At 44.5% G+C, this 144,179-nt stretch overlaps 1 protein-coding gene and 1 long non-coding RNA gene across 2 annotated transcripts; both read right to left on the bottom strand.

Moving 5' to 3' along the window:
- Window positions 1-25,156: 25,156 nt before the first annotated feature.
- Window positions 25,157-137,691, bottom strand: LOC148685767 (uncharacterized). Its single transcript, XR_015949905.1, has 11 exons — window positions 137,382-137,691; window positions 86,917-87,035; window positions 62,805-62,872; window positions 37,539-37,693; window positions 35,937-36,210; window positions 33,461-33,571; window positions 30,364-30,622; window positions 28,683-28,730; window positions 27,952-28,015; window positions 25,952-26,079; window positions 25,157-25,424 (listed from the first exon to the last, which is right to left on the bottom strand). It is a non-coding gene; the product is annotated as an uncharacterized LOC148685767 (long non-coding RNA).
- SOX2 (SRY-box transcription factor 2) lies at window positions 118,739-129,369 on the bottom strand. The gene has a single exon (XM_035132629.3). The coding sequence runs from the start codon at window positions 121,656-121,658 to the stop codon at window positions 120,684-120,686; it is 975 nt and encodes a 324-aa protein (XP_034988520.1). The 5' UTR covers window positions 121,659-129,369; the 3' UTR covers window positions 118,739-120,683.
- Window positions 137,692-144,179: the final 6,488 nt, after the last annotated feature.

The raw sequence follows: 144,179 nt of genomic DNA, 5'->3' as shown, positions 1-144,179 counted from the left end.
AAAGGAATTCTGTAGTGCTGGTGGATTAGGAGGTGGCACAATGGGTCTGTGCATCTGGCTGTTAACCAGAAGCGTTGGTGGTTCGAGCCCACCCAGGGATAGCTGTGGGCAGGATTCTTGCATTGCAAGGGGCTGGACTAGATGACCCCTAGGTTCCTTCCAACTCTAAAGTTCTATGATTCTATTATTCCATCTCAACACACCCATTGACTCTACTGAACACCATCTAAATCCAAAGAAAGCCTCTTTTAGGAAAGACAGAAACGTAGGAAGGTGCCTTATTAAACTATTTCTCCATACGCTCCAAAAAGTTTAATTATGGCTTGACCCTGATCTCTCATTGGAAGCTGAGGAAGGCATATTAAAAAATAAAATCCTACCAATTTTACTTGGGAATCAGATGCAAGAGCATTTCATAAATGCAAAAATGCTATGTTGCATCCAACGAAGACCTACTCAGAGAAAACCCATTGAAATTAATGCACCTAAGTTAGCCCTGTCCATTAATTTCAATGGGTCTACTGCGAGTAGGGATAAATTCAGATACAACCCCATTGCTTCAATTGTTTGTTGACTGGATTTATTCTACATTATTTACAAAGATTAGCTGGGGACATTTTTGCTGGAAGACACAGTGAAATATTGCTCATTGATAAATGAGAGGCATTTTATGTAAGCTGCTTAGAGATATTTCTTTGATCAGGCATTATATAAATCTTGTTAAATAAATAAATACTAAATCTATGGAAGCTGTCGTAGGACCATAGACTATTGGGCAAGGGTATTATTGAAAGGCGGGTGAGTTGCCCATATTTCATTGGAATAAGCCAGGGGTCAGCAAACTTTTTCAGCAGGGGGCCGGTCCACTGTCCCTCAGACCTTGTGGGGGGCCGGACTATATTTTGGGGAAAAAATATGAAAGAATTCCTATGCCCCACAAAAAACCCAGAGATGCATTTTAAATAAAAGGACACATTCTACTCATGTAAGAACATGCTGATTCCCGGACCGTCCGCGGGCCGGATTTAGAAGGCGATTGGGCCGCATCCGGCCCCCGGGCCTTAGTTTAGGAACCCCTGGAATAAGCCATCAGTCTTTGGCTGTGGTTTCTAATATAAGGTTACCAGATTCTTTTTCAATAAATCCGGGGACACTATGAATAAATAAATAAATAAATAAATACTACACATTCGGGACGTTGATGCTGCAGCAATGGCGGTGGCAGAGGGGTGGCTGCCGCCTTGACCTCAACCTCCATGTTTCCGCTTCCTCTGAGGCTTCTATCTCCTTTCTTCATGAACCTGGGCAGCCCCTGAGTTGTTGGTTCTTTGGTGGTGGTGGGGGGAGCGGTGTGAGGTTGAACGCAGAGGAGGAAGGCCAAGAGCAGCAGCAGTGAGGCCATCGGAACAGCCCCAATCCCATTCCTACTTGTGTGCAAACAAAAGAGGGCAGGGATCCCTCAGCTGGGAAGGGAGAGATGCCCGCCCCGCTCCTGTAGGAGTTGGGAGGCTGCTCCGATAGGGAGCATGCAGCCTCCCTTCACAGCTGTGTTGCTGGGGTCAGGGAAGGTGGAGGCAGCCCGGAAGCTGCATCTTAGAGCCCCGGCACCGCCATCATATGGGGACTTCCGAGCAGCTCCTGAAGCCAGGCAGAGCTTCCGGGCTGCTGAGACTGCCGCTGCTGCGTTTCCTGGGGACATTAGGTGAAATCCGGGGACATTCCGGGGATGCAATTTGTCTAGGGACTTATTCACAAATCCAGGGACTGTCACCGGGAAACAGGGACATCTGGTTGTTGTTGTTGTTTAGTTGTTTAGTCGTGTCCGACTCTTTGTGACCCCATGGACCATAGCATGCCAGGCACTCCTGTCTTGCACTGCCTCCCGCAGCCTGGTCAAACTCATGTTCGTAGCTTCAAGAACACTGTCCAACCATCTCATCCTCTGCCATCCCCTTCTCCTTGTGCCCTCCATCTTTCCCAACATCAGGGTCTTTTCCAGGGAGTCTTCTCTTCTCATGAGGTGGCCAAAGTATTGGAGCCTCAGCTTCACGATCTGTCCTTCCAGTGAGCACTCAGGGCTGATTTCCTTCAGAATGGATAGGTTTGATCTTCTTGCAGTCCATGGGACTCTCAAGAGTCTCCTCCAGCACCATAATTCAAAAGCATCAATTCTTCGGTGATCAGCCTTCTTTATGGTCCAGCTCTCACTTCCATACATCACTACTGGGAAAACCATAGCTTTAACTATACGGACCTTATAGGGACCTATAGGGACATCTGGTAACCCTATTCTAATAAGTCATAATTTGTTGAAGCTTAGCTGTGATGCTTTTTAGTCAACATAATCATCTGCTCCCAGAAACAGAGCCTTATGAAATGATGGTGCTGGACAGGACTATGCAAGCTTTTTTTTGGAAACAAATAAAAGGAAAAACATCTTCTGGAAACATACAGGTCACATGTTTAAAATGCTGTTAGACCACTTTAACAGAATCCTGGGAAGTGTAGTATGTTATGGGTGCTGAGAGTTGTTAGGAATCACCTATACAATTCCCAATCATCCCCTCTCCCCCAGGAAAGTTTGGAAGTTGTGGCCCTGTGAGGGAAATATCGGACTCATGACGACTCTCAGTCAACAAACTACAGTTCCCAGAATTCTTGGCGGAGGGGAGCTACGGCTGTTAAAGTGGTTATAATAGTGCTTTAAATGGATGGTGTGGTTGTGGCCTCAGCATCGAGGTAGCGATCAGATTGTTCCAAAAAGAAATATTATATCCATACTGAAAGGGATGCACCACCCAATGGAATTGGAAAGGACTAATTGACAGCTGTCTGCTTTGCATGCTTATGTAAAAGAGGCTGGTTTTCAGCTGGATTGTGTGTGTTTTAAACTGGGGTGCAGAAACATGAAGGGGAAAGACAAGAGGAGGGTAAACCATTCCCAGAGAGCTGACACAGTGGCAGCTCAGGATGAAATTTAAACTCACTTAGCACTAATTGTCAGGAAATGGATGAGATCCGTTTATGAACCGCGAGTCAAAAGTTACAATCCCAAGTTGTTGCCACAGAGTAGCTGAAAGGCTTTTCTTTTCAAAAGATTAAGACTTCAAAGAATTGTAGAATAAGATACACAAGAGGTGGCATGTGCTTTGGCTTGATACCGTTTGATTTCTATTCTTTTTTTTCCTCCCCCCCTTTTTTTTAAAAAAATGAGCAACCGCTCTGCCCCCTCCCCACTTTCACCCCTGTCTTGCTTCCTTCATTTCCCATCCATCTCAGGGCAAATTCTTAACACTAAAGTTGCGACTAAGTAGCTGTTGCAGAAGATAAATGGGTCGGGTATGAAAGATTTTGCACACATACAAAAAATTGGGGGGAGGGGGCGCAAAGAAAAGAAAAAGGGAGGCTGGCATAAAATGGATTGAAATAAACATGAATAGCAGTGAGCATTAATCCATCTTTTCGGCCAAGCGGCTGTTATTTTTCAGAACACCGACTTGACCAGAGAAGGTATAACACACATGTCTGAGCTCTGTTTGGTCATAGCAGCCATGCAGAAGCCTACAAGGTAAATATAAAATATAAAACGAAAGGGGTTTTATCAGAAAATTATAACCTATTGATGGATATGAGGAGGGGGGAAAGTAACTAACATTTTTGGTCATAAAACTGGAGGAAGGACAGGATGCAAACACAATACAGTCATACCTCAGTTTATGAACACGATTGGTTCCGGAAGTCTGTTCATAAACTGAAGCGAACTTCCCCATTGAAAGTAATGGTAAGTGAATTAATCCATTCCAGATGGGTCCGCGGCGTTCGTAAACCGAAAATTCGTAAACCGAGGTGTTCATAAACCAAGGTTCTACTGTACAGTCATACCTTGGTTTAAGTACGCTTCGGTTTGAGTACTTTCAGTTTAAGTACTCCACGGACCTGTCTGGAACGCATTAATCCACTTTCCATTACTTTCAATGGGAAAGTTCGCTTCAGGTTAAATACGGACTTCCAGAACCAATTACACTCATACTACGGGTTAAGTACGCTTCAGGTTGAGTACTCCGCGGACCCATCTGGAATGGATTAATCCACTTTCCATTACTGTACTTTCAGTGGAAAAGTTTGCTTCAGGTTAAGTACACTTCAGTTTAAGTACTCCGTGGATTGTCTGGAACGGATTAATCCACTTTCCATTACTTTCAATGGGAAAGTTCGCTTCAGGTTAAGTACAGACTTCCGGAACCAATTGCGTGCTTAAACCGAGGTACCACCGTAATATCTAACAGGACAGAGATCTGTGCACATCATTTTGGGTGGCAAGCATACATTCGGCCATTGGCTATAAACAATAAAATCTCCTGTATTGACTAATTTGACTCTAAGCAAGGTTTAATTCCAGCTCCTGCCAACATAGCAGTTCAAAAGCATACCAGTGCGAGTAGATAAATAGGTAACACTGCGGCAGGAAGGTAAACAGTGTTTCCGTGTGGTAGAAGCAGTTTAGTCATGCTGGCCACATGACCCAGAAAAGCTGTCTGTGGACAAACGCCGGCTCCCTTGGTCTGAAGCGAGATGAGTGTCGCATTCCATAGTCAAATTCAACTAGACTTAGCCATCCAGGGGTCCTTTACCTTTACCTTCTAAATAGTTGTCCTCATGTAGGCCTTCTTGACTGTTGACATTTATTATTTCTAGATGTCTACACTAATGCCACACATAAAACATTGTAAAAGTCCACTGTGATTTCTGAGCCCCAGAAATATAGCAAACATAAGAAGAGCCTTGCAGGATCAGGCCAAAGGGTCCATCAAGGCCAGGGTTTCCCAAAGCTGGGTCTCCAGCTTTTTTTTGACTACAGTTCCCATCAACCCTTACCACTGGTCCTGTTAGATAGGGATGGTGGGAGTTGTAGTCCAAAAACAGCTGGAGACCCAAGTTTGGGAAACCCTCATCTAGTCCAACACTTCCTTCTGACACTGATCAACCAGGTACCTGTGGAAAGTCTGCAAGCAGGACTGACAGCTAGGGCACCAAAGAGTTGTTGCCAGTTTTGTGACTGTGCTGTGGTTTTTGAAATTCTAATGTTGTTTGTTGTTGTTGTTGTTTAGTCGTTTAGTCGTGTCCGACTCTTCGTGACCCCATGGACCATAGCACGCCAGGCACTCCTGTCTTCCACTGCCTCCCGCAGTTTGGTCAAACTCATGTTCGTAGCTTCGAGAACACTGTCCAACCATCTTGTCCTTTGCCGTCCCCTTCTCCTTGTGCCCTCCATCTTTCCCAACATCAGGGTCTTTTCCAGGGAGTCTTCTCTTCTCATGAGGTGGCCAAAGTATTGGAGCCTCAGCTTCACGATCTGTCCTTCCAGGGAGCACTCAGGGCTGATTTCCTTAAGAATGGATAGGTTTGATCTTCTTGCAGTCCATGGGACTCTCAAGAGTCTCCTCCAGCACCATAATTCAAAAGCATCAATTCTTCGGCGATCAGCCGTTATATGTGTGTTTTTATTTATTTTGGTTGAAATCTATTGTTTTGAATTTTTATTCTACACTGCTCTCAGCTCCTTTTGGAGAAAGAGAGAAACAACAATGTGATAAACAAATAAATCCCGCACTTTTCATTGAAATCAGTCTTCCATTTTATTGATAATACGAACAGCAGATAATAAGTGCAGGTGATAAGATACTTAGCTGTAGAAGAAGGATTAATAGATGGTTGGATCTGGCTGAGATTAAAAAATATGGTATGGATAAGTTGAAAAGACAACACAAGCAGAGAACAAGGTCAGAATGAGATTTTACTTCTTTTCAGGGGAACTGGTCCAAACAGGATTAGATATTTTCCTATATACATAATAATGTAAGGCTGTCATCATGTTGCAGTTCAGGCTCTTTGACCTTCTAGCTCAGAATTCTCTACACTGAGGAGCAGCGGCTCTCCAGGGTATCAAATAGGCAACACCCCCAGCCCGACCAGGAGACCTTCTTCATGCAAATGCAAAATTCAACTGTGAATTTAAAATTTTGCCTTCAGAAACTGAATAGTGAGTTTGAACACTTGAGAATCCTGAATATTTGTTAACATTTATTTAACTCTTGCCAACTTTATCAATTAATTTAAAAAGAGTGCTAAAACTTCCCAGGATGATTTTGGCTCTACAAGGGATTTTTTTATTTAAAAAAAACTTCTTATTTAATTGCCACTTGAAGTATTCCAATATCATAGTGATGGGTGTGGTATGAAGCTTTTGATAATCAGGCAATTTCAAATTACCAGTGACAATTGCAAATGATAAAATGTGTCTGAGGTGGGGTAGGGAGCTGAGGTGAAATACAATTAAAAATTATTATTATGCAGCATAAGATTGCAATTAGACACGGGTATCATTTCAATACCTAATTTCACCCATGGAGAATTTGGAAAATTAAATACTCCTGTTACCAAAAAAGAAAAAGAAAAATTCCCCTCACTTTTTAGAATCATGATAACTACTTAAGGTTTCAGATAGGGCAATGTATCACTGAGTTTTCGTCATGGGAAGGGTTCGAAGTGAACATGACTTGCTACAACGTATCTTTGCAAAATGACAGAGTTTTCATGGAGCTGGTAAAACTGGGCAGCTCACTTCATTGAGTAATAATCCCTGTACCTAGAAAGAAAGCATGTCAGGGAACTACAGTGGTACCTTAGGTTACAGATGCTTCAGGTTACAGACGCTTCAGGTTACAGACTCCGCTAACCCAGAAATAGTACCTCTGGTTAAGAACTTTACTCCAGGATGAGAACAGAAATCGTGTGGTTGCGGTGCGGCGGCAGCAGGAGGCCCCATTAATAAAGTGGTACCTCAGGTTAAGAACAGTTTCAGGTTAAGAACGAATTAAGTTCTTAACCCGAGGTGCCACTGTAATTTCCTATGTGCCATAGAATCTGGTTAGACTGCAGCATGAAGGCTCTGGCAGAATCAGATCTGTGTCCTCACGCTCGGGTTCGTGGTGATGGTGTCACAATTTGGACAATAGCCCGAGGCACTCCAGAGTTGCGCAGAGGCCTGATGCACTTCTAATTCAGAGACAGATTAAATAACAGACACCCTGTGAAATAAATACAGATTCTTTCCTAAATGGATGTTGAGTAGACTGCTTAATTGTCAGACTGGCTTCAAAGTGGTTAACAAGTATAAAACAGATTGCAAAGGTGCAAACACACATAATTGAAATGCATGGCAAAATAATTCCACAGAAATGTTAAAATAAACACTTGCCATTAGCATGTGCAATAAAACAAGCCTGTTAAAACAGAACAACAATTAAAACAGTTCAAACAGCAATTAAAGGAGCAATCGTATAGCAAGTTCTGCCAGGATGATAGGGTTGGGATCCAGCAGATCACTAGCTAAGCCGGAAAGTTCCCTGTGTAGCCTGGCTACTCCCGTTTAACTCATCCTTGGTGCAGTAGGAGTTAGGACAACAGTCGCATGACCCAGCAACTTGGCATGAATTAAGCTGCCAAAGAGGGTGGTGTAATTCAAGGCTTGTTTTCCCTGCCAAGTTTAGGCCAGCTCAGGCAGCAGTGGCCTTCCAGCTGAGTGGAGGATCACACCTTCCAACTTTTCCAATCCAAAATTGGGATAGGTGTCTTCTAGGGCGAATCATATGAGCCCTGCCTCGTGAAATTTCACGCAGCACCCAAAAAGTGCTTTTTTGGGTCAATAGTGCAGCGCACAAGAGCGCAACACCAAAAATGGCCACCAAGATTTCGTGAGATAACATGGGGTGTCCCATTTTTTTTCCAGGGCACTTGGAAGTTATGGAGTATGGATCTAGCCTAACATTATGGCAGCTTAATTTACACCAGCATGCTTTACACCAGATGGTTGTGCATCGGGTTACTCTTTTGAATGGGAGTTCAAGTTCAACACCTTTATTGGCATATATATAGAATATAAAAACAAAGACAAAACATACAACACATATAGGTCATTAGTATAAATAGTGACTCTACATCATACAGAAATAATGGAGAGCAGGAGGAGGAAAAGGCACACAAGGGATCCTCAGCTATCGTTGTTGAAGGCTAGATGTATTGATTTTAATTGCATAAATTCTGGACAAGTAGCGGGCCATAATTCTGGTAATTTCACGGAAGTCATCCCTCAACAAGGGCTGGACCACTGTTTCCTTGTTGGGGAGGGTTCCAGGTCTCGTAAAAGATAAGGGGGGGGGGCCAAAATCAAAAAAATTAGAAAGGGGACAGTCCAGAATCATGTGAGCCATAGAGTCTACTTCTTTCTGGCCACAAGGGCATAATCTATTCCAGTAGGGGATGCCTTTGAGTCTTCCAGATAACACGGAGGACGGAAAAGCATTTAGGCGGGCCAACATAAATACTCTGCGATAAAAAGGAGATACCAGGTCATATATATAATTAGGTATCAATCCTTGGTGTGACGGCATCCCCAAGAAGGCAGGCGAGCATACTAGAGGTTGGGCAGGGTGAAGTTTCTGGAGTTCAATATCAAGCAGTCTCTGCTTAATAAGAGTAAAGATATATGAGTCCTCATATGTCAAGAGGGAGTCCACTGAGAAGCCTAGTTGCCTAAGTTTGTTGGAAATATTAGAGAGCCATATAAAGCTGTGGCTATCTTTCAGAAGATAGGATATCAGGCTATCTGGATCGGTATTAAAATGAATTTTTAGCCAATATTTAAAAGTAATGATCCAACCTCTTGTCTCAAGAAGGTGTTGGCCCAATTCTGCACAGATAGCCAAGTATGGCACACATTTTGGTACTCCAAGGATTTGCCGAAAGAAGGATGATTGGACTCCTACTTTGTTGTTAAAGCTGGATATCCATAAGGGGATCCCGTATAGGAGCTGGGAGGTGGATTTTGCCTTATAGGCACCAATTGCTGCAGGTACAAATTGATTCCCACCAAGAAAATGAAAGTGCTTGATTTGTGCAACCGAGCATCTTGCTAAATTAATTGTTCTATTGCGATGGGTCACCCATTTTAAGTTATAGTGAAAGGTGACACCCAAGTATTTATAGCATTTAACTTGCTCCATTTTTTGGGTTTCAATCGACCAATTGAATGGACGCCAACTTTTAGAAAAAACTAGAATCTTTGACTTGGAGTAATTAATTGCTAGGTGATTCACTTCACAATAATGGGAGCTTCAGGTCAGGAGATCAAGGGCCTCTCCTATTTCGGCAGAGGGAACATTCTGCAACACTGGGGTCAGCAGTGCAAACGTCAACTTCTGTGTTACAACAATCTCATAATCAACTGGCCATACCATGGCAAAAGCAACTGGCTTCCATTTGCTGATGTGTGGATGGGGCTTGTTTGGCCAGCCTTAATGGCTGCAGCAGAATAATTATGAGAAAGTGTTTTGTTTAAATAAAAATTCAGCATGAATATTGCAGGAGAAAATTTGGGAAATCCACTTGGCTGTTTGTGGTGGAATTGGCCCAAACACATCATTTTCACTCATTTGCACATGAACAGGACCATCATCTCCCCAGTGTGAAGAGCAGGAGAAGCTCCATAATGAATGAGAAAAATTAGTTATTAAGTAATGGAAGAAATAATTGCACAGCAATTAAGTTATGATCAGGACCTTAGTCATAAGGAAGCTGAGGAACATCCAGGGCTTAGAAAGTGGCTTACGCATTCAGAGTATTTTTGTTGTTGACAAACTGCCATTCCTCATCTCCAGTTCTGCATCCTGGCTCCAAAGGAAATTATGACAAGTTTGTTTCTGATCCACACATCAAATGTGAATATTCATGTACCTGAAAGTATGTGTCAGTAATCTATGCGCTTCATTTACATTTTTTTAAAAAAACCAAATGATCCGGAATTCAAAAAGAATCTACAAACACTCATTTGAAGTAATTCAATCTGGGGGCAGAAGTGATGGAATATATATATATATAACATTTTATGAATTTGGGTTTGTGGGAGGCCAGATTCTCCTTAATTCCTGAGTGTCAGATCCTCTCCATAATTCCTGGATTTAGTAAAAGTTTGAATTCATCAGTGTTTGATTAAACTTCGCCAAACATGGAAAAAAAAACCCTGGATTTAGTTATGCTAAGAAGCCAAGCCAGTTAAGCATAGGATGTGAATTCTTTGCAAAAGCCTCCATCTAGCTGCAGGTTGCCTATAGGTGTAAATAAAACCATACATCATAAAGACACCACAGTCTCTGTTGTGTTTTTATATTTTGCTGGATGCTGCCCAGAGTGGCTGAGGAAACCTAGCCAGACAGGCAGGGTGTAAATAATAAAATTATTATTATTATTATTATTATTATTATTATTATTATTATTATTATTATGCCTCCTGGTAAGCACGCCTGCAATCCCTGGAATCTCTCACTGCTCGTGGTGATGGGGATGGCATGGAACTACACTAGAGAACAAAATTGTGGAAGCCTTTTGGGAAAGGTGTATTTGTGAGGATCGATGGCTCATAACACCACTTCTTTTTGGATGTAATACCATAAAACTATATATCAGTGGAAAGATAGTTTAATGAAGAATGCAATGCAACAAGGGTGGTTCAATTATCTGTATTCTATCAAAAGTTATAGCCAAATAACCAGAAAAGGGAATGTTTAGAAAGCCAATCAGGTGTCATCTTGTTTTGGCAATGATGGCTCATAACACAGCTTTTTTTTTCTTTTTTTTAGTAATACTATAAAACTTTATATGAATGGAAAGATAATTTAATGAAGAATGTAATGCAATAGTTTTTATTGGTTCTCTAAACACTCCTTTTCAGAGCTTGATGAGGATCCACAGGAGTTAATGGGCATCTATGCTGACCCCAGATATAATCTCTGTATAGTTGTACCCTAGTAGCACAACCAGTAACCCAAATGCATTTTGGGGGTAATTTTTTAAACACTAAATTTGAGTCATTACCAAATCCTATTTTTTGAGAAAGATTATAACAAAATTGGTGTCTATTTGACCTCAGTGTCAGAGTTAATTCAATATATAGTGTCAGTGCCAGAGTTAATTCAATATATAGCATTTGTGCAAAATGGCATTTAGAGTGGATGAGCATAGAAAAATGTGAAGTGTGAGGAGTGGTTAGATTCCTGCCTGGGGCACAACTCACAAATCACCATGTTGAACACAGTGTGGTTATGGTATATGGCACCTATCAGGCTCATCAAACCTGTTTTTTTCAGCCTACTTTAGATTGGAAAACAAAATGGTGGGGGAGGTTGCCAAGCATCTGGGAAGCTAAAATAGGTATCTGGTAGTCTACCTCTGGGATGGTGACTGCCTCAGACACAATTCAAAGTGTTGGTGCTGACCTTTAAAGCCCTAAATGGCCTCGGTCCAGTATACCTGATAGTCCACCTCTATCATTCTGCCCGGACACTGAGGTCCAGCACCGGCGGCCTTCTGGTGGTTCCCTCGTTGCGAGAAGCCAAGTTGCAGGGAACTAGGCAGAGGGCTTTCTCGGTGGTGGCGCCTGCCCTGTGGAACGCCCTCCCAACAGATGTCAAAGAGGAAAACAACTACCAGACTTTTAGAAGACATCTGAAGGCAGCCCTGTTCAGGGAGGCTTTTAATGTTTAATAGATTACTGTGTTTTATTTTTCTGTTGGAAGCCGCCCAGAGTGGCTGGGGAAACCCAGCCAGATGGGCGGGGTATAAATAATAAATTATTATTATTATTATTATTATTATTATTATTATTATTATTATTATTATTATTATCAGACATCAGTGTGCCTCTATGGAGGCAGTCATTGTTTCAAATTTCCAACAGTGCAAGGAATGACAAACGCAACATGACTCGGTGGGCGTTGCAGGAAATTCAAAATGGCATCTCATAGGCCATATTCACCGCATACATTTAAAGCACCAGGATAACACTTCGTGGCTTCCTCCCACAAATAATTCTGGGAGCTGTAGTTTGTTATGGGTGTTGAGAGTTGTTAGGAGGCCAAAGTTCCTTTCACAGGGGGACAGTTCACAGTGGTTTAACAGTCAATCCCTCTTTACAGGAATTGTAGTTCTGCGAGGGGAACCCAGCATAAGTCAAGCCAGGAAAAAGGACCGTGTAACTCAAACACAATTTTAAAGGCCCACACACCCTCTGCCGGGCTGTGACCAGCTCAGGCAGCATTAGACCTCCTTCTGAATGGGGTTTGGGTCATATGGTGCCTTAACTTACACTGGTTTGCTTTGCTTCAACTTCTTGTGTTTAAGATTGCTCCCTAAAACTATAAAGAGATGGGGCCTCAGAACAGAGGGAGTTAAATAAATAAAGTGTACCAATATTTCATTACACACACACACACACACACAGAGAGAGAGAGAGAGAGAGAGAGAGAGAGGGGGGGGGAGAGATTGCCAAAAAAACAACCCTGAAATCTGAGGAGCCACCACTGAGAAGGCCCTTTCCTGGGCCTTCACAACATGTACCTCACATTGAGGGAGGGACCACCAGGAGGGCCCCATCCACTGGGTTCCAAGCTGTCTAGGTCTGCAAATTTTTGTTTATTTGTTAAAATATTTATATACCACTGGTTCATTAAAATACATTTGTTTTGTTTTGTTTTTTAGAAAAAGGACAGCCAACTCCCCGTTTGCAAACTTTCGAGTCATGTGCAACCGCTGACGCAGGCACCATTTTCATCACCGGAAGGGGGTAGGGTGGGCTTTTGTGCATCCCACCGACGTGTGTGCTGCCTTAGAACGCAACCACCATGCAAATGGGGAATTGCCTGTACAGTACAATAGAAACCATGTTTAGGTAAAGGTAAAGGGACCCCTGACCATTAGGTCCAGTCGTGACCGACTCTGGGGTTGAGCGCTCATCTCGCATTATTGGCCGAGGGAGCCGGCGTATAGCTTCCAGGTCATGTGGCCAGCATGACAAAGCCTCTTCTGGCAAACCAGAGCAGCACATGGAACGCCGTTTACCTTCCCGCTGTAGCGGTTCCTATTTATCTACTTGCATTTTTGACGTGCTTTCGAACTGCTAGGTTGGCAGGAGCTGGGACCGAGCAACGGGAGCTCACCCCGTTGCAGGGATTCGAACCGCCGACCTTCTGATCAGCAAGCCCTAGGCTCAGTGGTTTAACCCACAGCGCCACCTGGGTCAGTTAATCAGTTAAAAATCAGAAATCGGGTTGCTATTGTGGGAAGATGCATCCTTAGCTGCCCGCATAAGTGTGACAGGATGGAAAAGTCTTCAGCAGGCATTTAGAAGCTGAAACAGAAGACATCCGCTGAATCTCTATTGGCAGATACTGGGTCAATAACACTAAAAGCTCAGTCCCTTGTTATGGTCAAATGAGCCTCACCAACCCTGGGAACGGCCAGTGATGCTCCTGCAGATGATCTCAGTGATCCAGCTGGAATATAAGGGTTCAGGCAGTCCCTGAACCCAAGAACGCCCAAGGGATAGAATATAAAACATAATACAGGCCATAGAACAGTATTAAAACATTTTTAAAAAAACACAACAATTTAAAACTGCATACAGTAAATAAAAATCACTAGCAGAGCAATCCATACCCACTTCACACTGGAACAAGGTGTGCATGGAGTATTCTCTGCTCCAGCCCTGCTAGCTTCCAGCCAACTCCCACTGGGCACTGCCTGAGGAGGACAGCCTGGATAGCTCAGTTGGCTAGAGCGTGGCGCTGATAACACCAAGGTTGCAGGTTCGATCCCCCATAAGGGACAACTGTGTCTTCCTACATTGCAGGAGGTTGGACTAGATGATCCTCAGGGTCCCTTCCAACTCTACAATTCTGTGTGAGGGATATCAGCAAGCAGAACTCCATCTGTCCCCATCTTCCACGTCTGCTGCATCTTTGACTGCTCTCTATAGCTCTGCTGGGCTGGCAGGGAGATCAACTAACCTTGCAACCTGAATTTGCCAGTATCAAATGGAATGCCACCCAAAAACAGCAAGAGTCTGGAGGCTCCCCACCTCTCTTGCGCACACTTTGGTCTTCTCTATTACGAGGCATGTGCGTGCATGATCAAATGAATACACACACAAATGAAGAAAAACAAAAAGACATGTATACTAAGTCTGATGTATGAAAGAAGATCTTGCTTTGGAGAGAGAGAGAAATCAACCTGACTTTCTGAACTTGCCAGACGCATGAAAGCTTGCATGAAATTTAGCAATTTTAAGCCAGTGTCTTCATGGATCATGTTGAAGCATCATTGCAGAAGTGAAATCTTTGTGGGCCACACCTCCCTATTAAAGACTCGGGTGGCCTTGGCTACAACTTTGAGATCTCCGTGGGCTGCTTCTGGCTTCCTCCATCGTCTGACGTGGCCTTCTTAATACACTTTTAATTCCGACCTGTTAATTTCTACAGTTAGCTTTGCTGGTGGTGCTTGCCAAACGCAGCTCAAGTTCGTTCTTGTCTCAGAACTAAGCACCCCATCCAGGTGTGGCCTTGGCAAAGCTGATAATAATTATACACTTTCCCTGACCTTTTCCCCAAACCCTTCCTGTAAATAAGTCTGATGCTCTTTCAGTCTGCCCACCTTTCTCCCCAAGGAAAAAAAAAGGGGTAATATAATACACTTCCAGTTTTGTAGGGGGGGTTGTTGTGCTGGTCCTTCATGTCACTAGGAATGCTGTCTATTATTACCACCTTGTTTTGGCATCTAAGAAAAAGTCTGCAACTCCCAGCGTGTAAGAACCAAGAGTGGGGACGACTGCAGCTCTCCCTGTGATCTGAAGCAGCAGAACTCAACAGCGCTTCTGCCTCTTTCCCCATTTGTTCACTTCTCTAATCGTAGAACGTTTGGAAGTGGATAGTTTAAACCGGTGCTTTTTTCCCCCTAAAAAATGTTTAGGGGGTACTCCCATTTTCCTACTCATATTGAAATATTGCCTCTCAATGAGGCCAAACTTAGATTCACAAAATGTTTAGGGGTATGCGTACCCTCGCATACCCCCAGGAAAAAAGGACTGGTTTAAACTTTTTTTAAAAAAAAACCATGTGAAATTGGCTCAGGTTGTTGGATGTTACAGTCTGTGCTCTGTAGCAACAAGCATAGCTGCCAAGTACCCCGTTTTCCCCGGGAAACCCCCGTTTTTACTTAGCTTTTCCCGGTGGTCTCCCGTATCACTTCGTCTCCCGTTTTTCTCCGTTATTTTCTCCTGCCGGAGGCCATTTTTTTTCTTTCCGATTTGCCCTTCTATGGGAACCAAAAATGGCCGCTGCCGGCTTCAAAAGTCGCATCTACGCATGTCCGGAAGTGCATAGACGCAACTTCCGGTGTCGGCGGTGGCCATTTTTGGTGCCCATAGATGGGCGGAGCGACACCGGAAGTTGCGTCTACACACTTCCTGACATGCGTACAAGTGACTTTCAAAGCTGGCGGCGGCCATTTTTGCTGCCCATAGAAGGGCAAAGCGACACCGGAAGTTACGTCGACGCAACTTCCGGTGTCACACGGCTGCCGGTCCCGGATTCTGCAGTTCGGGACTTGGAAGGTAAGGCAACAAGTGATGGTGCATAAATGAGCCATTACACATCAAATAGCACTTCTGGGCTTTCCCCACCCACCCCACCCCACCCCAGATGTAATGCTCTTCAATGGAGTTGGTCCATATAATATATCCCTTAAGAATGGAATAATTGTGGTTTTTATTCATGCTTGTGTGAGCGGGCTCTCAGTTGTTCTTCAACATTTGTAACCAAGCCACTGTTTGTTGGAACAAATGAGAACTTGGGGGGGGGGTATCATTTATGTTCTTACATAGCACATAGTTAAACTAGGGGACTCACTTCCACAGGAGGCCACGATGGCCACCAACCTGGATGGCTTTAAAAGAGGATTGGACAGATTGATGGAAGAGAAGGCTCTCAGTGACTACTGGCCGTGATTACTATGATCCGCCTCCATGTTTGAAGGCAGTAACGCTTCTGAATACCAGTTGCTGCAAGCTGCAGGACTTACGTTCAAGTCCTGCTTGAAGGACTGGTTGGCTGCCGCTGCAAGAACAGGATGTTGGAGGCCATTGGCTGCTTCGAGGCCCTTCAACAATCCGTTCTAGGCTGAGAGACTCAGTGGCAGAATGACAGTTGTTGGAACATCACAGAACAAGGGGTGGTAGGGAAACTAATCTACACCTGTGCCCTGCTGTAGCAATGTATTGTTGTCTGTTTTAACGTATTTAAAATATATTGCAAGCTGCCATGAGAACGTTGCTGAATAGGTAAGGTATAAACACTCCCAAATAAAGTAGCTTTGTGGTCCTTAATTTGTTTCGTTTTTCTCCTGCCATTACCTGGCCTGGGAAGGGTCATAGCAAACAGTAATGCCGTTAGGGCTTCTCTCAGCAGAATGAAGAGAGCCCCTGTAGTTTCAAGACCCACCTTATTTCTGTAATTTAAAGTTGTTTTAAACTTTTTAAAAAGTATTGTGTAATACCGTGTTTTAATATTAATGTTGTATTTTAATTATTGTAACCCCCCCCCTGAGACCTTAGGATGAAGGGAAGGTGATTAATAACAACAACAACAACAACAGCAACAGCAACAACAGCAACAACAACAACAGCAACATCATCAACCACATAAAATGATTTTAGCCCACCCTTCTCCCTGCTGTAACTTTCAATGCAAAAGGAATCTCTTGTTGCAAGGTGGAGAATTCAGTCATTGAACCCTTGTCTGTGCAGTGCAGAGACACAATTTTGCCACTACCCTATAGAGAACTACCCTCATAACTATCAAGCAGGGCATCCACAGATGCATTGACCAAAAAGAGGAGCATTGGTTTGCATAAAAATCTGCAGGCTTAGAAACAATTGCTATAATGTAAATAGAAACATCTCTTGCCCTGCTGAGGAAGACTGCAACCAGGTGAGCTGTGCCTTCCCGGTTGGTTGGTTGGTTGGTTGGTTGGGTGGGTGGGTGCTAAATAGTGATGGGTCACTTCAAGGTTCTGTTGCTTGCCCTTCTTGGGGTTATTTGTCTTCAAACTGGACTTGGACCAGACCAAAAGAAGTCTTTGTCTAATAGAGGTCTGTCCTCTGTAAAGTAGGATGCAGAGCATCATGCCACAGACTGATATTCAGACTAGTACAATTCACACTATTCATAGAGGTTATCCGAATGCCCTCTTTTGGTTATTAAAAATCCATTTTGATAAGGGGATAGATATAGATAGATAGATAGATAGATAGATAGATAGATAGATAGATAGATGATAGATAGATAGATAGATGATAGATAGATAGATAGATAGATAGATAGATAGATAGATAGATAGATAGATAGCATATTGGCCTGCATATAAGCCACACCTTTAAAATTGGAGGGGTGGGAGAGAAAAAATACCTGAATATAAGCTGCTCCCTTCCTCACTGCTCCTAGCTGCATACTGGGCAGGGGAGAGCCGCTCTGCGTTGCCAACGGCCTTTCCCATCCCTCGCTCTCTCCCTTCCTGGCCTTAGGGAAGAGGACAGCGGACTATGTGCTTTGTCGTGCTCCTGGTGCTGTTTGCCCCGCACTCCTGGCTGCATACCATAAGGTTGCGAATATAAACTGCACTTTAACTTTTCATGGTCAGAATTTTGCGGGAAAGTGAGGTTTATATTCAGGCCAATACAGTAGATACCCGGTAGGTAGATAGGTAGATAGGGGGAGAGGGAGAGGGAGAGGGAGAGGGAGAGGGAGAGGGAGAGGGAGAGGGAGAGGGAGAGGGAGAGGGAGAGGGAGAGAGAGAGAGAGAGAGAGAGAGAGAGAGAGAGAGAGAGAGAGAGAGAGAGAGAGAGAGAGAGAGAGAGAGATTTGATGCAAACAAACAAATCCCAAAGTTATAGTGGCAAAATAGCTTCACTGCAAGAGAGGTGGGGGTGAGCTTGCTCCTCTTTCCCAGTCCCAGAGGGTTGACTTAGATGCTGCAACCCAGACCACCTGAGGCTCCCCTGCGTTTAGCCCAGCTGTGTGTTGCAAGGTGCACCGGAGGAAAAGCTCCATTGTGAGAAAGTAATAGGGCATAGCCCAATCTTGCCACAGCAATGAGCAAAATCAAAAGTGAGCCATTGCAAAAGGCCATCCTCTGATGTGCTCATCCCCCCCCCCCCCCGTAGATCCACACGCTACAGCTGGCAGGCAGAATCACTCACTTCATTGATCCCTGAGGGTGCCGCAGCCAGGGGCGAATCCTGTTTTGGAACATCCAGGACTAAAGAGGCATTGGCCCCGCATGAAATGATCAAGGAAAACATTTTGGTTTTATTTCATTGACATCTATTTTATTTTTTTCATCTCAGCTGCATTTAAGTGTATGTGGAACAGCAGGCAAGGAAGGTGCCGGATTGATAACAGGGAAAACTGGAGTCTTCCAGGCAGAAGGAGTATAGCTCAAGCAGGGCACGTTTGTGTGTGTGTGTGTGTGTGTGTGTGTGTGTGTGTGTGTGTGTGTTTTGTGATATATTCCACACAAGCACAGCAGCACAGTGTTCGGTGCAATATTCAGCTTCCAAGGAATCAGAGGTGGACTGTCTGTTGCATTGGCCACAGAACTTGCCGCCCCCTTGGCAAGTTAGACACCTCCAGCTATAGCAGTACAGCACAGGCTTCGCATTGCGAAAAGAGAAACCCAGATTCAATCACAGGCAGATTCAGTTGCAGAGAACTCAAGCAGTGGAGCTAGAAAAGGTGGAAGGTTTGAAGAACGGCTGCCCGTCAGTGCGCCATGGCACCAAGCTAGGGGAACCAATAGAGATAGTATGGCTCATTACAAGGCGGCTGTAGCTACAATTCTGCAGGTGAGAAAAAGGCCATTACAGAGTGAATTTCACATAGTACCGGTAGGGAATGCCAACTTTGGCAGGGAACTCTCTCAGTGATGATCGCTGAGTCATGCTGTCAGATCTGTTCCCTCAGGAAAAGACCACATTCCCTTAGAATAACCTGCTCAGGCCCAGCGGTGGATCTGCTATGAAACTAACAAAGCTTAGGTTTTGGGGCCTCTAATCCCAGAGGGCCCCCAGAAGTGACATTAGTCCACATTGCTTTAAATAAATTGTGTCTAGCAGACCCAATTTGAGTCACACAACTCAAATTGAATTTTTTGTTGTTGCATGCAACAATCCCAGAGTTTGAGAGTCAGTAAAAGTATAGAACAGTCCTGATTCTGAGGGGGGGGCCCATGACAGTTCAAGCTTCAGGGTCCCAAAAATGTAGGTCCACCACTGCTCATGTCAAAGTGGGTGGGGCTGCCCCCTTTCCTCTAGCCACAACCAACAACCATATAAACAAGGTAGATCCACTCGCCTGGAACACACATTTTTCAGGGCTTATTCTGGTTAAGTTCCACACGGCTCAGGTCAACCCGGAACCAAAGTTGGGGCTTAAGACAGTGTGGCCCAGATGAGCTGGAGACCTGGCAGACCCTAACTTCCCCATCCTGGCAGATCTAGAGTTAAGATTGCACCCTTATCCCGCAAAGTAAGAAATTGTAGTTGATTAATCCAGTATCTTAAGAACTATGGACAGCAAGCACCCATATTAGAATTGGTGCGTCCCTTTCTCATATTCAAGCGATGGCTTCTTGACTTATATCTGTCTGCTTGACATATATCTGCCGATGCGCTCTTGTTTCCGTCATGGTGTTCTGTTGCATCAGAAGCAGTTTAGTCATGCTGGCCACATGACCCAGAAAGCTGTCTGTGGACAAACGCCGGCTCCCTCGGCCTGAAGCGAGATGAGCACCACAACCCCATAGTCGCCTTTGACTGGACTTAACCGTCCAGGGATCCTTTACCTTTTTACCTTTACCTCTATCTATACACATCATCTTAAAAGAAATGTTGTGCTATTTATGCAAATTTATGCAGCTATGCAGCACAATCCTAGTTGTGCTTACTAGTTGTGTTTACTCAGAAGAACTCAGTGAGGCTTACTCCCAAGAAAGTGTGCATAATGCTGGGACCTTAATTAATCAAGCAATGGAAATATAAAATATAGTACCGGTAGTAATAATAATAATAATCATTTAATTTAGAGACAGCCCTAAAATTTTGTACTGAAGCCTCAATACTGAAACCTTTTTGAAATGCTGAAAAACCTGTTGGATAATTTACAGTTTAATCAACAAAAGCTGCTACTTGTTGTCAGAAAAGAAAGCCTTCCTTTATACTTTCAGCTTTGTTCCCTGCTGTATTAACACCACAGAACTGCAAAACACACACACACACAAGCTTGTCTATAACCCACAGCACTGCTGATTAAACTTCACCTTCTCCAATTCAAATTGGCTTCCAGCGATTAATCAAGTTAAACTGCAATTTGATTGATTTTCTGATTAAAGCTTACAGCCCTAATTTTTAAGGCCACAAAGTTCAGTACCAACTTAAACTCAATCATTCCCTCAATTTCCGGTGTTCAGGGGTGCACAGTTACTTTGCATAGCCAAAACAGCACAAGCCAACACACAAAAAGGAGGTCCCAGTAGACTTGGAGAAATCTCAAGGTTTGCAAAAGTACACATGAACAGAAGCATCTCACAGGGCAACCTTTGGTGCAGGTCTCACTTTTAAATTTCTCAGCATTCAGAAACAGGCATGTGGGGCAGGGCAGAGGGCAGAAAACCAGGAATGTGTTTTACCTTTTTTTTGCAAACAACCAAGGGCAGGAAAATTCACTTGAGAGTCCCTCCTATACAAACCAACATGTTGCTGGTGCAGATAGGGGCACTCTTCCAGCTCCCCTCCCCGCCTCCCCGCCCCAATTATTTTATTGGATTATCGATTGCAATATCGGGCTCACAACATTGTTAATAGTAATAAAAATAGCATAAAAATGCATGACAAAGGCAACAACAATACTAACAAAATAACTACAGTGGAAAACACCAGAGCTTGAAACAAAGAACAAGCAAGTGGGGGACTGTTGCCCCACCCCATAATTCTATGTGGAATTGGATTTGGAAGAATCAGATTTCTCCAAAGTGAGATGTGGGTGACTGGACAATTTATTGATCCTAAGGGACCCCCAGGGCCATCTAGTCCACCCCCTGCAACCAGAACTAAATAATCCATGGTAGATGGTGATCGAAACTTTATTTTAAAACTTCCAGTGAAGGAGAGTCCACCACCTTCTAAGGTATTTCATTCCTGTTGGTGCAAAAATATATATAGGAAGGATAATTCCTGGATGCCAGGTTCCAAGTTTGGGGCAAGTATTCTTTGGTGAGAGCAGAGTTTTAAAGTCACAAAATATGTGGCAAAGTAAAGTAAAATATAGGCTATTAGACTTTTAAAATATGCCTTTCCAGGTGCGTTTCAAAATAGTCGCCTTTAAAAGTTTATTTCCAAAGTTTCCCTGTTTTTCCCAGCATAGGAAGAAGACCACACATTTGGTAAGTTAAAGAATGGTTTACTTACAAACTCCCAAAGGTCCGATTCATGTGCTTTTTCCATACATCAGTCAAAAAAGTTGCATAGGCAGTAAAACTTAGCTTAGTTATCTAATCTTAGTGGTAAAATGTCCTAGATTATTGGTATAGGAACTCAAGAGTGGCTGGTGAGAGCCATGCGGTTGAGCTGGAGCAACCAGTTCAAACATCTTCACACTCTGAGCTTCTCGGGTAGACTGAGGGGGGAAATACACTTGATTACCAGTACCTATTTCCTCCAAAGGGAAGGGAAGTAACATAGCTAAGCCTGGCAGGACAACTTACTCTATTGTATTAATCCTTTTGCACATTAATTAGACTTAAGTATATACCGGGTAGGTTATATTAGGCTGATTATTCCATGGTTGAACAGCTCTCATCGTCAGGAAATTATTTCAGATGTTTAATTGGAATCTCCTTTCTTGTAATTTGAAACCATTGGTTCAGGTCCTACCCTCTGGAGCATCAGAAAACAAGCTTGCTCCATCTCCATGTGACAGCCCTTTGGGTATTTGAAGTTGGCTATCATGTTGCCTTTCAGTCTTCACTTCTCCAGGTTAAACATACCCAGCCCCCCCCCCAACTGTTTCTCTTAAAGTCTGGCTCCCAGATTACATCAATAGATTGAAGCTTGGATTGACATTAGTCACATTTAAATCCTCCTTGTAATTTTGCACCGTACTTTCAACAAACGTCTCTACACTAATGAAGAATTTCCTTAAAGACTTTTTCAAAAAAATGTAATTTCTGCAGAAAGTGGAAAACTAAGATCGTAAAAAAAAGAGAGAGCGAGATTAGGAACCAACATTGACAGATCCTTCCATCCTTAACCATAGCAGGTGAATGTAACCATAAATACATGATTTGAAGCACCTTCATGACCCAGATTTAGATGATGCTGAACAAGGGTTGTAGTTCTCATTCTCATATATATATAATACAATTATATATATAACCTGAGAATAACAATTATTCTCATATATATATTTCACATATATATTTTACAATTTAAAATACTCATTTAAACATCCTTTATACAGGCAAAACTCGGAAAATTAGACTATCGTCAAGTGCATTTATTTCAGTAATGCAACTTAAAAGTTGCAATATATGAGATAGATGCATGAAATGCAAAGCAAGATATGTCAAGCCTTTATTTGTTGTAATTGTAATTATTTGTCGTTAGGTGGGTCAATTATAAATGGAATGGAATTAATGAAATGTAATAGAAATGTTTATTTTTGTATTATTGTAACTTTGTTTTATTACTGTGGGATTTCCAAAAGAAAGCATTTGTAAAAATAAAAATAAAAATTAGTAAGTTGCATTACTGAAATAAATGCACTTTTCGACGATATTCTAATTTTCTGAGTTTCACCTGTATACCAAAGACTTCCCTTCTTCTCTTTCCATGGTTCATTTTGCATATCATAAATCCCTGCATCAGGGGCGTACCCAGGATCAAAACTGGGGGGGGGGGCAAGAGAGGGGAAGAGAGAAGGAAGGAAGGAAGGAAGGAAGGAAGGAAGGAAGGAAGGAAGGAAGGAAGGAAGGAAGGAAGGAAGGAAGGAAGGAAGAAGGGGTGAGAGAGAGAAAAAAGGAAGAAAGAAAGAGGGGGGAAGGAAGGATGGAGCTCCCGTCCTCCACCCCCCCCCCCAGCTCAGGCTGCTCCCGTCCGCCCCCACGTTCCTGTCGCTGGCTGCAACCACGGACGCGGTGGAAACAGCCCAATTTCCATAACCCACAACGACTTTCCCCCTTCAGTTATCAGAGGAAAAAAGTGTGGGTTATGGTCCGTAAAATACAGTATTTTTTAAAAAAAAATATTTTGCTTCTGGGGGGGGCAACCGCCCCTCGCTGGGTACGCCCATGCCCTGCATATTTTACAAAAACTAAACCATTCAGTATTCCATTATTCCATCCATCAAAACTTCTTCACACTGTTGAATTTATCTTAATGCTGCCAATGTTTTCAGGTGTACACAATTTTCCCCCATATATTCAATAAGCATTTTTGAAAACTGCATCAGCAGTTTGGTTGCTAATCATGAACAGGAAGCTATAGGTCTCCAAAGTATCTCTTCCTTCCTTTTTCCTGAGACATGTTGATTTCCACCACAAGCAAACCAGTTATAAGGGAAGCATCCTTTCTCTCCATCAGACAGTAGCTGCCAGAAAGATAAAGTCTTCCAATGAGCTCAAGAGGAGAAAAGGCCAATCCTTCCTACTTATCCGGCTGTGATTTACATCAGGATAATTATATCTTCATTGCTGTGGGAAATTGATTCCCCCTCCAGGGAAATGTTACATGAGCATCAGAAGTTTCTTTCTTAGTTGTGCGTGTGGTTGTGTTGTGTGTGTGTTTTTAATTACTGTAAAATCTGCTGCTATAGCAGCAGGCCAATTGCTTCAGACTGGGACCAATCATGATTAATTCAAAAGAAAAGTTCCACTGCAGTTTGGGGTTTCAGAAATGAAATTCATTATGCAAAAGTAATCTCACCAATTTTGATGGGCTTCTTCTAGGAACGGGATGGAGACCTCCCCCCTCCCCCCTTTTTTTGCACAAATGGAATGCCATTCTGACATTTTATCCCACTTCAGTACAAAATCCCTATAATGCACAAAAATCAAATGAAAAGCAGTACAATCAGATTGGGTCACAGTCAACAAAGTTCTAAGCAGATTGTCCTGTCGGCACGAGGATTTCTCCTTGCCCAATGGAACCATATTCCACCAAATGCTCTCTAAATCTATTCTGGAGCTTCCCCCAATCCTCTGGAGAATATCTGGGGACAGGTGGAGGAAAGTGGAGAAACTTCTTGCAGTTCCCAGGAGCCCTTGTCTCTCCACTATCCACATTATTCAAAAGGTTCCACATGAAGAAGAACGTAGCTAGCGTAGCTACGCATTGAGCGTATTATTACCACCATGGCGATGGTGATGATTAAAAAGTAGCCTCTTATTTAACTGTCGAGTATATGTCCTACAATCAAATAGTCAGTACAGTTAATGTTGCTTTGCAGGTGATGGCAGTATTCAAATTCATGACATTTCTGGATCACAGTACTTGAGGAATGTACTCAGCCAAGTGTTTTCATGAGTGTTCTCCAGGACCAGATAGGTTATTATATGTTCCCACCTTTCTTAAAGCCAAAATATCATCCATCATGCCTCCAAGCTACTCAGCAATACCTGCTTTCAGCTGCAAGAGGAGGCTGGTCTGCTGACCCATTCTAAAGCAGATCTTCATCAGATGATAGCAAGTATAAGATATGATTATCTGAACCTCCAAACAGACCTTTTCAGCAAAGTCAGTATTACCTAGGAATCATATTCATGTCAGAACAGAACATGTGTATTGAATGTGTGTGCTCTGTATTGAAACCCACAATGAATTTCCCCGTGCAGTCTTAAGGGAATGCCATATGGCCAGCATCTCTTGCAGCATAGAAACAAAATACTAACGGAATAAATTAGGCTGCATAAGAAATGTGCAGCTGATTCACAGGGAAACAGTTTTATCTTTAATGCCAATCAGTGCTGGGATTGGCCCTTTGGGTCGCTGGGATTTCCCAGATTCAATCAATCAAGTCAGAGCTGCAATTGTCCGAAGGGAAATGTAATGTATGAACTCCCTCTGAGTAGGATATGAGCCGCTGCAATGGGGAAATGAAAGAAACTACTTTGATTTTACCAAACTGAATATAAGGACACCGTCCATGCATGCAAATACAGCTCAGTTGGAAATTAGTTTTATTACAATGAAATCCATTAAAGTCAATTAAACAATGCCGGACTTTTCAAGGAAAGGAAGTCAAAGTAGCAATTCACATGTTGCTTTTTGACACAGTAAAGAGAGTCATCAGAGGAGATGGTTTTGCTTTGTCAGTGCCACATGGCAAGTGTTCCTTAATAGTATGCCCCAAGGTGGTCGGAGCTGGTATTTAACTCAGAGCAGAGCCTGTTCGTTCTCCTCAAGCCTGTCCTGGTGTGTCAAACTCCAGCTGTTGGGGCAAATACATCAGAATTATTCCCTGCGTGGAAGCGAAGAGCTGAAAGCATCTCATGACGGCTTTGCCATACGGAAATATAACAAATGAGTCAGCCTACCCTTCCCAAAAGGCAAGCATCTGGATGCAAAAATTTAAGGAAGGACCCAAACAGGCAAATTCCAAAAGGCCACTGTTTATTTCTGTTGACACGTTACACAGGGGTATATGCAGAGGAGTTTATTTATTGGTTAAATCTGTTAGTTGCTTTTTATTTTATTTTTTAAAAAAGTATCCAAGTGACTTTACAAGATATAATACCAACAGATCAAATCAATTAAATGCCAAAAAAACAAGCAAAGATTTCAATGTACAATGCAAATGGACAATACTAGGTTCCTAAAATGTTCATCCAACAACACAGTAAGAAGTCCTGCTCTTTGGGAAGAAGCACAGGCAAATAAACTTACAAAATCAAAATTGCCCCATGCACAGCAACTTTTGGTACTTAGGTATTTTGGGTACAACCAAATACCTCTTACCTTCATATCCAGCTCTTCTTCTAATGAAAGAACAGAGGGTTCCAAGATGTTTTCCATCAGGCCAGACTCATAGCTGGTTTGATTCAGAATCCAGAATCCTGCACCTTCAGACTATGCCCCTTCTATATCTGGAAAGCACTTAGACGTCAGGTACACCCCCTGCTTTGTGATGTCCAAACTTTTTTCAAAGAGGGCCAGATTTGATGAAGCGAAAGGCTGTGAGGGCCTTTTAGGATTGAAGTTGTTGAGTTTTTTTTTTTTAGGATTTTACCCCAAGAAATAAACTGCCACAGGGACCGGATTAAACCAACCTGCGGGACAGATTAGGCCCCCGAAATGGACTTTGGACATGCCTGGAAGGGTTAGGAAATGTATGGCCATGATTTTAAAAAAAATTAAAGTTGATTTTAAAAATAATGGGTTCTTCCAAACTAAGGCCTGCTCAGAGTAGACCCACTGAAATCAATTAACCTAAGTTAGTCATGTCCACTAATTTCAGTGGTTCTACTCTGCAATAGAAATAACATTGCATACAACTTTTTTTACAACAACCGTGCATACAACAATTTTTATCGTTATCCTTCTATTTGTATCCCATCCTTCATCTGCTGAGCTCAGGCTAACATATGTGGATGTGGGTTATTAATAGATAAGCTCTCCGAACAAGTTGCCCTATTTTATCTTCTTCATGGCATGGGAGGGTGTGTGTGTGTGTGTGTGTGTGTGTGTGTGTGTGTGTGTGTGTGAGAGAGAGAGAGAGAGAGAGAGAGAGAGAGAGAGAGAGAGAGAGAGAAGAGAGCAAGCCGCCATGGAGTAATGAGTTGGTTTGAGTAGTGGTTAACACGTTAGCCTTTGGCTAGTGAGACCTCTGTTCACATCTCAGAATACCACCCCAAAAAGGTTACATCAGTGGTTCCCAAAGTGGGTGGTACCTCCCCCAAGAGATGGTGGGATTATCTAGGAGGATGCTAACAAGCGCAGGATGTATAAATGACTATCAGACTTTAAGAACTACTCTCATTTGATCAAGTTAATCCAGTGGTTTTCAACCAGTGTGTCGTGGCACCCTGGGGTGCCTTGACTGATGGTCAGGAGTGCTGTGGACAACCCTGGCCTCTGTCCCTCTTTCCTTCCCTCCCTCCTCTGATGCCCTCTTGCATCTCTGCCTCCCAAAGGCTGACACAGCTGTTTGTCGCAGCAGCCCTGGCTACAAGCTCCCCATGAAAATGCTGCCTCTGGGGCTGCCCAAGGGTTGCTGGTTGCCAGGACCTGAGGCGACTCAGAGACTGGGTGTGGGGGGCTGCGGCGGCTGCCTGGAGGACTCAACAAGGGAGGTTGTTCGAAAAGGGGTGAGAGGCTGCCAGCTCTGCAGGCAAGGGGTGACATAACTGGGCTCCTGAGCCCTACAAGGGTGCCGCAGAAGAAATGTAGTTGGTCAAGGGAGCCATGGACTCAAAACAGTTGAGCTGATCAGTTATGTTGAATTAATTAAACTAAATAGCTTTAATTTGATTTTGAGTATTTGTGCAATTAATTGTTACTGTTTTGAATTATATCGTGTTGTTAACTTCCTCAGTGAGTTATGCAAACTGCTATTCCGAATAATGCTTTTTTTATAGGGTGGAGTAGGTGTCACTGGGGGTGAGTTTGAGAACCGCTGGATTACATCCTCACTCCTTTGATGAAGAAAAGTTCCAGATCTGCCCTCCATTAGCATCCACCTCCACTAGACCACCAGCAAAAATAACCCAGCAAATTTCCTGGCAGACTGGAGATTTGAACTCTGATCACCTTAGTTGAAGTTTGGAACTCTAAACGCTATGCCACACTGACCCTCCTTATGCTACTGTTGCTTTTCCTATATTTGTGGCTCAGCTTGCAAACTGCTGCAAACGAGTTAATTTAGATTTTACATGATTTGGATTTAAAGAGGTCACTTATCAGCCACTTGTTGGTGTGAATGAGAAGGGTTTTTTTGTTTTTTTTTCATACAAACAAACCTTAAACACTTCTCTCTGCAGTCCAAAATGTCCCAAGGATGAACTAACAGAGTCACAGAACTCTCTGTATAAGGAACAAAGAATGATAGCTTATTAAAGGCTGGACTGTGCTCCCCCATCCACCGCTGCAGTGAGGAATTGCCCACACATTTATTACTCACCATAGAGGCATGCCTAACTGCTCACCTCTCTGCAATTCCTTGATTAAACCTTGCAAATCATGTCAGTTACTATGGTAATGATCTTCCTTGCCCCTTAAACAGTGCTTAGAGCCTTCCCTCATTTACGTTGTTTTTTTGCCAAGGGGTAGTTGGTCAGAATGGACAATAAACACACCAAAACCAACCCCCTCCCTCAATTTCTCAGGACATTTCACCACCTTCCCCCCCCAAAAAAAATCAACCTGTTTTTTTTTGATGAGCCAATAATGCAATCCTAAACACAAACTTACTGGTAATTGCCTTTTTCTGCTTTTCGTTTTATTGTATGAAATTGATTTTAGTAATTCCACTGTGTGCTATATATACTTTTATCATTATATTATTTTATTTTATATGACAGCTGATAAAACACAATTAAAAACAGTGTCATAAAATAATAATTTCCAGCATTTTTATAAGATGCTTTGAGTTTACTTTTGAAAGAAAAACAGGATAAACATTCCTGAATGTATGAATGAATGTATAAACAAATATGCAAAAACAGTCCCCAGTGGGCACAGTTGGACTTACTTCTGAGTAAACAGGTGCAGGACTGCAAGACATGAGAAGTTCTTGGACCTAGTACAGAAAGAAATCTGATATTGTTGTTGTTGTTGTTCCCAAACCACTGTCGTGTTTATTAAGAGAACAACAGCTTTCTCAGAATAAAGGTTCACTGCCGATACCAAGCAAATGCTTCTCTTTTGTATGGGAGAAGATCAAAAACTCACTCAGGCAGAATCCTGGTTTGCTCTCAAGATTATTATGGCAACTAATGAAAGAAGCTGATTTCCTGCCTTAAACAATTAAGAAATCAGCTGCCTTTGTTTACCCCTAACAACTTACAGAGCCAAGGAGATTACTAAGCAAACAGCCTGCCCAGATTCAGACACCACAGCCAAGGGGAATGTTAGATATGACCTCAATTCCCAGGGAGTCGCTTCCCCTGCAGTTTTAAGGGCTGCTGGGAATTCAAAGTTTAAAAGATCTTTAAAGATGGGTTTGGCTAATTGGGGTTCAATTCACATGGAGTATCACCTGCACCAGTCCATTTAGACTGGCCACAATGTCCTGCTTTTCAGAGCAGTCCGTCCCTCTGAAGGGCTGCCCAGTTCAAGTCTGGTTTAAAGATAAAAGAGCCAGTAGGAGGGGCTTTGCAGCTGCCCACCCAGAGTTGGCACCTGGACAGCAGACAGGTCACATGACCGCAGCCTTCGCCAATATGGTGAGGTGTCCTGTGGCCGCATATGCACTATACCTTTAAATCACATTCAAAGTACATTCTCTCCCTCAAATAATTCTGGGCACTGTACATTGTTTGTTGAGGGTTGCTAGGAATTGTTAACTCTGTTGCGGGTACAATACCCAGAACTATTTATGGGGAAATGTACTTTGAATGTGTTTTAAAGGCACTGTATAGTGTGTGGTGCTTGCCGATCAGAAGGTCGGCGGTTCAAATCCCTGCGATGGGGTGAGCTCCCGTTGCTCTGTCCCAGCTCCTGCCAACCTAGCAGTTCGAAAGCATGTCAAAGTGCAAGTAGATAAATAGGTACCACTACAGTGGGAAGGTAAATGGCGTTTCCGTGTCCTGCTCTGGTTTGCCAGAAGCGGCTTTGTCATGCTGGCCACATGCTGGCTCCCTCGGCCAATAACGCGAGATGAACGTTGCAACCCCAGAGTCGGTAACGACTGGATCTAATGGTCAGGGGTCCCTTTACCTTTACCTTTTATAGTGTGTACGCAGCCATTATTTCTATTTAAATGATAGCGATTAGTTCTAAAGTTTGCAAGTTTTATGCAAATCTATCCAGTTTTTTTGGAGATGCATTTCGGCTGGGAGGGAGGTGCTGCAACAGGTGGGCAACCTAGTCCTGTTCAAAAGAAGGGGACCCACACAAGAGACCTGATTCCCCCGCCCCCCCCAGCCAGTCTGCAAATTGATGCCATTTGTCTAAATTTAGATTGCAAACTTTTCTGCTTGAGGTATGCCATAAAGTGTCCTCTATGCTGGACTGATGGCTTGACCAGCACTCACCTGTGTTGTGAATGGGGTGGGTGCAAGAAATGGGGAGCTGCAAATCAGCTGGTGCTCAAAGGAGTCAGCAGAGTGGTGGGCAAAACATCAGTGCTAATGCTCAGCATTTGTACAGCATGTTTGAAGCACTTCACACATATTATTGAGACAGGGTACAGGGAACCCCAGAGTATAGACCTGTTGTTGTTGTTTAGTTGTGTCCGACTCTTCGTGACCCCATGGACCAGAGCACGCCAGGCACTCCTGTCTTCCACTGCCTCCTGCAGTTTGGTTAAACTCATATTAGTACAGTAGCTTTGAGAACACTGTCCAACCATCTCGTCCTCTATCGTCCCCTTCCTCTTGTGCCCTCAATCTTTCCCAGCTTCTCTTCTTATGAGGTGGCCAAAGTATTGGAGCCTCAGCTTCAGGATCTGTCCTTCCAGACCTTCCAGACCTGTAAGGTTGGCAAATGTTATTCTCTAGTCATATTATGTGCAGTGAAACCGCAGAGCACGCTTCAGGAGACCAGGGTTCAAATGTCGTATCAAACCTGTCACTCGTCGGAAGACCTTGGACCAGTTGCTCTCTCTTAGTCAAAGCCCACTTTACAGAGTTGCTGTGAGGATTTAAACATTGGGGTGTGGGAAGCTCCATGCAAGAACAGCAAGATATAAATGTACAAAGAAAATGTACTATATATTGGGGGGGGATTTATTTGTAATGCATTTGGACACCCCTTGAAATATCATAATCATATTTTGCGTGGGGGTTTCTGAGACCAATGAGCAAAGTTTTTTTGTCTGTGTTTGGATACAAGTGCATCCCATTTGGAACCAAAAGAAGGGTACTGAACCTTTCAAAGCTGTACTGGTTTTAACCACTGATTTCAAAACTGAAATGGATTTTTTGTTTGTTTGTTTCCTTAGCATTTCTGAGCAATGACAGTACAAGTCTGCTACTCAATAATAATCCCACTTGCAATTTGGTGTTGCGTGTTTTTTCTACATAATAAACCTGCTTGCCCACTTTCCCCACATGTGCTCCTTTGGCCCATCTTAACTCTTTCTCTCCTCTGCATCTTCTTGGGAACATTTCCAGCATTGCACAGTTGTTTATTTAGCAAGCCTTTAGTGCTTTAGTGGATACCATTTGGAATGGATATTTACCTTCTTTCTCAAGTCCTGACTCAAGAGAACAGTGGATCATTTTACCTTGTCTTTACTTTGGGTGTTCTGTCAGTTTGAGGCAAGACCAAAACTGATGTTTTCTCTCCCCCACTCCTCTAAATAGCTTTGTTACCCTCCTGCTCTCCAACCCCTGCAAATGCACCAACATTCAAATTTTGGTTTGATACATTTGACTGACAACTTTTAAAAAAACCAAAACCCTCTGTAAGCACTTTCAAAAAGGGCTACAGAATGCTGAGCAAGACTGAAGGGTGCATTTCGTGAACTGGAGAATGTTGTTATAACATCTGATGTGGATTCTTGACGCCACGCAGACCCTTGCTCCCGTTACTGGTAATTCCTGTCGTCCGAAAAATGGGCCCCTGCGCCTGTTAGCAGATGAAACGCAACTGCACTGTTCTGAAAGGATTACGTAGTGGAAATAATAAATCCAAAAGTGTTGCTTGCTTTGCTGTGTTATGGCAGCCTTTCAAGCGGCAGTGAATGTTTTTGAGCCAACTTGCCCACCAAGCTCATGAATGTATGCCTTTATGACTGTTCCTCTTGTGCGACTGGTTGGATAGGACAAACCCTGCATGGGAATGATCTGGTGCAGATATGGCACTTACGCCTCAAAGCAGCATGCTTTGTTTCAATGATGGCAGCCACTGCCACTCATTAAATGTATGGAAACCAGACTGTGCCTACAGAAGGGATAATGAACAAGTGAAAGGGGCCATAGGCAATGGGGGCTGGTTGGTGCATTAGGGCTATTGGGGTGCTGCCCCACCAACCTCAGTCTATTCTCAACTAGCCCCCACTTATTAACTATTGGGGCTAATATTAGAACCTGGTATACTAAAGTTTGGGATATTGCTCTTCTAGAGAAATTAACAGGCAAAATAAGAGTAACCAGGGGCCATTTCAGTTCACTTTTATTTCATTTGTACGTAAACAGGAACACGGTCTAGAACCACCTCTTGCTTATGAGTGGATTTGGTTAATGAGTTACATATAGCATAAACTTGATGTTGTGATTATGTGGCCACCTTGCAGCCCTCAGAACCTGTGGATTTTGTGTTCTCTTACATATGCTTCATAGTTTATTTTGTGTACGGATAAGGATGGTTTGGGTGGCGCTGTGGGTTAAACCACAGAGCCTAGGGCTTGCCGATCAGAAGGTCGGCGGTTCGAATCCCTGCGACAGGGTGAGCTCCCGTTGCTCGGTCCTTGCTCCTGCCAACCTAGCTGTTTGAAAGCACGTCAAAGTGCAAGTACCTAGATAAAGTGCAAGATACCTTCTGGCGGGAAGGTAAACGGCGTTTCTGTGTGCTGCTCTGGTTTGCCAGAAGCGGCTTAGTCATGCTGTAAGCCGGCTCCCTCGGCCAGTAAAGTGAGATGAGCGCCGCAACCCCAGAGTCGTCCGCGACTGGACCTAATGGTCAGGGGTCCCTTTACAAGGACGGTTGCTGGTTTGACGATATCCTGGGGCTGAGAACTGTTTTGTAGATCCGAAAAGCTCATAAAAAGTATACCGAAACCAGGTGATGCCTGCAGAAGGGATAGAGAACCAGCAGGAGGAGACCTCAACGTGGAGGAGGGTGGGGACAAAACCAGAGTTAGTTGACTCTGCCTGCCATTGGCTCCGGCTCCACCTACCGTTTGGTCTCCCCAACTTCTGCCCAATCATTCTCATTGTTCAACAGCCGCCACTGGCCATACTGTAGGTCTCTCCAGGTAGGGTGCCTGGAGCCTTGGGGAGCTGCTGCCTATCCGGGTAGATTATACTGGTCTGACTTCCTAAGTTTCTAGGCCTCTGATGTTCTCTCAGAAAGCCTATCCAGTCTCACTAGCTCCTGGAGAAGGGTAGACTTGTGACCCAGCAAGGGGAGCTGGCTGAGGGAAGCAGTGGTTGCCCGAGACTCGCAAAGCAAGTCTTGCAAAGCCCGAGACTGCCCTGCTTCGAACCCGGAGCAGATGCAAACAGACTGTCAGAAAATGATTGATCAACCTCGTGTGCAATTCACCCGACAGGGATCAGAAGGAGAAAAACTTCTGCAGAGCCACGTAATGTGAGTTAATGAAATCATATTTAACTAAGGGTGTGTATTTAGACTTGATCTTACCTTGGTGACTTAGCCATTAGTAGGAATTCATTGTTTACTTTCAGGATTCTTATCAGGACTTAGCCTGTATTTGCACGTGATTCCTCCTCCTCCTCCAGCTCCCACCACCCCCTGCAAAAAAAAGGGGGGGAGGGAAGGAGAGAAGAAAGTAATAAATGAAAACACAGCACGATCACGGCAGGCAGCTAAGCACAATTATCTAATCTGTTTAAAATGGTTATGATTTCTTTGCTGTTTGAAGCTGCTTCATAGTTCCCTCTTTAGGAAAAGTGATAAAAACCGTAGTCAAAGCGGAGCATCATGTTTGGCGAGTCCCCGCAAATGACAAAGGGGCATGGGAGGCAGGCTAGAAATTTAGAGGATGTTATGACTTATGCAGACCAATTTGTCTACCCTTTGGGGTTTTGCCCTTCATTTGGATCTCCTAGATTCTAATGGATCACAAAAAGGGCACAATCATAGAGAATTGTACCCTTCAAAGGAGGTTTGGGGGCAAATTTCTGCAACAGAGGTCTGCCTCTGGTAAGTGGAGATGGGCAAATCTGTCACTTTTGGTTTCTTCTTAACTTCTTACTTCTCCCGACTTGAGTTTAACTGGCCACATTTCTGCACCAGTTTGTTTTTGAAACTTGTCATTAAAATTTGTTAGTATTTTGGTGTGAGTTTCTCCCATTTCCCCCATTGCAATAGCACTTTATATCTCCCATTTTCACCAACATGTGTACTTTTATGAACGCTTTCCCTCCAGTATATATTTTCGAAGGCACATTTTGGTTGGGGAACCTGCATCAGAAAGTTTGGAGTAGTTTGCGAATTTCAAAGGGCACCTGCATTTCAATCCACACATTGATTCTGGAGGTGTGAATTAGGTAGGTTTGCATTGAAATGTGAACTAAATTGAATTCTTCTCCTCTCTACCCCTCACCCCACAATCCTTACTGGCTACTAGCCAAGGTAGCTTTATGCAGCCCCTGGGATCGGAGGCAATATGCCAATGAAGACCAGATACTGGGGAGCTGCAGGAGGAAAAGCTGTGGTCTTCAGGCCCTGCCTGTGGACTTTCCATAGACAACCGTTTGACTGCTGAGTGAAATAGGGTAGGAGACTATGGGGGCCCATTGATCTGTCCCAGCAGGGTTCTTGTGGTCTTAAAACAGAAATGTTGAATTTTTGGCAACTAAAGAGGCTTGGGGGAAATAGAAAAGTCTTCATCCAGTTCACCAGTCAAAGCTCCCTGGGGAAGGAATTCCACCAGAGAGGCACCACAATGCTTGCGGTGTAGGCAACCAGCACCAATCAGAGGAGTAGGAGAAGAGGAGGAGGAGGAGGAGGAGGAGGAGGAGGAGGAGGAGTTTGGATTTGATATCCTGCATTATCACTACCCGAAGGAGTCTCAAAGCAGCTAACAATCTCCTTTCCCTTCCTCCCCCACAACAAACACTCTGTGAGGTGAGTGGGGCTGAGAGACTTCAGAGAAGTGTGACTAGCCCAAGGTCACCCAGCAGCTGCATGTGGAGGAGCGGAGACGCGAACCCGGTTCCCCAGATTAGGAGTCTACCGCTCTTAACCACTACACCACATTGCTGTCATGTGGCCAACCAAAGGACACTATATCGTGGGCTCCCTCAAAGGGGTTAGAGCAGGCATCCCCAAACTCAGCCCTCCAGATGTTTTGGGACTACAATTCCCATCATCCCTGATCCTTAGCTAGGGATGGTGGGAGTTGTAGTCCCAAAACATCTGGAGGGCCGAGTTTGGGTATGCCTGGGTTAGAGAGTTGAATGGTTTTCTTGTATATATATAATTATAAGTGGTATTCAAATTCTTTTAAATAAATAAAGGAAATGAATAAGCCCAGGTAACATATTATGCTTATTAACAGGGTTCCATACAGCTCCCTGGCCAGGTTATAAAAATGCAAGTCTGCGGCCAGACCCCTAGTCAAGGGAGGGAAGCAGGGAAGGGGAAGTCTGAAGGTTCCCATGTTGTTAAGTGTGGGGGTAGCACACTTGTACAACCCCACATCACAACACACACAGGGCCTGAGCCTCGGCATGTGTGACTAGCATGATGGAGCCATACTGGTCCACATAGGAGTCAACTCCTAGGGCTGAGGTCCCTTCAAGGCCCCCAATAAAATATTTGAGGGGGCTGGGCCGTCCCAAAATTCATGAACATTGCCATTCATATGGTATGCATGCACCATGTATTGTGATCGATTACACAAGGCAGGGTTTACCTGCCCCCCCCCCCCGGCAAATCTTTTATTCAAGTTGGCACCCTTGCTGGCACAGCAGCTGTTTTAAGTGCAGAAGGTTCAACCCCCAGCTTCTCCAAGTAGGGCTAGAAGGGACTCATGCCTTTAACCCTAGAGAGCTGCCAGTGTAGACAAGACTGAGCTATATGGACCAATGGTCTGATCCATCAGTATTAGGCAGCATGCACAGAATTTCCCTCTGTTTTCTGCATCACCCACCCAATCTCAAGCAGGATCTCGATGAAGAGCTGGAAATTCTATGGAAATCCTGCTGGCAGCGGGGCTTTCGGACACAATTCTCATGGGTTTCATGTTGCCCGTCCTTTGTGCATGCTCAATTACACCTGAGTTTCATACTGAAGAGGCTCGCTCGTCTGCGGCTGGTCCCGAGAGAATTGTACGATCCTGTTTCTTTTGCTTGAAATGTCAGGGCAGTTGTGTTCATAGTTCACGTCTCCTTTGCTAACAAAACTCTTGGATGTGGAGTCGTGCGCTGCACAAACGATACAAACAAGAGTCCACGATGATACACACAAACACAGAGGATAAAGGAAACTCAAACACAAGGAACAGAATCTTTTCTCTGCCAACAATGAACGGACGGCCTGACCTATGCAAGGGGACATGTAGAGGAAAACACCAGTGGATGGCTTAGGAAAACAGACTCAACAGCAGAGTTTTGTTCATAACTTCTTGATTCTAACTCCTCCAAACACTTGAATTCTAAGCTTCATCCTCTTCAAGTTACTTTGAAATTCTGAGATGATTCTAATTTTTGTAGCCTAATCCAGCCAACGGTATGTCTTTCAGATGTGACACATACCTGGAATTCAATGAGGGGTGTGTGTGTGTGTGTGTGTGTGTGTGTGTGTATGTACTCACAGACTGTCCCCTATCAAAGACAGCATATAGTGCATAGCTGCCAAGTACCCCATTTTCTCTGGGAAAACCCCGATTTTACTTACCTTTTCCCGGTGGTCCCCCATATCACTTCGTCTCCCGTTTTTCTCCATTATTTTCTCCTGCCGGCGGCCTTTTTTTTTTCTTTCCGATTTGCATAGACGCGACTTCCGGTGTTGGCGGCGGCCATTTTTTGTGCCCTTCCGGAGCGACACCGGAAGTTGCGTCGACGCACTTCCTGACATGCGTACAAGCGACTTTTGAAGCCGGCAGTGGCCATTTTTTGTGCCCGTAGAAGGGCAAAGCGACATCGGAAGTTACGTCAACGCAACTTCCGGTGTCACACGGCTGCCAGTCCCAGATTCTGCAGTCCGGGACTTGGAAGGTAAGCATATAGTGTGACATACCAAGTGTACTAAATACCATTGCATGCCATCTATCAAGCAGTGTCAAATAAGTGGAATGATATACGTGTTTACTCGGAGGTAAGCCCCATGGAGTGTAAAGGGACCTAACTTCCCAGTTGAGTGAGAATAGGGCAACAGCTTAAATGTTATGACATGTTAGTTCTCAGCAAGCAGATGATAAACCATCAGCTTATGAAATAAAATATAACTATAAAATATTCTGTGAGTGCCTGGCTAATATTTATTTCTTCATTTATTTCCCTTACCTTCCTAACCCGATCGCTCATCCCACTTGGGTTCCCAACCTGGCTATTCTCTGAGTATTTGAACACACAGATGCTATTGATCAGAATTCACAGAGGAGAACTTTGGGGAACAAATCTGCTTCACTTCAAGTTGAAATACTTGAATAATGGGATGGTAGTCAACTGTGTTTTACTTAGAGTAGACCCATTGAAATGAATGTATGCGGTTACTGCCTCTGACTGTGGAGGCACAGCAGAGGCGTACTTACTGAACTCAAGGGAGCCTGCTTCAGAATAGGCATAGGATTGCACTCATAGCTCTTTGGGATCTTTCAGAATGATGTACAACAAGCAGCAGCAGCAGCAACAGCGAATAGAGCATACACTTCTGAAGGATCGCAAAAACAAGGCAGAATGATGTTACCTGACAAAGAAAAAGATGGATATTGTCTTTAGGCAGACACGCCCTCGAGGGTGTTATCACTCATAAATCAGAAGATAAATCAAATGAATTGCGTGTGCCAGAAGCTGTCAATCACTGCCAGCGAAAATTCTACTGTTACTTGCCAAGTGAAATTCAGAAAGCCGGGGGAAAGAAGGGGTGGATATTCATGCCACCATGCTGAACACAGCTTGGAGTTTGAATCATCAGTGGTAATGCTTCTACATTGCCAGGGTTTGCCCTTGCTTAGCGGCAGTTCAGTATGCATTTTGTATTGTGTTTGTCTGCTTTTCTTGCTTGTTTTGAAAACTTTTAAATGGTTATTTTAATTGCACTGCTCGCCCCTTGAGGGACATCAGTGTACAAATGTATTAAATGGAATGAAATGAGCTGGAAGTTCACCTGTGCTGGGAAAGGGGGAGTGGCTCAGGAAGGCAGGTGTGTGAAGTGACAGGCAAATCAATCACACCCCCATATAATTGCCTTTTTTAAAGGAAAAATGTGAATAAATTGAAGATTCATCTCTTGGAGGTGGGCTCGCTGTGATAACTGGAAGTGCAACCCCCATTTTCTGAGGCATATTCTTTTATCAAATTGTGTCGGTTACAGACAGGTGAGGCTGCGTTAATTTTGTAGTGCGTTTTTCAAACTTGTACTGAGGTAATCTAGATCCTGCTGTAAAAGCTGGATTCTGTGCACTGCAGAAATTCTGTGCACTGAAGAAATTATGCAGATTAGATGACACTTGCCTATTCATCTTTCCTTCGCATAACATATTCTGCTTCTGGGCATCATGAAGAGATGGAACAATGGCCTTAGAGAGCATGGAAACCCCACAGGGTGATCTCAGAAATCCTAGAAGTCTTTTCAAGATGTGGACATTTTGCCATGCCCACCAGAGGTACTGCCTTGGGCTAAAGATGTGGTGGGGGTGGAGAGACACCAGGAGGAGACATGTCATCGGGAGGAAGCCTTCCCCAATGCTGTGCGGCTCCAATGGCCGTGGCTCCTCCTCTCTCATGCTCAGGAGGAGCCTCTCTTTGATGCTGCACTGCGCTTGGCTCGGTGGTTCGGCCTTCTCTGCCCCCTCCCTATTGGGGGGCTGAACCCCCTGCTAAGGAACATTGAGGGCCCTGACACCTCTACCCCCCAGAGAGTTGGCGCACCTGATGCCCACATATTAGTTAAAGCAGGGGTGCAGTAGCTTTTTCAGACCAGGGGCCTCATTCCTTTCTGAGCAGCCTCCCAGGGGCCACATGTGAGTGGTGGGCAGGGCCAAAGGAAAAGAGGGAGGACCAAAGGGTGTAAATTTCACCTTTGCACAGTAGGCTAGTTTATACCTGCACTCAGATGCCCCTCTCTATCCTCCACCCAGGCAAGAAAGAGTGCCAAGGTGCATTCTAGCCAGGCAAATATATATACAGGAAGGTGCAAAGCAGGTTCGGTGAGACGATTAGCTTAGAAAAAGTGGGTGTGGCTAAGAAGGAGGTGTGGCCTGGGGAGAGTCGTGAGACCCAGGCAGAGAGGCCTGAAAGGTGGAATTTGGCTCCCGGGACTCAGGTCACACACCTGGGGTTAAAGCCTATTTCTGCAGCCATATGGGCTAGAAACCTATTTTCTAGAAACAAATACGGTAGAAGCCAGGATCCTCAGGATGTTGCATGTCAGATCCAGTGACAAATGCTGCACCTGCAGATTTCCTGTGGTTGCCAGTCCTGGCAAGAGCAGTTGTATGTCACTACCATGTCCTGTCAGTGAATGTTCCTGCAAATGACCTCCAATTGCTCAGTGTCTAAGGTTGAAATGCTGAGTCACTCACCCCATAAAGGCCACTGGTCTCACCCATTTATCCTGGCAAACTCGCACTAGAGATCTAACTTCAGCATCTATTTTATTTACACATGCCCCCCCAATTTAGCCATCAAAGAGCCATTATCCGAGGCTAGTCAAACAAATTGTCAGGTCATTGATGTACCTGACTTTGTGGAACATCTGCGAATGTGTATTTGGGAAGAGATACAAGCGCCTTTAGGAGTATTTTGAAGTTAGCTGGCAAATCAGCTACCCCAGTCAAAAGATATCTCCCATTACAGATGATATAATGACTTTTGGTTTGCTTAAAGCCGAGGAAACATTGACACAGCGATTAAGAGGGGGGAGGGGGGAATAAGTTGTGAAGGGGCAAGGGGGGAAGGAACAGAGAGAGAGAGAAAAGAGAGAGAGAGAGTTACTTTATACCACCTGAATTCTGGTTGTTCCTGGGGCCTAGACCCTCGTCTTATTTGAGGAAAGATTAGCTTGACAAATTGGATAAACATTTTATGCATGACAGGACGCTGATGGAGAGCCCGTTCTGCAAGCACACCTGTTGGTAGTTTGCTTAGCGTGTGACCAAGGTGTTCAGCTAGCCCTAAGTCCTCCCATGTTGCTGTGTTTACTGTTGGACAGGTATGGGCAGATCCGAGCTCTAGGCCTTGGTAACAGTTGCTGCAATCTTTTGCCAGTGACTTTTTTAAAAAAAACACCTCATTTTTAAAAACTAGACTAGGCCACAGAAGTTTTCATTTAAGGAGGACTGCTGTCCGATAAGCAGAGAAAATTGCAAATACAATAATACTCATAATGCAATGACATTTGCCACCTCCCAGGGGCCAGGGGGTTTGGCTGCTTGTATGTATATTATCCTCCTGAGAAGACCTTTGCCGTTAGGCCATTCTGCTCAAGAGACACTTAACAAAAGAACGATTCTGTAATTAATTTATGGGATTCACTGCCACAAGATGTGGTGATATCCACTAATTGGGACAGCTTTAAAAGGGGATTAAATAAGTAAAATGAGGAGCATAAAGCTATCCATGACTACCCCCTCATGATGGCTCCAGAATTTGAAGCATTATCCTGCTGAATACTTGGAAAACACCAGTGTGACAAGGCTGTTGCTCTCATTTCTTCTCTGAATACTTCGCAGAGGCATCTGATTGGCCACTGTGGAGAAAAGGCTGCTGGTCTAGGTGGACCACTGCACTGTTTGGATCCATTGGGAATCTTCTTATATTCTTACAGACTGGATGGAGTGGTTTCAGTGATTTATTTGAGTGACTTTGATGGTGCTTTTCAAGATCATATCCTTCCAAAGAAATGCTCTCCCTATGGAGTTTTGCTCGGTGCCAACCAACTTTTTGGTTTAACATGTTGAGTTAAGGACCTTCCATGTTCACTCAAGCTCCAAAATGCTGGACAATTACATCTGTCAAGGGTCACACCCTTCACAGATGCATTAATTAGACACTCGTGATATGATAGGATGTACTGTGGCTAATTCTACCTTCCCTGCTACCTTGAAGCTGGACAGAAGTCGGTGTAAGAGTGGTGGACCTTAATCCCAGATTTTTCTATTCACTGTCATACATACATACTTACCTGCAGTCCGTGCAACTGAAGCTATTGTTTATTTACGTTAGCCCTAGTGATCGGAAAGTGCAAAAAGACTGTCCAGGCAAGAGCAGGGATGGGATGCTATCAAAAAGGTTCATCAGCTTTCAGAAGTAGTTGGCCTCTTACATCCTGGCCTCCGGGCATGATTAGGCACAGAGAGTTGTTCCTACAATGTAATCCCCCGACCTTGTGTTTCATTAGTTGAGTGTGCAGTCACTCAGTATTCTGCTGGGGGGATTTAAATTTGACTGAACCATTTTACAGAGCTAGATTAGTTCTGCTTTTTAAGAAAAGGCACTGATTTTGTTGTGCTTTTTTGAAATTGCTTTTAATATTTATGTGGGAAAGTTTCCTGCTTGCATTCCTGTATCTTTGAAAGATGAGCACAACTCAAGGCCAGGCACAATTTATATATTTAAATCTGGTAAACTCAAGTTGCCCACTTAGTATGAATCTGGCCTATGCCATTGTAGTCCAAATGTTTCACAATGGGTCCGACGTATGGAAATATTCAGCCCATATGGAAATATTCAGCATGTCCTAGGAAATATTTCATGAATGGAGGGGAGGATTCAGTTGGTGTTGAGTTGTGCTCAGGGACTATTATGGACAAGTTAAATGGTAAGAACTGCTGAATAAAACAGAGAAATGCAAATCTGCTGTTGAGTCCCAAAATTCATGATTAAAATTTAGCACAGAGTGAAGCCACCTTTCAATGTTAAATCCCCTTTCAGAAAATTATTGGAAAGTCTGCAATTTCCCTTCAAGACTATATCCATGTTCATCCTTATCAACAGCCTGTGCTGTGAAATCCAGTCCTCAGATAATGAATGGGGGAGGTGTCAGCCATGCTGCACAAAGGGTAGACTCGTGGTGAACACATGGCTGCTTGCCTTTAAGGAAAAAATGTTTAAAAGTAGGGTAGACAGCATCCATAGAGGATATCACTCACCAAGAGGGGACAGCAATGTTTTGACAAGAAAGGGATTTAAAAAGGGGGCAACCATGTGATAAGGTGCGGGGGTTGTTTTGTTCTTGTTCTTATTATGTACTTTGTGGTTTTATTCTGTAGTATCCTGTGAACAGCCGTGAGATCCTGAGATGAAGGGCTGTATATGAAATAAATAAATAAATAAATAAATAAATAAATAAATAAATAAGTTTAAAACAGTGGCATACAGTGGTACCTCTGGTTAAGAACTTAATTCATTCCAGAGGTCTGTTCTTAACCTGAAACTCTTCTTAACCTGAAGCACCACTTTAGCTAATGGGGCCTCCTGCTGCCGCCAGAGCACGATTTCTGTTCTCATCCTGAAGCAAAGTTCTTAACCTGAGGTACTATTTCTGGGTTAGTGCAGTTTGTAACCTGAAGCGTTTGTAACCCGAGGTACCCCTGTACTTTATGGATGGTGCTTATAGAAGTGCCCTCCAGCACTAGTCATTTTTAAGACCTTGCAGAGCAGTCTTATAAGTGAGCTCCATTCAGTTCAGTGGCACAAACTCCCAAGTAAGTGGGGTATAGGACTGCAACCTCAACCTTGGCTGCCCAGGCTACTGATCTGAAACAGTCCCATCAGAGAAGCTAACCTCATGATGGTAATTTCCCTGGCCTATCACCCAGGAAAGCTTCAGTGTGCAAACCACTGGTGAGATGATTTGTAGAATGAAATAAAGGAAATACCACACCCATCATGCACCTCAAAAGTAAGGTAGACACAGCAGAGACCCTGTACCCCATCCTTGAGGAGCTCATCTTTTTTTCTCTCTCCCTTTCCCTAATTTTTGAATGCAATTTCTTGTCTCATTAGTTGATGGAGAATGGTGAAATAAAATTTCAGGATGAATTTTCAACACGCCACTGTTCAAAACCGTACTGAGCGATTTTGCTGCTGTTATCAGAATTCTTCCTCCTCCCCTTGAAACTCCTCAAATGTTCCACCTGAACAGGAATTGCTTGCATTCACCTCAAAATTTCATTTCAATTGCAATATGGCTGCGAGCAACTTTATTTCATACCTAGGCATGAAATGAACCACTGGAGTCCTCTGGCAACCCAAATCCACACAATTAAATGTCAAACTGTGGATTTGTGGCAAAAAGAAGCTCACAAAAAGGCAAGGTTTCCATCCCACCTCCAGATAGAAGCACTCCTTTAAAGCACATGTCCTGAAAACAAAATCATTTAACCAAAGTTTGATGTAATCAACGAAATCACTTCACTTTTTGAAAAATTGTTTTTCTTGTGCATAAGGCTGTGTCTTTCAAATAATCCACAAGCAAATAGCTCTATTCCGTAGATGAGAAATTATAAAAGACCATGTAATCAGCTGACAAAGGCACTAAAAACAACTCCAGAGGAAACGCTTAGCTGTTCTTACAAAGTCACAATGCTCTGTTCTGTTTTCTCCGCCTACTCTTTAAGTGTACACTCCTGACATTTCTTGCCTCACAACTGGACTTTATGAATGAGACCCGGGGGATGTTTTCTGGTAAAGAATCATAAAGGGAAGGAATTACAGTATTACTGAGGAGTGAGCTGGTTTTCCAGTTGCTACCCAGATCTGAATGAGTAAGAAGAGCGTTGGTTTTCTCCCAGTGGCAACAAATGCATGAATCAGTTTTCTAACGCTGAATTGTTACAGAAAGCTCGGATGAGCCAGCTAGCTAAGCTGAAGGAGCTATCAACACCCAAAATAAATGGCAGTGTTATATTTAGCTTTGATGGTTTTTCTGAAGTCCTGTTATGTGCAGCTGAAGGTTTGGGAATTTATCCAAAGTCTATAGAAGCTACTTCAGGCCCAACAATTGATCTGGGAAGATGACAAAATAGGCAGCCTTTGGTTTCCACTTCCAGGTTTGCCAAAGCGGCTGCAACAATCTGCCCTGGTCTATTTGTATTTATGTGAGTGCACACGAAGTTTTAAATGTCCCCCTTTTCTTAACCATGTAGCTGCACATATATGAGCATAAAGCAAAATCACATCCTATTTTTTTAAGATGTTTGTTCAAGTATAGCACTTTTTTATTTTGAAAAATGTCTACAAACTACATAATAAAAACAAACCCTTGCATCAATGTACATAAAACAAAATAAAATTACCCATAGCACAGATCAGAAAACAAGCATACGTAGCTAAATTAACCATGTGGATAGGCTTTGCTGAAATGAGAAGAAACGCTTTAAAGTAGGTATTCTAAAGCAACATTACATGCCAAGGGTAGGTTCTCTGGCGGTGTGAATACTTGGACAATATTCAAGCTTCAGCAGCATCATTTGTCACCATCTGATCTATAGCAGTCAGTATTTTGTGATATTGTCGAGTACTGACTGCTACATATGAGATGGCATATGAGATCAAATGTTGACAGTATCTGACAGAAGAAGGGCATTCTGAATCAGCAGCTAGCTGCTCTGAACCAGTAGCTAGCACACTAGACTTTGTCTGTACATCTGTACGTTTGTTCATTCGTAGAAACCAGTAAAAAGAGATTTGGGCTTTTCATGTTAAATTTCAGTTCAAAATTTCTGACATCAAAAATCTGGATTTCAAAATCTGGAAAATGCACCTGATTTTTAAGTTTGACAACAACAACAAAATCATTACAGCTACCCTCTGTTGTGTAAACCAGCCCTCGGGGGACCAATTTGAGTCACCCTGAATCTATTTTGTGTAGCTGTTTAAATGATGAATTTGGGAGGGGGGGTTCCTAATTTGAATTCTAAAGATTCTCAAAGAAGGGGGGGGGGACCTTACCAAAGATTTCTTCTACAAATCTTCTCAACGGGGGACACCTTGGGGGAATTTGCCCAACACACAAAAGATCTCCCACAGTTAAGGAAATCATGCAAATTATTTCTTCTTTTTCACCTCTGTGTGCTGACCTTTTGACCCTCAAACAGAGCACATCTTTGCAAAGCTGCTCTTGTAGATTTACTTATGCTGACGTATTGGTAAAGAGTGGCAATGAAAAAGAGAAAGGGGAGACAGGCACAAAATGCAGTGTGAACATATTATTTCTGGGGGAAATGTGGGAAGACCTAGGAGAAGGTCTCGCACTCTACACAGGCATGGGTAATTTGCAGGCAAGTAGCCAGGAGATGAGAAGGATAGGGGATGGGTATAATCTGTTCTGAGTAATGGCCACTGTACAGTGAAGCCGAAGAAGGAAGAGGGTTGTGCTGATTCCTGTGCTCAAACAGGGAAGGGTTGGAGCTTGGTGGTAGAGCAACTGCTTTGTATGCAGAAGGTTCCAGGTTCAATCCTGAGCATCTCCAGGCAGGGCTGGGAGTTACTTACACCAGACAACCCTGCTGTCAATCAGTGTGTAGACAATGGCCTGACTTGTGTAAGTCCTACATCGCTATGCCCTTAGGAGAATGGATCATGCCCATCAAATATTGCCATCTGTGAAAACTCTCCCAGACTTGCAAACTGAAAGTGTTCCTAGTGCCATTGCTCTCTGGCTTTACAATAATCCCACAAACTTGCTGGATCACTTTGGCAGTGACGAAAGAGAGGGTAATAGGATCTGGGTTGGCCCTGGTGGTTTGATCACGGCTTCTGCAGCTACCGTTGGTGACTCGCTCAAAGACTGTGCAGCAGTAACAAAGAGGATAGGAAACTGAAGGGGAACTCTCCGAAAAGCAAGGAATATTCAGAAGGGCAGTTTTTATTCTAAAAAAAATCAGGAGAAGTTCTCCTGCCATATCACTGCCTTTCTGCTACCTTCCTCTGATGTGCTATTCATCAACACTGTGTACACATGTAGGCGTGCATGTTTAGCCTGTTCCTAGTCCACAAATACCTGCCTTTGCACCTGGATGCCTTCAGAGAAGCAGGTGAACCCTTTCCAAATATTTGGCACAGAAGTTAAGCTTATCGTGGATATCATCATGACCCTGAGTATGTGTTCAAACACTGAGGCTTTGGGTGTCTCCACAGTGATGTGCAACTCAGCGTGCTGAGGAAGACCCAGCCATAATCAAGAACCAAGCAAAGCCCTGTCGTCGCAACGTGTTTAATGAAAATGATCCCATGCCCAAGTATAAGATACGTAGGCTCTGAAGATGCAAGATGACCATTCCTTAAATCTGGCATGAATTAGGCATTACAAGAATAAATCAGTTGGCCTTTGGAATCCACGGCAACAGCCAAATTGGTGGTTAGAGAAGCAGAGCTGGACTGAGAAGACCTGTTGTCAAGTCCCTGCTCAAGTAGAAAATGCCAGGGCCAGCTCAATTATTGGGTAGAATAAATCAGTGCCTCAAGCAGTTGATACTGGCACCCTTAAATATTCTGTGTTATTTAATTCAATTTATATGTGTGTGTGTTGGAAGCCACCCAGAGTGGCTGGGGCAACCCAGTCAGATGGGAGGCATTTAAATAATAAATTGTTGTTGTTGTTGTTTGTATACATGCACACACTTGCACGCAAACACACATTTGGGTGTGCATGCAGAGACAACTCAATATATTTTCATGCTTTAGGCAGACTGTTCAAATGGCATCCCACTTCTTCATATTGGTGATATTAAAACCCTATTCCAGGGATGTGGACTCTCAAGCCTGGGGTTGAAATGCGGCCCTCTGTGTCTCTCCACCTGGCCCTTGGAATGCTTCCCAAGCCACATGCCTCCGTGGCCCTGTTTCACAGCCCAAATGGTGTTGTCTGGCTGAAATTTATCCTTGCCTGGATGGAAGCTTTGGGGAGGAAGGGGGTGCATGAGCACGTGTAGAAACTAGCCTATACTACAAAAGTGAAATTTGCATTCATTGCTCCTCCTATTTTTGCCTCTTGCCCTGCCTGCCTCTGGCTTGTGGCCCCTGGAAGGTTGCTCAGAAGGGAATACGGACCCATTCAGTCACTCATTCCCTCCTCACATTACCACTGCTTACTGCCCCTGACCCACCTCTCGTCGCCCTCTCTGCTCTTCACACGTTAGAGGAGCTCTGGAGCTCTGCTGCCTTCATCCAGTAGACAATACTGAGCAAGGTGGACCCACAGCCTGTTGCGGGAGACAGAGAACTTCCTCTGCTTGTACCATTGTTCCAGTTCTGAAGTTGATGTGACAGCTATTCATTCATTCGTTCATTCATTCATTCATTTAATGAAATTTATATGCCACAAGTTTGGGGGGGGGGGACCTCAGGGTAGTTCCTAAAGTGGCTTCATGTTCTTAAAGCAGTAAAAATATGTTTGGGTTCAATAAGAAAGTAAGTATTGTAGTGTGTGTGTGTGTGTGTGTGTGTGTGTGTGTGTGTGTGTGTATATATATATATATATATATATATATATATATATATATATATATAGTTGTTCTTGTTGTTTAGTCGTTTAGTTGTGTCCGACTCTTCGTGACCCCATGGACCCCATGGACCAGAGCACGCCAGGCACTCCTGTCTTCCACTGCCTCCCACAGTTTGGTCAGACTCATGTTCGTAGCTTCGAGAACACTGTCCAACCATCTTGTCCTCTGTCGTCCCCTTCTCCTTGTGCCCTCAATCTTTCCCAACATCAGGGTCTTTTCCAAGGATTCTTCTCTTCTCATGAGGTGGCCAAAGTATTGGAGCCTCAGCTTCACGATTTGTCCTTCCAGTGAGCACTCAGGGCTGATTTCATTCAGAATGGATAGGTTTGATATTCTTGCAGTCCATGGGACTCTCAAGAGTCTCCTCTAGCACCATAATTCAAAAGCACCAATATATATATATATATTCACATTTCCCCCCCCCCAAAAAATTTAAATTTATTTGTTTGTTTCGGGGGGGATGAGTTGGGGTTTTTGCTTGCATAGCTTCAGAATGCCTGGAAATTCTACCTCTCCAAGTTCTGAGGCCAGTCCTGGGTAGTTCACTACCCTCCCTAGTGCCAGGCTTGCAACTAGACTGGTTGGCAACTTCAGCCTGTGATAGCTCCAACAAAGCAGGGCAATGGTCAGGGGTAATGGGAGTGGTGGCCCAAAATATCTGGTTGAGGAAGGCTGGCCTATGAGGGTCCTTGATCTAGTCTTGGAGCCCCTTCTATGGTTGTGCTCAGACCTGACATGTCTGAAGTCCATTTCACGAGGTCTTCTTCATCCATCCAAAATTAGGCAGTGCATTGTTATTTCATCCATTTATATGCCTTTTGATTGCCTCTTTGCCGTTTATGAGAAATGTTAACATTAACGATAAAAACCAGTTCAAAACAATGAGAAGCATTTAGAAATAATTAAAATTAACAGCAAAAGTGATTGAAACCATGTCAACACCTCCATATCTGGATAGCCTTGCCAAAGCAAAAACGTTTCAAGCAGACGCCACAAAGGCACTCAATAGGCAGGGAGTTCCAAGGTTTAGGGGTCATTTGAAGAAAAGGTTGAGTCTGTACAGCTGCAGAACGCACAGCTCCTGTAACAGGGCTATTTCCTCAGACCCAAGCAGTCAAATGGGCACATATGGAATTAGGCAATGTTTGCTCAGAAAAATGTCCAAATACTCCCAATAAATGTATGCACAGTTACAGGTTTAGCATATAGAAGTCATTCAAGTCACCCTGCAGGTATCTGTTTTTTTTAATTTTTATTAACATTTGAAAAAGAAGACAAAGATTAATATAAGAAAACTTTTTCTCAAGGTTAGAGAAAAACACAGGACAACCCACCACCACCACCCCAAAAAAAGAGAGAAGAAAAATAAGAACCCTACAGGTATCTCAAGGGAGTTCCCCTGTGTGCTCTTGCTCTCTTCTTGTGAATATAATTGTGGGCCAGGTGGTACAAGTTCCTCAGAAATTGGGGGATCATTATATACCTCTCCAGAGTTCAAGTGTTGGGGGGGGGGATGGCTTCAGGTAGCACCTGAAAGGGGTAGGAGATGAGCTGAAACTGACCCCCCCCCCCAATACTTGGCGGTGTAATCATTTTATAGTTATATTTTATTTATGTATCAGAAATGTGTATGTGTGTTTTATGTTTCTGATTTATTTTTCTTTCTGTGGGCTTTTAGCCGAAATAAAGATCTATCTATATCTATCTGAGCTGAAAGATTACACATCAAAAGTTGGATGCCTTTCGTACAGCAAATGGTTGAAATTATATGTTGTTAGATGTCAAGTGTGAAATGTTTTTTTGTTTGGCTATCCTTTAGGAAAAGGAAGGAAGGAAGGAAGGAAGGAAGGAAGGAAGGAAGGAAGGAAGGAAGGAAGGAAGGAAGGAAGGAAGGAAGGAAGGAAGGAAGACACCTCCCCTACAAAAGTCAGGCTGGGATCAATAAAAAGCACTCTTTTCTTTTTTTGTAACCAGCCTGTTCATATCTTGTTTAGTTTGAGGTCAGTGACCAGAGGCATCTGACCTACAGAAGTTAATTCTACAGAACAATAGGCAAGAGTTTCCGAGGCCTTATCCTATTACCTTTTGATACCAAATTAATTGTGTTTTTTCCACTCTCACAATGATTCCCTGACCCTCTCAGCTATGTGTGCTGCTGGCAAAGAATGGCAGATTAAATTTAAGTGGGGAGAGAGAGATCAGTTTTTCATCTGCTGGAGTTCCTTTATTATTAAAGGGATCTGGAAACCAGCTATTAATAGCAGGAATCTAGGCTTGAGCAATAGGCTCTGGCGCAGCTATCAGAATTATAAGGATCTCCCGTCTATTTTAAAAATAAATGAACTTAAGTTTTGTCTGGACTATAAACCTGAATTGGTCCTGGCTTCCCCTGCCAGGGATCCTGGGGGCTAAAGTTCCATTTCACACATGCACAGTTGGGGTAGCAGGATCAATGTTAGGCCAAAGAGATCAGATCTCATGAAGGACTAAAGTGAGGGGGGGGGAGAAAGAGAGAGAGGAGCAACGGAGGAGAGTTGAGCAAGATCTGGGCTCCACCCCTTCCTTGTTTAGTCTTTCACCATGTACAGTGGTACCTCTACTTACGAATGTTTCTACTTACGAATGGAGCTCCGTCCACCATCTTGGATGCAGTTTAGATAGGATTTTTTCTACTTACGAATTTTTAGATAGAGTTGCTTCTACTTACCAATTTTTTCTCCCAATGCATTCCTATGGGATTCGACTTACAATTTTTTTCGACTTACAAATGTGTGTTTGGAACGCATTAAATTCGTAAGTAGAGGTACCACTGTACTAAATTTTAGACTGGGCCTGTCTTTGTAGCTTTGTATAGAATCTAGCTTGATAAAACAATTTGTTTGTGCTTATGTTTTCATTGACATCCCATCTTGCCACCTGTCAGATCAGGATCTTCAAGCCAGCTTGCAGGAGAAGCACATCATATCACACCAGTATGGATAACTACCCTGACCCCAAGTTCAGTCCCTCACTTCTCCTGGTAGGACTGGGAAAGGTTTGTATCTGAAACCCTGGGGAGCTTCTACCAATCGGTGTAGACAATATCAAGCTAGATGGGTTGATGGGATGGCTTGATAGAAGGAAGCTTCCTGTGTTCCTCATAGCTGCCAAGTTATCCCTTTTTTACAGGGATTTCCCCTTATGCTGAATAGGCTTCCTCGCAAGAAAAGGGAAAACTTGGCAGCCATGGTGTTCCTATGAATGGCATCATCTTTTATCAAAGCGGTCCTGAATCTTGAAGGACTGTCCTCTGGACTGTGCAGCATGCAGGTGCTCTCTAGGAGAATATAGAAACAAAGAGGGACGGTGCTTCCACACAGCAGCTTATTGTGAACTTAGTGCTGCTCAGGCGTGCATGCATCTTCATTAATTAATTAATTAATTAATTAAAATTCATACACCACTTGATTGTAAAAAAAAAGCCCACTAAAAACCAAAAAGCTCAGAGCCGTTCACACATGACAGCAACTTCCTTGGAATGCCATCTCGTTATTCCCCCATGTAATCTGGATTTACCAGTTCTGTAGAAAATCCATTTTTTTAATTAAAAAAAACAGAATCAGTAAATCTCCATTACAAGGTGGGATAGGGAGGGAAATAGGGCAGCATTTTGAGGAGGATGGTGAGGTGCAAGTGCTACATTATCATCCCGGAGTCCACAATAAACTGCCATGCAGAAGCACCCCTACCATAGAATCCTAAACAGTTTTGCCAGATCCGATGGGCTTTATTCCCTAATAAGTGTGTTTAGTGTTGCAACCTTTGGTCAGTCAGTTAATCAGCTGTGACATTAACTTCTTGCAACAGTTAAAGAGGAGTCCTACAGAAGATTGCTGATGTGGCTTTTTTTCCTTGAAAGGTCAGAATGCAAGGCGACTGCTTGGGCACCTTGGAGGAGAATGGCCTCCAGTCTTTGTGTCTTCCTGATACAGAGTCCTAGATCTAAATTGCTACTTTGTGGCATTTGCTGCCTTTGATCCATTTGTGCAGCTCTCCGTTTTCTCTATGAAGTTGTTACGACCTCCCTTTCCGAGGCCTGGAGAAGCTCTGGCCTATTGCTGGTTACCTCTGCAGAGTCGCCCTTCTGGGCAAAACAATAGCTTTCTTTATAGCATGATTGAGTCCAGAAATGTCTTTAAACTCCAGGCAATCAAATGTAAGCTAGTATCCCTGCTTTAAGAAAATAAAATAAAACTTAAAACCAGATACAAATGAAAAGGCAGAAGTTCAATGGGCAAAGGATTCTTGTGTGCCCACAATGTGGTACGAGCTGTGATGATGCTCTGGCAGAAACACACGTGATTAAAAGGCTACGTGTGCTGGAATGAAACAAGGAAGTCTTTAACTCACAGGAAGGCTTTTCAAATCTTTTCTTCAATGCCTCCAGAGATTTAGGCTTCCCCTGATTTCTCACTGCGGAGGACAGTTCGAGCCTTGGTCATACCTTGAAAGACTTTAAACAGCTTGATGCTTGTACTTTGCTACAGGATCTAACAGCAAAGCCATGTGTCTAGGTATTTTAAACCACAAGCTGGAGTCTACAGAAGGTTGTTCAAGGAGTCTCAGATGGTGTGGATAAAGGTATTTCAGGGTCATTGTAAACCCTATATACTGAGGCCATACCTTTAAAGTCGATGATGGATTTAATTGAAAGCAGAGGGCTCAGAAAGGCAGCCAGGGAGCAATGGGGGCGATTTATTTTAAACTGCGTCAGACGTCATGCCACTGAATGTCAAAGGAGATGCCGTGCTAATAAAATGGCACTGGACAAGCCAGCCAGAAAGACTGAGGAACAACTCAGATGGAAAAGCCTGCGGACAGGCATTTTGGGGTGGTCTTAAGGGTGGTGGGAGAAATTTAATTCAGTTTGCATTTAAAGGCAAATCTGCAACCGATAATTTCCATTTCTGGAAATTTCCACCCGTAATTTCCCTCCTTAGAAATTCGCACTTCTCCAAATTTTGCAATGGTGTTCTCCAACCAAATAAAGCATTTACTGGAGAAAGTGTGCATAAGCAAATATATAATTTGTGGGATTCAGTTCCGACAGAGATCATTACAGGGTTTTTGGCAAATGCTGATGATCAACCTGTTCGCTCTGGCGTTTGAGACTTGAGATGTCACCTTGTTTTTTTCAGTTGTAAGTTATCTTAAGCTGTTTTTAGTACGGTGTGATACTGTGTTTTAATTGTTGCAACCCGCCCTGAGACCTTAGTGTGAAGGGCAGGTAAAGAAGAAGAAGAAGAAGAAGAAGAAGAAGAAGAAGAAGAAGAAGAAGAAGAAGAAGAAGAAGAAGAAGAAGAAGAAGAAGAAGAAGAAGAAGAAGAAGAAGAAATTAACACAAAAGGGCATTAGAGGAAATTGTTTACAAATCTATGCATATTGGAGAAAATTGCATACTAACACATGTATATTAGCAGAAAATGCTGACAACCTTCCATGAAGATCTTTTTTTAAAAAACAGCAAACTTATAGGGAAATGTGTAAAACAAGAAACTTCCACACAGACTTCAGAAAATGATAGAAAAGGTATGCATGAATGTACATCAGATACAATGATGGTTATCAAGTCTTCCAGTTGCTCACAAGGGCTGTAGGGAAAGCTCCATCCAGCTCTATCACTAAGAAATGGGAGCAGGTACTTTGAGAATGCAGCTGAGCAATTGTTACCCTGTTTCTCCGAAAATAAGACGTAGCCATAAAATAAGCCGTAGCAGGATTTTTAAGCATTCAAGGAATATAAGCCATACCCCGAAAATAAGACATAGTGATGGGTGCAGTGGCAATGCCGGCCATGGCAGGAGGAGGAGGAAAAAAATAAGACATCCCCTGAAAATAAGCCATAGTGTGGGGTTTTTTTGGAGGAAAAATAAATATAAGACGGTGTCTTATTTTCGGAGAAACATGGTACCTGCCCACCAGCACTTTGCCTCTGCTATCTTGCTGGGACTACAACGCCCCACCTTTCCTCCCATAATTTTAGGATTGCCACGAACCTCGGATCAATGAGAGCCTCTGATGGGGCAGGTCTGGTGGTTCCCCAGGTCCCTGAAGTTCGGCTGACCTTAACTAGGGACCAAAAGCGACACTCCCCGTTCACAGTTCCCAGCAGGTGGTAGACAAGAGGCACACTGCCTCTGATCCAGGAAAGAGAGGCAACATAAAACAAAAATAGCCCTGCTGGATGAGCCCAAAGGCTTCCCCCCCCCCATATATGCCCACTCAGCTTCTTCGATCTGTCGAACTGGCACTGGTACAGGCACCACATAGTACTTGTTCCACATATGTAAGAAATTTATCTTTTAGTGTGGCAGCACACTTTGGAACTCCCTGCCTATTGAGACCAGGCAGGTACCTTCATTGTACTCTTTTCAGCACCCACTAAAAACATTTTAGGCAAGCCTATCTAAACATGTAGAATGCTGGCATGTGTTTTTCAGTTTCAATTCATTCTTTGAACATTTTGAATAGCTGTTCTTAACTGTGTTTTTACTGATAATTTTTTAAAAATCTTTTCGTAAACTGCTTTGAGGTTGTATTACAATCAAGTGTTATATAAATCTTGTAAAATAAAAAGATTTTGAAGGAAGGAAGGAAGGAAGGAAGGAAGGAAAGACTCTCTAGTGCGTCCCGACTGAATTAATTTATTGAAACATTTGATACCAAGGAGGCAAAATCAACTTAGGTCCCAAGTGGCTTGCAGACCTCAGCCTAAATAACCCCCCACGAAGGAAGGTAGTTTTGTTTTGTTTTGTTTTTAAAGCAAGTTCTTCTGACGGTATCTGTAGGGAATAAATCACCAACGATTTCTCTTTGGCTGCGAACAGTATATGTTTCCCTTATCCATCGAAACGTTTCTTTCTAACGCATTAGATCCTTGCTCTTTCTTCCGCGAAAGAAAACGTTGCCTTGCAAAATGTTTAATATGTTATCAGCCTTTAGAAGAGAGTGACGGGGGGGGGGTGGTGGGGAGCCCAGCAAACTGATGGGAAAGGAGCCCAGTGGCTCTTGGGTTACGTTCTCTAAGTCCTGCACTCTGTTCTGTTTGGGGCCTTTGTTCGGAGTCAATCACCCATTGAAAAGCAAGCCCTTCAGCTTATTATGCATTCTGTGTCTGAGGTGACCAGAACTATTTCCTGCATCTGGCTCTGGGTGCTAATTACCAGCTCAGGCACCTTGCAAATACCTCTGAAAACCTGTCACCCAGGAGGAAGAAGCTACCTTTTCAGGCTTACACACTTATTACCTGCTCTCTTTTCAACTTCCTAAGTTTGAGCTGTCTAAAGACAGCATTTTTGTGTTGTTTGCAAGTGACTCTCTCTTTTTTTCCTCTCTCTCCTCCATTCTGTCTCCCGCCCCCCAACCCTGCAGAGTGCTTTTCTTACCAGCCACACTGGTTGGTAGGCAAAAGAGAACTCTGTATTTTAGAATTTCTGTTTTGTTGGAAGCCGCCCAGAGTGGCTGGGGGAACCCGGCCAGATGGGCGGGGTATAAATAATAAATTATTATTATTATTATTATAACAAGTGCAGGGAGAGGGATTTCATCAACTGAAATTTCCCCTTTGTTGCTGGTATTTTCTATCCTGCGTCACAAACCACACATTGCACATATGTATTATCTAAACTTTATCTCATGTTCTGACCTATTTCTAATGGCTGAGCTTGAGTGATTGCACCCTAAAGCAGCAGCAGCAACAACACACACACACACACACACACACACACACACACACACTTTTATTGTACACTAGGATACATTAACCATTAAAGTAATTTATTGCTGAGGAATACCTGTAAAAGCTATCACACAACCAAGAAGATCTTACAGTGCTTTCAGATGAACTAGAAGTCAAAATGCCACTGTATGAATTCAGAATCGCATGGCTTGGCTAGGTGAAAGACAGGATCGGGATATCCAGTGGGTTCTTTGTATTTAGTATTAAAATGGGGGGTGGCGGCTACCTGAGGCATGATGAGAGATGGGTTCCCCCCCCCACAAAAAAATCATTCCACCCCAATTAAAAACACACACTCAAACACAAAAAGCTGCTTCATGAAAGGAGACACATGTTTAGGGTTCAGTTGAGGAAATGTTGCAAGGAAATTGGTTTAAAATTATAATCCTCCATCAGGCAGCATACACGGTATGCAAGTCGCAATGTACCTTCATTTTATGTGTGCTTTTATTTAAAATGCCTCTCTGGGTTATTTGTAAGGCATAGGAATTTGTTCACACACACACACACCAAATATAGTCTGCCCCACACACAAGGTACGAGGAACAGTGGACCGGCCCCCAGCTTAAAAAGTTTGCTGACCCCTGCTATGACCACTATACCACACTGTCTCAGTATCTAGCCCAGTGTAGTCTTCTGACCAACAGGGGTTATCTGGGATCTCAGAAATGGTTTCCCCATCACCTAGCACTTGATGGAGATACCAGGAATTGAACCAGGAACCTTCTATATGCAAAGCAAATGCCATATCGCTAAGCTATCCCTACCCACACCCCAAGAATGCATTGTTGCTGCTGCTGCTGCTGCTACTACTGTTATTTCAACAGATATCCCACCTTGTCCACCTTACTGCCCAGGGCAGCAAACACACTGAAACTAAAATAAAAAAAAGTAATTGAAAAATAGTTAAAAACATTCTGAGCTGTATCCAATGGCAGTCCTACTCTGATTATGCACACTGAAATTAACTTAGGTCCATCAATTTCAATGGGTCTACTCTAAGTAGGGCCAGCACTGCCTACAATCCACTAAAAACAGTTTAAAACACTGTCTCAACCAGTGATTCCTGGGTTTACCAGGAGAGGTGAGACTCTCAGAAATGTCAAAACACTATCCCTTGGTAGCTGAACCCCAATTTTCCTCCAATTGTACTTTCAGTGTAATTTGGTAACCACTTTAATCTAGAATTTGTTCAACACAGAAGTCTGCTTTCCAGCATCTGCACATGCAGAACTAGGTGACCAACCGTCTAAATCATGACCTCCTAGTGTATACGTCACTTACTTATTGCCAATTTAGTCAGTTGTCATAGGTTCATAAGGCATAGACTATGGATAAGGAACATGAGGACTATCTGGAGTTGTTGGACTACAACTCCCAGCATGGCCATGGTCAGGGGTGATGGGCATTATAGTCCAACAAAATCTGGAAGGCCATGAGGGTTCCTCCATCTCTGTTCTAGGCCTTCTGCTCCAAAGAAAGACACGTCAGCCCCAAACCACAGCATTCTGATGACACTATGCCACAATCTGGAAGCTGGAGCAAAGGACTGATGATTTTTTAAAAATTCAAATCAAACTAATCTTATTAAGTTGGGCACAAGGACAGGCAGCTCAAGTATAAACTAGCAACCTTCAAACACAGACTACACACAGACTGCACACGTCTAGCCAGAATCTCATTGAGTTCAAAGGGACTTGGTCCCAGCCAGGTTACCTTGTGCTGAATTGCTGCTTGAAGTGCACTTAGCTGATTTGAGAATTTTCAATCACAGTGCTAAACAATAAACATTTATTAATACATAGGGCATGGTCTATCAAAGTTACGCATTCATGTCTCATCCATTTCAGTGGGAGAGTTAAACACATAGGGAGGTGCCCAACTAAGTTATACTCAGAGGAGACCCTCTGAAATTGAACGCCTGTTAATTTCAATGAGTATCACTAGCATTGTTGATGGCCTAGTGTTTTATTACTGACCAGACTATGCCCTCTCTTTTATTTATTTTACGGTATGTATAACAGCATTGAACGAATTAATGGGCAGCATCCAGCCAAAGTTAAACCACTTTATACACCACTGATTTCAGTGGTAAAAATGAATTTGGTACTAACAATGCAAACCAATGCATGTTTAATCAGAAGGAAGCCCCTCTGCATTCAGTGGGGCTTATTGAGCTTTAATCTCTCTTGCTGAAATCAGCGGGAATCAGAATGCTTACATTTTGTTGGATTGTAGTTCTCGGGGGGGGGGGGGGAGAATGAAGCTCTAAATTTGTTTGCTGCTGTTGACTCATTATTCCACCATGCTTTGGGGTGCCTGGTCTGTTTGCATCAATTCCCATGTTACTTTCATGGATAGCAAAGTTTCCCATGTACATGTTGGAGAGGTATCTGCAGCTTGAAGCTTAAAACAACAATTTTGGGTATCACCCCTTTGAAAGCCTGGCCCAAAGTGTTTCACAAGTGTTTCGATTATTTTTTAGTACAGCCTGCAAACTTGAAAGCAGGTGCAAAATGTTGACCTGGATATCTGTGCATGCTTTTCTCTTCCCCCCGCCCCTCGTTCCCTCTTTCCTAATATAATTTCTAATTCATCCCTCTTCCCCCCTAGCTTTGGGGGGTCTTTTTTCCTCTGCACATTTCTCGGTGCAAGTGGCACTCCATCACTCTGACGGGGTGCAAGGGAGGAAAAAGAATCCAGATCACAAAGCTTTAAAAAATTGTGCAAAGTGAAACAATCCTCCTGTGGACCCCAGTAAATAAAATAACAGCAGTGGAGTGATTTGCAAGCATGTAACAGGCTTTTTGTCTCTGTCTCTTTCCCGGTGCCTCAAGGGGGTTTCTGAGTTCCTTCTCCACAGGTTCACAATGTTTTGCCTCTTGGCTACAAAGACCCCAAGCTCAAACCCCTCTTTGGAGAGCTCACCTCCCCCTTCAAATCTTTCACATGCTGAGGAATCACTAACAGCAGACTGAAATGTTCCAGTGGGGTGCAGGGCACTGGCAATTTAGGATTTCAGCATTGCAGGATGGATTTTCAGAGTGCATCAGTAGTGCTCATGCTGAAATTAAAAACAGCCTTTCATTGTATCTTTAACTCTTCCATCACCAACTCTTCATTTTAAAAAAAAAGAATATGTAGGGCTGCTCACCAAAGTTTCCTTTGGCAATGATAGAAATAGTGAGAATCTGATTTGCAACTTGAATTTAAATCTTAATAGCTTGCCAGCAATATAACAGCTCTAGAAATGATTAGATTTGCTGGGTTTGCCCCTCTTTTATTTTATTTTGCGTCTTGCATTTGCATTCTGGATATCATTCAGTAACTCTGATTGGTTTGTGGAAAGCAAACTTTTAAATGTACGGTGTATATATTTTAATGTAGGACCCCCGTCTTTCTACAAAACAGCTTCCAGTTCACTCTTTCTGGGTGGCTTGTTAAATTGGTCTGCTGTGGATTCAGTCCACAATTGACTGATCCACAGTGGATTACTGTGTGATTCTGCTTCCAGTGTTAAGGACAAAGGAGGCAAAGTTTCAATTTCTGGCTCATTAGGAAGCACTCTGCCAGGGATTGAAATGTGGGAAATAGTTTAAAGTGTGTGTGTTTCATTATCAAATATTATTACTACTCAAATCAGTTCTTAACATGAACAAATGCTATAAAACGAGCTTGCATTTTAAGAAATAAATGCAAAACAAAATTATTTGCTGTGAAGTTTGAAGTACGAAAGATAGTTTTCAAATCCTGAAAGCGAGTTTATTTAGAGGACTTCCTTTTGCAGCAACCTTCTAAGGGCACTGAGTCCTATACACAACTTAATCACAAGTAGACCAAGTTAGGTTTGTGCTGTAAGTCACAGTTTGGAAGATCCATTCATCCAGAGCATTTATACCCCATAGTAGCTTACAAATTAATAAATAAAAAGTCCCTGCTTTTGGACCTTCAGTTTAAAAATGCATGGCACGAAAGGTAAAAGGGATGAGAAGGGAAGAAGAACACCAGCAAATTCATCCTGTTCTCCTACTATCTGCTTTGCAATCTTGATTTATGGGACTTTAGCAACCAACCCTTAAACTACTGCTTACACTTTCTGCTCATATGAAGTGAAACTTCCATTTGGGGCTTTGATTGTCACACACACACACACACACACACACACACACACGTATGTATTCTTTGCTCCTCATATTCAATGCATCATCAAGTCATAGTCCCGGGGCATGGTTTGAGGACACACTTTGCCGCCTCCTTGCTGAACTTTAATAGATCTGGCATCTGGGCCTGGTCACCACCTGGCTGTGAAACCAGTGGGTCCTGGGAACCTCCCCTTGTACACCGCCTTGTGGGATAGGGCCTCCCACTCAGCATGATTCCTTTACTCTCAGGAGAGCAGGCTGAGATCATACGAGCAGAATCCCAGGGCCTGAGATTCCCCATCCCTATTGTAGGGTCTGCTGTGCTGGGATTGTCTCTTGGGAGGGTTAGCTGACTAGGTATTCAGAGAAGTTGGTATTGATGGTGCGCTTGAATCCCAGAGCTTTGCCCAGCAGGCTCATGGTGGGAACAGGAATGCCGGTGGTACTGGAGGTGAGAAGCAAGGCAAGCCGGGAGATGTGGCTTAAGACACACATACCCCAGCGGCTTCCACGGCCAGACAATCAAAGGGCTTTTTCCCTTTAAGCCTGTATGCTCAATGATTGATCAACTGACTAATTAAAGAGTCAACTACAGATAAGTCACTCTACATACTGCTAAACCTCAATATATTTTGAGTATAGTGAAAGAAGCATGAAGGAAGTTCATTTTCATAAAAGAAAAAGTGGGGAGATACAACCCAAACCCCTGCCAATAATTCTCCAAAGGAAAATCCATTTTTGATCTTGTCTTCTCCAGTCCATATTATGCTAAAATGTGCTGGAGTTGAGGGTCTCTGAAAATAAAAAAAGTGCCCCTCAGCCCTGCCAATTAAATCCTGCCCCCAAATAATCTGTGAGTGCTTTATTAGATTAATCTGCTGCTTATGTTGACAACAATTTAGCGCTCTGGTTGATTTATTTTAATAAAAAAATAATCTTTTAAAAACATCTTGTCACCCACATTGAGTCAATGAGACAGTATGATATATTAATCCTCATAGTTTTTGTTTTTTTAATGCACAGCCTAGATCATTCTCCCCCTTCCCCAAAGGCAATTGTCACACTAAAAAGACAAATTGTTTGCAACTTTATTAGAAATCCTGCTACTACCGTGCAGCGTCCGCCAAAAAACAGAAGGCTGTCAGGAGTCACCCAGGATGGTTGGGGTCCAGTAAACTCCGGAGAACAGAGCTATTCTGTTGATGACCTTCGATCAACAGCTCTAGTCACTCCACGTCAGTCAGCCGGACAAACAAACAAACAGCCCGATCATATGCCCAAATGCACATGATGGATGCAGATGTGAGGCTCTGAAAGGACCCCTTTGCATTCAGAAACACCTGCAGGAATTCCAGAAGCACTGGAATGCCTTCTACCCTAATGCATCCGGGGGTGGGGTGGGGTGGGGGGTGGATCCTCACACATATCTACACACACACAAAGCACCTCATCCCAGGGGATGCTGCTGAGCATCCCATGCTCTCCCATTGAGGTCAGCTGGGTCCAGGCTTGGCTGTGATAGAACAACTCCTGGAATTTGTGCTATCCCATCCCTGCGGTGAAGAACAGTGGGGAAGGGGAGGGGGAGTTCTTCCTGTGGTATTCCCACAATGCCTTGCACCTGCTTGGGAAACCAAGAATGAAAGGATTCTTTTCTAATCTCTCGGCCTAATCCTCAAACCGTGGCTACAGCAGCAACGTCTCCCTCGCCAGAGAGAAAGAAAAGGCCATCTCTGGTGTCAGTTTTGTGTGGGCAGCGCATCCAATGAAAAAGTCCATGAAAGGTGGCAGGCGGAAGAGGGTGAAATCGACGAGGGAATTTTACACACCTCCTTTCTGGAAGAGTCCCTGCTTTTTAGGCTGAACATTGCCACCAACGTCATGGGCATTGCACAAGCAGTTGCTTGTGGCACCTGCACACTACTGCATATTTCAAGTGTCCTCCCTGCTGTTAAAATAATTGCCTTATCCCAGCTAGTACATTTTGCTATTTGAGGGTTGGGTTACAATGCTCAAAACATGTGAGAAACATATTCTCCTGAGGGAAGCTGTAAGGAACCTGAGCTTCACTGAACAATGACTGCATGAGCCAATGGTCTGGAATTGCAACCCATGTCAGTGTTCATGCCATCTTCTCTCTTATAAATCACTAAGCGGTTGCAGAGCACATACCTAATTTCAGTAACATAGCAAGGATGGGGAGATAGCAAGACCTACCCCGGGAGCAACCTGGCTGAGGCACAAAATGGGCGTTAAAGGTCATTCATGTAATATATTATTAGTTATCAAAGCAAATCTGAATTCTGTTGCGTTTTCCCCCCCTCTTGAGATTGGAATAATGAGGCGTGGTGAAGGGTGAAAAAGTGAGATAATCACTTTTTCTGGAAAGTTTGGTGCAAGAAACAAAATCTACAATTACTTTTTAACTCACTCCAAATTTTACCAATCACTCTCATTGTGGATCAGTCCAAAGGTAAATCCTGTTTTGGTTTTTTTACTTTACTCATCACATATAATCCATTGGCTATTTATTTTCAATTTGTGTGGAGCTTGGCCCTGGAAAATAAGGACCGTAGGAAGCACCAGTTTATTTTGCAATTTCCACTTTCCTTCTGGGTTCTTTTATAGGAGAAGTGGTCTCACACAACATTTTCCAACCTGACTGTGAGGACCCTTAATGCAAGCCAAGATCAAATATTTCTTAACTCTTTGACACCCATCTCTTCTCCTTACTTTTCTATATGCTTTTTATATACTTTTAAAATTTTGAAAACTTGCATTTTTAGCAACCAGAAGCATGGCTGGCTGTGCAGCTTGAAGCTGGGAAAAATATCTAGCCTGCCTCTGAAAATAAAGCAGCACCCAGTGATCTCAGCTGCTCCAGAATATGTCTCTTTCTCACCCCCCCCCCCGCCCCCAACAAACTTCCTTATACATCCATCAGGCTCCCTTTCCTCTCTCACTGCTCACATGATGCTTTGTTTATAATTGCCTCCAGAGACAAGGCCAAGTACCATTTCACCCCCTACCCCCAGTAGGTCGGCTAGATTCAGGGCCCCCACACATCGAAACTTTAAACTTTTTCTGATGTCCCTGAGTGGTGCTTTTCTTTCTCTATTCAACTTGTGCCTACATTTTGGGTTCCAAACAAAGCTGTTCCCTGGACCTCAGAACTTCTAGGAGCAGAACTGGGTGCAAGCAAGTGCCAGACATTGTCCGCTCCTAAAGGATGCCAGGGAGCTGAGCCGCCCAGCAGCAAATTAGAAACTTTTGGCTCCTAAAGAATGAGCTGGGTTGTTTGTTCCTGCTCTCTGCAGCTGCTTCCCCCCTTCTCTTCCTCCCCCCTCCCCCCTCCCCCATTTTTGTGGTTTATTACACACAGGGTCCTTGATGAATGGGAGCCCCTGTTTTACAGTACACCCCACTTACAGGACTTCTCTCCAGGCCCACCACAGATCTGACTCATCAGCAGCAGGGCACCGCCATCATAATTCTTCCTAGAAACCAGAGGATAAAAAGGGGTTTGTTGGAGGTTGGCTGGCCTGCCGGGAGTCCTGCCTGCAGGCCCTGCTAATGCCATAGCTAGTTGTTCAGGTCTTTGGCCGAATAAGGTAACAGAAACAAAGATTGTTCCCTTGTTGGAAAAGGCGACTGTGCCCAAGTTTGGGGCTGGGAATGTGTGTGTGTGTGTGTGTGTGTGTGTGTGAGAGAGAGAGAGAGAGAGAGAGAGAGAGAGAGAGAGAGAGAGAGAGAGAGAGAGAGAGAGAGAGAGGGAGGGAGGGAGGGAGGGAGGGAGGGAGGGAGGGGGAGGCAGGGCACCAGTCCAAGTAGGATTAAGCCTGCGAGTGCAACTTTATGAGGTCTGGCTGGGTGGTGGAGAGACTCTCCAGAGTGGAAGGAGCCAGTTCAAACATAATTTATGACATGTCACTCATAGTTAGAGGCGGCTGTCGTTAAGAGTTAATTGTTGCATTGTGCTCAGCGTCTACTGATAAGAATTCTATAAGCTGCTTACATGTTATCATAACTCATGTAACAAGAGAGAGAGAGAGAGAGAGAGAGAGAGAGAGAGAGAGAGAGAGAGAGAGAGAGAGAGAGAGAGAGAGAGAGAGAGAGAGAGAGAGAGAGAGAGATGTAGTAAAGGGAAAATGAAAGTGATTACTCACCAGTCATCATCAGCAAGTGAGTGAGTGAGAGGCTGTTGTGGGATCAGTGCCCCAGGTGTAACTCAGGGGCACCTGAGGTTAAGCTCCCCTTGGCCAAGGACTCATTGTGTAGCCCACTGATTTAGTCATGCTCTGTCTACATCAATTCCCCACCTGTACCTTGGGAATATTTATCCCCAGAGTGTGCTATTGTACTGTAACTAGACCTGCACCGTAATTGCTACTGGCCACAGAATTATTTTCATCCCAAGAACATCAGTTTTCACTTATTTATTTTAAAAGTTTCAAGCCCTCATAGACTGGCTTGAAAGTGCATGGTTGTTGTTGTTGCTGCTGCTGCTGCTGCTGTTCCTTGTCAGGGGAGGGGAAACAATTTTTACAATTACTGTACTACTGTACTTGCCTTTATAATCTCGGAACTCAGAGCAATAACGAATATTTCTCCTCTCTCCTTTTATCCTCACAACAACCCTGTGAGTCAGGTCATGCTGATATAGAATCATTGCAATTTAAAACTGTGGTTGAAATGAATCTTGGAGGTCACCCAGACTAACCTACTGATTATCGGAATACTCAACGTAGGGTGCATCAACAGCATTCACAAGAAATGGCTATGAATGCCTGTTTAAATGCCTGCAGTAAAGCAGAGGAGGAAATCTGTTCCACGTTGAACCGTTTTTCTTGTCAACAAGTTTATCTGAGTGTTTTAGCAAACTCTCCTTCAGGTGCCCTGCCAGTGCACCCGCATCACACCATCCTCCCCGCTGCAAATTATCTAGCACGAAAGGCAGAATTTGTGCATCCCTCCTGCACAAGTTCTAATTGTACAGGAACTCTTGAGAGTAGCATATAAATTTATCAAATAAAATAAAAGAGAGTAACTTGAACAATTCGCTCTGGGAGAGACATGCCAGTTTCACCCCTCCCAAGAATCACATCCCACTCCCCCCCCCCCCCGTGATCTGGATGCACAAAACAGTTCTTCATTCATTTCGAGCTACTGCTTCATGTTGCCTCACAGAGCCAAACTAGTTGTGCCCCATTTGTTCAACCACCTGTTCGCTCTGTTCACAGCTAAAGCAGGGAGGTAAGTGATTTTAACATCAATAGAGGCACGTGGTGTCATTCCAAATTCAACATCCTCTCTGCAGATCCACGTTGGCTCTCAGAAGCAGGGGTCTTGGCGCGGGCTCTGCCTTCAACAGAAACCCACGCCCTGGTTATTCTGACAGTTGATTGCTGACAAGGCTTCTCTGATGCGCCTGGCTTCAGAATGCAGCTGCATGTTTGCTCATGGCCTTGCACTGCCGCGATCATATTACGCCCACCATGGTTGTCTCTAAAGAGAGGGATTGGCTTTAAGCCTGCGCTGTTCCTTTTTAAAGCTCTTAATGGAGTAGGCCTTGGATGTCTTAAAGACCTCACCCATCAGACCCAGGCTTAAGGAGATCTTGGCCAAGACATTATCTACTGTTTCAAAAATCCACCATTCCTCCGCCAGCACATATACCTCATGTGGGTCTTGCCTTCCATTATTTCACCCCTTAATTTCCTGCATGCTGCATTTCCATGCTCTGATATGCGGCGTGCAGTTTGTGAAGGTGAGTCCGTCGCTGGATGATATGTTGACCAAGGGGTATTGGGGAAGCTTGAGTTCAAATCTGACATGCTGACATGGAGTTTCTGGGTCTTCGGGAAGTCAGCCCTATTTTCTAGTTAGTTTAGCTGAAATACCTGTCACTAACCCCCACACAACACTGCTTTATGGACCAATGGATTGACGAGGCACATTGCACAGGTAAACTGCTATATAGATTTGATGACAACACACACACACACACACACACACACAAAATCAATCAAAACCCCAATAACGCTCCATTAAATAATAAGCTGAAGACAGGGACAAGATACAAAACAGGCCAACTGCCACTGTCAGTAGCTAGCTAAATGGCCATAACACAATGCTGTGATACGAGGTTGTAGAAAAAACAATGCTTTCTAGAACTAGCCCTGTTAAACTCTCATTTACTAAGTGCCATGTTTAAGATTCAGAGATGATAAAATTTTGTTGACTAGCTTTATTTTGCTTAGGTAAAGTTTTTAAAATTCCCTTGACTGTCTCTCATGACAAGACAGATTGATGGCTTGAGAGGAACTGAGGAAGCTCCCTCATTCCGAGTTACACTGGTCCATCTAGCTCACTATTGCCCACACCAACTGGGTGCAACTTTTCAGGATTGTAGACAGAGAACATTCCCATCCTTTCTGGAGATTCCAGGGAGCAATGTTTGTTGTGTTGATGGGTACATTGTGTAGCATAGCTGCTTTCAGTTCCTCACACTGCGGATGCTTCCAGACCTGTTGCTATTTTGCAGGTGGGATTCAGTGACATACCAACAAATTCAGGTCACACCAACACTGTATACTTAAAGCCCTCTTATATCACTTCAGCAGCCATGGCTCCCCCTCCCCACAAGGAATCATGGGCGTTGTCCACTGTTAATGGTGCTGAGAGCTGTTAGGAGGCTCTTAACAAACCACAGTTACCTTGATTCTTGGCGTGAAGGGGAGGAATCCATGATAGTTAAAGTGATATAGGAGTGGGCTGCACTGCTAAAGTGGATTTGGACTTCTGTGCAACGAGCCCACTCCCAAAACAAACCAGGCCATTCTGCAGTAATGATATGGGAAAGTGCACTGGAAAGGGTGGGATAACCACTGCATGACACAGTGTCATATCAAACCTCCCCACAAACAAATCAGAATGAATGCTCATTTGCATGCAGATGGATAACGCTGAATGCTCAATAAACACAGGGCCAGTCCACCCATGAGGCAGACTGAGGCAGCTGCCTCAGGCGGTGGAACCCCAAGAGGAGGTGCCCCCATGGGCATTCCGCCTCTTTCACCACTGGCACAGAAGCATTGAGAAGGCACCTTTCCTTTTTGCCTCAGGCGGCGAAGCAGGACGTGCCATGCCTGAATAAGCAGGTCACCTGGGGGCAACCTTTGTGGCCTGGGCTTGTGGGTTGATCCAATGTGGTAGGGACAGGGCTGAGTCCTCCCTAGCAGCAGTGGACACTGAACAGGTTCCTTGCAGCACTTATGGACCTTGTTTTGGGGCAGATGTGTCTATATTTAATGAAGGATAGATGTGTAGTTATTTTGGTACCCAGATGAGATGCTTCAGGGTTGAGAAAGACCTTTTACTTATCTGAAATCTTCAGATGAAAGGTGTGCTCCCTGCCTTTCCCTCTGGAGCACCAAGGCCAAAGTTATTCCCCAATAGCACACCTTTTGGGAAGAAAATCAGTGGGAAGGCTTAAGAGTTAGGCTCCAGACATAGTTGCATATGTGGCAGGCTTTTCTGTGCAGGTGGACATGTACACCCACATCCACACAGCATGGGGACCAAAGTGGGCCAGACCTAGCACCTCAGTCATATTTGACTACACATCCTGACACAGCTGCGGTGTAGTGACCAGGAAGCCTCTGATTCACATTTTGCTTCTCCATTGAATTCACACTTCCTCAGTCTTTATGCTACTCTATCTGCGTATGGAATGTGAAAAGCGGGGTTACAAGGAGTACAAGATGGAACTTTTTCCTTTCCTTTTTTTAATGCTTTGAAGTGCCATATAAATCTATGTAGTCCTTTCATAAAGTTTCCTTTCCAGCAAGGAAAATCATGGCCAGTATTCAGCACACTCGTTCCATCAACACAAAGACTTTTGACTGCCCAGCAGAACTTCCCTCCCCCGCCTCACCCTCTACTATGGGATTTTCTCCAACCCTGCAAAACAGATTGGGGGAGGATGCAGGACACACTGGGAGAAGAGAGCAGGTAGCTTTGCTGCGCAAATGGAAATCCTTGCACTAACAGAAGGAGTGCATTGGCTACTACTCCTGTGTGGGGGAGCAGTTTCTCTGCTTTGCTGGATCATGGAAAAAAAGAAGAGTCCTCACTTTAAAGTAGCGTGTGAAGAGAAGGACTGCAAGTGCCATTGAATGCAGCCTTTGGCAGATGGGCTTTTGCAATCTCTCATTTCACTTGGGAAGTTGTCTCCCAAAATGCATGCTTCAGATGGTAGGACTACTCACACATGGAAGAAAAAGATGTCTGAGCTACTTCTGAAGATGTACGGATGCACATGTTGGAGAAAGGAAGGCCATTTCTCCACTACCAAATTGGTCAGACACCAGGGATGAGAAAGAGATTTTGTCTTTTCTTATGCATTTCAGTCTTATACATGTTTACACAGAAACAAGCCCTTCTGAGTTCACTGTGGCTTGCTCCCATGTAAGTGTACATAGGATTGCAGCTTTAGCACATGGCAGTAATTAAAGTTGCTCTGCAGGTATTTCAAGGTGGGTCCCCCTGGCCGTTCCTGCTCTCTCTTTATGCACAGAATTGTATTCTAGGTGATGCGAGTTCAGCAGTAAGGAGCTGATCATTACAGATAATTTCTACAGCTCTGTTCAGCATGCAGAGTGCTCAATTTTTCATTCAACATTGTAAGAATTACATCCAATATAGATTACATCATGCCCAATAAGAGCCTCAAATTTACATTGCTATTACATTATTCTAATAGCAACCCAGATCTTCCCTCCAGACCAGTCCAAACAACAGTAATGCAAGTTCATTAGGCCATAATTTTATTTCAACTTAAATGTCTCACCTGTCGTATTTTAGGTTTTCATTTAAGGCCCTGAAGCTGTCTTTTTAGACAGTTCATCTTTTTGGACAGCTCATCAGATTCCCAAGTCCTTGCTGTAGTCCAGCACTTAAGAGTGAAAGGGTCACCCAATCCCACAGGAAGCTGAGTGATCCCTGATAAATCTGATTAGCTGCAAACATTTCCACATCAGCTCTCAAGGCTTAACTGAACAACAGGAAACTTTTTTGCTGCATTGTGTTCCTGTGACTTCCGCCTTCTTCACTGAAATTTGTCCCCATTGACCCTCCTGTTCTTGTGCTCATCTAAACTCCAGATCCTGCTCCCGGTCTTCCTGGCAAAACTTTGCATGGGTAAGGAAAGCCTGATGGATTGGGCTAATGACCAATCTAGTCCAGTATCCTGTTCTCACAGTGGCTAACAACATACCCAAGGAAAGCCCACAGCAAGAACTGCACTCTTCCCTCCTGCAATTTCCAGCAACTGGCATTCAGAAGCATTACTCCTTCTGACAGTGGAGGTGGAAACTCAGCCAGCATGCCTACTGGCCACTGATATCCTTTTCCTCCATGAATTTGTCCAATCCTACTTTAAAACCATCCAAGTTGGTGGCCATCACTGCCTCTGGTGAGAGCAAATCCCATAGTTTAATGATGTCCTGAATCTTCTAACCTTCAGCTTCATTGGAGGTCCACATGTTCTAGTGTCATGAGGGCGAAAAACTTTTCTCTGTCCATTTTCTCTATGCCATGCATTATTTTATACATCTCTATAATGTCTCACATCTTCTAAAACAGGGGTCCCCAAACTTACCCAGCTTTGGGCCAGTTCCTCCGGCGCCGATCGCGCGGCGGGCCAGAGGGTGGGGGAACGCACTCCCATACGGGTGTGCACTTGCTTTTTCTAGCGCAGGGCGCCACCGGAAATGACTTCTGTGCATGTGAAGACGTCATTTCCGGTGCACTTCCGGGTCGGCACGGCACATAAAATAGCTTGTGCCCAACTTGATGGGCAACCACACCGCGGCACGCCGGTAAGAGCGGGCAGCAGCGGGGGTCGTCGGGGGCCACACAATTGGCTCGCACGGGCTGCATCCGGCCCTGGGCCTTAGTTTGGGGACCCCTGTTCTAAACCAAAAAACTTAAAATGTTGGATTCTCTAGCAACAACCCAAATGTACAAGGCGTAACATCTTCCCCCCTTTCATAAATTAAATATTAAGTTATCAGGCCAGAGTAGTTCTCAGGACAGTGTCTCAAAGTGCAACAAATTTAATCCAGTTTGAAACCCATTTAATTTTAAGATGCTTCCCTTCCTGGCTCCAAATGCTGGGGCTTATGTAGCCTTTGTCAATGCTCTATGGCCTCTTCTCAGAACTGCAGTTCCCAGGGCTCCTTGGGTAACAGCCAAATCAGTACAAGAGACTTGATAAACTGGTTCAGATTTATAGAGTCCCAAGAAAACGCTGGGTGTTATTCGCACCAACCAGTGTGTCATGGTTCTGCTTTTTGAAGTTCCTCACAGCAATGCCCAATGGGGAACTTGCATGGGAAAGTAGGTTCTCCTTTGAGTTTTGTATAAGGAACTCATGAATTCACTTGTGGGCAATTCTAATAGCCTCTGGTTATGTTCTGTGTTATCTACATCCAGAACATGCCTTCTCCCCTGCAAAATTATTTCTAAAATTCAGCATCAAAGTGATCCAAGCACAACAAAGTTGAACATATTAAACTGTCTTTTGTCAGGCCATAATATATCGCTATATTCTGCTAATCTGACTCCAGGTGGCTCCATGAGATTTCAAACAGTGGCCTTTTCCTGCCCACCTGCCCAAGTTTCTTTAACTCAGAGGTGGGGAACCTCAGGCCTAGGGTCTCCCATGTGGCCCTCTATGTTTCATTATCTGGCCCTCATGACTCTCCTGGACCATGCCTCTTCCCCAGGTTGCACCCTGCATCAGTTCCCCTCTGTGCCCTCCTTGGCTGCTTTTGCCTGGCTGGAATATGATGCTTTGTACTGGCCTAGATAGAAGATGTAGAAATGTGGGTGGATGTAGACATCTCTGATGTTCCTAAGGCCTGAATATAGCCTTTTGTATGAAGGTATAAGTCACATCCATTAAAGCTCTGCCCACTTTTGCCTGCAGCCCTGCCCACTGCTGACATGCAGCCCCTAGAAGTTTGCCTATGAGGTGGTATGGCCCTCAAACTGAAAAAGGCTCCCCCTCGGCTTTAGTTAATGATGCCAAGAGTCATACATTGAGTTTTCCCATGCATGTTAGGTGTTCTACCTTTGAGTTGCAATCCTCAATCCCAATATTTTGTGAACATTCTAATAAATGAAAAAAGCATATGTTCATTGTATGTCCACATTAATTGTGTGCAGGTCATACAGTAAGGGACCCAGGTGGCGCTGTGGGTTAAACCACAGAGTCTAGGGCTTGCTGATCAGAAGGTCGGCGGTTCGAATCCCTGCAATGGGGTGAGCTACCATTGCTCGGTCCTAGCTCCTGCCCACCTAGCAGTTCGAAAGCACATCAAAGTGCAAGTAGATAAATAGGGACCGCTCCGGCGGGAAGGTAAACGGCGTTTCCGTGCGCTGCTCTGGTTCACCAGAAGCAGCTTTGTCATGCTGGCCACATGACCCGGAAGCTATCTGCGGACAAACGCCAGCTCCCTCGGCCTATAGAGCGAGATGAGCGCGCAACCCCAGAGTCAGACACGACTGGACCTGATGGTCAGGGGCCCCTTTACCCTTTACCTTACATCTCAATGGAGCTTATGTGAGGAGAATCTCATGGTGGATTATGCTCTGTGAGGTGCCAGGGACTGGCAGGGCTCTGATGAGTGTGCGACGGAGGCAACAGGGCCAGAGGAGGATCCAGGAAATGGGGGCAGCAATTTATGGAGTTTAGGAGAAGGGTCCTAGCAGTCAGAGAAGGAGGTGGGGAAACACAGGGCAGGCTGGGAGCAGAGGACGAGGCTGATCAGGTGAGGGATGGGCCAGTCAAACTGCTGCCGCCATCTACCCTGATGTCTCCTAAGAACCAGGAGGGGCTTGGAGAGGGAAGCACAGCAACGGCTTCCGGCAGAAGAAGTCTCGGGTTGCATGTGCACACTCCGTCATACAAGGGTACATAAACCTGGGGGCACATGGTCCCACTGTTGCATCAAATGCTCCACAAGGCTGGAAAATAGCTATGGAGGCACTAGAAGTGTGTGTGCTTTTGTCAATAAAGTATTAACTAGTCGGCATTTGCCTTCCTTGGCTGGGTGTGCACAGGACATGGAGTTCGCTCTCCCTCCCATTCTTCCTGGTGCCCACACTCTGCTGCCTGAAGTATCCTTCTCACCTTGCTCTGTGGCAAGAGTGTCTCTATACATGAGGACTACATGAGTAATGGTTGTAGGATTGGGTTCTATTTTTGTAAATAAAGCTGAACAAAGAATCCACTTGCTAAGGAATTCAGAGTTCAACTGATTTGTTAGCAAACTCCTGGCGCTGATAAAACACTTACATAAAATTGCCTATGAATATTTGTTATCTTGTGAGATTACATTTCTTCCCCACATTACAACTGGATCCCATGGAATCAAATGTGCGCTTAACTATTTGTTTTACAAAGCAGAAGTAGAACACCCCAGTTAAACCTGCTCACCTTCATTCCAGAGCATTTTTTGCATACCATGTAATTTCCTTGTCTTAATTTTTTAAAGCACCTGTTTTACTTGGGCACAATCCAAACAAAGTTAAGCACTTGTCAGTCCCAGGAAAATCAATGGGATTAAAATGTGCTTAGCTTTGGCTGGACTATGCCCTTAATGTTTTGTTAAATCTCGGGATGGTTGCATATATTCGAAAGTTACTCTTTTGAATAAAGAACCTTCTTTAACAATTCCTGGCAAGAAAAGCAGAAGAGGTATTTTAATACATACATTTTTAGCAATTCTGGGAAGATACATAGACTGTGAAGGAAAATGACTACTGTATTGTGTTCTGAATCTATCCATTTTATTAACCCATCTGTTATTTACATGTGGATGCAAAAATAGTTTTGACTTGGCACAAAGGAAAAGCCCCCTTTCTACACCAAAAACCAGGGATGTCCTTAATGTTAAAAGCAAGATCTGAAGAAAAGGATGGAAGCAGCCCTCTGCAAAGATTTACAAACAAACAAACAAAGAATAAATAAATAAATAAATGCGAACCAGAAAGTAACCACTAACAAGGATTGTTCCTCTCCCCCCCCCCCCCGGGCCCCATCTCAACCCACTGCAATTGTTTTTTAATATGCTTTTAATGACCTGGTCTCCTCATACCTACCTCCTTGCTTCCCAAACTGTTTGTACTGTCCCCAATAACACTCAGTGGAAAGCTGTCATTCCTGCCTAAATCCTTCCTTAGGTTGGATGCGATGCCGACGTTAGACAGGGTCAAGAGGTCACCATCGATTTTGGAGGCCACCTGGAGAGTCCAGGCCGTGAACTGACTCAAAAAATTTATATCAGAGCTGGAATGGCCCACCTCCCAGGGTTAGGCCTTGGTGAACATTCTGCCAGCAGGATGGGGCCTGCCTGCCCCAGCTCAGAAAGAGGCCAGAGTTGTTGACCCTGTTAGCTGACCTCTTCAAACTTCTGGAGAATTTTTCTGGCAGTTACCACGGCGACTGGGCACTCCAAGCTTATCCTTCTTACTGGAAGGGGGGCGGAATTAAGAAGAAGAAAATGTTAAAATCTATCTTGCAGAGATGTCTATCAGAAATCAAATACATAAAATGTTTTAATTGTTTGCTTTTTGCGCTGTCTGCTCTGCCATTAAGTTCAAAATTCTAACATCAAGAAGACAATTAATATAAAAAAAGTTTTGAGTTTCCCATTAAAAGTGAGGAGCGGTGCTTAGAACAAGTGGCATTGCCTCTTCCACTACAACAGCTATTTCAAGATGTGCTGGTTAAAAACCAGAGCCAAGCATGTAAATACAGCCCAACCAATAATTTCACCACCAACAGCAACAACTAAAAGCCCTACACATCAAAACTTTATTGGATTCTCTTTTTTAAAAATGGTCCAATATAAACACAATTATTTAGAAAAAGAAAAAGAAAAAAATCCTGTCTGGTATAAATGCTAATTGTCTCCTTCTTAAAATTATCCAAAGTAAATATTATACTATAAAATGGTAGCCGCATGTACGGGAGGGAGGGAGGGAGGGAATAGAGGTGCCTACTGGCTTTCAGAAAAGGGTGTCAATTACTGTAGGTAAGCAAAGTCGAAAAGAAAGTTTGCGTGCCTTAGCAAGTGCCCCAAAGGATATGAGGAGCAATCCTAAGCATACTTTCTCATAAATAAATCTCACTGAACTCAGTGGGATTTTAAGTCTCTTCAGAGAACTAAGTTCATAAAGTTTCTTGTTGTCTGGAAATTAAACAGAGAGAAAAGTGGTTCAATGAGTCATGTAGACTCCATAAGACTCCTCTTCAGGATTCTCTCCCTACCCCTCAATTCTTTATTTAGGAATTAACACAGTACTGCAAAAATCACCCTTATATGACAAGATATAACATATCAAATAATGTTTTGGTGAAAGAGTGAACAATGGGAATAATGGAGTACAGCAGAATATCAAATACATAAAAATGAATCAATGAGCTAATTATATTTAATCAAGAAAATAAGTTTCAAGAGGCTAATGGAAATGGGAAGAAACCAAAAAAGTATGGGTAGAGGAGGCAACAAGAAGAATATTCTGCAAAACAATAGCTGTAGAGATATATCATTATAAGAAGACAACAAATCTCTAAGCAAAATTGTTAAGAATAGTCTGAATGCTGATGCTTCAACTTTCAATGTGCAAGAGTGTGTTCAAAAGGAGTCCTTTTGCTCTTTGCGCCAGACCAATCCACATTGCAGTAAGCTAACTGAACTTTAGATTCAAGCATAGATTCATAGAATTTTAGAATTGGAAGGGACCATGGAGGCCCATTACTTTGGGCCAATCAGTGCACATAGCAAATGGCCATGATCCAGAATTCAGAATGCTCACAACGCAGTTCACAATCCAAGACACGCATCCCTTGCCTCTGCAAAGCACCCAAGGCTGGATTGTGTCCAGCAGAAGATTGGTAGGCCTGGATCAGGGTCCTGGTAGATAGCCATGTTAGCCTGCTGCAGCAGAAATTTTAAGGGGGCAACTTAAAGATGAATAAAATTGCAATAAAAAATAACTTTTAAGAAGACTAACAATTTTATTGCAATGCAAGCTTTTGTTAGGTAGAGTCCATTTCATCAGATGCATGGCATATGGGCGCTTTTGTAAGGTTGGTGCAAGCTGAAGCAATCACATTGTGATTTGAAATGTGGATAGATACACCCAGTCCACATTCTCAACATTCGGCCTACTCTTTGAAAACAGAAGTACATACATGCAGCTGCAATTGGAGACTGGGGAAGAAAGATCTTCCCCGAACCCCTCCAACCTCAAGTCTTCTGTTTATCAATGCCAAACACACCACACCTGCAACCTTTCTCTGAATTCTGCCAGCCAGGGTGGACAATGCTGGCTTAGATGGACCATTCGTCTGACATTATAAGGCAGCTTCTTCTGCCTTGTACAGAAACTGGCTCCAAATCTCAGGCCTCTACAACAGAACTACCGGTATGTCATTCAGAGAGGGGTGGGTGTGTTATAGTGAACACTGAATGTAGCAGCTCACTGGGTTCATTGAGTGATCACTTGGGACAGTGAAGCTTTTCTTTTGACATTTTCTGTCACATTCTTGTGGAACAGCTCTGTCCATCCGAGAGCGTGCCCTTCCTGGTTGCTGATGAACTCATGCTGTGGGTTGGTGATTCACATGAGAACCATGGTGCCACCTCATTCCCGGGTGACATGGTAAAATGCTGACTGTTCTGCCCACAGCCAAGCACCCCCTTGGCGACTTTACAAAAAGGAAGAAAAAGAAGGCCTTGCGGCTGGTAGAGATGTGAGCTCCTCAGACCGGAAATGAAATCTCAGTCTAGTCAAGCAGAAAAGCCTGAAGCAGTGGGATTTCATCAAGAAAGCCTGCAGCTCCTGAGTCACACACTTCTTGGGGAGGAGATCCGCTGGATGCTGGTAGGATGCAGAGATATAATGAGGGCTGAAAAGAAGACTGGACTTCCATATCATTAATAGTTGTGTAGCAGAGGGAGGTTGAAGAAGTACACATTTTCTTATGTCTACAACACTGTGACAGTAATAAACAATACAGCCAGAAGACTCTCTTCTGCATTTATTAGATGCACAGAAGTGCTGGCTTCCACTTCACTTCCATATCTCATTTCAATCTATGCTTGGGATGGGAGTAAGCCGGGGCTATCACAGACCTACCTCCATTGATTCCACCATTTGCTGCCTGCTAAGGCTCAATATGCATGTGCTGATGTTACTTAGCAGAGAGGAAGATTCACAGGCTGGTGGCTCAGAAGGGACATGCCCCCAACCTGCTTTGGTTTGCGGGGAGAAGGTATCCTAACCTGCCTTCCTTTTGTTACAGTCAGGGCCACCAGCTGTTGTTTCCTCCATACCCAATATGGCTATCTATGGCTTCATGGCTATCTATGGAGAAACATTTTGCAAAAAGCATTCACAAGGGTGGCCAACAAATCATTCATTTCCATTTTGCTCAGGTGTATTCTCACAATATCTGCTCCCACACTGGCCAAACCTAGTCATGTCTCCTGCTCATTTTCTCCTTTGTCTGTTCCTTTTGCCACCTGCTAAATGTTTACCATCCTGCCACCAACCCTGCAAACATACTCATTTTCCCCAGGTAAGAAAGTGAACAAAAGAAGTTTGTGCAAAACCTTGCTTGCATTGTCCACATCCTGCCTGTTCATTTTATCTCTGAATCCACTACCATGCTTCTGAGGCATAAGACCCCTGCAGGATTCTAAATAAAAGCAGACATACTCAATGGATTAATAATATATAAAAAAACAAGCATACATACTGGATGGTTTTAGGCAAGTCATTATATCCTGACCTGCACACCTCTAGCATGAGCAATGCCTACCTCACATTATAATACATTTTGTACTTCAGAAGTGGAAATAGACCACCTCCCAGCATGTTGTATAGATGACTCTTTTGATCCAAACATGTTTGTGGGCATACATCAATGAGAATCATTTCTAGTAAATAGAAGACAATATTCCAAAACTAAATTCAAAACTCTCTTTTCCCTCATGTGCTAATCAGTGGGATGGAGCAGAGGGTGAATGTGACCTGAAAAACCAAACATATGCTGAAACAAGCCAAAATTTGCAAGGATCTACGTTGGTCAACCAAAATTAGCAAGGATATACAGTGGTACCTTTAGTTATGAACTTAACTCGTTCCGGAGGTCTGTTCTTAACTTGAATCTGGTCGTAACTAGAGGCGTGCTTTCGCTAATGGGGCCTCTTGCTGCCGCTGCACCGCCAGCACACAATTTCCGTTCTCATCCTGGGCCACAGTTCTCAACTCAAGGCAACTCTTCCAGGTTAGCGGAGTTTGTAACCTGAGGCATTTGTAACTCGAGGTACCACTGTATGTCTGCAGCCACCCCACTGTTCCCTGTTGGATGAGGACTGAAGAACACATCAAGAGAAGCAGCAGGAATGGGTATGGTGGAGTGCTTAAGTTACAGGAGCCCACAAATCATCTTTGTGATGTCCCCATAACTACTGTTTTTCATAGCTTCTGGGAGTAGAGTTTGTGGGCTTTCTTAAGGACTGCCCATTTTCCCACACACATTAATCCAAGCAGTGATCAGGTGGTGAATCTCCTTTGCCCAAACTTGGCCAACTTTTCCCTACTGACCCCAAATCAGTGGTAGTGCCAGTAGACTAGAGGTTCCAAAGGGGAAAGGAACTGCTGAGTACTCAAATGCATAGTGTTATGCATCCCAATAGAACTCCTTCCTCCTCTGATTTCTTGCAACTGGTATTCATAAATATTACTGCCTCTGATTGGCTAGTAGCCACTTATATCCTAATTCAAATTCCATAATTCAACTGTGAGATGTGTGATTAAGTACTTCCATTTGTGATTAAGTACTTCCAGAATTGTGGTTCCAGAACCACACAGGTTCTTAACTTCTGCTACACACAGACACACAAAAATAAAGAAAATCTCATATCTTAATATTCCAAGTGTTCAAGAACCAATTAAATGGAACAAAAACAAACAAACAAACAAAAAGCAAGGTCAGGAATTCACTTGAATATTGCTCAGATTACAGCACTCCATCCCAATTCTGGACTTTCCTGAGAAAGAATGAGTCAGGTTTTATTTGCATTGCCATGAATCCCTAGGCAAGGTACAGATGGGAAACAGGAGGTGTGGTGTTTTTTTAAGTGAGATTAGCAACTACAGGACAGGAGTCAATAATCATCTATACCACATTTACTAAATATTTTTTTCAGAATATTTCCACTGTGTCCTGATGTGGACACAAGTTAAAGGATTCACAGGGATTTGTGAGTAAACATCCCATCTGCTAAAGTGTGTGCAAGCACAATGATGTCATGAATTGTCCCATTGTGATCTGGTGTGCATGTGTTTTTCTGCCAGTGGTTGTGATATGTGTGTGAAGTGAGTGAGTGTGAACATGAAGGATCTTGAATTTTTTTGGCTAATACAGGCTTCACCAACCTGGTGCCCTCCCATTAGCACAAGCCAGCAGGTTGGCAAAGCCTGGTCTAATAGTCTCTTGGAAGAAGGTGGCAGCTTGTCCCCGTAATTGCATGAAGTTATTTGTGTGGTATAGTATTTTTAACCTCAATACCCTCCCTGTGATTAAAAACAACAATAATATGTTTGCCCTCATAAATGGTGTGCGTTTTAATTTTTATTAGCAATTGTGACAGGGATGCCTGCAATTGATTTTTTTCCACCCTCCTCTTGCTAATCAGCCTGGAGAACCCTCTCAGCTGTAATTAAAGCCCATATTACAGGCCTCTTGGTGTTCACTTGTCTCTTAGCTTACTGTGCCATGAAATACCGTACATCAAATGGAATACTACTGTACAAGATAGGCTCCTTGCCAACTCCCGGGGCTATTATACAAGCTTGCCTTTCGCGTCCACACAAGATGCTAGCATCATCTCAGGCACAACATCAAGAGAAAAATGGAAGCAATCTTCGGAGAAGGGGAAATAGAAAGAGGGGCATTGGTTGTGGGGAAGGGGGGCAGCGAGTGGCCTCCTACTGTTTGTACTTCAGGAGGCTGCAACCAGTGGTGGACCCACATTTTGGGGACCCTGAACTGTTATGCGGGCCCCTTCACAACCAGCAACAAGTTCTGGGTAACCACTGTTGTCTTCTTCACTTGGGTTGTTCCATTATTATTATTATTATTATTATTATTATTATTATTATTATTATTATTATTACCTCACCCATCTGGCTGGGTTTCCCCAGCCACTCTGGGTGGCTTCCAATGAAGACTAAAAATACATTAAAACATCAGTCATTAAAAACTTCCCTAAAGAGGGCTGCCTTCAGATGGTCTTCTAAACGTCAGATAGTTGTTTATCTCTTTGACATCTGATGGGAGGGCATTCCACAGGGGGGGGCACCATTACTGAGAAGGCCCTCTGCCTGGTTCCCTGTAGCTTGGCTTGTCGCAGTGAGGGAACCGCCAGAAGGCTCTCGGCGCTGAATCTCCGTGTCCAGGCATGACAGATCACCACCATTTAAAAAAGAAAATTAACTACTGCATCTCAGACTTTGATTTAAAATGTTGTACTGGATTATCCCATATGTCAAAGTCACTGATGTGAATAAAAAATTCCTATGCCTTATGTTTTTCAAGTTATGAGGAGCAGAATGAGGGAAAATGAGGGAAATGTTTTATATACTGGTATATGCATAATGCACTATTTAAAGCTTTTTTTAAAAAAAAGCAATGTGGACTAAAGTTACTTATGGAGCCCCTCTGGTATTAGGGGCCCTGACGTTTAAGCTGTGAGCCTCCCTGAGACTTGAAGGTATATAAATTCAATAAATAAATAAATAAATACACTTTGGCCACCTCATGAGAAGAGAAGACTCCCTGGAAAAGACCCTGATGTTGGGAAAGATTGAGGGCACTAGGAGAAGGGGACGACAGAGGACGAGATGGTTGGACAGTGTTCTCGAAGCTACGAACATGAGTTTGACCAAACTGCGGGAGGCAGTGGAAGACAGGAGTGCCTGGCATGCTCTGGTCCATGGGGTCACAAAGAGTTGGACACGACTAAACAACAACAAATTAGTTTCATAGTAGATCAGCCTGTGGCTGCAACAAGCTAATCTGGAGTGTTCTCATTAACTTCAGGGGCACCTTCAGAGCAAGTGCTGTGACTACAGCAAGGTCCATGTTTGTGACTTATACAGGTGAAACTCGGAAAATGAGACTATCGTCGAAAAGTGCATTTATTTCAGTAATGCAACTTAAAAGGTGAAACCAATATATGAGATAGATGCATGACATGCAAAGCAAGATATGTCAAGCCTTTATTTGTTGTAATTGTAATTATTTGTCGTTAGGCGGGTCAATGATAAATGGAATGTAATTAATGAAATGTAATAGCGATGTTTATTTTTGTATTATTGCAACTATTTGTTTTATTACTGTGGAATTTCCAAAAGAAAGCATTTGTAAAAATTTAAAGAAAAAATAATAAGTTGCATTACTGAAATAAATGCACTTTTCAACGATATTCTAATTTTCCGAGTTTCACCTGTATATCAAGGTGGAAACATATCTCATGGGAACCAAGTGACACACTTAGGAATGTGGTGCTATGTGGGGCAACTGAATCATCCTCGGAGTAACTTTTATTTAAAAGTCTCTACTCACCCACTTCATACATCTGATAAAGGAAGTTGTTGTTGTTGCTGCTGCTGCTGCTGCTATTTGTAATTGCTGATGTCATAATAAGGTATCAAAGGAGAAGCATTATGATAAAACATTGCTTCCTGTTTCACCGATGATACTAAATAGGGGAAAAATTGGGGCAGGTGGGGGGTAATAAGGTAGTATGTGACAGGGAATTTTGGCACCCATCTCACTGTCCCTCTAAGTAAAATGCACTGCCATTGTTTTTTTATTTTTTTATTAAGGATTTTGTTGATTTACAAAAATATGTGCAATGTCTCGTAACATTTTTTCAGATCAGTTTCATTTGTTGAGACATTGGGAAGGAGGGGGGAAAGAGGTAGATGGGGGAAAGGTGGGTGGGTGTGGGTTCGGGTGACGGTGTTTCTATTTTACTTAATATATGGGGGGGAGGGGGTTGTCAGCGTCGCTTGATGCACTGCCATTGTTGATCCTCTGCGGTCTTCAAACTAGTGATGTCCAAAAGCTGCAGGAGGAATATTATTTCCATATAACTGTTCTCAGCTTCAAGCCGGGTGACTGAATTTTTGCTTGCTCTGTTTTTGCTTGCATTCATTGATTCTATATTGCTGGGTTGGGGAACCTGGGGCTATTCACATGCTGCTGGACAAATCCCATCACCCCTGATTATTGGGTGTGCTGATTGGGGCTGATGAGAGTTGAAGCCTAACCACATCTAGAGGCAGGTAGCCATGTTTGGTCTGATGCAGTGCATGCACACAAAAGCTTATACCCAGATCAAACTTAGTTGGTCTCTAAGGTGCTCCTGGACAATTTTTTACATTTTTAAATGTATTTCAACATCTAGAGGGTCACAGGTTCCAAAAGCCAGTTTTACTGTCAATTCTTCAAGGCCTCAGATGTCCCAATGTATGAGGTTTTGCTCACAGGGACAATGCATCATGTGCTTTGTAGTCAAGCCCTGCATATCAACACCTACAGCCACAATTCTGTATCCACTTACCTGTGAGTAAACCCATTGTACTCAATGGGACATACTTGAGTGGAAACATGTATGGAATTGAGCTGCAAATCTATCCATGCTAACTTAAAAGTAAATCTCAGTCAACATGAGCCAACCAATGTCAAGCACTTCTATGTCCCTATGGAAAAACTCCTAAGCACATTTATTTATTTGTTTTATTTATTTATTTATTTATTTAAATTTCTATACTGCTTTAAATTTTTAAGAAAAATCTCAAAGCGGTTTACAGCATATTAATTCAATAAAACATAAATAAAACAATCTGAAGAAAGTCTAATATAGAGTATACAGTCAAAGCAACATAACAGAAAACTAAAATATTTTCTTAAAGATTTCAAAATAAAACTTGCTTCTGTCTCCCATGGAAATCTATGGGACTTTGAGATCAAAATCTGATTGCAATTAAATCCATCCAAGCTAACTTTACAATGATATATCCTCTCAATGAATTTTTTTCTGGAAGCTATGTTGGTTCAGGTAGCCTAACAGCATAGTACAAACACTGGAATTGACCTGAGTTAGCTGTGCTGATGCCAACCAACAGAGCAGCACCATCTACAACAGAATTAAATCAAATTTACTGGATTATACATGACTTTCCTGGCAACTCAGCTCAAACTACCGTCGTTCAGATTAAGTATTTAGATTTGAAAACAATTTAGTGCCATCTGGGGACTAAAACCTTGAAATAAGTTTTAGTTCTTAAAAGAATTTGGCCTACGTGCACTGTGAATCAGAATGCTTTCACTTTGAATCCAACTTTAAATCCAACCCAATTGTTGGAAATACTACCTGCTGTATTTAATAGGCCTTACTACCGGTACCTAGTGTCCTTAGAAAGAGCTGCAGACTTGCTTTTGTTTATACTGTAGCAGGGTTGGGGAGCTTATTGTCCTCTGGGTGTTGCTGAACTCCAATTGCCTTCAACCCCTGCCAGCCTGGCCAATGGTGAAGGATGATGGGAGCCACAGTATAGCAATATCTAGAGGGCCACATCCCTGCAGCTATCTGCACATTTACCTGGGGAAATGTCCTAATGAATAGAGGGGCTTACTTTCCAACACAGTCAGAGACTGGTTTGTTAGCAAATTTCTCAAGAGCATGACATTATCTCTCTCTTCCACCTCCCCCAGGGGGTGAGGAGGAATCACTGAAACAAACTGGATTTGATCCAATTGCAGACTACAGGAGAATAAGACTTGATACAGTGGTATCTCGGGTTAAGAACTTAATTTGTTCTGGAGGTCCATTCTTAACCTGAGGTACCACTTTAACTTATGGGGCCTCCCACTGCCGGCACCACATGATTTCTGTTCTCATCCTGAAGCAAAGTTCTTAACCTGAGGTACTATTTCTGCGTTAGCAGAGTCTGTAACCTGAAGCATCTGTAACCCGAGGTACCACTGTATTCTTATGTGGCAGAACTAGAAATACTACTACTGTACTACTAATTATGCTAATGCTGATGATATTAATAGTAGCCATCCCAAGGACAATTTTTATTTTTCATGTGAAGGCAGTTTCCCGACACTGCAAACCTATACACCTTTACCTGGAAGTAAGACTCACTGAGTGGGGCTCACTTCTCAATGGGCACACATAGAGTTGTTCATGCATTTATATAATAAACTGTGGAAAAGTTTTTTTGTGTGTGTATCTTTGTGTATGATTTGCCAAGCGTGGGGGCCATAGGAGCCAACTCTTAGGAGCCAAGGTCCCTTCACACACACCCCTCCATAAAATATTTGATTGGGCCAGAGCCTTCCCTCCCCTCAAAGTGGGAAAGCATTCCCATTTGAATGGTGTGCATGTATCACATCTTGTGATCAATCCTGCAGGGTGGGGCTTACCTGGGCCTCCCCAATATTTAATGCAAGTTGGCTTGGCACCCCTGCACCGGGTAAGGGGGCCTCAAGCATTTCAGTTTTCATGGGACCAGTTAACCTCCCTGTTCCAAAGTCTCCCACTTTTGAAAGCGAAAGAGATACAGGCAAGTGAAGACGTGATCAAAAAGGAGACACTAGACTAGAGCCAAACAGGCCCTGAGGGAAAACCCTACTGAGCAATGCCTTCTAGGGCTACAGAGAATAAACTGACCAGTCGCGGGGCAAAGTAACAAACGCCTCTTGGTCGCGCTTGGGTATTATTTTTTCCAGGCAGGGTCAAACTCCTTTGGGCTCCGCAATCCTCCGCTTTTGAGTGAGGACCGATTAACGCTTCTGTACATTAATGCCTGCGCCAACCTCGAATCCCCTCCCCTTGTTTCTCACCACTCTCCTGTTCTCTCGGGAGGGGGAAGCAGGCCAGCGGAAAATTGCAACCCCCTCCCTTCAATCCTCAGAGCTGCGCTAATCCGAAAACTCAAGTGCCCGTAAGTAAAACTTCAGGGGGGGAAAGTGATTGAAACTGACAAATACAGGGTGACAAATAATCAATAAAAGCCCAGTTCGACATCCTTCATTGTTTTCAGGCACTAACGGCAAGTAATGAAACCTCTGCTGGAAGGGAGAAGGAGAAGGCGGCGGGCAGGCAGGGGGGCGCCCCCCACTTGGAGACCTTCTGCGGGGGAGCCCCCGGCTCCAGAAGCCGGATTAATGGCCTCACCTCATAGGCAGATCTGGTCTTCTCATCAACCTTAATTAAAATCATTTTTAAAATTTCGGGGCTCTGCCTTCAGTGTGGGGGAAAACAGAGAGGTTGGCTGCGGGCTTCCTTTGGGTAACGAATCGCTTTTTAATTGGGGTGGGTCACTCCCCTCCCTCCAATTTCTTGTTGACTAACAAGCAGGTGATTCGTAACATCCTAATGGTGGTCACCTTGTAGCAGAGCGCGGAAGTGTGGAAATAGGTTTTTAAACAAAAAGCAATCGGGTCAGTTCTGCGCAAACGAAAAGGAGCAGCGAAAAACTCCCCACGCCCGTTGTGTTTAGGGTTAGGTAGGAGTCGACTCTCAGCTTGGTTGACTTTGCTTATTTGTTTCGTTTGAGCCCCCGGCTTTTCAACCAAGATGGGCTTACAGTGAAAATCTGCGCAGAGGTATAATATCATTGGGGACACGTGTTGGTGGGAGAGGCTCTCCCTTCCGGCCCCAAAGAGTTGGCGCTGCAAAGCAGACTCCGGGCACTTCCCTCCCAAGCTGGAGGGGGCCCAGGAAGCCACAGCTGAGCTCAGGGACTGGCTGATGGGTAAGGGTGCCAGCCCACAGAAGCAACCCTAAAAGTCATGCTCGGGGAAGACCTCCCTGAAATTAATGGGTTTAAGTTAGTCGTGGGTGTACTCTGAGCAGAATTAACAATACACACACACCCTCTCTATGTCCATTACTTGGAGGTAGGTTTCACTGAAATAATTGAATTGCCTTTAAGAGTATAGGATTTAGGATCCAAGTGTCACCGATTCTCTGTCACGAAGGGTGAGATCCCTCCTCAAGCGCCTTACTAAGGAGTTAAGAAGCATATTTAGCGGATGAAAGGTAAAACGTGCAAGTGCACAAACAATTCGTATGCGAACACGCGTGTCGTATAACATCGCTAATGCCACACGTCGTGTTTATCCAGAAGGATAGGAAAGGCAGTTTTGCACGTCCTTTACGCCCTTTTCTAAATGTTATTGCATTAGAAGCAGATCTTATTGAGTCAACGAAACTTCTTTGGAAATAATAAGCGCTTGTATATGGATGTTTCAGGCTGCAACCTTGTGCCCCTTAACCCGGGAGTAAGCGACACAGAAAGTAGCGGGACTTACTTCCAAATCAACGCGTTTGTCTGTGTATTCCGTTTGCTCTCTCCCCCTTCCTCTCTCACACACATGCGAATAGGGCGTTAGACAAAAATGACGCCACAATCCTATACACGAACAAACCCCACGAGTCTGGAACCCAACCAGCTCAGCAAACATAGGCCGGGCACGTTAGCATCTTAAAGCCGAGGTCTTAAATACACCTGAAGGAGCTATGGCTTGCAATAAGGTGTATTGTTCAGGATTCTGCTGCACAAGCGACTGGCCATCTAAGCTTTTCGCTTTGCCGGGGGTGTTGTAAGTCAATTCCTTGTTTATCACCAACTCGGAATGTCCTGCAGTCCTGAAATAAACTCGCTTCGACTTTGCTTAGCCCTAGTCAGTGGGTTGTGATTCCCCACCTACTTATAGGGCTTTGCCTGCTTTTCGCAACTCGCTCCCAACACCCTTTTAAAAAATCATATTTGTCAACCCACGTCCCATTATCCAGCTGAAATCTTGCTGGATCCATCTTGTCCACGGTCTCGCCAGGAAGGCCTTGAGAAACAAGATACTGTAGAGCAAGAAGGAGAGAGCCATTGCGAGTGCTTGGTCCCTCTGTCTGCCCATCCTATGGAAAGGGACAGGCAGAAGCACACCTGCCCTGTGCACAGGGATGCCCATATAAGATGCTAGATCAGGCATCCCCAAACTGCGGCCCTCCAGATGTTTTGGCCTACAACTCCCATGATCCCTAGCTAACAGGACCAGTGGTCGGGGAAGATGGGAATTGTAATCCAAAACATCTGGAGGGCCGAAGTCTGGGGATGCCTGTGCTAGATGATACGAATGTATCAACCGGATATAAGTCATTGAGCTGAGCTCCGCACCTGTACAGCGATTCACACGTAACGTTCAAGAGTGCACAGTCTGTGTACCTGTGGACACAATAGCGGAACCGTACAGATCAAATGAACGTTCTTTCACACAAACACTTGTACGTGTCTACAGACCACTTGCATCTTGTGTTCAGTGTGATGCGGGAACAGGCCTCATACAAACCTTAGAAACGTATCAGGCTTGGAAAAGGCAAGTTCCATAAGAGCAGCCTTCCTACTCAGATGCGCTGCTCTTCGGAAACCAATTGCTGGGGTGCGATTAGATGACGCATAGGCAAACTCGGCCCTCCAGATGTTTTGGGACTACAATTCCCATCATCCCTGACCACTGTTCCTGTTAGCTAGGGATTATGGGAGTTGTAGTCCCAAAACATCTGGAGGGCCAAGTTTGCCTATGCCTGGATTAGATGCTAGATGAGATTTATTTCCGCATCAACCTTATCAAATGGAGGAGCCAGTGCCAGCCGGCTGTCAAAATATGGCCAATGCCACCTTGTAGGGAACTGAGCCTGCGCAACCATCTTCAGCCCTCGGGGACGCATATTATGGGTGGTGCCCAGGCCAACTCAAGCCACAGAGAATATTCCCCCTCACACCTATGGGGTCCCGATTGCTCCTACAGCCTCCCCACCCACACCCCCTGGGCAGCGCTTAGTCGAGACGGTTTTTGTCTTTCCGGGCGCCTGCTCGCCTTGACCTCTTGCTTCAAGGCGGTTGTCTGGCCAGGTCAGGCGGGAAGCAGACGCTGCCTGGACCCGTTCGGCGACCGGCTCGGGAGTGTCTCTCCGCATTAAAATCTGATCGATCAGGTTCCAGGGCCTACAGGAAGTGGAGTCGCTTCTCTGAGAGGCTGACTTGTCCAAACGGCAGCTTCTGGGGCTGCGCCGATGAAGCGCACTGTCACATAATCGATAAGGAGAGCTCAGCTGTCACGGATCCGAAAGGGGCTTCCGACGCCAGCAGTAACGTAATTTGGCACCTTCAAGTTTGGGGATGGGCAGCCTGGGCTACTAAGACGATGCGAGGAAAGAGACGGGCGGGGGCCAGAGGAGTGAGTGGGTGGCGGCAGCAACCCAGGAGTCGGAAGGGCTCCGGTTTGGCATTTTTGTTCAGATTCCTCTCCCTCGGGCGCACATTTTCAGCTCCACGATTTGGGGAGGGGGGGGGAGAGAGAGAGCTGATCCCTTACCGCCAACAGTTTGCTGTTGTCATCCTGCCCCACTGTGCTCCAGGGCATCTCCAATATGTCTCGATTCAATTCCAAGCCGAAGGCTGAAGAGCTCCTTGCATCTCCTATGGTTTGGCAACCTGGACAGAAAGTTCAGAAAGTACAGAAAGTATTGTGAGACCACCACTTAAAACAGAAACTGATCCTCCCCCTCCTCCTCCTCTCGCAATGGCAAATGCATGTTTTCGGAAGTGATTCTGATGGAATTTACTTCCAAGTAAGGCTGTGATTCTAACACAGTTACAAGAACGAAGTCAAAGAAGATTGCTAAGGATCGAAGGAGCAGTCCGTGGGCCACACCTGGATCCTGGAACCAGTGATCCAATAGACGGAGCTTCCAGGAACATGTGTGTAAAAAGGACCTCATGGGGGAGTGTTAAAATAAGATTGCAACTCCCCACCCTTGGGCATCAGTCCAGGGCGGGAATATATAAACACCATTTGCAGAAGAGCAGAGATTCTATGGCTTAGTTTTTATTAACAACGCTAGAGCTACAGTAGTGAGGAAGTCTGCACCTGTTGGATTTATCCCTGTCACGCAGCAGTTAAAGGTATAAAAACCCTGCGAAGTAGTGGAGACATTCTTTAAAGAATTTGGAGGTGTAGTTCGCGTTGGTTTTAGCCCTGCGCCCGATCCCAAGACTTAGGGGAGAAGCTGACCGCTTGACCTACAACTGAATTAAACCGAAGCCTTAGATAGAAATCAGTGGGCCTTCAAGAGAGTAAATGTGCAGCGCCCAATCAACATACTTCGGAATAAATTCCGCCGACTTTAAACTTCCAGAATAAATATTGTTGGAGAGATGCGAAAATACAGTATTTGGATTTGAGCTAATGACTCTTGGATGATTTGTCAACGTCCCCTGCAGTGACTTTTTTCCTGAACTTTATTTTGAATAAGAAACCGGCAATAGCGTGTTCGTGTACACGGCTTAGCGAGGGAATGTTTCAGCTTCGGTGTAAGGTTGCTGCCTTTGAAATCGTGATCCGGTTAGCTTGTGGAAAGGGATCTTAGTTAATTCATAGTTAATGCGCAGCGTTCAGCGGGCATCTGGCTGTTGTTGTTCTCTGAATATTTAAAAGCACCCGTGTTCGATGATAAATTTATGAAAAACGAAGTGAACCTGGGGCTAGGAAAAGAAGGCTGCCAGGAAAGCCGAGTTTCTGATTGGTCGGGGAAGGGACTTCCGGGACTGGATTGGTTTATGCCTATGCCGGGAGTTACAACTATTGGATAATCTCATTGCCTGCGTCTTCTGCAGTGCTCTCCATAGAGCAGAAGGCGACGTTCTCCTAAAGGGTGGGTTGCTCACGGGAGGGTACTTCCCCAATAGTTCAACACCTGCGCTAGATCTCTGAGTCATAGCTGCCAAGTTTTCCCTTTTCTCGCGAGGAAGCCTATTCAGCATAAGGGAAAATCCCTTTAAAAAAGGGATAACTTGGCAGCTATGCTCTGAGTATTTTCCCGACAAAGTGTCAAATGCTCCTATATAGCACTAAAAATGTTTAAACGCCGGGGCTTTAAATATCTGATTGAGGGGTCCTACTATTATGCACTTGTCTAAGGCTGGCTTCTTAAAGATGCCCGCCGTGAGCTCCATTAGAACCTTGGATCAGTGCTTCCTTCCCTCCTTTCTGCGGGAGACTCGCCAAAGGCCGAGCCCGAGAGATTTCACACATCCATGCCCAGGAGCTCTGCCCCAGCGTCGCATCACTGACTGACTGACTCAGTAGAAAAAAAATACAACCATTGCGTTTTGAAGTTATGTGTGGTGTTTGATCTATGACGGTCCTTTCACGCGTGCTGGCCGTCACTTGGTGTTGCAGACAAGGCGTCGACTTATCCTGAGTTGCCACCGGTGGCACAATCTTTGTCTCCCGCTTCACATGGAGGGGAAGGGACCGAATGTCTCTTATATTGTTCATCAGTTTAGCGTTTTCCTGCTGTGTTTTACGGATGGATGGGCTGAGGAGGCTAAAGCTCCAAATAAATATGAAATACCCTCATATTAATATTTTTTTAAAGGATCCAAGCACCTTGTGCCTGAAGAGAAATCTCGCAAAGGATACATGGCTGCACTTCCCTTTTTAAGTTCAAATTAGGAAACACTGTCAGATGAAAGGGCAGCTTCCCTTTGGTGGAACTGCAGCTTCATTTGATCATATCTTTATTTGAGTGTTGCCTGAACAATAGGACCTGAAGGGAAAGAATGAAGAAATTGCGTTGCAGTTGATCCTTTGATTTTGACAGAGGGAAACTGTTGCGCGTTTATCAGATTAGAACTGTCCAGAAGTGTGTGTGTGTGTGCGCGCGCGCATTATATACATACAGTATAACATATAGTAAAACTAATCAGGCGACTGGGGGTTGTGTGCACGCACGTCCACGGGCGCGCGGAAGAGTGCTCTTAAGTACCACAGCTCCTTCAATCCCCATCTGGATAAGATTCAAGTCTCTCCCTCGGCTTACAGTAATATACTCTGCCAACCTTGAGGCTCTTCCCCCCTCCCCCCCTTACAAAAAAAGAAAAAGAGGGATTTAATGAGGCCGAGCTTAGACCCTTCTATAATTTAGAGGATTCGCCAGAGCTGTAAAATGACAATGGGGACATGTGTAGTGCAAGAGAGGTGAAATCCCATCCAGGGACAAAGTTGCTTATTTCTGAAGGAGCTGTCATTTCCAGCAGGGGGGACACAATGGAAGGGCCAGGAGGGACGGAGCTCTGATCTCCACCTCGGAGAGAGATAACCACCTGATTAAAATGGGCCTCTTGTTCTCTCGGTTACTCGATCGTCGTGTGAACTTGCCTTACTTACTATTCTGGGCAAAGACGACTCAGTCTCCCCAGATTTCAATGCCCTGAGAACTCCCCTCCCTCCGCTTTCTCTCTCTCTCGCCGCTTCGCTTCGCTTTTCCTTGGAGCATCAGCACGGCCAGTTCTTAGGCAGCCGACACTTAGGTCTAGGAGGATTCATGGGTCACGAAAAACGCCGGGGGCTTTAGGAGCACATAAAAGTTCCGCACAGCTATGGCGCATCTATTATCACACCCACACCCACAATGGGACGGGAAAGATCCGCCCCTTTGCCATACTTTTTACCTTTTGACGGCTTGGGTCACACATAAGGCATTAAGGCTGGCTGCTCACATGCTACTTAAATCTGTGCACTTGCATGGGAGAGGTATGTACAGTTGGATTTTGAGCGTATTTATCGAGTTTGGTTGGGATTTACTTCCTAATAAGTGTGTTCAGAGTTGCAGCCTTGCACTGGGACACCCCATACAAAAACTTCACCAGACATTTCAAGGGCACCCTGGATAAATGACGGGAGGATTGCTCCTGAGTTGCTCCGAGGTTCTTGGCTTATTTCACCTATAGAAGGGTGGTCATCTGTCATGTCTGATCTAGGAGGCTGGACTAGATGACCCTTGGGGTCCCTTCCAACTCCACAATTCTATGATTCTAGTTATTTCAGATATCTGGGTTCCTAACCACGCTTCATTGGATTTAATGGTTGTAACTCCCAAGTAAACACGTTTATAGCCAACGCCTCTGCCTAATTATTCCCATCAGTCCTATGCGTATTTACGCAGAAGATCAACCCCATTGAGTCTCAAGTAAAGGTACGCGGGATTGTGGCCTTCTTAACTAGGAAGAAAGTACCACAAGTTCCCTATTTGACATATTTGGATCTGATTTTTTTCTTGAAAAGAAGTGGGACTGACTTCAGCAGCAGTACCGTTTGTAGAACTGCGTCCATACAGGCCAATTCTAAACACGTTTCTGCAGCAGTATATCCTGTTGACTATGACTCAGTTATAATTCAGGTGCTTCTGTTGAATAAGATTGGAGGCCTATCTACAAACTTGCTATTCAAGTATTAAGCGCTGTCCACTGCTTTGTAGATAAGTATTTTATCTGAAATTTGCTGAGCAAAGCAGATCCCACCCACCCCCCGGTACTTTTAATAGATTCGGATCCCAATCCAGTTCAGGCAATTAATTCAGAAAAAGAGATTGAAATATGCACCCTGATCTCCTCTGCCTCGCCTCTATTTATAGGATTCTGGTGCCCGCTTGTTTCTCATTCCCGTCGCCCTAAAGGGCTAAATTTTATGTAAAGATGGGAAATAATAATAAATTTATTATTTATACCTTGTTCATCGGGCTGGGTTTCCCCACAATTTTCCCACCGACGGCTGTCCTAGCCAAATTAGCAAGAAATCCCTATAGATCCTAAATAGTTATTTGGTTTTGGATCTCAGGACTTCCCTTTGCAAGGAAGCCAGCCAGACTCGCCCACTGCTGGGCAAGAGAACTGGTTGGCCCGGGCGGAGCGGGAGGAAATAACACCCCCCCCCAATCAACAAGTTCCCAAAGGAATAAAATATTATTTCCCTTTGGTGACATTTCCCCGTCCCTCTCCCAGCTCCCCCCCCCCGTCTCTTTTCCTCTCGACTAGCTTATCTGCCCTAATTCTTTGACAACCCGATCCTAAACACAACGTTTCCTGTGAAAGGAAGCGCCTTGATTTCAGTAGAAGTTAATTTCAGCTAAAGGCGTTTAGGATCACTGTTTTAGCCGCCGATCTTTCTCTTCCCCTCTCCACAACAGGTGTCTCTGAAAGTCGCAACTAGCATTTTCGCCCCTTCTTCCTTTGGAGGCTCTTATTTAAACAGGCCGGGGGCAAATAGACGGCAACATTTCAGACCGTTTCTTTTGAAAAAATATATATAGTTGTGCGCATTAAAGTTAGAAAGCAGGGGGAGTGGAAAACTTAATCCACTCTGCCAGCCCTGATGGTGAAGCTGAAGGATTTATCTGGTCCGTCTTCTTTCTCCATCTACTCCCAAATCAGTGAGCACTTAAAGACATTTCCTTGAGAAACCAGCCTGTTGGCACTCAGTGGGGTTTTCTTGCAAGTAAAAGGTTTGTAAGATTTCGGCATAAGTCGGCTTAAATTCTAATATTGCATGTGTGGTGGTGGGGCTCTTTTCGTTGACTGACCTGTGTTTGAGCAGGAGAGGAAAATACTTTTGACAAAAGCAGGTGTGTTGTATAGGCGATATATATATTAGGGAATATCCCAAATATTTATGACAGAATCCAGATAGAAAGATCTTCTGCCCCCCTGAATGCGTTTTGCGCAACTCGCGTTTATTTCAGTGGGCCTATATTGGGCAGGAGAATTTCCAGAGGAAAGTCATTTCACAGAGAATCTGCAAGGCTAATGTAATTTTGTCTGTCTGAATAAATGGATGATCAACTGAATCTCTCTCACACATTCTAATATGTCCATCTTTTGTGAAGGCAGGAATTGCACAAAGTGCAAATCTGTTTCCTGCTATTATTTTTATTCTCTGATTATTGGCAGTCTATTCTCGGACTATTTATCTGAATGTTGCAAGTTAGGGTATCTGATCTCCTAAATGCCAGTTAATTGCCAGGAGATTATCTTGAAATCAGCGGGGTTTGCTGCCGTGTAAACTGCCTTTTGGATCGGGATGTCGGCGAGATTAGAGAGAGACTGATTAGAAGATAATTATCTTCGTATAAAAACACGTATATTGTAGCTATCTCTGTAAAGTATACCTCGGGCGGATAGAGAGATAGCATCTTCATAAACAGGAACGAATTCATCAACGAAAATTTCCTTTTATTGCCACGTCAGTCTGCTAATCGATCAACCTGAAGCAGAATCCAGATCTGGCTCCAGGGAAAAGAAAACCAAATAGAAATACATGCCAAACATTATGGGATAGATTGATCTCTATGAACAGCTCTCCCTGGGAGCTTTTCCCTTATGCATCAGACAGATTAGGGATTGTCTGTGTTTTCCTATCTAGACGGGCAACCCTCGACGTTTTGATAGTCTCTACTAAAATGGATTGACTGAAATAGATTTTGTTTTTAAAATGTCAAAAGACACCACCCGTCATATCGCAGTGAATCCAGAGTAGCTCGGTCACTCAGAATCGCGTAAGGAAACCAAGGAGGCCCATAGTTGAGGAGTTATGGCGACAACTTTGGTCGCCCGCTTGCAACTTTTCCATTATTCCGCCTGGATCAATCTGTAAATAGTGTTTTCCCACGGCCCGATTCGCTTGTTAGGCACCGGACTAAAATCCTCGGAGAGGGCGCATCGCCCTCCTTATATGCCTCCTCCAGGCGATTATCGCTGACTCCCGCTTGGTGTTTGTGTCCCTGTTTGTTTGGAATTATTTCCGGTTTGGTTTATTTTTCTCCCCCTGCTATTTTCCCTACTTTAACACTAAATTGACACACCTACAGAGACAGCTAGCTACCTCTCCGGGTCAACATCGGAAAGATAATTCCAAGCCCCGCACCCTCGTTCCCTCCCTCCCTCTCCGGCTGCATTCCACCACTCTCTCTCCCCTCCTGGCTCAAAGTAAATAGTAAAAGGCCCATTCAGGTCCGTGGACCACACGGAAAGCCTTAATTAGGCTGATGAAATCCCCAGAAATGTATAGATTCGCTATAATCGAGGGTGTCCCAACCCTACCCCCGCCGCTCCTCTGGTGTCTATAGTCAAGGAATACGGGAGCAGCTGGGAGAATAGAAAGACCCGTCGGGGGTGGGGTGGAGGAAGTCATGCATGTAATTGAGTATATTTAACATAACTATTTTAATGATTAGTGATTAAAAGTGCACCCTCCTGGAAGTTGGGGACCTCCGCAATTTGTTCTGAACAACTCTGAGGACATATCTATCTATCTATCTATCTATCTATCTATCTATCTATCTATCTATCTATCTCACACGTAAAGAAACAAAATATGCACAAAGCGTTTTTGACTTGTTGGTTCCAGAAGGGAGAGTCTCACCCTGGCCTTAATCGTGTTGGCACTGGGGGGGGGCTACCTTTCACCTGGTACTCCAAGTTTCATTGAATAATAATACTGTAATAATAATAATAATAATAATAATAATAATAATTCCTGCCTCCATTTCCTCTTCCTTTCTTGGACGTCCTCCTATATCAAATTTCAGGCCCAAACCCCCTTCGTCTCCATTTTATTTTGTTTTATTTCTTACTGTAATGGACCTGTCCTCTCCTTTTTTGTAAAAATAAAATAAAATAAATCACGCAGACGGGTGCCGCTATATTAATAAGCAAAGGCTACTCCCGGGAAGCTGGGAAATAATATGTTCATTTGAGCATGTGCAGAGTGCATTTGCCTCTTTATTGAGAATCTGCCACCAGCCTTCAGACTAGCCGGTCCATGGCATCTTCCCATTTAGGTATTAGGTTTGGAGAAATCGTATGCATTCCAGGACTAAACGTACTGAAGACATAGATTCCTTCATCTTTTGAAGAAAAGCAAATCAGTGGTAACTCTAAAGTTTACATGAACTTGCACCAATAAAAGACAGTATGACATTTTATTTTATAATCAGTTCTGTATAGCAGTGAATTGGGTTGTTTCCAGACAAGAGCGTAATTGATTGCTTTTGTCGAGGGAATATGCAGACTTTTGCGTTACTCAGCATTCTTTGTCAGTGGAAAAAGAAAATGCAGCTATTTCTCAAATGAGTGTTTTGGGTCAGTTCAGACAGACAAAAACACAAGCAGGCAACTAGCTAAGTCTGCTGCCCATTGCAGAGAACCTTTGGGGGGGGGATTTACCTCCACTTTTTTCCTGGAGTGCCTAAAGAATGTGCGTTTGTCATTAGCAGTTCTTTCTCATCGCATTTCCCATTCCCCTCCGAAAAGAATTCTGTGTAATTCCAAAGCTTACATGCTCTGGTTTTAGGGAAAGTTGAGCTCGACATTTACTTGATAATCTACGAGGGGGTGTTTGCATGCAATAAAAGAAGCATCCTTTGCAAGGAAACAGCTTACTCCAGTGTTATATTAATTAATCACTGTTTAAGGGCTCCCTTTCCCTAGCTGGGTCACACAATTAGAAACGCAGACTGAAGTGAGTGCGTTTTCTTAATTATTTATATCAGATGAATTGTGGAGGAGGCTGGCGTATATATGTGCGCGCGCGTATGTGCGCGTGCCTGCACAATCCTCGCGTTTATTCCTTGAATTCTAAAAGGGCTGCTTTCTTTTCTTTGGCTGCTCTTTGGGGAAACAGTGGGAGGAGGGAGATTCTCTCTTACCCATCAGCCACTCAGCATGGAAATAATAATATTTAGTGCATATTATCCTAACTTATTTCTGACAGTGCTTACACAAGGGGACGATGGAGCAGCGGCTGTGGAGAGGAGGGGGTGTCTTTGCAGCAGATTCTCGAGGAATCTAGCGCGGAAGCCTGACAGAGAAAGCGGGATGGTGGTAGAGAGGCGATATACTCCACAAAGCCTGCCTTGCATCGCAGTAATCCTGTCATGGGCGTAGCCAAGGGGGAGGCAGTTGCCCCCCTAGATCAAGTAAAACAATAGAAATACTTAACTAGCTGACCAATCACGTCGGTTCTGCCCCCCCCAACAAAAGTCCTGCTCCCCCCTAACCAAGTCTGCCCCCACCCTCAACAAAAATCCTGACTACGCCCATGAACCCTGTTAAACAGAAGCGCACTCTGTTTCAATTTTAACACCGGATTGATTCGGGATGAAAACCCGGCGGAAACCCCACGGAACTTTTCTTCCAGAGTAAACTCCTTCGGATCCCAGCCTTGGTAGTTTTGAATTGAAATGGTTGGACTTCCTCGGGGGCTGCTGGGAGATTAGGTTCCTTCCTGGCCTTTTCTTTCACTCGGGTTGGAGTGAATAAACTGGTCATTGTGGAACCGTGACACAAGCCAACTTCTCGCTCGCTCGCTTCCCCCGCCCCAACCCTTTTATTCTCTAAAAGCACACACTTGCCTTAGTTTAGAAAAGACTGGGGGAAGCTCAGACTTTGCCGGATCACGCCTGGATGAAAGGTGCACCCAGTGTCCTCGCTTAAAGGAAGTACCGGTAGCCCCAAAAGGGGAACATGTGGCCCGAGAAGCGCATCATGGAGAACTTTTGGGGATAACTGAAGGATTCGTATCCCTATGCATCTTGGAATCTGCTTCCCAATAGGTTGGAAAGGGCTGAATCCGGGGTGGAGGGATGGAGAAAGGAACTGAAGTGTAAACATCAGGGGGTGGATGGACATTTGTCAAGGATTCTTTAGTTGTGATTGCTGCATTGCAAGAGGGCTGGACTAGATGACCCTTGGGGGTGCCTTCCAGCGCTGCAATTCTACGATTCTGTGATTAATCCCACTATAACAGGATTCGATCTAGTGAAGTGCCATCGCTGCACACAACCTGCTCCGTTTCTTTCCTCAACCGGAATCCCACAGAGTCTTAGATCACACAGGGGGAGGCGGGTACTGAAAAAAATCCTCCAGAGCAGTGCTGAGAGTTGTTTCCTTGGCGTCGTTTTGGTTTGGATGTGAAATTGGCAGACCCCTTTATAGGGGCAGGTGGTGACATTACTTGGCCCCGACTTGAGACCGTACTGAAGAATTCGCAGCCTTGAGAGCGTATTTTTCTTCTGGCTATAGTAGTACTTAAACGATAATGGGCGGCGGCGGCGGGAGTGAGGCGGGAGGGGAAAGAGAATTAATTTAAACTTTTTTTTTTAAGAGAGAGGATGGAGAGCAACGGGGGAAGGGGAGAGGCGAAGATTTATATCTTCTGGAAAGTAGGACGAGCCAGATGGTAATCGCGTCATTAACAAACAAACGTGGGATGGACAAGTGAAGTTTAAAATTGGGGAAGAGATCTGGCGAACAAAGACGGTTGCTGTTGACCAAATAGAGGAAAGTGGGAGGAGGGTCTCCTTCCATTCTGCCTACAGCTGGATAATAAACGAGGGTCCATCTCCCCGCCCCCGGCTTCCCCCTGTTGTGCGCCAGAAAGGGCCAGAGATAAACTTTTTGCAATTGGCAATTGTGGCATTTATTTATGTGTAACCCTTTGTCGCCTCAAGTGTCCCCAATGGGCCTTTAATTCAAATCCCTGGTTTGATAGGGAGAGATTGATTCGCCCGAGTTTATTTTGATGGAAACAAAGCGCCGCTTGTGCAAGTTTGGAAGGGGCAAAGAGTTCAATGGTTATTGGGGGGAGGGGGCTGGTAAGCCGGATCAAGCAAATCTGAAGGGGTGGGGCGCAGTCAGCTCCTCGGGCAGAAGAGAGGAAGGGGCATTCCAGGCTTCCTGAAGCCCTGCTGTTCCTCTTGCGTAGCTTTATGTGGCAGCATTCCTTCGATTTTGTTGCTACGAACGTCCCGGCGATAAAAATCTAACCCGATCCTGTCCGTGTTCACTGATCTAAGTGGCTTAGTCCTGGGTAAGCACGCCTGAGATTGCAGCCTCACCCTTCAGTCGGCCACACATCCCTCAGTCCCGGGAAACATCAAGAAGACAGAACGCGGCAATTTTACATAGCCTACACCAGTTCCAGCCCTCATGACATCTGTGGGGCTTTCGATCGAGTAAGGATGCAGAGGTCCCTTGCTCCACGAGTCACACAGTGAAACGTACCTTTTTAGTCCGACTAATGTCTGAGTTACTTTTCTCCCAGTTGTGATGACGTCATTGAATTTAAGCAGGGGTGCCAACTTGAATAAAATATTGTGGGGGCCCAGGTAAGCCCCACCCATGTAATCGATCACATGACGCAGTGCACACACCTCATTTGAATGGGAATGCCCATCAACTTTGTGGGGGCCCAGCCCCCACAAATACTTTATTGTGGGGGCCGAAGCCCCCACGGTCCCTAGGAGTTGGCTCCTATGAATGAGAGCTGGCACCGAGATCATACACTACACTGGACTCGACAAGGCAAGTGGGATTCTTCTGTTTTACTCCGAGTAGACCCATTGAAATTAATGAACATGAGCAAGTTAGCGTCATTAACTTCAAGGGGTCTCCTCCGAGTAAAGCGTAACTTCGATGCCACCGGAAGTTTCCTATTGCTGCCATATCCATGTGTTCAATAGGGTCTCAATCTCTATAGGTTGAATCCCAAATCCTTTAGCCTAAATAGCTTTGTGGATCATGCTGTGTTTGCAGCTTATTTCAGTTTAGCCTCCATCAACTTATAAAAACTGGCATTACGCACTCGGCGTTAGCCCTACAGTCTGACTTAACTCCTGCGTTTCATTCCGGAGTCGGTGGTGACCTAGAGATCTCCGTGTCTTCCAACCGGATTCGCAGTAGTGCTGGAGGGACAGAGGCGGGCAAGTATTTGCAGGCAGGACACAAAGCCTGCTCACATCCAACTGCTGCGTCTTAACACGTTTGCGAATCACATCCTTAAGTCCAGATATGTTGCCCCAACACACCCGCTTCCCTCACAGCAAAGAATGGGTCCGTGTGGGGGAGGGGCTCGACAGAATTAAACAAAAGTTTTTACATTTTTAGCAGATTTACCTTAGTGGGACGAAATAAATTTAAAACCAGGAAACAGTTTAAAATGTCTTATATAGCACAATAAGGACCTCCCGGTTTCGATTCCCAAGCATATGCCTTGTCCTAGTTCGGCTAAACTGGTTGTGGATTCGAATTTAGTCCCGTGGGCATAAAATGCACTTAAATACGAATGCAGTGTGAATGGCTTGTGGATTGCGATACATGCTTCTTATGTTAAAATTTGGTGCACAAGTACTTGAAGTAAATTAACGCCGTTTTCATTAAAATAAGTGATCTCAGCTCCTGGAAGCCAACACGCAATGGGGTTGGAAAGGACAACTTCAAATTGAAGAAATGTCTGAATGCACCACGTAACTGCCATGTGAATTAAAAGCTCATTTAAGGCGGTGACATGAAGCTGACTACAGAGAAAGAGTAGCAGCAGCAGCAGCAAGGTTGTGGCGCCTAACAATATGATTGCACCTGCTGCCCCCACATGCCGTTATGACTGCAGCCTGTTACTTCCACATAGTCGGTTTAGGAATAGAAGGCACTTGTCTATCTGGAAGCTGTCCCCCACCCCAACTTCGTTTCCCGGGTAAAAAAATGTTCAGGTGCAAGTAGCCCCATCTGAGCAAGCGTCACGGCCCGTTTATTCCAAGGGAACTTGTTTCCAAATAAACACCCAAACGCAGCAGCCTTTATCCAAATTGTTAACAGATACTTGATTCTGCATTGTGGATAGGATACATTCCCTCACGAAGGAAAAATTCCTTCTATACAGTTTCTTGTTGTGGTCCGTCTAAGTAAGGATGGGGTCTCCCAGTATCCCTAGCGGCTAGAGGCTACAACCCAAATTCACTCTTACATGAGAATTTTGCATGTGAAATAGACCCACAAAAGGTTCTCCAGCCGTCCATTGTAGTGTCGCAGCCCGATCCTACGTATGCTGATTCTGAAGTGCGCCCCACTGAGTTCAAGGGCTCTTCCTCTTCCCCAAAGCTGCAGCCTTCATATATGTGTGTTTGTGTCCTTATTCCCCAGTGATAAGTGTACTTATATGGAAATCAACTGCATTGAAATTAGTGTAGGCTTTAGCTCCATTGAAATGCATTTGGGATGGGGTTAATTTTGAGCAAGGGCGAGGAAGGGGTCTTAAAAGAGGAAAGTTTTTGGGGCATAAATAAAGTTGCAGGCTGAGGAACGATCTTCGCTTGAAAATACGCCCTTTGAAGACTCAGAAGTGAAAGACGGACCTAGGTTCTAAAGTTGAGCAGAGATTGGGTTGGGGGAGTTAATCTAACTTTAAAGGGGGGGGCTGGAAATCTTTCAAAGCCCTGAGGACTTACCCTCAAGGCCTTATTCAAAGCAAGAGAGAGAGAGGGGAGGGAGGGAGGGGGGAGAATCAGCCTGGCGTTTCGTCACAGGCAATTGTAAAGGGGGTTCAAAGGACCGATCAAACAAGTTGCAGAGTAATCTACATTAAAAGTCCGGATGGCGATGTTACAGCTTGCACCTGCAGGGTGTTTGCTCGCCGAGCTACAAATCATCAGGCGAAAAAGCCGCTTATGCTTCCTCTTTGCTTCTCCCAAGAGTTACAGGGCTTCTTTCCTTTGATGATATTTATACATCTTGTTACAGATAAGGTTTTTTTTAAGGAAAAAGAAAGAAAGAAGAATCCCTGAACACACACACACACACACCAATACGGTTTCTGCAAATGGACTCTGTAGGAGTAATCCCGTTGCTCAGTGTCCTTGAAATAACTGGCCAAGCCCCCGGGTGAAAGAGCGCCCCAGGAGTCCCAACCGGAGGAACCCCATCTCCAACCTGCTGCTGAATTTATCAGGGCCAGAGAGAATTAGGGACAGAGCCCATATCGTTCCATTGATTTGATGAGGCTGTGTGGTCTGCAGACCTCAGGCCGCTTACACCGAAGTAAGCCCGATGATGTCATAGCAGGAGGAAGTCTTTTGGAGAGCTGAAGCCCAGCTCAGCTTAAAAGGGAAAGCTGCTGCTTAACTGCGTGTGCTGCTGGGACAACCCCTTTGGACTGCTCGCCTAAGGTTGATACAGACGAGGCGGTTCGCTTTTCCTGGGCTCAGTCTAGTGAGCCTCCCCACTGAAGCAGTCCTAGTACGGAAATGTTTGGAAGGACGACAGTGGCAAACGTCACCTAACCGCAGAACTGCGTAACTGACTTAAATGTTGCCCTGAGAACTCAGAAAGTAGTTGGCTCAATTCTCATATGCAATGCTTTATTAAGTCCCAGATGTAAACCGGCCAAAACCCAAGCAATTTAAATGAACTGGGGATAGAATTATATAGAATACGTGGGACCTTTCCCCGCCTGTGTGTCTCTAGTGGCGGGATACAAATATTCAGATCGGATCAGGGATGTCCAACAGGTAGATCTCGGGACCCTCCCCCCCTCCACTAAAAAAAGCTGAACCACCTTTGACCTCAACAACTTTGGTAGAGCACTGCCAGGTTTTTTTTTATAGTGGAAGCATATCTCAGTCTCTTGAAAGTTGGACATGCCTGTTCGAGATAAATAAACTATTCATCAGAAGCCAGATCTAGCAGAAGTGAAGCATTTTCACCTTTCACGGATTTCAGGCGCGCAACTGTCCCGTGGAAGATAAATGCGCACGAAGACTCAGCGCCTTTACTGGCAAGGAAATACCCCCGAGTTGAATGGGATTTTCTCCGGAGTAATTCTGCAGAGGACTCCCTCAGCCCCCAAACGGCTTCACTTTGGATGTATCTTGCATTTTCCTTTTATAATGCCTTTGTTTAAAACCCAACTATAGTTGTATATTAGTTGTCCATGGGGTCACGAAGAGTCGGACACGACTAAACGACTTAACAACAACATAGTTGTATATATGCACACACACCCAACACCCCCCCCACAATCCTGCTATGCTAATGGAAAGAAGAGTGGGGGAGGAGAGAAGCTGTCCCTCTGGAGTTTCGCCCTGGATTCTAAACCAGTGGGGCTCGCTTGAAAGTGAAGTTATGCTTTCGGGGCCTGACAGGTTACTCGGTAGTAAGCGCCAGTGTTCATTGGGACCTCCATCCAATTAAGGCTGCCGCCTGAAATCATAGCAATGCAATTCTGGAATGCCCCTTTCCTTTCCTAACTCAAGCTGAGCCCTATTTCTGCAAGTCACCCAAGGACCCACCCACCACACCAGGGGTGATCCCGGTCTTTTTGTTTTCTGTTGTGGGGGGAGCGGCTGATTTGCTTCTTTTGAACACACTTTGGGGAGATGAAATCAGGAAAGGAGAGAGAGGAGGGGAAGGGAAGGGGGAGACTAGGAAATGCGAAAACCCCAAAGACCCTGGGAAAAGTGCACGCGAGTCTGACAATCCAGGAAGGCAGAGAAGAGTTATTTCCTTGCGTGCGGCTCGGTTTGGTTTCTCCCCACTCCAAACCCCAGCAGCAGCTTGCGACATGCCAGCCAAGATCAACATATATCTTTTCCCCCTTTGAGCGTCAGCGGAGCGATCAGTAGATCGGTTACTTCTCCTTCGAGTTGCCACCGTAACCGGGGAGACGGAAGGAGAGCTGGGACGTATCGGAACGTTTAAAAGTCCCTGCAAAGATTTTCTCACAGCTGCGGGAGGCGCAAATATGGAAATGAGCTCATTATGTGGAGGGAGTGGCAGCAGGCAGTGCCCCTGCTCTCCCTCCTGCTTCCACAACTCCCAATCCTGGGATCATCTAAACACGAAATCAGCCAAAACAAGTCCTCGCCAAGAAGCTACCAACTGCAGTTTCGCCTGTACAAATATGTCAATTTCAACGATTATGCAGCGTTTTGTTTAGATCGCGCTGAGCGGCTTCTCTCCCCCCCCCCCTCGCAGACAGAGAGTTGCATTTAAATCAATAGGAGTTGCTTCCAAAAAAAACCTTGCGAGTGGGTTAGTTTAGCCGTCTCTCCACAAACCCAAATGCCTGGAAAAGGGGCAACTGAAAACTTCCTACCTTCCATAAAAGTATTGAAAAGTATAAACCGGAAGATGCGCCATGCGAGGAAGGGGGGGAGGTCCGTTTGTGTGGAACAACCCAGTCTACATTTGGCGGTTTTTGCAAATTAAAATGGAGACAAAGGAGCCTTGCGAAAACTGGCACAGTGTCCCACCAACCCCCTGGAAAAAACTCTGTGTGTGCTTGAAAGTGGTAAGCAAAACACTAAGGAAATCCAATGGATTTGCTCGGTGGAGAGCTCTATTTGGCGCTTCTGGCCGCTTGTTTAGCTCAGCTCTTTACACCCTTGGAGAAGAAGAATGCTATACATCACCCTTTAATCTCCTACTGAGTGAACTCCGGAGCGCATCAAAGCGCGCATTGTTGAACGCTTGGGGGAGAACCAACAAGACTAGGCGGAGGATCGGCATTGTTCCCAAGGCTTGTTGGGGAAAAGTTTTCTAAATAAACTCCTTTCAGCACAGTTAGATTTAAAGGGGTGGCAGTGGATGGGAATTGCGGGGAGGGGTGCTGGTCTATTGCCCTCCGTCGCTACTTTCCCAAACAGGTTGGCGATCCAAGCACGCACTGCCGGGTCCAAAACGTGCCCCCAGACTAGGATATATTTAAAGGCGATGGGAAAGTCAAACCCACAAGCAATTTGGGACTCCATCTTAACCCTCCTGACTGTGAGGTTTAGTGCAATATACTTCTTCATAATTAGTGTATACAGTAACCCCAAATTGCTTCGATCCTGATGTAGACCATCCTTACTCAAAAGTAAGCCCCGTTTGTTTTAGTGGGGCGATTCCCAAGTAGACGTGCTTAGGGATGCAACCTTGAATCTCCAGATATTTCTTTAGGTAGGTCTATCCTATAGGTTTACTCGGAAGTAAACCCTACTGGGATGTTTGGGACATGATTTCACCTTTATCTGGACTGTGGCATTTTATTGCATTTTATGCATTTTATTGTATAGGCTCAAGCCTGAGACTGGGTTTTTGGAGAGGACTGAACCGAAATCTCTAGCTAAGTATTTCTCAGATCCGCCTTCCCTTTTAATATACAAGGGCAGCTATACCGGAGGGAGGAGCGTCAGAGACGGTTTTAACAGGATCCTGTTGCATTGTATGTGCCACTTGGTGTAAACACTGAGGGTCGCCCTAGTGGCAGAAAGCAGGTGTTTTGTTTCTCCGTTGACGGCCCATTAGTATCTCGCATCTTGCTGAGAGTTTGATCAGTTTCACACGAACTGAGAAAAGAGGGGCGGGGGGAGAGAGAGAGATCGAGAGAAGGGCAGCCGCTGCTGCTCCCAGATGAGAAATTGACTAACAGGTAGTTGAATGAGCAGAAGGGAGACCAGAAGGCGAAATTCCCTCAGTAAGCAGCGGCCGAACGGACCTGGATATGTTCTCAGGCTGTTCCATTGCTGCAGGGGAACCCGAACTCAACTGAAGCAAAAAGTCTAGGAACTGCTGCGAAACTGAAGCTTTCTCCGAGTTTGAGGCTGAGCCTCTCTTGCTTATAAACAAAATGCGGCTGAATAAAAGAGAAGAAAACAGAAGCACTCATACAGAAGGAGAGGGAGAGGGAGAGGGAGAGAGATGGGGAAAGGAAAATCTCTACCAGAGGAAACCATGAGCGCAGTTGCGTGTGAGAGAGTTTTAAGGACCCCGCATTAATTTGCTGTGTACTGTCCCTTTCTCCTTTCCTGTGAAACCTACCATACAAACAGGCTGTATAACAACCAGACACAAGGGGAAAGAGAGAGGGGGCTGTTTGTATTTGTTTCTGGAATATTTAGGTTGTTGCTAGGATATCAGAACAAAACAACAACAACAAAACCCAACCGGAGAAATCTCCCAAAGTCGGGCTGGAGAGGAGGGGCAGAGGGTTTGTGGCAGGGGGAAAGTGCAGACATCTGCTGAAGCTTCCATCTCTAAGCTGGTCATTTCCAGGAGGCAACTTTCTGAAAATCTCCACAATTAGATCTGCATTGTTCTTTCCCAACAACACGGCGTGGAAAGAAAAGGTCCTCTCTGTCGGGGCCAATCCAAGGAAGCGTTTGAGGTTATTAAATAATAAAGCGATTGTGATTTACATTGTGGTGCTGGAAAAAAGGGCCAATTAACCACTGTTATGTTGCCATAAAGATCATATTAACTCGAATTAGTAATCTAACAATACGCTGTCTTAAAAAAGAAAAAAGAAAAAGGAAAGAGTACAGAAGGGGTGACAATACGGATGTTACTGTTGCATACCGGGTGTGTTGTCTTCCCTGAATTCTTCCTTCCTTTTAAATTCCTTAATAAGAATAATAATAATACAATGATAATTAATAATACTAATAATCAGAAACACAGAAATGCACTTGAAAAATGAATTGAAGCTTCTTGCTAAAAAGATAACAAACAAAACACAGAAGGAAGAAAATTAAAATTAAAATGAAGGGGGGGTAGAGGGTATAACCGCGCGTGCGAATATAGGAAGCTCTCCAGCAACGATTGTTTTCAATTAATTCTGAGCCCACCCAAATCTGATTCCCGAGTTCCCGTTTGCAAATGTTTTAGGAATTAATTAATCCTCTAAAGAGGGGGAGGGGAGAGCGGGAGAAATAGGGCTCCTTCATTGCTGTGACTTTTGCAGCTGTGGTATATATATAGCGAGAGAGAGCGTGTGTGTGTTATGCACGCACACACGCGCACGCACATATAGTTTGCAAGCCCCACATGCAACCCTCGACTTAAATCTGCCTGAGAAAGAAAGCCCAACCCAAACCTAAACGCTCGCCTTAGTGTTCTCCGCCATAATCAAATAATTTTTTTTTTGCTTTAAAGCAGTTATTAGGTTTATAACTCGTTTCCCACTTAAATTTGTGCAACCAACCAAGGCAATCTAAATAGGCTGCAGCAGCCTCGTGGGTACCGCAAGCAGGCATTAATAAGAAGGATTAATTATGGGTGTGTACATCAATGGGACACAAAGACTATCAAGTAGCAAGGGGGGGGGAGAGGGGGAAGTCACAGGCAGCCAGTGAGGAGCTGCATTTCGTCTAAGGCAGGCACCCCAAACTCGGCCCTCCAGATGTTTTGGGACTACAACTCCCATCATCCCTAGCTAACAGGACCAGTGGTCAGGGATGATGGGAACTGTAGTCCCAAAACATCTGGAGGGCCGAGTTTGGGGATGCCTGGTCTAAGGGATGGCGCAGGTTCTCCACGCTGAGGGCAGGCTCCCATCCTAAAGGCATATTTTAGGAGGTAAAATATACATGGAAGTGGGTATATTTTTAAGGTGTGCCTGCAGAGTGTCCAATTTCCATCGACTGCTTTTAGACTCAATAAACTCTACTGTCTCGATCCACAATTAGTAAAGCCGAAGTCTTTGCGTCAAAACTCTTTTATAAGTCTCTAAATGATTTCCTATAAACTGTGAAGGATTCGGTTTAGCTGAAGTCGATCCGCAGCTCAGTTAAGCCATTTAGGCGGAAGCTTATCATTGGAACTACAGTATTAACCCCTCCACCACAAAGTGTCCCTGCCGAAATCCTTCATTTTAAAAGCTGAACACTCCTAATTAGCGATTTATCGATAGTGTGGTTGGTGATCAGTCTCTACATGTCGGTCAGCTTCGCCCGCCCCCTCATCTTTCCACAAGATGCTTGGCAGGGGGTTGGACTGGATGGCCCTTGTGGTCTCTTCCAACTCTATGATCTGGGCCTGGTTGGGTTGTGTGCTGAATGGACCCATCGAGTTTATACGGATAAAGAAAATAATAAATTGGTCGGGTTATGGCCTCGATCCTCAGTCACTTGCCAGGAGGCAGCATCCTTGAGGTCAATGAGGCCACTCTCCAGAAGTGGTGTCAGGCCGCCAATTTATAATGCCTGTTGCACTTCGAATGAGTCTCGCTGAAGCTGAGCAGAACACTATTTAATATTTTGTGCTTTAAAAAAAGGGAAAGAACCACGTGAACATGCGCATAACGCTTCCTCAGGGCTTTTTCTGTATGTCTCCCCTAGAAACACAATGCTGGAAAGGGCATTGAAACCGGAGGAGGGAGGGAGGGGGCTGTTGCATCTTTCTTGCTCTGTTGATTGTCTCTGGTACCCGGGTTCTCTCTGTTGACATGGAGACGCTCCGAGACCCAACCTCTCCGTCCTCTGAACAGGAAGAAAGAGTCAGCAGAAGAGAACTGCTTTGCCAACAGCTCCATAATCTTAAAAATGGAAAGCCTTGGAGAACAGTTGGAGAACAGCCTTTACCAAAAGTGTCATGGGCTTTGGAGACACTCGATCTCAGGACGCAAGGGAGAAACGTGCTAAAAGGAAGGCACGCTTAGTAAATCCACACTGTAATCAACTCCCGCCCGGAAACCAATGTCCCCACTGTGGAAGGACGCATGGATCCAGAATTGGCCTCCTCAGTCACTCAGGGACTCATTGTTAAACCTTGTTTATGGAAGACAATCTTACTGGCTACGAGTGATTGCGAAGGAGGAGAAGTTGATGCTATTTGTTACCATAATTCCCCACCCCCACAAGCCCCTTTTCCGGTTACATGGTTTTTCATAAGCAGACACTGAACCATTTCCTCGGCGCAATGCATCACCAAGCCCATCCAAAAGGGTCTAATCTGCTTCGCGCAGAAACCAAGCAGTAACAGCCTGGTAGGCTACCCTTGTGAAGCCAGGAAAACACCTTCTCAGTAACTTGCCCCTCCCGCAATAGGAAGAATAGAAGAAGAGAGACGCGAGGGTGGGGAGGGGAGGGGGTGGACGGGACCATCCTTTGCCTTGTTGCTTCTTAATACCCTGATCGTGTCCAAATAAGCCATCAACAATTGCACAGAATGCAAACTTTTCAAGCTCTACCTGCATTCTCTCCCCCTCCCCATCCCGAAATTATGATACGCTGCTTAACTGTGTAGCCCAGCCAAGCAACAACTCGATTATACTGGAATACAGTACAACGCGTTTATTTTCCTGCATATAAGGCTTCATGTTCCTGGGATTAATTGAGTCGCGAAGGAACTGGTCCAAGTTTACTAGCGAATCCATATATCCGGGTTGGGTACACAGATCCAGCCAAACTGATGCAGGAATCCTTCATTCGTGGAAGTCCGCGCGCCTTAAAATGTTAGCTAAGTCCCGACCCTGTATATAGATAGGATGGTCTTCTAAACATGAGAAGGACATCAGGCTGAAATGAATGAAATTTGCTTCCCTTGTAAGGCTGACACTGGGATCTCAGATGCCAGAGACCAACAAACAAACAAGTTAAGATACTCTTATTGGGGTTCAACTTACAACTGCCTGTGCAATTCTCAGATCACATAAGCCAAAGTAGACAGGTGGGAGTTACTTAAAAGCCAATAGTTTGAGGAATGCAGCTGTTGATACAGCAACCCTAAATGTATGCAAGTAGATCTCAATCTTACTGAAATCAGCGGGGATGACTTTTATCTCGATGTGCTTAACAGCTTAAGTGAAAGCATGTTCCATAGCAGGAACTTGTTCTATTAAAACAGTTTATATACCGCTTAGCTACAATAGTCTCCAAGCAATATATAAACATATTTGCATCCATGTGCACTAGCCTTTGGGTTCTCAGTCGGCCAAGGCTGAGGGACAGCCCAGCCTGGTCCTTACAGTGAAATGAGCCCCACTGTAGTAGGAGACATGGTTTCCTATTTCAAAAAGTAGACATATGATTGGAGGCTTTAGCACAAATATTCAAGAGTAAGTCCTCCCTCAGTCCTGTTGAATTTAATGGGGTTTACACCCAGGTAGATGGGGTTAGGATTGCAAGCCTGAGTGTGACTTACTTTCGAGTAAGCATGCACAACATCAGGGTGCAACTCACACTTTGTTATGCAGAGCTTATATTCAGGTACTGTATAGATGTGCAGACTGGCCAGGGCGGAGATCCCATTAAAATTAGTTCATTAAAGGTATCAATAAAATGTGTTTTATGATCAAGACCACAGCGAAATCCATGGAATTTCAAGCAAATTTAAACGTTCATTTGTATACGCGGGGCAGGGTCTACAGACTTCCGCCTGCTGGAGCGGATGAGACTGAAAAGGGGGAATGGGCGCCTCTAACGGTAGAATCCGTGCGGCTATGTGTGCGTGTATACAACCGAAGTTGGAATATCTCCATTCAGCTGACAGTTTAAACAACTAAATCAAAATGCTGGTAAGGGCCCGTGATTGTAGACGGACTTCAATCCAAGTAACTGGGCCTAAGTGAGCCCTGCCTTAAGTCGCGCCTATTGATTTCGATAGGGCAGGTTGCCATCCTAAGCAGTTTGAACCACTGAATTAAAGAAAACACACAAAGAAAGATTTGTCTAGTCCTGATCTTTACCTGCCCTGTTGTTCTGAAAGCTTGATATAAATGGCTATAACACCCGCCTTTTGCAATACTGAAGGAAGTTTTTATTAACAGAATTTTATGTAATCTTTGTAGGCTCGCGTACTCCTGAGGCGTCTAGTTTCATAAACTGGAGATACTTTTAAAGGCTGCGATTTACTTATTTTTAAGTGCCTACCTACGGAGAAAAGGCATCAGATTTTGTGTTATTGGGAGGAGGGGGGAAGGCCCAAATGTTCATTAAATGAATAACTCCAGCTAGCGTCATCGCATAGACACTTTCTGAACTGAGAACTGTGGAGAAGAGAAGGGGAGGGGGTTAAAGGGGGTGAGAGCCTGAACGTGTTAGCTGATGCCCTGCCGGCTGACAGTGTGTGGTCTATTGTAGGGAATGTGCCTCTTCCACTGAACAGAACCTTCTCTCCCCCACCCCCCTCACGCTTTCCACCCTAGCATTACTGCACCTGCACTGGCTGAGGGAACTGCAGCCATTCACCACATCAGCGCAGAAGACATCTTTGACAGCACTCAATTCATTACATTTCTTCCTGCTTTTCAAACCAACCAACACACGCACACACACTCACCAAATGAGCCTTGCCAGTGAGTGACAGTCCCCTCCCCTACCTACCTCCCTCCCTCTCTCCCCGCCCTCCCAAAAATCGTACAATAAAGTTGTATGTATGGTGGTGGTGGTGCTCCTTTGGCGATTGCATTAAGAAGTGAACTAGCTTCCGTTAACAACTCGTCTCTCCTTAAAGGCAGCAAGGAAATGAGCTAGGTTTTGTTAGGAGGGGTAACACTTCATTAATGTTCTGTGGTCCAGAAAGAAATTATAACCACCACCACCACCCCAGTGTGGAGTGGAGAAACTAGAAGTCCAGTATCCTGGTTCTCTTGCAAGTAAGTCCCAGTGACTTGAAAGATAGGGAGGGGTTTGTCTTCCACCGGGGGTGGGGTGGGAAAGAGAATGCGCAACCCCCCACTTAAAGAAACCCACAAGTCAGTAGGGCTAGGTTTATCTCACAAATCAGCCCCGGATACATGTACGTGGGAATGAGGCGCGCTTTGTGCCCAGGATTAGGAGTAGAGGTTAAATCTCTTCCCTCAAGTTGAGTTGGGATGCAGCTCGGACTGGGCACCCAAGAATCCACGCGAGATTCAACACATGTTAACTGGTAGTAAACGGATTTTATTTTATTTACTTAACAGAATATATATATCTATAACTCGGTTGTAATAAAAAAAACCTCTATGCGGCTTACAAGAAATATTAAAAGTAGCCTATCAGTACAATTCTGGCAAGAGTTCTTCCTGAGCCGGTTCCTGAGAGTCCAGATGGTATCATCATAAATTTTGCTTCCAAATATCAAGGTCTAGTGTCGTGAGAAAAAACACCACCACCACCACCCACACACACACTAAAAAAGGGGGGGCTTATTTAAGCAGGAAATGAAAAGTTAAAAAACCAGTGAAGAGGCCCAGAGCCTGCCCAACACTACACCGGAAGTCAAAGCCACTGAAATCTACGACGCTTCCTTTCAAATTTAGCAATAATCGGGTAGCTGAGCTTTGATACAAGTACTCCGGCTCAAGTAGCTTGTGGATTAGGCTGACAAAACCTCTTTTCAATATCACTTTTAGAGCCCCATTAGGACTGGAAGCTAAACTCGCATTGTATGCGGTGATCGGACCTAGTGGGTTCCACTGAACAGTTTTCGGAGTCGAAAATTGAAACCAGATTCTGCCTTGCACGTTCAAAAGACCCCGTTAAGCAGATTTGTTCACTTAAAACTCGCACAACAGAATACCATTCTAAATAAACTCTCTCCCTCCCTCCCCACTTCGTTTCAAAATATCTCAGAGTACATGTCTCCCAGAATTAATTCCCGCTCCTCTCCAGAGTAGATCATGAAAGTTAACAGGACTTATTGAGATAAATGGTTTTGTGGAGCGTAGCCCAAGCTGATTTGAAAAGGAAAGCGAGCCTGTATATCAGGGTCATCAGGAAAGGTGCGTGTGTGAGAGAGAGAGATTTCACTTTCCTATACATGGTATATAGACAAACCGCGCTATCGATTAGAAATATTTAACGGAATCGTTTTTTACTTAAATACTTGATCACTGCAATGAGGAAGATGGAGATGAGGTGTGAGAGAAACATCTCTAACACCTCCAGCATGGAGATTTCCATGAACATCTCCAACAACTCCCAAATAATCGTTGCTTGGGAAGGAATTGTACTGTATACTGTATAAAATACGGGCTTTGTATGTAAGTGTATTGTGTATGTTTAACTGTCAGCTGTTCTTAGTGGGGAGTCGAAGATTGCAGATCGCCTGGCAAAAAAGAAAAAGAAAAACCCTAGTAATTTCAAAACATTCAATGGAGCGGCGGTGACGTCACGGGGGTATTAGCATACGAGGAGGGGATAAAGTCAGTGTGGCTGAAGGTGATAAGGCCCCTCCTGAGGAATTCACCGCTTGTTTTAATACATTAATTATTTCGCCGCTGTCCGCAAGTTTTTGCCATTTATAAGAGCTTAAGCCTTCTCTTGGAGAAGGGACTGGGCGGGTTAAGGGTGCAAAGAATCCCTTTGCAGAATGTCTTATAAGTCGGCGAGTGGGAGGAATTGCTCAGGGGGATATCACACCCGTCCTCTCCTTTCAAAATGAAGTGCGATTTTGGAGAAGGAAAGCCATGGGTTGCTCCTTTTAAAACATGAATGGGATACTGAATAGTAATCCGTACAATTTACGTGCATACAGGCTACCTGCGACACTCCTACAGCCGGGGAGATGTCCTGAGCTAGGGAAGTGGGGAGGACAGTCCGACTCCTGGCCTCACTGGGAGAGGTCTTTCCCCGGCTCTGGTGTGGAGCCCTTTGCAAGATCGCAGCCCAAAGATGCTTAAATGGAAAGCAGCACAGGATAGGTGCTGTATTGCGCTTATGTAAACATGTTCCTTGGCGACAGGGGAAGTCTCAGCACCTCCGTCCTCTTCCCCAGTCCCATCGGAAGGAAACTGATTTTGCCGCTTGGTCACTTCTCCTCATGTGTTGTTATATAAAACTTACTTTTCACACACACACGTATGTATATATATCTCGCCCTGTTCTTCCACTCTCAAAGGAACGCCCATTAGAGAGAGTACAGTATCTTCATGGGCTGAACCATTGTCCCACTTAAGCTGCAGGTCTTTTGGAATTCGGAGATCTCTCCTAAGCACATTTCAGGAGCAGTCGCAACGCTTCCCAGGGAACCTCCATCGCATAGCAATGCCTAACAGTTCAGCTTAACTGCGCGACGGATCCTGGCTGAACAGCTGGCAAGGAAACGAAAGACCCAAGAGGCGATAATGCAGAGCCAAACTCTGCCCCAATTTATGAAGGGGCATCTCAAGGGGGAGGGCGTGAGATGGGCCCTTCTCTGTCCGCCAGGGATTCCCTCAAATCATGTTCCGACATCAAAAGGATTAGAACACAGAGATATAATTTTGTACTGAGGGAATAAGAATGGCAGGTTCGCAGGGCCCTCTTAGCAGCAGCCCCGGGGTGTTCTCCGTAAACCCAAAGCTTTGCTCAGTCGGGAGCCTGCAGCGGTGATAGCCTTTGTCCTGAACTGGACTCGAACCTCCCTTGGCTGGTGACATCCGAGACAAGCGTCCCAAAAAATCCTTCCTAGTCTCATTACGCTCACACCAACACTTCTAAAAGAAGACCTGCGAAGACATGTGCTACAAATGAGAACGAAAAGCCCCAGGAAACCGCGCGAACCTGCAGGCTAGGAAACTATGGTGTGCATTCCTGCATTTGACTCTAGGCGTGTAATGTTACTAAGGTCAATGGGACTTCTCCAGTGCGAAATGTTTTCTATTTGCCAAAGAGTTGTGACGTTTAGTGGGCCTCAATAAAAACAACAGGAAAACTCTGATGGGTCTGGATGGCAACCTGGATCTACAAACCAACCACTTATCTGAAGCTCTAGGGTTTGAGCTGATGGGCTGTCCCTTCCTGAACACATACAATACTGCCCCAACCCTCCTGATCGCAGTCATATGCAAGTTTACTCAGAAGCAAGTCCCATTGAAATCCATGATATCTGGTCACAGGCCTGGTTTGGAGCATAGCCCTAAAAGTGTTTAGGACTGTGTCGACAATCTTTTACACAAGTGGTTTACAACTGAGACAAGTGCAATTATTTCTGTCTGTGATGATATATATACACATACAGACACATAAACCTATATGTTGCATTATTATCATAGCTGTACTATGTATGTGTAAGTACAGATGTAGGGAGAGGAAAGAATCTAAATCCATTCCAAGTAAAGGGATGTGTGGATCGTATCAGCACAGCCCATCTTCACATCCCACTTGACGCCAGTGGCAAATTTCCTACTAATTTAAATGGATCTGCACTGCATTCACAAACAGCTTATAAAGTATATGATAAACACAACACAGAAGAAAGGCAGGTGTTCACAAGCCAGTGCAACACAACTATTTTTTTGGGGGGGGGGTTCCGGTTAGAAGAGCAGTTTCTAAATTTGAAACATGCCACCCCACTCCAAATCTCAAGGGTGTTTGAACGCGCAAACTCAGCCCTTTCCCTACAAAGGACCATCGCAGATATTTGAAATGTACAGTACTTCCTTCCCTCTTACGTACCTAAAATCCGATAACTAAGGTCCTGTTCGCAGGTGAGGTGTTTTGCCTACAAACTATAATAGAAATGTGAAAGCCACAAATTCTGAAGAGTGGCGCAAAATATAGGGCTCTGGAAACTAATTGTTTCAAGTAATTTATATTTTTAACAAGGGAAAATAAGTGAGAATTATTGGGGGAAAGAGGCTGGTTGGAGAGACTTTTCATCGTTTAATCCGTCACCTTTTCAAACAAAGTAACGCAAACTAAGGGATGTAACAGCGAAAACTTAAAAGCTGAACACAGAATGCATTAGAGATCGGTTGGCAGGTTCCGCAGCCTGAGTTAACTAGCGGCTAGGCATTTCCATAATCTCTATTGCTCCTCACAAAAACTGAAGTTATTACTCAGAGATACTTCTCATTTGAGTACTTTAACTAAATCTCATTCATTCATTCATTCATTTTAAAAAGGGTTTTAACCCAGATGTGGAAACTGTAAATATATCTCTACAGTTTTCTTCCCCACAATGACTAGATACAGTCGATGCGGTATGCCCATACGTATAGTTTACCTGCATGTAAAACAATTAACCGTGTCAGCTTGTCACCTTCAGAACACCAGGGACACAAGTGAAATGTACGAGAGGAAATTGACCGGGGTTGTTCCTCAGCTGCCAAGGTGACAACTTGTATTACATTAGTAATGGAAAGGGGCTACTTTCCCCTCCATGCTAATTTGACCTTCAGAGAATACACGCTCTCTACCATTTACTTGAGGGGGGAAACGAGGAAAGCAACATCAAAACTATATGTAAAGAAGAAGACAACGTAAGATCGCAGTTGGCCTTTTAACTATGCAAATGGAACTAATTTCCCTAGAAGTTTTTTAAAAATGAGCCTCACATTGTCTACAGCTGAGTTTGTGGGAAATGGGGCGACGGAAATTAGTTTATATGTGATAAAACTAATATTACTAACCTGCTCGCGCAATCAAACTTCAATCTCGGAACTATTGGCTTACAACTACCAGCAACTGAAAAGTAAACCCGAAACACACAAAGGATCTGTTTAATTTTCTTCGTCCAGTGGGCTAAAATGAGGACCCCATCACTATGCACTTAAACGTTATTCCTTGTCTCCCTGAGGCGTTTGATCAGTTCTTTTCCCACGTGAGGAAACTGGCAGCTCCAAGGCCGTCAGTGGAACTCCCATAACAAAAGTCCTGAAAAGCTGAATGAATTGGGCATATAATTACTGCTTACGCGCACACACTCCCTCCCTCCCTCCCTCCTATCCTTTGCAGCTTATCTCTTATTCATGCAACATATATTGTCACCTAATCTCACCCTCAATATTGCGCTCGGCCAGAACCCCAGAGTCGTCCGCGATTGGACTTAACTGACAGGGGTCCCTTTACCTTTACCACCACCACAACTACTATGGCAAATTCCTTCCCGGCAGAAATTAACCAAAACTTCATCTGTCGCAAAACAAAGAGCCAAAGGTGAAAAAGTGTGGAAAATAGAAGGGGTTAGTTAGTTAAAGGTGGTTTGCTGATTACTCTTCCCCAGAGTTTAGGGAGTCATTGAAATCTGCGTCTTCCCCACAAGGAAGGATGCTTTGAATAAGTTTGGTTTTGTTTACTTACCTCATGGGAACTATAAGGTATACACTTTGGTCTTAACGTATTTACTTAGCCGGAAGTCCAACTGCCTTAAACAGATTTGGGCTGCAATCATGGCCACATTATCTTGGGAGTAAGTGTTACTGAATTCAGCAGGACTCCTCAGTAAATCTACATAGGATTGGACTGTGTGTTGAGGACCTCAGCTATGATTATTTTAGTACTTGAAGACAATATCAAAACCTGATTCCATGCAAGCGAGTCAAACTAAATTCAATAGGAGAAACGCCACATACCTAATCACTACTGATTAATCAAGAATGAATTAAAATATATCCAACCTTTCTCTCATAGTATATTATGTGTATACATATTACACAAGTATACTCCAAAGTGCAATACAGATGCCTTAATCTGAGACTCACTTTATAATGTCTTTTATGGGATACTTCATGCACACTGGAATCGTCCACAACACAAAACCAGTCCTTATTTCCTTGAATGGAACTTTTTTTTCTGGGTACTTTGAATATCTACCTACCTAATGCAGATACCCAATAAAAATGCTCTCTATACAATTGCCAGTTCTGGTTTTTATGCTCAGAATAGCTGTAGGATTTATATAGATATACCTGTATTTAAAATTGGCAAATGCCTACGATGAGCCACCGCAGCCTACCCCACAGACCAAAAAAATTAAATCACCTCCCGGCTCTATGCTCCATTGCACGGCCCTTGTTGGAAGAGAGAAGCCTGAAGTACCTTAAAAGCCGAAATCTGTTTGTCGTCCAGATTCAGACAGCCATTTCCCAACCCCCCTTGAGTCTTGCTTGCTTCTGGGTTTGTGTTCAGAGCTGGATGGAGAAGCTTGGGAGGGGGTGGGGTGAAGAGAGATCCTCCAGAGATTGCTCTACCGCAAGAATTTGTCGCTTGGAGGAATAAGTACAGCTATTACAACCAAATCTACTAGCAGTCTAAATAATTAATTGAACCATTGCTCTTTGACCCTTGCAAAGTCCAATAGGGACCCGTTTGTAGTAATAATACCCCCCAAACGAGCCCTTGTCAAATATTCATTTAGTGGTTAATTCGAGCCATTTCCCCTTGGGACAGCCTGTAATACCAGCCTCTCCGGCTTGCCAAGAAACCCTGTTAATCTACCTCTCCAGGTCAGCAAAATATTTTAACACCCCGTCCTTAAAATGCTACCAAAAAAATAATAAAATCCCCCCCCCAAAAAAAAATCACAGGGGATCTCCTAATCTTTATCCATGGTCTGTTTATTTGCTGGGGCTTAAGGAAATGTGACACTCCATCTCTGTCACCCGCCATCCAAGTAACGTGCCTATTTTTAAAAGGAGAAGAAATATAAGTGGAGAGACCAGCCCTTAAAAAGGATCATGAGCCCCACTTAAAAGGGATCTGGGGAAAATACATTTCTACACACTGAAGGAGCAAAACAGGGGCGTTTAAACAACTGTTATTCCTATATTTCAAAGATAGGAGTGAAATCGAAAATGCTGCCTCCTATTTGTTAAAGCGGCTGAATAAGGGGGGGGGGGGAGAAAGCCCTTTCTAGATTTGCATGAATAACGTTTTTACTCAGTTCATTTAACTGTGCCTATCTCACGGCCTCAATCACTGCAAGAGAGCGGATTTCGAATGCGTTTTCTTAATCGCGCATACAAAAGCTCATTATCATTTTAATAATAATAATAAGTTTTTGTCACCTCACAGTTTGGAATGGAGCGGGAAGGTGGCAGAATTCATTAAGCAAATTTTGTTTAAAAGCAAATGATATCTGCGGCCCTGGATGTATTTGCAAACGTTCACCTAACAACCCTGCCACGTCGCTCAGTTCCTTGACGCCGGGTCCAGACCAAGCTCTCCAACACTCCCTTCCAGGTAATCAACTAAAATTAACAACAACAATAACAGTGCCGAAATCGGTAGTAGGGGATGAGAGAATTATCGTGAAAAGTGTACTTTCAACAATTTGAAATGTGAGCGAAAGGGGAGGAAAGCTTTTTACCACGTAAAGAATCCCTCCTGGGCGCGTTTACCATCGCAAGCAAATCCTTCAAGACCGTTTTACATTCATAAATGTGGGTAGGAAATCGGGGCGGAGGACTTAGAATTCCAAATATTAATTTAAGCCTTTTGTCCTATTCCTTTCTGGAAAGCGAGCAGATCGCTCCTGGGCACCCAATAGCCCAAAGAGGGCTGAAATCCTGCGTGTGAGACACTTTGTAGAGTGGCCTTCTAGAAAGCAAGGCCTGCAATCAAACCCACCGATTGTAGTTTGCAAATTGTGGAGTCACACAAAGGGCTGGTGGAGAGGGTTTCAAGAATTCAATGAAACGCCCAGGACTTTTGTAATTAAACACCTTGCTCCTAAGAACCCGAATTTAAGTACTTTTACGGGGAAGAACCTCACTCACATCAATGGCACCTAATTCCGAGTGAACGGGTCCCTAAGAACACATTGCAAGGATGTACAGTCATGGGACTGTCTTTCCAGCAAGCTGTGTCCTAATTCTTGCCTTGGAGCCCGATTTGGAATAGATTTACTGGAAATTCCCTCCCAGTAAGTATGTTTAGGGTCTGTTAGGAAGCCGTCCAAGCACACAGTGCCACTTTCCCAAATAAATGGATTTCAGCTGAGATGCCAGTAAGCGGCCTAAGCTAGTAGCTAAGGAAGAATCTCTAAAATAAATGAATAGATTGAAACAGCTAACAATTGCCATTCACTGAGAAATAATAGTTTACTGAGGAATAATTAAACATTTGCCTCTTCAGCTTTTTTTTAAAAAATGTACCATTTTCCCCAAAATGTTCTACTCTAAAGTGGCTTTCAGCAATCCTAATCAACAGTATTCCTTTTCGGTTCGGGTTGTGAAATGTATACTTTCTGAAATTTGCTGTATGTAGAAGGGGAATGGCTCTATAGTGCCTGAAGGATTTCCAGAGAGAAATGTAGTCTGCGCCAATGTCTTAAGCTTCTGGCGAGGGCTCTACCGTATGGGCCCGGATTTATTCCATTTTCACCCCAGGTTTGGCATTAGTTTTTCCATTGATTCCCATAGAACATACTTCTCTATAAGCCTGTTTAAAATGCAAACCACGATTCACAAAACTCTCACTTTCAGGATCCTCAGGCAATTTGTCTGCAAGAATCGCAGCCCAGTCCTAAATACCTATACTTGAAAATAAGTCCTATTGATTTTCATCGGGCTTTACTTCCGCATAAGTATTTTAGGATTGCAAATAAAGTCCCATTGATTTCAGTAGAATTTATCCAACAAGCAGGTGCATTACAAACGGAGAGATGTGGGGAAGCAGATATATTTAGAAGCTAAGACGACATACTTTTTCTTACTTTTAAAAAAAGTATATTTAAGAGTACAATGAAAATAACAGCATAAAATTAAACAAAATATACCTCTCTGCCAGACGAAGTTGTCTTCTTTAATGTGCGTTTTGGAGGGGTGGGAGAGGGCTTGAGTTTCGCAGCTTTTTCCTGAAACTGGCTGCTTCACCTCGCTGGTGAATTATGAACTAGGAAGAGAGCGCTTTTGTGAAAGCCTATGGCATTACAAAATTTAATAGATTATTATTCTCAGTATTGATGGCTCACATTTAAATCCACCCCACCCCCTCGCCCTGGCTTTCTCTTTCCCCACCTCCTCAAAGACCCAAAACTCCCTCGTCTGCAATGCAAAAACAAACCAGGGAAATTTAGAAAGGCACAAAGAGCTGCCCATTTTTGCGTTGTTGTGGTGCAATTGTCTTGAAACCGCGACTTTGCAATTTCCCCAAAACACACACGGAGGACTGTAGAAAACACACCCCAGCACACACGCACACCCCAGCAAACCAAACCTCACTTCAAGTCCATTTTCTCCCAAAGCACAGCGCTTCAAGCGGAGATCGCCCTGCTTACGAGAGAAGTTAAGAGAGTCACGCACCTCGCTCGCTTCCTACTTCTGCTGGTTCTCCTCGCGTTAACAATCCAGCCTCATCTGAACTCCGGGGGCTTTGGTCAGCTTTCAGGTGGCAACAAGTGGTCGTTTCTTCCAGCAGCGAAAATAACCCAACCGACTTTCTATGCCATGTTAGTTTTCTCATTTATTATAGCAGAAGAAAAGTGTCACTTACAGTCGGCTGCATTTTCCCTTGTCGAAGGATTACTCATTTCATATAGTTATCTGGGCCACATCCAATTTCAGGCCTCGCATTATTTTAAGTAGAAACTAATTGGCATTGAAATTACCTTCTGAAAACAAAGCAGGAAAAGATTTCCTCATTCCTAGAGTTTTATGCTACAATATTATTTATCACACCAGTTTATAACTGGTCCTTGAGCAGTACGGAATAAAAAAATAACATAAAATTCATCCTGCTTTCTGAAAATAAATCGAAGACTCAAGTGTTATTTCAGTGTCCATATTTCAAAAATTTATTTATCTCAAACTGTGCATAATGGAGTAAAAACTTAACTCAAATATGTACCTGTTTATAAGGATGGTATTAGTTCAAATGTGTGTGTGTGTGTGTGTGTGTGTGTGTGTGTGTGTGTGTGTGTCTATATATATATAATATACATACATATATGCACACCCACATACACATGGACTGCCGGCGGACTGATTTCAGATAATACACAGCCGAGTACAACTACGGGAAATGAGGAGGGACAAAAAATAAAAGAACTTAAAATAGCGTCACAATGAATTTACAGAAATATTACAAACCATAAGAAAATATCTCAAACACAAGAATTTCATATTGTTTTGCTGTCGTTTTAGCTGAACAGGAGAAAGTTTGAAAACAAAAAAGCTATTTAAATTAACAAATGTGTGTGAACCTGCAAGACAATTTTTGCTTTTTAAACAACGTGTAAAAAATGTAGTACACCCTAAAATTTTGCCCTTTTATATAAAAAAACAGTTCCAGTTCAATGGTATGCAAGTACTTATTCTATTTATTTTTTTGCCTTTTGTACAATTGCTAAAACAATTAAAACGTCCAGATTTTGTTTTAAAATAAAATTCAGCTTCCTTTTTTGTGCAGCTGCTATAAATCCATCTATCCAATTAACAGAGCGTCTTAAGTAGACTCTGATGTATTTTAAAAATAATTGGCAAATTCTCAAGGTTCCTCCCCTCTCTCTTTTTAATATAAACAATGGGCTTTTCGATTGCCATGTTTATTTTGATAAATACTGTACAAAAGTTGCTTGCAAATATTAAAACATTTCCCACCCCGTTTCCCAGTCTCCTTCCCTTCCCCCCTCCCACCTTCCTACGTCGCTTTCTGGAGTCTAGTTCTAAAGATTATGGGTCAAGACTTTTTATTTTTTACTTTTAAAAACCTTTTCTGCAAAGTACCATTTCCATAGGAACTTCGGGGGCGGGGTGGGGGTGGGGGTGGGAGGGATGGGGGATAACAGGTTTGGTGGAGTCGGATCCCTTTCCAAAGGAGAGGGAGGGAGAAAACAAAAATAAAAAGATCTATACAAGTTCCTTGATGGGTTTGGATTTTTTCTTTTTTTTTGTATCTGATTGGTTTCTCCCTACCCAGTTATTCTCTGTACAAAAATAGTGTTCCCCCCTCCCCCAGAAAAAGAGGACAGGAAGGGGAGAAAGGGGGGGAAAGTCAGAAGTTCAGAATTTCTAATAAAAGTTTGTTGCTCGGTCTAGATTTCTCGCCCTCGCCTTCCTTGCGTCTCGCCCACCCCCCGTGGGTCTTACATATGGGAGAGCGGGAGCGTGCCGTTTATGGCCGTGCCGGGCACAGGTGCGTTCTGGTAATGCTGCGACATGTGCAGTCTGCTCTGGGCGGCCGGCTCCGACACTTCAGGCCCGGGCAGGTACATGCTGATCATGTCCCGGAGGTCTCCAGTTTGGCACGGAGCCCTGGAATGGGAAGAAGACGTGACCACAGGGGGACTGGAGCTGGACTCCGTCTTGACCACGGATCCCATGGAGCCCAGGCTCATCCCCGGGGTCCCCTGCTGCGAATAGGACATGCTGCTGTAGGTGGGCGAGCCGTTCATGTAAGTCTGAGAGCCCGCCATGGAGTTGTACTGCAAGGCGCTCACGTCGTAGCGGTGCATGGGCTGCATCTGCGCGGCGGCGGCCGCGGCCGCGGCATTGTGCGCGTTCAGGCCCGGGTGTTGCGGGTAGCCCAGCTGCTCCTGCATCATCCCGTAGCCGCCGTTGGTCCAGCCGTTCATGTGCGCGTAGCTGTCCATCCGCTGGTTGACTCCGGCCGCGCCCAGCGTGGCCCCCACGCCGACCCCCGCGCCCATGGAGTTGGAGCCCGGCGCCAGCAACCCGCCCGGCAAAGTGTACTTATCCTTCTTCATCAGCGTCTTGGTTTTCCTCCGGGGTCGGTATTTATAATCCGGGTGTTCCTTCATGTGCAAGGCGCGCAGCCGCTTGGCTTCGTCGATGAAAGGTCTCTTCTCCGCCTCGGAGAGAAGTTTCCACTCGGCCCCGAGGCGCTTGCTGATCTCAGAGTTGTGCATCTTGGGGTTCTCCTGCGCCATCTTCCGCCGCTGGCCCCGGGACCACACCATGAAGGCGTTCATGGGTCTCTTGACCCGATCCGGGCTGTTCTTCTGGTTGTTGGCCCCAGAATTACTGTTGCCCCCCGCGCCTCCCCCCGCTGTCTGCTGGGGGGCGGGAGGCTTCAGTTCGGTTTCCATCATGTTGTACATTCAAACGGCTTTTTTCGGCCGAGGGGGCGCAGCAATGGGCGGCCGGGAGGTGTCGGAATGGTGGTGGGCAAACAAACCAACGCGGCTTCGAGGAACTCCGGCTATTAAAAAGCACACCGGCACATAGAGAGAGGGAGAGAGGAATCCGACAATCGCCCCCCAAAAAAATAAAATGAAGGGGGTGTAGGTGGGACAAAAGCGAAGAGGAAAGACAGCCGACAGGAGCTCGAGAGTGTCCCAACCTGGACTTGTCTTCTCTGGGAGGGGGGAGGGAGGGGAGAGCTCCCCCTCCGAAACAGATCCTCCCCCGATCGGATCAACACAGGGATCTTCCTCCCTCTGCAAGCAGCCCACGGACGACTATTCAAGCAGGAGAAGCATAACAAAGAACGCTTGGAGAGTCTTGATTGAGAAACTTCTTCCTGGTCCGTTTCCCCTCCTTTCTTTCTTGTGATTCTTTCCTTCTTTTCTCTCTCTCTCTCTTTCTGTATCTCTTTAAGACTAAAAGAGCCAGCAAAAGTCCCTTTCCCCCTTTTTTGTTGTTGTTGTTTGTGTGTGTGTGTGTGTTTTTCCCCTCCTAAACACTCACTCTCACACTCTCTCCCTCTGTCTTTCTCTCTCTCTCTCTCTGCCTTGACAACTCCTGATACTTTTTTGAACAAGTTAATAGACAACCATCCATGTGATGGGGGGCTTGTCAGGGAATAAATGCGTTTGCCCCGGCCAATCAGCGCCCGCCGGCTCCTCCACTGAGCACAAGCCTCGACTTGGAGTTTTGCATGAAAGGGGGCGGGGCTTCCCGCGCGCCAGCCGGGACAGCTCGGCTTGGGGAAGCGGGAAGAGAGAGAAACAGCGAGGGAGGGCGAGGAGGACGAGGAGGCGGGTCTTCGAGGCAGCCACTGAAAGGGCCCCTTGGAGCTCCTCTTACAAGCAACAGGTCACACACGCCTTGAGGAGGAAGTGTGTAAACAGCATTCTTGCGACATTAAAAACAAAACAACAAAAAGCCCCACTCCGCAACAACTTGATGTTGACTTGAGACTGAGTGAGGAAGGTTGCAACTCCCCCCTCTTTATTTTCATTTTTTGCGTGACAGATGGGGGGGGGGGAAGGAAAGGCAGCAACCTTGCTTCTGAAGGCTCCTTCTTAGGATTTTAGCAGGACAAGTGATCTGTTAGTTTGGCTTCCTTTCCCAATTGCTCAGCTCCCCCATAACAACAACCAGCGCAGGCTGCTTACCAGCACGAAACGCAGGGAGCCCCCAAATAGTCTCCACTGCTTTTATAAGGACCTCGTTTGCTGCCCAAGACTGCTGACAGCCCCTCCTGCGAAATATGGCCCCTCCGCTAGGCCTAGATGCCTTCTGCTCCAACCGATCTGACCCCTTACGCCTTCTCCGCTGAGGTTGCCATCATCCTGGTGGCTGTGCAACCAAGTTTACTATAAAATAAGGCCCATGGTGGCACCCAGGGCACTTAAGAGCAGATAACTGGGCAGAACCCAGCCTCGGCAAAAGCAGCAGACCCCTCCTGGTGCTGCTGATGGACAATGCTGTGATGACCTCCCTGCACGCTCACATGAGGTACTCACACCGCAGGCAAGGGGGCATATTTCTTAGTAAATTTGTGTATGGCTGAGTTCTTGGGCTATTGCTGCGACCAAGGGCTACTGCGGTTTGCCTGGCCTTCGGTGGGTCTTAATTTACACGAGGTTCCCTTGCGCGCATCCGTTTCATTGGCACCCGTGAGATTTACTCCCAGGCAACGCATTTCGGTTTGGAGGGCTGTTTTCCTTTTTCGACCGACGCCAAGTTCCCTCCAGGCTCAGTGGCCTCTTTCTGCCCCTTCCCCCAATTCCACGCCTGAAAGCAACGCCAAGCTGGGCTCCCTCTCCCGCCCCCCTCAACATCTGATCCTCTCTAATATTCCTCTGGTGGCTGCTTTGCAGCAGACATTTCTACGCGAAATAAAGGCGTGCTGCTTGCTTGCCTGCCTGTCTTTCTCTTCCTTTACTCCGCACTCCTCTACTCCCTCAAAAGTCTAAGGCGAGATTGGGTGAAAAGCCCAGAAACCATCCTAAAAACTGTCTCCCCCTCCTTGCGCCGCAATCGCTCCCCACCCTCCCCGCAACCTTCTTCTCCACGGTTACAAAGCGTGGCCCTCCTCCTTCCCCTCCCTTGCCAGCCTCGCGAAGCAGGTGCGCAGGGACAAGAGGAAGTGGGGAAGGGACGGTGCAGGAGGGAGACCCACGGGCGCGCGCGCAGGAGGTGCTGGAGGGCAGCTTTTCGACCGGGGCCCGCGGGGGAAGGGGGGAGAGAGGTGAGATGAGATCCCCCACCCCGCCACGGCGAGGTGGCGACCCAGCCGTTACAAATAGGTAGCTCTTCTCTTCCCCCTGCTCAACAAAGCGCCAGCTAAGTTTACTTCGAAGCTTTCATTAGGATCTTTGGGGCTAAAACGCACTTGAATACAAAGAAACGCACGCACGCACCCCTCCCCCGCGCACGATTTCAGCTTTATATTCAGCTTTATAAAGTGCTTGAACATTGTCGCGGGGGCTCGCTCTCCCCCCTCCCATCAGCACCGCTTTAACCCCTGAAATTGAATAAGAAAAATGTGGAGATTTCTATTGCTGGGCACGTTCCGTTTTGTTGGAAACTCCGGCAAATAGATTATTTTCTCCCCCACCTCCTCCTCGCTCGACATTGCTTTCACACTTTTTCTGCGTGCACGTGGAGGACCCTTTTCAGACCACGTTCAGAAAATACAGCAGGCTACATCTAACTTAGAAAGAAAAGGCCCGTCACGCATACAAGAAATAAAACGGGTTTTCCCGTTAGCCCCGATTTTTCTTTTTTTAAGTTTGTTGGAAAACTTCAAAGGGATGCCACAGAAGGAAGACGGAGAGTGGAGAGGGGGCTGGGTGGGGATGGCTCCCCTAATATGAACTATATTTTTATTTCTTCTTTGGGACTTGGAGAGAGACTGCACAAACTGAGAAAGTCTTGATAACATTTAAAAACTCTTAATCGGGTCAGTTAAAAAAAAGCTGAGAAGTGATTTTGAAACACAAAAGGAAAGGAGAAGCGTCTGGAAGGACGCCTGGACTTTCAGCGCTGGGGTTTTACGCATGGGGTTGGTGCGCCCCCTACTGGTCAATTCGCCTTTCCCCCTTTAAATCTCTCTCTCTCTCTCTCTCTCTCTCTCTCCCCCTCCCTCCCTCCCCCCTCTCTCTCACACACACTTATTTTCCCTATAAACCAAGCCTTAACAAGGCTTGAAATAATAAAGTAGGTACCGTAGCTGGGCAATGTGAATATCATCGCTACTCTACTTCGTTAGGCTCGTGAATATTAGTTTATTTATTTGTATATTTTCTTACTGAGACTTACAAATTAGGAAAAGAAGCCTGCGCCTGCAATCCTCAGACCGCTAGCTTTCGCATAGCCTCCTTGATTTTATTCATTGCAATAGTAGTAAATAATATCCAACCGTGGCCATTACATTTTCCCATATGTGGAAGAAAACAGACAGTTAACGCTGAGCTCCTCTCCCACCAACTCCCCGCCCCACACATATATGGAGCACGCCTAGTTGTCCAGGCACCATATTTAACTTTGTTGTTGTTTATAATTTAGCCTAAATAGTTGATAACGTCCTTAAAAAAAATCTTATGGATAATTAAGTTTGAAGAAAAGGGGTGGGTGTGGGAGGCTGTGATTTTGTCTCTGTTAATACAATGATAACTGATGGTTGGTGAGGTATTTTTTTTAAAAAAGGGGGGGGGCAGCACACACATCTTACTGTGCATCTTACTCTCCTAGTGGATTGGGGAAGAGGAGAGGCTGGGGGTGATCCCCCCCCCAATCCAAACACACGCAAACGCATAACTAGATGCTTTTTATTGGCACTGAACTCTATAATAACACAGTTAAGAGGTTAAAGTGGCTGGTTTCGCTCTTTGTTAATTGCATTTATCATCTAAATAAGGTATGGAGCTAGCTAACAATTGCGTTATCACGAGTATTTACCGCTTTATTTTAATTAGCCGTGTTTTTCTTATCAGTGCAATGAACTGTCTCTGGCATATATACATAATAATGCGCTATAGAAAAATAAGATAAAAGCGATAGCACATTGCATGCCCCCCCCGACCCACGCCCAATCTTCACTTTCCCTTTTTCAGACCTAGGTATACACGTATATGTGGCGGGAGATCCTGGCTTCCCTCTTAAACAATATTTGTGCACACATAGGTAAAGATAAACTGAGATAGCGATGGAGTCACCCACGGTTTTATCTTCTGCTTCAGACTAACAGCACCTCATTCATTTCCCCCCTCCGCCAAAGGTAGGATACAGGCATTCTCTAAAGAGAGGCCTGGAGAGCGACGTTTTAATCTGAATGGATTTAAAATTCGTTGCCTTTGGTATAATTTATGGAAATGAAATAAACAGCCCCCTCCCAATGTTTCACAGCGACAGAGTGTTAAGGGGGGGGGAGTTACTGTTATGAGCTTATTAAGAAGAGGTGTTGTATGTTTTAATGCCTCGGATTTGTATTTACTTACTTTCTGATCTAAACTACCACTTAAGTCAGCAAAGGCTGGCATATCCCGACGCGTGTGCGTGCGTGTGTGTTCGGCTGCGGGGGGGGGGTATATATTTTTATTAGTACGATTATTGGTTTGTCTTTGCTCAGTCTTAACTTACCAAGTTATCTTGTCTTCAGGAGATGGAAAGATTACGACCCCCTGTTTTATTTTATTTTATTTGGTCCTGAGCTGCAAATAGAGGTTTAACTTGCAGCAATTAGGCGGGAGCTAGCCAAGCATCTTACTATTATGATGCTCGTTAAAAACCCTTCTTTTCTACATCTGCATTTGAGTGTGTTCTCCTGTACTCTTAATCTTCTTATGGAAATGAAGGCGAGCGGCAGGGAACCAGCGGAGACTTAGAGAATGTCCTTGTTAGGATGGAATTTCTCAGCATTGTTAATTAGCAGAGTTTGACGACCACCAGTATTGGGGTGGGGTGGGGGTGGGGGCTCTGTTTAACCACTCACAGACCCTTTGGCTAGGAAGGACCGAGTTCTTTTCTTTATTTAATGTTGTAATTTGAAGGGGGAGGGGACTCTGAAAAGAGCCTCCTGTTTGACAGTTAGGGGCTAAGAGAATTTTTATCTCCCTGTGAAATAATTACTGCCTTGATAACTCAATTGTCTGCAGAATGTCAACCTGTGAACTCAAAAGTTTTTATTTTATTGCCCCCAAAGATTTCTTTTTAAATAACCAAAGTAATGAGTACACAAATACTCTCCCTGTACTCTTTAACTTGCTTGAACACATTTTTTAAACCCTATTTTAACACGGTTCTTTAAAACAAAGTAGTCGCCAGCTACTGTAAATTCTAGTTACCGGTATTTCAAAAAGTCACAAGAAAAAATGAGTGTGCTGATGAATTTCGGTGGAGGGAGAGATAATAAATAGTTCCAGGTCCAATAAATCTGTTGGAAGGAAGGGCCCTCCATAGTAGATAGGACATTCAAGAAAGAAATGTTTTGTTTTCACTTTTAAAACTATATATATTGACAGTTATATATTAAAACTCATTATTGACTGCCAAAAATTCAGAACACCACTCAAATAATGGAATGTCATGCTGTCTTTGAAAGCTAGACACCTTAAAAGCTAGATAAACAAGAAAATTCATCCCTAGAGACTGCTCAGAACTAACTGTAATAAGAGCAGTATAGTAATTTAATATATCATGTAATATAGGATAATATATGTATTTGGTTCATCACTTGGGAATTATTGTACAATATTATTCATATTGTATGAACTACCATGTAAGTTAATAGCTATATACAGTTATATTATATAGACATAATCCACATTCTTAGGACAGCTGTATCTTTTTTAAAATTGAATTTATACACCGCCCTATACCTGGAGGTCTCATATTATATTCCACCCCAGCCATATGCTAGTATGATCCTATCTATGTTATGCTAGACATAGGCTTATAATATGAGCAACACCAATACATTTGTTTGTTTGTATAGTAGCATTCTGAATATGCACCTAGCATGTGGACTTCCCTTATGTTAAGAAACATTTCCGTTCTAGAATAAAGGAGAATTCCACTGAAGACTGATTTAAAGTAAACTCGAAGTTTTCTCCTGTATATTGGTTATGGATTCCTAGATAGCACAAATAACGCAACACGCACACCAATAACTGTGAAAGTGGAACTTTTTGGGTAGTTGGAGAAAGAGAAAAGGGAGATGGTGAAAAATGATGTACGTTATTTTATTTCATTTTATTTCATTTCATTTTTAGAAACCCAATCCACGGTGCTCACAGTGAATTAATAAGAAATTGTGTGTGTGTAGATACACATTTCAAAATACAGTATGTAAACAAGTGGTTTCAGTGTTTAAAATTACTTTTATAATAGTTTAAAATCGCTTATTACTTTGAAATTGCTACCTGAAGGTGTTTAAACTGCTTTGGCTCTTTGTCCAGCAAGCCACCCGATTGTCACTCTCAGATGCAGTATTATGTTTCTTAGGGGGAGGGGGCGACAGTGATTCCTCACTAAACCCAGCTCTGCCCCATAAGTCGTCAGACTCTCAGATTGTATCCCTTCCTTTTACCTCCAACAACCGAAAGAAGGCAGGTCAAGGTTTTTGCAGATAATTATTAAGTCTTAACTACCATTAATGACATTATTATATAAGAAAGGAGTATTTCTTTTCTCTCGGTAGTGAGAGAGCCTTGACCGAACTGCTACCCGCGCTCTTCCAGGTTGTCCTACATTTACACACAAACACGCGGTTTCAGATGAAAGACCCCAAGACAAAATAAGATAACAAAAAGGTAACAAAAACAAAATCTCCTTAATGAATTCGTGGAACTCAGTGGGTACGATGCGACCACCTCTCCCTCTAAAAGAAAGGGGTTTTGTTTGGTTTTGTTGATGGTTTTTAAAGAGGTTGTTGGGTATATCCGGGTAGTACTGAAAACAGCGGAGATAGCAAACCACCTGTTAGAGTGATTGGATGAAATGTCACCGGGCTGCACAGTTTAGTAAACCAAACTGTCCCCTTAATTCCAGAGGGGCTACTCCAGAGTGTTTCCTGTAGGCTGGCCTGCCAGCGCTCCAATTGGAGAACAGCCTTTACCAAAGGTGTCATGGGTTTTGAAGACGCTGGAACTCAGGACGAAAGGGTGAAACGTGCTTGGCAAACCCTCACAGTGATCAACTCCCGCCGGAAACCTATGTCCCCACTGTGGAAAGTGTGGATCCAGGATTGTCCTCCACAGTCACTTACGGACTCATTGTTAAAACCGTGTTTATGGAAGATAATCTTACTCGGCTACGAGTGATCGCCAAGGAAGAAGTAGGCCAGGAAACCAAGGCTTCCATTCCCAATGAATGAATTTGTAATAGCCACCAACCCCCATATCCGTATCCTTCCTCAAGTAACCCAAATTAAATTCCATCCTCAGTTGCCTATTCGCAAATACTGATCGGAATTTCCACTTCTCTTGCTATCCTGATACTGATCAAGATTTTTACCCCCAATTCTTCACACATTCTCCTTAAAATAAATTGCACTGCCTTGCAGTTGAGCTTAGGCTACTTTCAAATCAAGTAGCTTTAGGATCGCAGCCATGGAAAGTAAGTAAATCCCATTCAGTTCGGTGGGATTTTAGAGGGGACGTGTTTAGGATTGGGCTCCTCATGATACCTTGAGGAGCCCAATCCTAAACACGTTCCCTCTAAAGAATATTACTAATCTGCATCAGTCGATCTCGCAGTAAATGCTGCAAAGAGGATTACAATCCTCCCTCCACTCCTAAAAATGCATTGATAGTCAGAGAACAAAGCTAACTCCTTTGCCCCTCTTTGACCACCCTGAATATGGGCAGGATTGTTAATGCCTATTCAGGGGCACCTAAATCCTCCTGATCTTGTCTGCGCCTTTGCACCAAGATCCTACATAGCCTTCCTGGAAATAAATTCCATAGGATCCAGCGGGGACTAACTTCCAAGTGGTGTGTTTAGACGCAGCTGGCTTCTTAAAAACCCCTCGTAATTACACTTCTGCTTCAACACTCCACTCCAATTCTACTCTATTCCCCATTCTCTCCTTCTTTCGAATAAATGCGATCACACCCTTGCTTTAAAATAAGCACCCCAGAATTTTTAAAATAAATGCGACATTCCAGGACCGCTAAATAAAGACATGCACTCTTTTGGTGCGCTGCGCTGCACCTTCAATCTGAAATCAAAGTTTCACAGAGCAGAGCAAAGCGGTTTTTTTTCCCCAAGGAAAGCGTGGATAGCGTGCCATTCCACTTCATAATATGTGTTTTCGTATTTACGACGCCATTCCACTTCATAATACGTGTTTTCGTGCTTAAGATGCCACAAGAATCTCGGCTGATTTTGCGGCAACAACCTAACAGGTCCTCCTTTGGGAAAGGGCGCGCAGAGCGCAGCCTCTGTGATCTCCAGTCAGGATCATTTTTGCCTGGTGATTTTTAACAAGCAAACTTTCTTTCCTTGCTAAATTCCTGTTTAACAGGGTTGCAGTCCTATGCACACTCACGTGGCAATAAGGTCCTCTGATTCATTATTTGGAGGAAATCCCCATTCCTTTCAACAACATGTCAAAAGTAAGATTGTACTAGCCGAGTCTGCATCCTCACACCCTCGCCAACCAAACGCTTTATGGCGGCAACCCCGAGGAGTGTCAGATGGAAGTAAATTCTGTGGAATGCAGTTCTAACTAATGTGCTTCGTACCAGAATATACTCGGAAGTAAATCCTATTGATGTCAATAAGCCGTATCCAAGCAAATGCAGTTGAGGTCAAAGTACTTCTTCCGCGGAAATGCTTGAATCCGTTTCTAGAAAACTGTAGGTACATTACATTACTAGCTTATGCTCCCCAGTAAATGTGTTCAAGGTCAGACGGCCTGTCACTACTGCTGCAGATTTACTACTCCGGGATTAGTACTCTGATACAATCACATGAATGTTTCAATAATTATAATGGGACTTCTATAGTCAAGCAGTACTGCCGAGTCCGGGTTTTAACTCAGTTTAAATCCATCTGGGTCGGGGAACAAGCTGCTGGTGTCACTGGAGTCAAGAGCTGCATTCCTGCAAAAATGCTGCGCCGATCCCATAGACTTCAATAGGATTTAAGCTGCCCAACTGTGCGCAGAGCTGCAACTAATGAAACAGAGATGGACGCGTATTTCAGGGACAATGTCAACTCTACAAAACTGCCTCCAGCTTTCTTGGGGGGCAAGCTGCCTCAATCCCAAGCACATCCGTTGCGCAAAATAACCCCCATTTAACTTTATGGGGCTTCAATAAACAACTTTGGGCTGCTGTGTAACTCTAACTGAAAATTGTGGGGCTCCTGCTTTCCAGAAAAGCGTTCAGGGTGGTGGGGTATCATAATCTTAACTGGGCTGTGTCAGTTTTCCAGGGCCAGGGGTCCGCAGGGCGGGAAGGGAGAAACTCTCCTAGCAGTTCCGGAGCAGGACTTTTAAATAATTTTGTGTTTGTGTCTATGGAATGAACTTCCTTCCCATTTTAAGAAATGGCCTAGAGATCAGGGCACGTCGTCCGAATCCAAAGAGGCACTTTTCTTTCCGTATTCCAAACAGACGGGGCTGACAGCGGAGTTCTTGAACGATTCTTATTTTTTGCAACCTCGGAATGCGAATGGCGGATACTGGAAAGAAGGGGTCCGGTGAGACACCCAGCACACCTGATCTACAAGGGCTCAAGCCGGGCAGCGAATATTACCAAGTAAAAATATTAACATAAAGGAGAAAACGTGATATTCTCTGAGTAGGTTTTGTTATGAAATACCTCCTAATTAATTTGCTTCACGATTCACTCTCTATATCAACCCTAATGAAGGGCTGATCTACACTCAATTCACTAAATACTGTAATGTGGAGCTCACTGATTGATCTGGCAGACAAGAAGAGGCTTCTCCGGCCGTTATGATTCGCAGTGTCAATAATCCCCTCTGGATCAAGCCAAAAGACAACCGACCTCATGTAAATACGCCTAGGCTGCAGAAAGACTGGGGTGCTTCTTTGAATATTTAGTGAGAGGTAACTTCATACGTTTTTCAGCCTAGAAAACAAGGTGACGAGGCCAAGAGAAAATACTGGAAATCCATCCTTCCTGGAATCCCAGAAAGTCTAATCTAGGAACCTTTAATTTAGTGTAATTTTGTATTTTTGCTTTCATATCCCACCTTCATTCCAAAGAGCTCAGGGTGACGTATATGGTTCTGCCCCTCTCCACACAGTATTATCTTCGCAACAATCCTGTGAGGTCCCTTTGGCTAAGCCGCTAAGGGATGGTGGCTGGCCCAAGGTCACCCAGTCAGCTTCATAGCTGAATGGGAATTTGAACCCTAGTCTCGTCCAACACCCAAACCACCACACCACACTGGCACTGCACATCTGCAAATGTGTTAAGGAAAACTCAGCTGGACGAGGCCTTGGGAAGACTGAGCTCCCACATACGTTATTTTGAGTAATTGCTGTGGGGTGACTAGAGATGGCATAACAGCCGCTACAGGTGTGCTTGCTCCGCCGTTTAAAAATGGCAGGCTCGAACCCGAGGGATTGGTTTTTAACAGAAACGCTTGTCTAGATGTGAACTTGCCCTCAACATCGTCATCTGAGGTCTTGCTCAAACAGGTGACACACCTTCGGGGGTTAGGCCAGTGGCGAACAGGAAAAGGTTTGTTGTTCTGTAATTGTTGCCGTTTCATTATTGGATAGATCAGGTGGTTGCATGGATTGTAGCTTGTTTTGATTCGGATGTTAATTGTCTGAGAGGAGCCATGAAAGTTTAGCAGTGGGGAGGTGAAGTATATTTTAATTCTTATATAACTATCAGCATATAATCTTAATGAAAGAAGAATTCACACTCTGGATGGATGGAGACAGATGGATAGAAAAACAGGCAACGAACGCCTATATGCATTTTTACTACAGGTCATCAGTAAGCCTGCCTATCTGAATGCGAATTTCCTTGGAGTCATACCTAACACAAGCTACATTTGTTGCTTGGGTCAGGGTGGTAGGCTTAACCATTTTCAGTCGAAGTGTTCCTGCTTAACTGGTGTGCAATGGGACTCTTTGCAGCAGGGCCTTCCAGAGGGTGTGGATAGACTCTCCATCCTAAAGCTTTTAAAACATGGAGGTTCAATGTTAAGAAAGGTTCCGGACAGAAGCATCACGGAATCAGGTGGTTTATATATGGGGTGTATATATGGCACTCTGTATGAATAAGACTGATTTCCTCTTACATATGATGCTGTATGTACAGTACACTCGAATACAGAATGCGCACAGACCCTCAAATCCGTTGCTAGGAAGGGATCTCTTTGGGACGCAGCTCCTCCTTTCAGGTTCCTGCATCTGCAAGGGCGTTTGGGGTATGGACTTCTGTTTCGCTTAAGGATTCTTAAGCCGTGTTGCTTGCCCTCTAAGATTCCTTTCCAAGGAGGAAAGCTTCCATATCTCGGTCGCGAATTGTCTCTGGCCGCTTCCTAGAGGACCTCTACAAGGGAAACCTTTTCGTTTCTCAAAGCAGAGCGTTTTCACAAGGGAGATAAAAGACTGCGGGTTGCGATGAAGAAGCTGCTCTGCTTCAGCTCATCGTGGCTTTGTTTGTTTGTTTTGACCGCGGCACCTCTGAAGAGCTCTGTGGAATCTTATCCTTGCCCGATTACTTTTCACACAGGAAACGGGCAAGGACCCTAGAAGTTGGGCCTAGGGCTTACCTAGGACGACCCTCTGGAGGTTTATTAAATCACACCCAATTCAATGGGGTTGACGGTGTGCATATGACCGCAGTCGAGGACGCAAGCCACGTTCCAGGGCGATACTGCCATTGAACTGAATGAGTCTGGTTTGCCACCGATTGTTTAAGGCACTTCTTTCTCACTTGCCCCCTCCAAAGTCTGTTCGGCTCATATCAAAAGAAATACCACCTCCACACAAAGCCCCCCCCCCTGCATCTAACTCCCCACCATCTAACTCCCCACCCACCCCACACAGTACTTCTCACATTCGAAACTTTGGGAAGCTGAGGGACGACAACTTTCCTGGATCATGAGATCATACAGAGGTGGTTTAATTAAAAACCAGCAGCAAGAGAAATTGATTTGGGAGGCGGCTTGAGACAGAACATGACGATGAAGAATGAAATTTCAGGGATTCATTCCTACACATACTTCTCTGGGAGCAAGTCCCATGGAACTCAGTGGGTCTTACTTTTGAGTAGATATGGATAGGTTCATACAGCCAGCCTTATGGTTGGGATGTAGCTTCTACTGAAATAAAGAGGACCTGTTTTCAAGTAGCAGTGTTTATATTACCAATATTTGAGGGTGGGGGATCAGACCCATTAGGATTCAGAAGCATTTATTCAGAAGCAAGTGCCAATGATGTTAATGGCCTTTACTCAGTAAAAGTTGTGACCCTGGGTTTGTACAACAACCTCCCTTTAGATGTTTAAGGTTGTGATTGCAGGCTATTTGCTTGTTTTTGACTTTTTACTGACTGTAGTTTTAATTTTTACCCATCTGTTGCTGTCAGCAACTTTGAGCAGGTGTTCAAAAGGCTGCACAATTTAAAACAAATGAGTAGGAGTTCTTAGGATTGTGACCTGTCTATTGACTAGAAGCTACAATCACAAACACCAGACGTCTAACTGTTCTAGATAATTTTACATGAGGGAAAGAAGTGGATCTGAACAATTTTATTTTGCTTTATTAGTATTATTAATTTTTACCAATGTGTTTCCAGATAATGTTGACAAGAAAATTCTCGGGGGCGGGGAATGCTGAAACATTCTCCTCAGAAAGATATACAAAAATATTCTTTTGACTGACAACTTGTTATGTATTGTTGTTTTATTACTCTAATATTTAAAATCTTATTTCAAAAGAAACCTGTTGGCAGGGATCCCCCACCCCCAGGAGGGTCTCCAAATATCAGCAAAGAAGTTTAATCACAACTGCAGCTTTTTAAACTATCTCAGGTTATGCTGATTCTGTTGTTTTAGAAGTCCAGCATATGGGCTTTTAATTATTTCCAAATTAAACATATGCCACAATGCCATACTTTCTCTCTCTCTCTCTTTTTTAAAAAAGTAGATTTTTTTTTTTAAAAGGGGGGGAATTGGAATTATTTTAAAATTATATATGTTACTTTTTTTAAACCATCTTATGAATTGAAGGAGGACTTTAAAAACTCAAGAAAGAAGCATTTCACCCCCTTTAAGCAGGTCTGGGTTGGATCCTCGAAATGCTCACTGGTGTTGAAAAGGAAACTTTTGCAAGCGCAGTGTGTGGTAGGTACGTCCCTTTTCTATTCTTTGATTTTAATTGCTAGCCTATTTTATCTTGTTAAGTTTGCTAAACTGTATGTGCAAGACACAGAACCCAACACCCAAGAACAAGGTTATTGCTCTACGTAGGACTGGCGCTGTGGCCAACAGGGGGCGCTCAGACATCCAGCTCAGCCCCCGCCTCTCATCTAAGCCCATCACAACCCCGGAAGAAGCGGGTACAAGCTTGCAAGCTTAGCAGGGTCGAGTACAGATCTTTAGTCCTCATGGATAAAAAGAGATTAAAGGCTAACTTCCGTCTCTCTCCCTCCCTCTCTTTCTTTCTCCCCCCCCTTTTTTGGTATCAATTTTAACCAACTACAAAAATGTAGAGCTTTTATCCTTTGATGTCTCTCTAGAAAGAAACTGTTACATCAGCTGAGAAATTACATCGTTTGCAGAGCCAACAAATCTAACATGAAGTGGGGGAAATAATTTAATTAATAAATGATCTTCCTTAGAGGCACTTAAAAAAAAAGAAGCCTGATCTTTGCCTCCCCTTTTTCTTTCCACCCCGCATCCCACGTTACCAGTGCAGTCCTTTCTCGCTGACTGCCGCTGCATCAGATTAAATGTATCAAACAAAAATAAATATCTGCACATTAAACTCTCTTCTCCTCCTGCATTTGTGGGCGATCTTTCTATTAAGGCTTGCATTTATTTTCCGTTTGAATCTATTTTATTTTATTTTATTTTACAGTATTTTTTTAAACTAATAGAGAGTGCCCGAGTGAAAAGCCAAATCATTAGAGGGGAGAGCAAAACAAGCTAAGAATTAAATACTAAGTCACACATTGTAGCTGGACCCATTTATGATGGAAAGCCTAAATAAAATTGCAATAGCCCCCCCTTTCTTTTATTTTTTTTAAAGCCTCTTCACCTGTATTTAAATAGCACGTCTTTAATTACAGCGGTCGGGGATGTATGAGGCTGAAATGAAATTAGCAGTCATTACCAGGCCCTTTAACTCCGTGGTGCTTTTGATCAGCGCTAAATTAGCTTCCCAGTCCTAACAAAGGCTCTATAGCAAGCAGTGGGCTGTAAATAAGACAGCTCGACCTGCCCTCAACACCTTTCCTCTTGTCAATCACAGCTCCGTCATTCAACCCAAGATTAACCTTTATCTATCAAATGCTTTTTAAAAATAATAATGAAAAAGAAATAGAGGGAAAATCCAAAACACCCACAACTTCGTAAAGGGAGCTACCTTCTTTTTAAAATTAAAAGGGGGGGTCTGGATTATAATTAGCCTTTTTTTGCATTGTCAGGCGTTTGGTAAGGCTTTTTGTGAAGGCATTGCAGTGCCAGTGAGGGAGGAGGAAACCCCCCTTCCTTTTTTCAAGGGGGCTGCAAATCGATAACGAAAGTTGGGGGTGGGGAAGAGAGGCAGAGAAACAGCTGACACCCCCCCTCCGTGTGCTTAAACTAAAGCCTGATCTTCATTTTACCATTAGGGGGCGCGAGAGAGCAAGCGCGAGCCTCGGCAGCTGGTACCGTACAACACCTTTGCAGATTTCAGGTAATGCATCTTCCCCGATTTTCCTCTTCCTCCTTTCCCTCCTCTCCTCCCACCCCCGGCTGCTGGCTGCACATCTCCCTTCATTAACCCGTTTCCCGGAAACTCAACGTGCACGGTGTCATAGATTCAGATAGGGCACGGGCAGATCGTCCCCGATAGTTTGGAGTCTTCCTCATTTTTAAAAAAATCAGTTGGACTCAACTACATCTCTTTTTTTCTTGCCAAATGGCGTTTACGGGAAAACGCACACACACACACACACACACACACACACACAACCTTAACGCTGTGTCGGACTTGCCGCTCTAATAGGGGCAAACCTTTTGAAAGAAACCCCCCCCCCACACACAATTAAGCAATACACGGCTCTTTCGCTCTCAAACCCAAACAAGAAGGGGGGGGAGGAGGGAGGAGGGATGGAAAGGGGAGAACAATTATTTTATTTTATTTTGCCTAGCCAGAAACCAAGATTTCCAGAAACTGTACTTTTCAGTCCAAAAACGGGGAGGTGGGGGAGAAGGGGAAGGGAGAGAGAGAGAGAGAGAGAGAGAGAGAGAGAGAGAGAGAGAGAGAGAGAGAGAGAAATAGAAGTATTTGCAAAGTGTAACGCTCTTTTCCTGACGGCTGGAACACAGGAGGTGTGTATATTTTCCAGATCTAATTCCAACCCCCCCTCCCCCGCCCCTCAAGTCTCGGAGATGGCAAGTAAAAGCAGAGACTGGCAGTGCATGTCAAAGTTGGTGCAAGTTACTTACAGATTTCTGCCACTCCACTTTGGGCTCTTGGCTCGGAGGGCGTTTGATTGGCAGAAGGAAGACCAAGTCCGCGGGGGCTCCTCCGTCCCAGCTCGGCCTCCTCGGGGGCTTGGAGCACTTTCCCCCGGACGGCGGCACTTGCAGATGCTCGGATGCTCTTCTCTCGCGCACCCCACCCCTGCCAGCCCCCGCGCTCCAGCCTTTCTCTTCTTCTCCAGCCAGAGTGAATCCAGTTCCGTTTTTCTTCCCCCGGCAACCCGGGTTGCCTACACATCCTTCAAATCCTAGTCCTAGCTTTAAACTGAAGCCCCTGGAACAGGGGGGGGGGAGGGAGAAAGAGAGAGGGAGAGAGAGAGGGAGACAGGGAGAGAGGAAAATCGTTTATGGTATGGCTTAAAAATCCAAATGGCTGATTTTGTGTGTGTCTGTGTGTGTGTTATAAGAATGCACCCACAACAACAAAAAAGTCAATTCTCCGTCTCTTTCTCTCTCTCCTCCTCTCTCTCCCTCAACCCCCCCCCTCCGTCCGCAGAGGAGAATAAGAATAAAGAATAAAAGCTTTATATTTTTGCAGTGGGTATTCAAAGATAATTTGATGCTATTGTTTCTGCTACAGATGGTTCTTTTTAATACAATAACAGTGCGCTTTGTGCATGCCACACACAATACAAATCGAAAAGCGTTTTCCTGAATAACCATTTTGTTCTCATTTGTATAGGGGCAACAAAAGGCGCCGTGAAGTAATGGGGATTCTGTTTATTGAAGCCACAGAATAGGGGCTTGATAAAGATTTAGGTTTGGTTGCCCCCCCCCGCTCCCGCCCAATGGAGGCTCACAAATGGAAAAGGACTTCGCAAGACCTATCCTCTCTCCTATTATTATTATTATTATTACTATTACTATTACTATTAATCTATTTCTTTTTAAAGATGGGGGCTTCTGTCTCCCGCTCGGGTCTTAATCGGCCCTAACATCTGTTTATTTCAATGTGGTGGTGGTAGTAGTTGGGGGTGGTATCCATTGCTTAAAAGAAAAAAGGAGAATTAGAATTACAGAGGAGGGCATGAGAAGGGTATTATTGGATATGCAATACTAAAGTGGACCACACATTTGTACACATTTGTGCGTGCGCGTCTATGTCCCCCCCCCCCCGGGTTTCAACAGATCCTCTCGTCCAAGCTGCGTGACCAAGGAAGAGACGCTTGCCTCTCTCTCCGCTCAGTCCGATCCAGCTCCACAAAAAGTTTTCTTTAGACAATCCCACAAATGACAGTCAATAGAACCTAATGGCGACAGTTTCAAGGACCTCAGTTTAATTGGGCTGTAGATCAAGCTAAAACATTCGCCACTCGAAAAGGCTATCTTCACATCTAATCTTTGCAACGCAGGGCACCTACTCTGAGTATTCAAAGCTTCCCCCCACCCGGCTCGTTCCCTCTCTGGTCCTGCTCAGCCTTCAGTCCCGACGCTGCTGCGAATCAACGCGCTTCCCTTTCTTCTGCACCAACGTCTCGTCTGAAGGGTCCCTCCCACATAAGTTTAACACGCATCTCTGCTCCGTCATGATTACTCATTCTTTTAAGAGCCCCTAACCTCTCCAGAATGGATTCGATTCACAAGAACGTTTACACAGGATAAATTCATCCGTGACACCTCCCCTCAGCACTGCTTGGGTCCCCCCTCCCCCCCTGCGGTGGCGAGGGGCGATTCGGATCCCGGCGATTCCTCCCCAGCCCCCAGCTCACACTGGCAGAGCGAGGAGGCACACGAAAATGACATCTGATTGTAATCAGGGGCATGAAATCCCTAGCAAAGCAGCCTCCAGAGGAAAGAAGGCATTGTTTCCATATATTTCATCTCGAATTGGTGCTAAAAGTTAAACTGGATAATTTTAAGTCACAGCTTTGCCACATGAGCACGACTGGTTTTTTCTTCTCCAGTGGAGACACCCACCCACCCTCGTTCGTTATGTGCCACGAATAAATTAGCAGCGTTAATTGGGGCGACGGGAGATGCCCGGTCTTCGACGGGGAGGGGCCACCCTTCTCGGATTCCTGGGAAAGGAAGCGCAGGAGGCGCAGAAATCCTCCCCACTCCAACGCCTTTAGCAAACCGAGTTGCGGGCGTTTGCTTCGCACCGAGGGAAGAAGGCGTCCATTGGCCGAAGAGGAGCGCTTAGAGACAATGGGAGAGCGGCGGGGAAGTTTGGGTGCAGAGCGTTGTGTTCCTCCACCTTTCTCTAGGAATTGATGCTCCGGTCCGAGCCGCTTCTGTAACCCTGTCCTGACCGTAACCTACCTCCGTGACTTTTTAACCTTGGGAGGGGGGAAGGAGTGCCACTCTTTAGTTTTCCCACATCCCACTCCCCCTCTTCCAGCATATAAAATGTGCTTCCCCCTTGCAGTCTTCACTTTTCCTTTTTAATCCCCCCTCCCATTCTTGGTTTAGAGGCCGCATCTTGGAAAGTCACCTAATAAGGGATTACTGGGGAATCAGAAGTGACACGCGCCAAAGCCAGCCCCTCCCCACACCACTGGGGGGGGGGGACAGGCGCTCGAAGAGCGGCATTTCCCACAGCACGTGGCTCGCCTTTCCCCAATCCTTTCCCCTTCCCTCGGCTTGTTCAGTTCCTGCGAGACCAGGAACCGTGTTCTAGAGGTCGTGGGAAAGGCGTTGGGCGTCTGTGCCTACAGAAATAGAGCCAATCTTTAATAGGGCGTGTATTGTTCCTGGAAACTGGAGCCACGAGTCACATAAGCCAAAGTAATGGGATATGAAGACAATCGTTTTCCTGATCTCAAGCCCCATTACCTGGAATTAAGGTCCGTTGAAATCAACAGAACCATAAGTTGATATTTTCTGAGAGGAGGGGCAAGATACGGTATCTCACTTCTAGCTGAAACAATGAGGCGAAAATCGACCAACTCCACTTTTCTTTCTCTTAGACTCAAACAATACTATTCATAATAACCCACATTTAAGCAGAAAGGGGAAGGGACGCTGCTTCACTTCGGCTTAGCAGATTTGTGGATCGCAGCGTCAGAGCTTCTTTCATTTACGATAGTCCCGCAGATTTCAGTAGGAGTTATTCGGTTTAACGGTTCGTGGCACTTTTCCGAAGAGACTGTGGCAATGCTCCTATATCCTCGCGTCCCATTTTTACGCTTTCCGCCGCCCCCTCACTTTTTTTGCCTTCCCCCTTTCTTCTGAAGATTCATTGCGCTGGCTCTTCCTTTTTGAAAGACCATTTAAGCAGAGAGAATAGCGGGGATTATTACCCACGTCTTTTAAAACGCGCCTAAGGATGAAGTATAAATTAATTATATGACGCACCCCACAACCCTGACCCCATAAGCTTGTTTAACTTGACAGCCAGTCCCTCGACTGTAACCGATCTTGCTTCTCGAGCTGCCACCGTCGCCTCTGCGCGCTCACACGGGGAGTCAATCCGATTGAGCGCAGCGGGATATATCCCAGAGTAAGCAGCGCGCCAGAGGACCGTCCGCGCCGCAAGGACTCAGGCGTCCGGGCTGCAGCCGTAACGCTCTGGACCAAAGGCAGTTGAGCTGAAATGCTCCATTAGCCTGCGCACTTCTCGCTCTGTATAGACGGCGATTCTTATGGGGGTCATGACTTCCAATCCCCATCTCACAGGAGGAGCTCCCAAGGGATTGCCTGGGGTCGTCTCTAGTACACGGAGGAAAGGTGGGTCTGGGCGTCTGAAGGTAACACACACGGCTTTACGCACACGGGCTGTTGGCCTTCACTGGGCCGTGGATCGGGAATATGCCGAGATCCATCCTGCTACCACCACCACCGCCACGATCAATGATCACTAATCCGGTTTAGTTGATACTAACTGATCCCCAAACCCTTGCTTCAGCGATGGAAATGCAGATCCTCTTCCAACAGGATCTGAAAATGGGGTCCCTTAAAGTGGAAGAGCAGAAACAAGGAATTCCGCCAAACAGAAAAGCGCCCAGCAAACTGTGGAGAATCGCGATTGGCCAGGAAATAAAGGAAAGCGCCATCCCGATTCCCTTCTTACCTCAGGAGGATATTTACAGGCGCTCCAGCTCTAATACTGTCGGTAATGTGTAAATACCGGTAACACAGAAATCAAACACAAATAATACATACGTATAAAGGACCTGTTTGAACAACGCTTGCCTAATTCGGCTCAACAATTGTAGATGGGTCTGTCACAGAGTTCTTCTCCGTTGGCGTCTCTCTGTGCCTGTTTAGATGTCTAAAAGTTATAGAAAACGGGTTGCTGATGATATAATCAGAACATAACAGAGAGTGAGAGATGATTATCTTCATAGCTATCACGGCATGTTTTGTGTAAGTGTATGTATGCAGAGCTTTCTCTCAGAAAGGCAGACTGATAATCCTATACCACTATGTCACTTTCAAATAACGCGATCCTCAAACTGGTTCAGGCGAAGCAATACACAGATTAGGAACCAAACTGGCTCCAATGTCTGCTTCTAACAGCCTGATCCACAACTTGGTTCTGGCTCTCCGGATTCAAGCCAGTACAGTTGCATTGCACAAGGCAGAATCATTAACGTAGTCAGGACTTTTCCATTGGAATGTGCATCACAGGCAGAACGCACTTTACCGCCACAGTTTGTTTCGTTTCGTTTATTATTACATCTATATCCTAACTGACCTCCAAAAAGCACAATGTGGCTATACCGTTCTTTTATCCGCTCCCCTTTTTATCCGCTAAGTGCTTCGGCTTAAATGATTTGTGGATCGCGGTGGAACAATCTTAAGAACAGATGGGGTCGGGACGGCGACACTCAACATCGTTCCGCAGTCTATACTCTATAGCCATCTTTTTCAGGCTCCTAAACTAAAAATTGGCTGGTCTAAAGCTTGTGAGTCTTGAAAGTTTCTTTTCCGAATCTCCTTAACCCAACAAGTTCCAAAAAGGCTGCCGCTCTCTCTTTGCCTCTGGGGCACTTCCATCCACAGCCAGGTTCAGAAGATGCACTTAAATTATGCTAAATTTAATGGGAGCCAAAGGCTTAAGTTCAAGGACCGGGGATGACTAATTTTAGTTATTAGGGACGCCTGCGGGTAAAGGAAGAGGCAACTATATCTCTACCCAACTTCCAGAGCTAAAGAAGATAAATGTCCATTCGGAGTTGATATTCTTTTTCTTATAGAGTAATAACGTCTGTATCCTAAAACGAGCTAGTTCTGAGAACAAATTATAAATAAGTGGGCTTATCAGGAGCCATAATTATTTTACTTTATTTTTTAAAATAAATAAATAAATTCCCATCTGTTGAGTGCTGCGAATTTTCCTTCACCTCCGCCTGAACGTCTCCTGAAAGATATTAATTATATTTCTAGACCGGATATGTTTGTCCTGAATTAACCCAACACAAATAACGTTTTGGATCTTAAAAAGAATGTCCTGACACAATGCATTCATATAGACAGACTTCCAAGGAGAAATGAAGTTTCACAGGAAATTAAGTTTCATTAACATATTTCACCTGGAGGTGAAGTCCCATTTAAATCGACTCACTTCCCCGTAAATGGGTGTCTGTGCTGCGTACAAATTTAAGTTGAACTCGCTTCTAGTCACCGACACGTATAAACTCATTCATCTAGCAACACGACGGAATAATTCGGATTGGTGTAGCTTTAAATCTCATTGAAGTCAATCGGACCACAGCTCAGTCTGTGGCCGAGTAAAGGGAAAGTACTTCGATTACACGAAGGTTTCACGTTATACCTTTTTATCACGTCAATGCACTGACCACACACTAAAGACCACTTACTCTGGAGGAAGCCCATTGACATTAAAATTATTTCGTATTTCGGAGTAAAGATATTGTGGCTCACAGCAATTGGATCTGAAATGTACCAATAGGGTTATGGATCGGGTTATCTGCACAGTTTTAATGCGTGGCTTCAGTATAATTGGGCTGAGAACTTGATAACCATGTTTATGGAAGAGAGCAGCAATTTTGGCATCCTATATAACACCCTTGCCATCGCATCCGGCAATGATTGAGCTCAGTTGTAGCCGCAAGACCGGTTACCCGCCAAACGGCAGGATCGGACTCCGGAGATAAACGCAACAGCCAGATTCTAGACACAGCAGAATTAGAAGTCAATTGCCATGGCGATCAATTGGTCTGACTTCCAAGTAAACGTCTTTGGGGTGAGGAGGCAAAACCTGTGCTCATCATTTCTCTACACCCGGAGCAGCAACTGCTCCCGATTTCTCCAGCAAACGTCTACGCAGGAGCTGCGCTGTCTATGGAAGTTGCCCTACGCTCAGCAAGAGGAATTAACTTTCACTGCGCCACTTGAAACGGATAAGCCGGTGTGTGCGTGTGCCCCAGGATGGGTCGCAGTCCTCCTCTGAAAGCCCTCCGCTCTAAAGCATTTCAAGACTCACAGGCACCAACTACCAAAGTGTTGCGAAGGTTCGGGAACTGACAACTGGCAATTGGAAACTTGCATAAAGCGACAGAATAAAGGTTCATCGGGAAGTTCTCTTGCTCAAGCTCTGCTTAAAGCGAGCTGGGCTTGCGCAGGAAGAACGCACCAGGTCCTTTCCGGATATTATTTTTAATTCCGAGTTCTCACATATCTAGGTTAGAACAGCCGTGTGCAGAAAGTCTGCGCCTCGCAGCTTCCACCTACAGCCTACAGCCACATTATCCAGACAAGACAAACCTTGCCTCCTCGCAGAGATGCGGCTTCTTGAGCTTTCCACTCTAGCGGAAGCTTTGCTTAGCCGAGAGTCCCGAGCTCTACGCGCCGGGA

Source organism: Zootoca vivipara, chromosome 5 (assembly GCF_965207765.1).
Source record: "Zootoca vivipara chromosome 5, rZooViv2.hap1.1, whole genome shotgun sequence".
Classification (NCBI taxonomy): domain Eukaryota; kingdom Metazoa; phylum Chordata; class Lepidosauria; order Squamata; family Lacertidae; genus Zootoca; species Zootoca vivipara.
The sequence above is the reverse complement of the archived record's forward strand: the minus strand, read 5'-3'. Positions and strand labels throughout refer to the sequence as shown.

What these genes read in the sequence shown, in the direction of transcription:
- SOX2 (XM_035132629.3), bottom strand. Translation starts at nt 121,658, where the DNA reads ATGTACAACATGATGGAAACCGAACTGAAGCCTCCCGCCCCCCAGCAG.